Consider the following 102,275-nt stretch of genomic DNA (forward strand, 5'->3'; position numbering starts at 1 on the left):
CAGCTTTGGTGTTGGAGGAGCTATCTCCACACGTTCCCTGTGGCTGCCTGAAGGGTCAAGGGAGCCTGGGTGGGACAGGTGGTTCTCTTTACCCCTGGTACATTTAGGACAAGTCCTGGTACCTCTATTCTGGTCTGCATACTCAGGCTGTGATTCTAGCTATATTCCTGCATGAACTCTGGGTAAGGGGTCAGGTTCCCACTTCAGAGCCCGCATACAATCTAGAGACAGTCTAGCCTGTGCTCTCCAGCCACAGAGGATCCTTGGGGTGGCTTTTCAGGGGTGTAAAGTATCTTCAGACTGTGTTTCCACTGTTATTAATGGAAGATTGCCAAGCGAGTCAAAGTCCTGGCCAGAGATGGGCTGTGGCCATGCCTTACTTGAAATTCCCATAGGTTTCAAATGAATTCAAGTAACTGATGGCTAGTTCGTAGCAGAGTCCATACTGCTCCTGAGGACAGAAGATATAAGAATCTGGTACACCAATACTCATAGCATAGTGCAAGCTTTGGCTGCTAGCAGCTTCCTGAGCAAGCACAGGTACAGTCCACTTTTCTCATCCCATTTGCATTCCACCTTCACCCACTGAGGGCTGGACTACCCTAATGCTGGAGCCATCTGGTCTGTGGAGGAAAGCCATTAAGGTCCACAGCACGAAGTGTCTGTTTTTCACTCCCATCCAGGGCGCTCACTCTGTGATGGCCTCCAGCCATGGGTGCAGGGCAGGCACCTGAGCACCCAAAAGTGTAGCCCCACACTGAACAGGCCAGATGGACCATATATGGCAGTTCAGCCTCCTGAATGCTTTGGTGCCTATCTAGTTCTGCAGAACCTGCCCAAGCGAGTGGGTATGTCCCAAGTGGCAGAAAGCAGGCTATGGCTTTTGCTCTGGTGTTGCCATCCTAGCTGGGTTTGAAGGCAGCACTTACCACATCTTTAATCAGCTGTCTGCGCCGCCTCTTCACCATCCTCACAGCCTGGGATACATCCACCAGCCCCTCACTTTGGATTTGCTCACACAGGAAATTAGCAGCACAGAAGATCCCACTCCGACTGGCACCATCCCTGCAGAGGAGTGCAAGGGGACAGTCACTTGCTCTGGAATCACTTGGCAGGCCTAAGCCTCAGAGGCATTCCACTAGAGATGCAGGCTCTCAGGATGATCACGTTCACAGATTCTGCACCCAGCCAACCTCCACAGGGAAGCCTTTCTGTCTGAACACAGATGAGTTCATGTTCATATGTCCACCCAAGATGCAGCTGTGACTCCAGTTCAGTGACACAGCCTGGGCTGAGCCAGCTCTGAGCCATGGCTGGTCCTTGAGAGACATCACTCACCAGCAGGTGACAAGAATATGCCCATCCCGGCTCTGCCGATGGTGTGTCTCCACCTTCCCTAGCAGGCTCATGATGGTGGCAGAGTGTGGGGGAAGAGGCTGCTGCATGGGCCAGTCCTTCAGTTGCCACAACCGGACTTCCAGTGCAGACTTCTTGGGCTAGCAGGGAAGAAAAACAGTGGGGTGGGAAGAGAAATCCTCTGATTTCATGGAGGGAAGGGAGGCACAATGTGCCAGTCCTGGCCTAGCCATGCATACTGGATCAATGGAGCAGCCCCACAGTGGGATGGTCCAGTCCCAGACTTTGCCCTTCTGTGTTGAGTGCTCTGAGACCAGCAGATGGACAGAGCACACTACAAGAGCTGAGCAACAAGTGCAGCTCATACGGATGCTAGTCCAGTGCCCAGCTACCTCTAAGAGCTGTCCCCATCCACAAACCAACAGTGAAATGCACAAACTCTATCCATGGCTGCTGTCCTCCAAGTTAGGGAGGGGTACAAATATACCTGTGCATATAGCCTCACCATTTTGGACTAACTTATGTCTTAAGGCAAAAGACCTTGCTCTGGCCAGTGCCCTTCCAGTACCTTATCAGATCCCTCTGACCATTGTGGCCTTTGCCATGCCTAAGTGTCTCTTTAACCCTAAATCAAAGCCTTTCAGTGCTGGAGCCCAGTCAGTCCTGCTCTCAATGGACTTTGCCATTTCTATACAAAGAACCCACCTGCTGCCTATTGGTGAGGGCGAGTGTCCAGGCTGTGAAGCCAGTTCCAGGCTCTTCTGAGATCAGATGGATATGGAAACGGCCATAGGCAGCTTCGTCTTGGGTAGGCCAGAACTCCACATATGTCTGGCAGGGGAGACACATGCATGACCACACACAGCCCCAGCCTGCATGCCTGGCATAGCTCAGCACCTCGTATGGATGTGCACTACCCTCCTGACTATAAGCCACAGTGTGCACACAGGCACTCTGCCTGCCATTTGCTGGGGACCAACCCACAGTGCAGCAGCCACAAGAATAACACTCCACTGAGAGGACCTCTGGGCAAGCATAAGCAAAACCTGAAGAATGCTCCCTCGCTATGAGACTGAGGACACGTTTTCTGTAGCGCTGGGTCCTCAGTGCCCACAAGTCTGCAGCAAGCAGGACTCTCGTGAGAAGAAACGTGCAAGGACAAAGGCAGAAAGCACACTGCCTGGTCCCACAAAAAGCTGGGAGAGGGGAGGGCTGTACATGGGTTGCTGACCTTGTCCAGCTCCTGGAGCTCGTTCAGGACAACCACTGATGTGCAGGTGTAATCCCAGACCAGAGCCCAGAAATCCACCAGCGTGGTGGCGAAGGGCATCTGGGTGACGATGAGTCTGTCCTCCTCTGTGTATGTCTGCAAAACACCCCAGGGTGTGAGGAAGAGTCATACAATTCAGCCCCGGAGAGCCCCCCTGACAGCAGGAGCTGCTCCTTGCAGCCCGGGCTCTGCAGGCCCACAAGGCACCTTGTAAGAGCACAACTACGCCCTATGCCCGCACCCCCTCAGCTCATTACCACCGGGCTGGGCTCCCACCAGGCAAAAGGCAGCAGCTGTGGCAGCATGCTGAGCAGGGCTTAGACTGATCACTGAGGACATCTCCTGGTGATAGCAAGACCGCAGCCACTAGGCAGTAGTCACTGTGAGGAAGCTGCAGAGTTGGGACATCTCAAACCAGGGTGGCATGGCCTACCCTTGCCTTGAGCAGTGGTGCCCAAGAGTTGTCTCTGCTGCAAACTGCACCCCCACCCTCCAACTGGGGCTGAACCCTTACGTCGACAAACACAGCGTTGATGTAACCTGGTGATCCATCTGCATTCAGTGATGACATCAGGATGGGCCGGTAGGAATCCGCTACAGAGGCAAGGGGCAGAGAGAGAAATGAGGAGCCATCCTCTCTTCACACAGAGGCATGGGGCTCCCCCTGCAAATGGTGGGGACGGCTGCAACGGCTCCTTGCAGCATGGGCTGGAGAGGCTTGGATGAAGAGGCACCACCAGCCCCCAATGCCCAGGGCAGCTCAGGACTGCCTGTCACATGATATCCAAAACCCCATGGGTGGAGGCACAGAGGCACAGCAGGTCCACCCTCCCTCACTGCTCCCCGTTTCCTCACCTGACCCAGAAATATGTTTATCCCAGGTGTATCTCATAAATGAATGCCTCCAGCAAGCCCAGAAGGAAGCAGGGAAGGTCCTGCTCCCATGGTAGGACCAGTGTAATCTACACTTATCACCAACCAGAAAATTATGGTTGGACCTTCGGCAGAACTTGCCAGAGGCAGGCCTGGAGGAAAGCAGCAAGGCAGCATCATCCCCCCCATGCTCCTCTCAGGTACCAGGCTGCAGAGCATGTGGCTGCCCAGCCCTGCCACTGGTACCTGGTAGGATCCCTGGCTTGCGGTTCTTGGGCTGGTTGCTGGGTTTCTCTGCTTCTCTGCATGGCAGGAGCTGGAACAACTCAGAAAACTTCTGCAGGGCCTGTAGAGATTATTTAGTCAAGAAAGTCTTGCCTGTAAACTCCTCACAATTTTAGCCACCCCAGAGAAATGCCTCTGCTACCAGCATTCACATCTGGGGAAGTGAGCATAGTGGGGAGACATCACAGACTGGTCCCAGCAGCACAATCCAAGTGCACTAGATCCTGGTGGTACCTTGAACTCCTTCTCAAGGACATTGTTATGTCTTGAGGTCTCAGCTTCTCGAAGGCAGCGGACATGGCTGGTGATGCTCTCCACTGGGATCCCGGTGCTGCCACAGAGCAAGCCTTCAAGCAGCACCTCATACAAGAAGGTATACTGCTCCTGCATGAGGACATGGATCAGCTGCACAGTTTGGGACATGGTGTTGAGAGCCTTATTCTGCAGTCTCCGTCAACTAGCAGCGCCAGTCCCCGTAGCTAGACCACGAATGGCATGGCCAGTGTGACTTTGCAAGCCACATCCCTGGAGAGGGTTGGAAACAGATATGCAGACTGGCAGCATGCAGGAAGCAGCCAGCTCTCCTTACCTTGGTCTGCACCATGCTGACTCGCTGCTCCCGCAGCCTCTGCACGCAGTGAAACACATCCACCTTCCCCTCAGCCTTCCCCATCTTCAGGAGGAAGTCCAGGGCAATGAAGGTACCTGTGCGCCCAATCCCTGCACTAAGGACACAAAAAGCCAAGGCTCAGCACTGCCTTGGCCAGCCTGGCTCCCGCACCTAAGTTCTCCCAGCCCAGTACCTGCAGTGCACCAACACGGGTCCGGCAGGTGCTTCCAAACCCCTCTTGTTCACCACCTCCACTAACCACAGGAGCTGAGCAGGGTTTCTGGGCACCCCGTGGTCTGGCCACAGCAGGTAGTGAAACTGCTCCACTACTCTTGGGAGAGCACACCCTGCCTGCAAAGGAGAGACAGCTGGCAGGAGAGGAAGCAGGAACCAACCTGGAAACTTGCATGAAGTAATTGCATGCCAACAAGTAGGGAGCAATGGAGAAAACCAGATGGGCACTAGTGTACAGGGCTACCCCCAGCATCCCCATCAAAGTGACTGCTCATCAGATAGCAAAGGGCACTTTGTTCCCTGCTTTCCCATATTCTGAACATTGAACTCAGACCAATAAATGTAGCTTGTGCCTCAGATAAAAAAACAAAACAAAATTTACAGTTTAGAGTCATTGAAAACCCCTGGATTCCCCTGACTTCCCCCAGAATAGGTATTTCCTACTGCACTTTGGTTACCAGCCCATCATATATTTTTCCCTAATCATCACATTGACTTGGCCCAAATTAATGAACTGCTATGTCCCACCATCAGATGCTCTTGGAGCTTTACCTGTCATCTAGGCTTTCCTCTGGGCAAGCTAAGAAAAGACAAGAGTGTGCATAACTTTGCTTTCTTTGTACTGTGCTCATTTTCCCCTCCTTGCAGCTCCTTCAGTTTCTGCTTGCTATCTGAGGTATGACTTCAGCAGAAGTACCCACCTTGAGAAATGTCATTATGTGAATTATTTTAAACCATGAAATATCTGTCCACACAAGTGGCCATGGGGTTTCAATATGGATCCTCTGCACGTCAGTCCAGGGGAAGGCAGGCACCTGCCCCATCATTCCACATTACAGAGATGCCATTTTAGACACTGTAATTGGTTTTAGCCCCTTGTGATCACTTCAGCCATGCCTTCAAGGATGCACATTCTGCCTGCACGCACTCCACACATATGGGGTGACCACTGAAGCTGACCAGCTGCCTTTGCTTGGCACAGAAACTTGGGCCTGTTGCTCTGGCATGGCATCCAGTGATAGCAACACTGACTTGCTGGAGACCATAGTCTCCTCACAGGGTCTCTTGGCTGACAGCTGCCACTACTGCTGAAACCCAAATGCATCTTGCATCTTCACCTCAGCTACACACCAGGCTTACCTTCTGCAGGCAGAAGATGCGTGTGACAAGGCCTGTGGTGGTCCTGGTGTTGTTAAGTGTGACGGTGAAGTCCCCGTAGACTTGCTTCTGCTCTGGCCAATACTGTTCACACTTGTTCTGTCAACAGCAGCAAGACAACTAAGCACCAGCAGACACATGGAGGATTGCAAGCCGCCCGTGGTGTGAATCTGCTCTCTGCCCTCTTAGAATCATTTAGATTGGAAAAGACCTTTAAGATCATGAAGTCCAGCTGTTAACCTAGCACTGCTAAGTCCACCACTAAACCATGTCACTGAACACCACATCTACACATCTTTTAACTATCTCCAAGAATGGCTACTCAACCATTTCCTGGACAACCCATTGCAGTGTCTCACAACCCTTTTGGTGAAGGATTTTTTTATATTGTTCAGTCTAAACCTCCCCTGGAACAACTTGACATAATTTCCTCTCGTGCAATGACTTGTTGGGAGAAGACATTGACCCCCACCTTGTTACAACATCCTTTCAGATAGTTGCAGAGAGAGTTAAGGTCTCACATCAACACCCACACTGGGAGCAAAACAAAAGCAGGGAAAAAGGCCTGGGCTTTGAAGAGGCCCAAGTTGAGCACAGGCTGAGATAATTTTTCTACCTTGTTCTGCTCCACTAAGCCCGTCAGCATCACTATGACTGAGGTCTTCTCCTGCCAAACCATCTGCCAGAAGTCCACCACCGTTCCAGGCAAGGGGCCTTGAGAAGGAAGAGGAGAGCCCTGTGCCAGTGTTCAAGCAACAGGGGGGTAGCTGCTCCCAGGCACAACTCACACATTCTGAGGCTGTGAGCAGCTCTGGACTTCCCTTTGCCCAGGAACTAACACTGCACAGCCTGGGCATAGCAGCAACTGGCAGGGGTGCTGGACACCTTGGCTTCACCACCCATGTTAGAAACCAGCAGGAGAGGGACAAGTGAGTCCAGGATATATCAGAGATTCACTGCTGCTCCAGGGACTTCTCCATTCAGACCCTTGAGATGACCATGAGTTGCTCCCACATTTAGGGTCCTATTTCTTGAAGACCACTTTTGGAGCTTTTCAAGGAGCCTGAGACCTGCTTGCCACATGCTGCACATAGCAGACAAACTCATCCCAGCTTTGAAATTTTGGAAGGAGCCTGTCTCCCAGTGCACTGAGTGCAGATGTGTCAGGCACTTGCAAGTTCATCCCTGTCAACACCAGCTGCCGAAAGGAACAAACTAGGCTTGTGAATGGAAGGACCATGTCCTCACCCTGGGCACTGCAAAGACCATCTCCAGCTGGCCACTGCCAAATTAGCACCAAGGCCTTCTAAGCTCTGTAGCACCCATAATTACTGTCCAAGACAGAGGCTTAGGAGATACAGGGCCTTGGACCGAGCTCCTAGACTGCTGTCCCAGTTCCCCACTCCTCAAAGTGCTCAGGGCAGCAACTGACATCTCCTGAGCATCAGAGCTGGAAGCACCTACCTTGAGCTGCAATGAAGAAACGTGGACTCCGGTAGCTCTGTGGGGAAGAGGTTCAAACAGCTCCGATCACATGGGTAAAACATTTAACAGGGAATGAAATAAAGGACCCATCCCCACAGACATCAGAGTCCAGCACCCTTGGCACAGCATGTCCCACAGTACCACTCCTGGCCACCACAGAGAGTAGGTACTCAGGGACTCCATCTTGGCTTCTGTCCTTTCACACAGGTCCCTTTATTTTTGGAGATGCAAACTGCACACAAACCCAGAGTATTCCAGGTGGCTCGAGGATGCACGGAAAGTAACATCCTAAGATCTGCCAACAGTTGAGGGTAGCAAGTGCCAGGCTTTGGGGCAACCCATGTGACCAGGACTGTCCTCATTTAGTCAGGCACCTCTTCTACTCTACCCAGGAACCTCTATCCTGCCCAGAGCAGCAATTCCTTGCTACCTACATCCACATAGCTGGCATTGATGTAGCCATTCCCTGTGTCAGAGGGCTGCAGCACCACACGACAGTGATCATCTGAAAGAGAAAGGACATGGGAGATGGTGGACTGTCTCTCTGGGGGATGTAATTTAGGAAAGATCTGGACTATCTGCTCCTTCCTTAGCAGCACTCCACAGACCTCAGAACATATTTAGAGGTAAAGAACATCTATTGAGATGAAAGGTCATGTGGCACATGGGGAAAGGTGATGTGCTTTTAGGGAAGATTGTTAGCACAAGGGCCAAATATCCACACCATGTGGGACCCAGAGGAGCTTTAATTTTTGGTAGGAATTGGGTCACTTCCTCTGCATTCCCGTGAACAGCCACTGGTGAACATGGCAGTGTTCAGCATTAACTAACAGCAGGAGCAGGAATGCAGTAGTGAATGATTAAGCTTACAGGGAGATTTGAGGTGCAGAACAAAGATTCTACAACTGGGTATAAAACAGTGCAGCCAGCATTGTGATTTTGGAAAATCCCTCTGGGTTTCAGTGGCAATGGAAGATGAGACAAGGAACTCAGCACTGCTGAAGAGCTTGAGAGGCACCTACACCAGCCCAGCATGCTGTACTGCCCAGCCACTTCCAAGTCCCTGTGTTAACCCCTGAAGATCTTTGCTTACATGGGACGATGCTCTTGTAGCGGTTCTTGTTCTGATTACACAGCTCATTCCCAGTATTGCAGGGATGCAATAAAGTGGAGGACAGTTGCTACAGAGGAAGAAGACAAGCCCATTCTGTATTGCCATGTTCTGGGTATGGCCAAGTCCAACTGCATCACACACTCAAGGAAGGGCTGAGGGCTGGGCAAGCCAGGTGGGAAAGCAAAGCTAAACTAGACCTGATACTCTCTCAGACGCCCAGCACCATGCATGCCAACTAATTCATCCTCTGTTTGCTCTGTTTCTATTTCTGCCCTCTTAAACCACTTCAGAGCCTCCAGCAGTTCCTCCGTGGGGATCTGTGTGTTTATCTTGCATACACCTGTGGAGAACATGAAGTCAGGAGCTTAATATGCACATGATGGCTGGCCCCAGAGCTCTGTGGCGGAGACTGAGCTGGCATTAAGTGGTCAGAACTTAAGCATCAGTCCCCGGGTTGCTGCTCCCTACAGAGGTCCCTTTGTCCTGGGAAGTGTCTCTTTCCCCATATCAGCCAGATCTGAACTTTTTGTTCCCGTAACGACGTTACAGAGCCAGTAAGCACTATGCCTGTGCTTTTAACAGATGGCATGTACAGACAAAGCATCCAGGGCCTCTGCTCATACTGACCTCCTCGACTTTGTAGTGGGACAGCACTGTTGTTCTCCAAGATTTTTGAACTATTGTGTTTTCGCCTGCAAAATAGTAAGTCAGACCCATAGACCAGAGTAAGAGGGAGACAGAGAAGAGGCTGTTGCCCTTATAACAGCCCTACCTCTCACTCAGGGTCCACCTGGACACTTCTTGGCAGGGCAAGATGCTGGATGCCTCAGAGAGAGCAGGAGAGATGAGGCACATACTGACCTGAAGAGCACAAAGAGCAGCAAAATCCCCAGTGCCAGGAGTGCAACAACCAGTGCTAATGCCATAACCGTGGACATCCTGCTCAGCAGAGGCACTGACTCCTGCCCTGCAACCAACAAAGCCCAGACTTAAGCTTCTGCACATCTTGAAAAAGGTGTTGGGAGATGATGCAGGGGTATGGAATGCAAAATATCTTTAGTCATCTCCCAACACTGGCTTTGCACTTGAAAATAACTATGTTGGTGCAAATTTTTTCCATAGCCAGAGCCTGGTGAGGCGTTTGCATGTTGGAGTTGCACAAGCACAGGGTGGGCAATAAGACTAGAGAGACAATATGCAATGATGGCAGGCACAGCCCAGCTGCCATTGGTGCCCAAACCTACCAAAGTGCTCCATGGCTGCAAAAGGCAATCTACATAGATAACCTAGAGATCCAGAGAACTTCCAGGAAGATGGAAGTAAGACAGTGAGACCACACCATACCTGCATTTGGCCAGCTCATCTCAATGGGAAGAAGCCAGTCTGGGAAAAAGGTACACGTGGGAAAGAGGATCAGGCAAAGGGAGTAAGGAGCCCACTCACCAAGAGAGAAGCTGTAGCAGATGCAGGTGAACTTCTCTGCCTGTTGGAGGAGGTTGGGAGGCAGAGCTCAGGCCACTCCTGCCCCACTGCCCACCCTGCAGGTGAAGGCTTCCCACCCACAGCCACCGAATGCTGCAGCTATAGCCAAAGAGCCCTGGGACACTATCCTGCCAAGGTACTCAGTCTCTCAGCACAGGGGCTGGGAAGGGAGCCCATGCAGCGCTGGCAGAGCCTGACAAGAGGCCTGGCCCCAGCTGGCAGCATCCCCAGAGAGCAGGACCCCTGCAATGGGTACCTGCTGCGAGCGCTGGACGAGGCGCAGAAGGGCTGTGTAGTTCCAGCCAGGTTGGAGGGCAGCATTGTGGTAACCTTGCCCATGGGTCCCATCGCCCAGCACAAAGTCAGTGGGGGCTGTGAGGTTGAGCATGGCAGCCACATAGGTGCCAGGCTGCCGGCTGGCATTGAAGGGCTGTGGTTCCCCCACGCAGGCATCTTCCACGGCTGTGATGTTGTGTGTGGCGGCCACAATGAGCTGGATCTCCCTGTGAGGCAGAGCGGTGAGAGGGCTGGGGGAGATGGGACTGGGGGAGATGGGGTTGGGGGAGATGGGTTGGGGAGATGGGACTGGGGGAGATGGGACTGGGGAGATGGACTGGGGAGATGGGTTGGGGGAGATGGGACTGGGGGAGATGGGACTGGGGAGATGGGGTTGGGGGAGATGGGACTGGGGGAGATGGGGTTGGGGAGATGGGGTTGGGGGAGATGGGACTGGGGGATGGATGGGAGATGGGGTTGGGGGAGATGGGGTTGGGGAGATGGGACTGGGGGAGATGGTTGGGGGATGGTGGGAGAGATGGGGTTAGGGGAGATGGGGCTGGGGGAGATGGGGCTGGGGGAGATGGGGTTGGGGGAGATGGGGTTAGGGGAGATGGGGCTGGGGGAGATGGGGTTAGGGGAGATGGGGCTGGGGGAGATGGGGTTGGGGGAGATGGGGCTGGGGGAGATGGGGCTGGGAAGAGCAAGAGGGAGGTGGCCGTGGGCAGAAGCATCTCCGGGCTGCGGAGAGCAGAGCTGCCAGGGGCTGCACTGACCTCGTCGCCTCAGGACGGGCGATGGGGCGGAGGGGAAGCACAGCTGTGCCTTGGGATGGGGACATGTCACGGACGCGGCGGCAGCTGACCTTGGGAGGCTGTGGAGAGTCTGGAGGGAAGGCCCCGGGGATGGCCTTGAGCGGGGAGCACGGCAGGCGCTGCCGGGGGGCAGGGGCAGTCCCGGGCAGCGCAGGCTGCGGAGCACAGCTCCTGTGTGCCCAAGCTCCTCGTTGCTGGCTGGGAGGCCGCAGGCCTGGGCGCACAGACACAGCAAGCCTCACCCGAGCTGTTGGTCTGAAACGTCCAGAGAGACGCAGCGCCAGCTCCGGCGGCCGTGACCCCCCGCATCGTCACCACGTAGCTGCTGCCGGCGCCGTGCTGAGGCAGGGAGTGCTCAGTGGCGGAGCCGCTCAGCCGCAGCCGCTCCATCTCCAGGAAGCCACCGTCCTGCATGCTCCAGCTCGTGATGTTCAGCTGGGGACAGGGGACAGAGCAGCAGGGCAGCAGCTGCCCCCTGCCCTACGGGAACCCAGCGCACGGAGGCACAGCATAGTGCCCGCAAGCATCTCCTCTCTGCCCACTCCTGTTGTGGAAGTCTCCCAGAAAGGAACCCTCAGGAGCCTATGCACTGGACCTCAAAGCAGACAAGGGGAGGAGAGGAGGAATTTGGAGCCGACAGCCAAGCCAGGAGAGCAGCTGCCTCTGGGAGCAAAGGATCAAGCCCCAGGGAAGAACTGAGGGCAAGGGGGAGGCTGCTCCTCTGAAGAGGTGTGTATGTGTGTAAGGAGCCCGGGCCCAGCTGGCTGGTATGGAATTGCAACAGCGTGGGCACTGTGGTGACATCCTTCCCTCAACTTCTCTTTCCTCCTGTGGAAGATTGCCCTCTGAAGGCTTTGTCAGCATTGAAAGGGGAAGAGAGAGTTCCCACAAGGGATGCAGATGGAGGCTCCTCGTTTGCCAACACCCCATCTGAATTTCTCTTGAGACTCTGGACCATCTTCTCTGATGTCAGGATCTTTATGGAAATGGCTTCTTGGCAATATGCAGAGAAGGAGCTAAGTGAAAGCAGAAAAGTAAGGATTCTTCCCTCAAAGGCTAGCATCTGGGAGCAGGGAACTGGTTGCAGTAGACCCACAAGCAATGCTGTTTTCCCCCAGAGAGAGCCAAGTGGGGCACAAAGAACAAGAGTGTCTGGGTGCCTGTCCCCCCACAGAGAAGCCTGTCCTCGGGGAAGGCTAAGGCCACGCGGGTAAGGGTCTCCCCCCTCCTCAGTGCTACAAAGCAGGGCTCTCGTGTGGGAAGAGCCCCAACCCACAACCAGAGCAGGCACCTCTAGCACTGAGGCAAACTCAAAGGAGTGGTGCAAGTCTCCCAGAAGAATGGGATTTTCAGAGGGTGGCTCAAACCACATGTTTTCCTGTGGCAGGAAGCCTCTGCAAGAGTCACAGGAAGCCTTGGGAGGCCACCACACAGACTTGTCAGCCAGTGCTGCACATCAAGCCACAAGCTGGCCAACCCCCAAGCGGAGCAGATGGGGGGTGCCCAAGGGCAGGGAGCACCCACCACCTCTCCAGGCAAATCCATAGCACAAGAAATATATAAGGTGAGACAGAAAATGCTCCTCACAGCCAGATATTCACCTGCACTGCCTGCTACCTGAGGGACTCATGGCTTTCCCTCCCCACTGTCCCCAGGCTGCTGCTTGCAGGCAGGGAGGTGCCTGGCAAGGTGAGGAGGTAAATGGGCAGTCCATGGCCTGCTGGTACCTGGATTCCAATGATCTCCCCTTTGCAGGAGGGCAGCACCTTCCACCTTAGGGAACTTGTGTTGTGATCCAGCTGCATCTCCTCTGGTTTGTCTGGCACTGGAAGCACAGGAGGCTGGAGTCATGCATGAGTACAGTGAGGAGGAGCTGAGCCCCAAATGGGGTGCAGGCAGGTGCTGGCCCAGGGGACAGGCCACAAAGGCACCTCCCAGGCAGGGCTTGTCCTCCACGAAGGCTCCATGTGCTGCAGCAGCAGGAAGAGGAAGAGTGTGGTGAGGAGGGGAAGAGTGAGCAGGGCACATGCCCTGCTCCAGGAGCCTGCACATGCCCTTGCCCAGAGCCACACAGGCTCCCAGCAGCCCTGCTCCCAGGACCATTGCTGCAGGGAGCAGATGCCTGGGCTAAGCTGCCAGCTGAAGGGGACATTTCCCACCTCCCCTACCTGTGACACCATACAGGATTGTCTCTTCTCTCCTGTACTCGTGCCCACGTACCTGTTCCCTCTGTCCTGATCAGCCATGCAAAAAGGATCGTGCTGGGGGGTAGGGTGATGGTGATACTGTAGTCAGTGAAGGGCTGGAGAAGAGGACATGAAAATGTTCCCCCCTGGCCTTGTAGAATTTCCTCTCCCTCCACCTCCTCAGCCTCACAGGGAGCAGACGAAGGCTCTGCCAGGCGGCACATGGCCTGCATGTTCTGGCAGGCGCCTGGGAGCCCACAGGTCCAGTTCACTTTGATGCTGGTGCTGGAAATCTCCCAGGTCCCGGGGACAACCTGGAAGACCTCTGTGAAGGATACATTGCAAGTGGGTGACTTCCTGAAGGCCCTTCCCCTCCCAGCCTAGCAATTGTGCTGCAGCCCAAAAGCCCTGCTCCCCATCCAGCTGGATGGGAGGCAAACCAGGAGGCAGGGAGCAGGAAACTTGGGGGTTGTGGTGGGCTCAGAAGCTGGACATGACCTTTCAGGACAATTCCCTAAGTGAGGTAACCTCCCCTTGTTCATTCAAACATTTGGACATTGAGGGGGAACAGAGGGAAGCACAGGAATAGTGTGTCCCCAGCTAAGCTACATCGCAGCTCACATGGAGCAACAAAAGTCTTTCTTCTGCCCTCACACCCTCTGATGGGAGCAAGAGGATCGTGGACAGGAATTAATGTGCATGAACGTGTGGAGTTTCATTTCTCAATCCGATTTGTCCTTCTGAATCAAAACTGAGGGTTCAGGGGGTCCCAGAATCTCTACAATCTCTGCAATGTATGCAGCTCTTAGAAAGATGACAGGCTTTCCTCCTCTCTGTAGACCCCAGGGGAAAACGGCATTTTCCCCGGCAGTGTAAGACGCGATGGCGCTCTGGCACACCGTATGGGGTAGCCCTGCTACACCACCTTTCCAGAACAGGCATGATGGGAAAAGAGCCCCATGCTGTTTCCCCCAGGTGTCCCAGGAAAGGCTAGGAGGAGTAAGTCAAGGGACTGGGGCACTTACAGGGGGCTCATACTAAACACAAAACCTGCACAGAGCCTGCTGGACCAGCATTTTACCCTGCTGCCTTATGTCACCATCAAAGCAGCAAGGGCTGCTACATGAAGTCAGAAAAGGACTTAACGGGACCAGACAGAACACCCTCTGAGGTGTGTGGTTGTAGTCATCTTTTTGTTCCATGGGAGAGCAGAACTGGGTATATTTCATCCTGACCTTGCACAAGCTGCTCCCACAGTCATCAAGCCTCACAGAACTGGTCCTAAGGTAAAATCATGACCTTCCCATGCTGAATTTTACCCAGATACATTCCCAGCATCCTGCCTCTGGAAAAGAGCCATCCTGCTCACGATGTCTCACTTACCAGTGCATTCCACACTGGACTGAATGGGGATCCATTGACCTCTGCTGTCCTTTCCAGACCAAACTTCTTCATATACAGGTTTCCTGTGACTTAAGGACTGTGCTTTTCCTGCACATTTGACATGGGTGAAGGAAGGCTGGAAACCATCAGGACAGCTTACCATCAGTTCACTGTTTTTCTCATAATTGTCCTGGTCTGGTACCAGCTGGACACTTTTGTTCCACCGAGGTCTTTTGCATGTTTCTGGCAGAAGTGAAAGTGAGTGTTAGTTGGAGTGGGCGGTGACAAGCTGAGTCAGGGGTGAGTAGTGGGATATGGTCAATCATTTAGTTTGGGGTCGAGAGGTACAGCCAGGAGAGCTCCTGATGGCTCTCTTACCTAAGCATTCCACACTGGACTGAACGGGGGTCCAGGTACCTCTGCTGTCCCTTCTAAGCCAAACTTCTCTGTATATGGGTTTCCCATGACTGATTGACTGGACTTGGCTTGAACACTTGATTTTGGTGAAGGGTGGCTGCAAACCATCAATGCAACTCAGCGTCACTTTTTCATTCTTCTTGTAATTCTCCTTTTCTGGTTCCAGCTGGAGTCTTGAGTCCCATGGGGGCCTAGGACACGTTTCTGGCAGAGCTGAAAGTAGATGTTAGCTGGGCTGGGAGGTGATGAGGTAAGGGACGGGCAAGTGGTAAGGAAGAAATCCCCAGCAAACCTTCCAGCCCCTGAAGTAAGGGGAAAGATAATGTCCACCTGTCAGAATCTGACCCACAGACAAGGCTTTTTGGAAGAAAGCACTCTGTGCACTCATCCATGAAGCGCCCCCATCCATGCAGATCTATCTCTTTATATTCTTAGCCATCTCCCACAGCCTCAGGCAGGGAGGTTCTCATGTTACTTACTTGTGCACTATGCTTCTTGTGCACAGCCATCCTCACACTCAGCGTGGCTATCCCCAAATAAGGACAGCTCTGTTGCTGCCTGTGGCAGCCCTGCATCCCCACCACTTAGAGAGCATTGGTCTGCAGCCCCACAGCCTCCAGCACCAGTGCCAAGGGCTTATCCACACCTGGGGACTCAGGGCTCCCTTCAGTTCACTCCAGCTCCTGTGGCTACAGGAGACATCCCCAGAGTCCCTCACCTGCACTGGCAGGCAGGCGGCCAAGCAGCCATGTGCACTCCAGGGTGGCACCTGGAAGCACAGCAAGGACTAGGGCACCTTGGTGCTTGCTTTGTGTCCTACCCCAGGCTCTGGTGCCCATCTGCATGGCCCTACACTTGGCTTGCTCAGGAAACACTGCAGGATCTGCTGGCTTGCTTGGCTAGCACTACTTTTTCTCTTGTCTTCTGGCTGGACTGTCTTCTTCAGCAGGCAACAGAGCACCAAGAAGGGACTGTGATGTGCCTGCAGCTCAGTCAGGTGATGTCACACCTGACTATTGAAGGTGAAGGCAGAGAGGGTACCACAGAAAGCTGCTGTTGCCTCACTTACCAATACACCCTATGGTCCCCTCAATGCGCATCCAGGTCCCTGTGCTGTTTCTGCCCCACCAGACACCTTGATAGGTTGGTTTTCCAGAAGTGATTTGCAGATATTCTGTTGCACATTTCACCTTGGAGAAGGTTGGCTTGAGATCTCCATGGCAGGTCAATGTCAGTTCTTCATTTGGCTCATAGTTATTTTTGCTTGGTGAAAACTCAAGTCTTTCATCTTGCTTGATTTTTGGGCACTTTTCTGTCAGGGAGAAAGTGTGAGATTCCTTCTCAGGGACAGGGGATGCTCAAGGCAAGAGGAAGACTGAGGCTTTGCCATGACTGATGGTAGTACCAGCATTCAACACTACAAGGAAACCCAAGAGCACCCAAGTACAGGAAAGCAGTTTGTGCCTGGGGCAAGGTGGTGATACCAGACACTGGGAGGAACTGAGGGGTAGGATCTGGCCTCTTCCTACTTGCCCATGGCCTGCAACTCAGGAATAGACTGGGAGAAAATGCAGAGAAAGTGAGAAAACCTGCCCACACTGAAGGTTCTGCCCCTTCCCTACTGCCCCCAACCAGAGCCTTTCTCTGACCTGTGGCCAGGTCACAGCCCCTCCGATGGAGATGCGCAAGTAGCAGGGGTGACCTACTGCTCCTTCACTTACTTGTGATGCAGGTCAGGTTCTTCGACAACCCATGCCATGTTCCCAGAGTGTTCTTCACCTCCCAAGCATCCTTCCAACCTGGAGATGTTCGTTTTGCACATCTGATCACAGTAAGGGGGGGAGAGTCCTCCGTAAAGCAGCTCAGTGTCACCTCTTCATTGAGCTTGTAAAAATTCTGCTCTGGGGTAAAGTGGAGCTTCAAATCCCATTGGGGCTTCTGGCATCTCTCTGCACAGAGGAGAAGGAGCAGGTGGAAACAGGAAAGGGTGGAGCCTGTTGTGGGACCTATTGCCTTAATTTACACTGTCCAGCTCCTTCGTTTACCACACAAAACTTCAAATCCCTGTCTTGCAGCCTAGAGCAGAGTTAAGGGTGGCAGCAAGATGCCCCAAGAGCAGTCTGATCCATATCTACTGATGTGTAGGCTTCCCCATTCTGTCTTCCATTTGGATAAGGCTGACCACAGACTGAGCTCCTTCCTAGCCTTGAAACAGAGGTTCTTCCACACCTACCACCTCAGCCATGTGCTTAGGTGCTGTTTGAAGACGCAGGGCTCACAATAGCTTCTAGTGTCATGACCTTTATTCCTGCCTCTGAACTGCTCCCCAGGAGTGCAGACCCCCGCAGCTGCTCGCAACAAGGTGCTGAGAGAAAGGCTTCCCTGGCACTACCAGGATAGAAGGGAAAGCCAAGACATTCAATCCTTCCATTCCTGGAGTGTCACTCAGGTGGAGCTGAAGCACAGCCATGTCATGGAGAGTCTGCCACCAGCTCAGGACCTCTAAGGTCAGAGTTGGGTGGAGTTGTGCTTATCCATGCAAATGACAGTCTCAGTGTACAAGGTCTGGGTCCCACTGGAAATGCATCTGATCTAGAGGACTGATAGCACATACTCCCCCGCACAGCTCAGCTGCACCAGTTTGTTCAAGGTGTATTTGCTCTGGTTTGGGGTAAACTGCAGCTTGGAGTCCCAGCTGGAGGGTGCTTAACATCCACTTATGTGCAAAGGACATAATGGGGAGTCCTGAGAATTACTGGGATCCAGCAGTGTCCTTGGGGGTGAGGAGACTCCATCCAGACGGGTGCTGGTCCCCTTCACTTCAGAGGGATGGCAGAGATGAGTACCTCCCGGTATGATGCCCCAGACCCTGGGACCTTTAACTGCAGACCCTGCTGACCACCCATGTGCTGTGGAGGGGTTCCAGACAGCTGAATCCAGCAGCCCAGCGGATGCTGCTCTTGCCTGAGCTCTCTTCCCCAAAGGCAGAAGCTGTGGGAGTGCACCAGTTCCAGGGAGTCTCTGCTGACACCATTTACCTCCACTACTATGATTATGCTGGGCATTACCTGCTCACACCCACATGCAAATTTGTTTACAGCAAAAGGCCTACTCAGGTTGCCAACTCACTTTTGTTCTGCAGGCTACACTTCGTATTTTCTCCTCTCCATCCCTTGTCAAAAACTCTCTCTTGCTCCCAGGACTGGGTACCTCTCATCCCATACCCTGCCATCCTCACCTAGAAGGAGCAACACCCCTGTTTCTCTTCTGGTGGAAAAGACTAAACTGCTCCAGCCTTGACCTTCAGTGCAAAGTGGACTTGTTGCTTTTCCTTTTGTAGAATCACAGAATTAACCAGGTTGGAAAAGACCTTTGAGATCATCCAGTCCAACCTATCAGCCAACACCATCTAATCAACTAAACCATGGCACTAAGTGCCTCATCCAGTCTTATTTTAAACACTTCCATGGACAGTGACTCCACTACCTCCATGGGCAGCCCATTCCAATGGCCAATGGCTGCTCTTTCTGTGAAGAATTTCTTCCTAGCATCCAGCCTAAACCTCCCATGGCACAGCTTGAGATCGTGTCCTCTTGTTCTGTCAAAGGTTGCCTGGGAGAAGAGACCAACCCCCACCTGCCTACAACCTCCTTCCAGGTAGTTGTAGACTGCAATAAGGTCTCCCCTGAGCCTCCTCTTCACCAGGCTAAACAACCCCAGCTCCCTCAGCTGTTCCTCATAGGGCTTGTGCTCCAGACCCCTCCCCAGCTTTGTTGCCCTTCTCTGGACACATTCCAGCATCTCAACATCTTTCTTGAATTGAGGAGCCCAGAACTGGACACGGGACTCAAGCTGTGGCCTAACCAGTGCTGAATCCAGGGGCAGAATGACTTCCCTGCTCCTACTGGCCACACTATTCCTGATGCAGGCCAGGATGCCATTGGTCTTCTTGGCCACCTGGGCACACTGCTGGCTCATGTTCAGCCTCTTGTCCACCAGTACCCCCAGGTCCCTTTCTGCCTGGATGCTCTCCAGACACTCTGTCCCCAGCCTGTAGCACTGTGGCCAAGGTATAGAACCTGGCACTTAGATGTGTTGAATCTCATGTCACTGGACTCTGCCCACCTGTCCAGCCTGTCAAGGTCCCTCTGCAGAGCCCTTCTACCCTCTAACAGATCAACTCCTGTCCCCAGCTTGGTGTCATCTGCACCTGTACTGATGATGGACTCAATCCCCTCATCCACATCATCAGTAAAGATACTGAATAGGATTGGGCCCAACACTGATCCCTGGGGGACACCACTAGTGACAGGCTGCCAGCTGGCAGTGGCACCATTCACCACTACTCTCTGGGCACTGCCCTCCAGCCAGTTCCTAACCCAGCACAGAGTGCTGCTGTCCAGGCTGTGTGCTGCTAGCTTGGCCAGGAGTTTGCCATGGGGGACAGTGTCAAAGGCCTTGCTGAAGTCCAGGTAGACTACATCCACAGCCTGCCCCACACCCACCAGGCAGTCACCTGGTCATAGAAGGAGATCAGGTTGGGCAGGCAGGACCTGCCCCTCCTAAATCCATGCTGGCCAGGCCTGATCCCTGGGCCATCCTGCAGGTGCTGTGTGATTGCACTCAAATGACCTGCTCCATAACCTTGCCTGGCACTGAGGTCAGGCTGACAGGTCTGTAATTCCCTGGCTCCTCCTTCTGGCCCTTCCTGTGGATGGGATCACACTGGCCAGCTATCTGGGACCTCTCCAGTGAGCCAGGACTGTTGATAAATGATGGAGAGCAGCTTGGCCAGCTCATCTGCCAGTTCCATCATTACCCTAGGATGGATCCCATCTAGGCCCATAGACTTGTTGGGATCCAAGTGGCTCAGGAGGTTTCTTACTGCTTTGTCCTGGATTACAGGGGTACTATACTGCTCCCTGACTCCATCTGCCAGCTCAGGAGGCCAGTTGTCTGGAAGACAACCTATCCTACTATTGAAAATTAAGGCAATTGTGTTTCAACACCTCCCAGTAGCCCTGAGGTACACATACCTCACTGGTAGCACAGGACATGGCAACCCACTGGGCAGGAAGTGAGGAGGAAAAGATAAAGTCTCCTTCACATGCAACCTGCTGACAGAGGCGCAGATTGCAATAGGTATCTGGGACAGATTGTCTTCTCACAAACATCGATGCTCTGCTGGCAGGGGTGAGTGCAGCTCTGCATCAGAGAACTGCATCACTCCCTGCACTGTCTGAGCCTTGCACCAAACCAGCAGGTCTAGGGAGTTTCATCTCCCGCTCTGCTCTGCCCTGGTGAGACCACATCTGCAATACTGTGTCCAGTTGTGGGCTCCCCTATTCAAGAGAGACAGAGACCTGCTGGAGAGAATCCAATGGAGAGCCATGAGGATGATTAGGGGACTTGAGCATCTCCCCTGTGAAGAGAGACTGAGATCCCTGGGGCTGTTTAGTCTGGAGAAGGCAAGACTAAGAGGGGATGTGATCAATGTCTATAAATATCTGAGGTGTGGGTGTCAAGTGGAGGGGGCCAGGCTCTTTTTTGGTGGTGTGCAGTAATAAGACAAGGCACAATGGATACAATCTTGAACACAGAAGGAGAAACTTCTTTACAGTGAGGGTGACAGGGCACTGGAATAGGCTGCCCGGGATGGGTTGTGGAGTCTCCTTCTCTGGAGACTTTCAAAACCTGCCTGGATGTATTCCTGTGCAGCGATCCTGCTTTGGCAAGGGGGTTGGACTCGATGATCTCTGGAGGTCCCTTCCAACTTCTAACATTCTGTGATTGTATGAAACTTTTAGGGCCCTTGATGCATCTAAGCATTTGTTGCTAATACAACCATGAATGAGCCTCTGAGGTTTTTGGCCTTGTATGGTGCTTCCTTACAGATGCCAGGTATAATCCTGTGTTTTAAATGGCCACATCTCATGGTTGCTACCTTAGAGGTGTAATATAGTGCAGATTTACTGTAGTACAAAGGAGAATGCTTTTTGTTTGACATGTGGGATTTTAATTTTTTTTTTAACTGAAAGGTGAAGCTTCTGCATGCTGAAATTAAGACGCATTCAGCATGATACTAATTATTGTTGACAGGCATTTAGTATTGATTCAGCCTTTCTCTTAATAATGGGCAGTTCATTAAAGTGCAAGTAAATTGATGCTGTGTAAGTCTCCCTGGCTTGAAGTGGGTGTCAAGGGATCCTTTGGACTGAGCTGGTACAACAGCCACACGTTTCTGACTTAGGCTGGCCATCTTCATCAGAACTCCAGTGAATCACTTCTCCCAAACGTGGGCATTTATCAGCCCTTTGCCAGAGACATCATCATCTTTTCCTTTTTCATTTTTTTTTTTTTTCAGGTGAAAATAGCCTGGCAGAGGTACAGTTTTCCTCCAGGTCTTCCTCAGTCCTCCTGTTGGTCTCTGCTAGGAGGGTGTGGTGTGCTGCTGCTATGATCCATGGTTTCCACTGCAGCATCAGGCACCAGCAGATGGCTGAAATATGCTTCTATAAGGACTCCATATGTTTCAGCAGTGTGTCTGTGGCCATGTCTGCCCTTTAGGCACAAAGACCACACTAGTGACCTGTCCCAGAGGCAAACCCTCTTGCTCCCTTCTTGTACCTAGCTGTGCCAGCAGAGCCCCTTGCAAGCATCAGCGCTGGAAAAACTGGGTACATAGTCTAGGTGGGACGCCTCTGTCCTCACCCTCCTTCTTACACTCCTTCTCCAAACACTCTCTAACCTTTGCCATGGGAAAAGAGCTCCCTGGAGCGAACTAACCCAAAGTAGCTGTTTGTATGCTGTGGTAGTTGCTGTGGGAGGCTGTGTGGCAAACATGAGTCAGAGAGTATCTCCACTGGCCTGGAGGTTACCCCTTGTGCAGACGAAATGGATACACATGCCTGTGCACAAGGGGACAGGACCGTGATGGAGAAGGGAGTGTGCTCAGAGAGAAAGGGAAAATGCTCAGCTTCTAGCCTTGCAGGGACTAATAGAACCCAGGAGATTAAAGAAATAGTCATCAAACACTGTTTTTTACCCTTTACTGTAGTATGAGGAGAGCTGCTCACAGGCCATCTGCTTCAAACTGTAGGAAAAAGTGAAACTTCAGCATAGAAAATATGGTGTAGATGTGACCAGACAGGCACCTCTTATCATGTGCAATGTGTGCTCACTGCAAAATGGAGAATGCTGAATGCCTAAGAAGTGGTAACAAAAGGTTAGTCTGTTTGTTTGATACAGTCAGAGATCAACTGGTTGTTTTCAACTGATGCTATTAAATAAATACCTTTCTTGTTAATATTGTTTAATAATACCCAGGGACATAGAAAGTATTTTACTGAAGTACCTGGACTGCCTGCCCCTGCTGCAAACGACTTAAGAGTCTGGCAGGCCAGGCAAAGCCCCAGCATGCCCCAGAAGCAGATGCTGGGAAGGATAAGGAGAAAGGAGAAATGACCATGATGGTAATTTGGGTCAGGTTCCTGGGTTGAACCCTTTGCTTACCAGCAAAAGATGTACTTTCCTACATTACATTATCCCATACACAAAGAATAAAATACAAGATAAAAAAAAAAACAAACACTAAGGAGCAGCAAGCAGAGTTCAACCTTTCCCCATGGCAGCTCAGCAGCTAGCAGAGGTGACAGCAAAGTGTGCTGGAGTCTTGCTGCGTTCAATGCCATATGCTTGCTGAGAGTAGCTAAGAAAAGCAACCACCATTTCCAGCAGTAGAGATGGTATTGCAAGCTAATGACAGGACATGCACATGTCTTAAAGTATCTCTGTACTCATCATGAGCAACCAAAGCTGTCAAGTGGATCTTTAAAAGCGATGAACAGAGTGAGGGTGTGGAAGGGGCAGAGAGAACTCGAGCCTGCTGTGCTTGGGAGTGATGCCAAGAAGAGGAGGCAGCAAAGCAGGTCACTGAGCAAGCACTGCAGGAGGAACTGGGAAATGGTGGCACTTTAAGCTGCTCTGCCATGCAGAAGGGCATCTGACAGGGTTTTAAGAAAGGGAGGTGAAATACTTGTTTCCTGAACCTGCGTTCCAATAATAGAAAGTGGAAGCATGGTGGAACATACTGTTCACGGTCCCAAGGGTGCCAAGCCCCAAGGCACTCCTCTGCATCATCTCTTAGTGTCTATGTTCCCCACAGGACTCACTCTAGCTGCTGTTTGAAATTCGTCTCTGCCTGACACAAAGCCATTCAGTCTGAGCTTGGATTTATTTTACCTAGCACTCCACCACCCACTGGGCACTGCAGCTATGCTCGCTTAGGGGTCCTGGTCTGTTACTCGATCAGTGTGCAATGTCAAGCAAGGCTGATGAGAAGAAACCAGGGAAAGCCTGGATCACAGACCCTGCCTCTGCAGGGAAGACATGCTGTGGAAGCTTCTCTACCTGCCTCCCAGGCACACTGGGACTGTAAAGAGATAAGGCTTTCTTACAGATGTGGTATCTCAGTAGGGAGAAAACCCATGCAAAAATAGCACAGCAAGGCACTAGGGTGACAAAGGACAATGAAACAAATGCACTCTGCTCAGTGCACAGTGCCCTGGTGACAAGGTGAACAGAACAGCAGTGCTGTGTGGCCTCACGCTTGAGCACCATGCCCCAACCACATCCTCTGCCAGCAGTTGCTCTGCTCTTCCCTGGGTTCCTGGCAGCACCATGTGTACCATAACCTCCTGCCTACTGCTGAGACATAGCTTTGCCATCTCACCTCATCTCCTTGGCAAGTGCAGAGCCCTGTGGCATATGGCCCATCTCCAAAATTACTGCCATGCCTGTGGCTTTGCAAGAACTGGTGCTCAGTGCTGGAGTGTTGCACAGTCTGAGGGCAAAAACCTGGTCCAGCACTGTGGGTATGCAGGAACACTGCTGAGCAAGTACATCCCCACACTTCTCAGAAACCTGGTCTCCCCTCAGCGTGGGAGCACTTTGTGAGTGCCTGGAAGGGGACAGCAATGAGGAGTAAGACCAGCTTGTCCACTGTCCCCACTGGGCTGTTCAGCCTCTCCGACTGTACTCTGCATCTGCCAGGGTCAGGGCAGATGTTCAGGGACCCCTGGGAAGTAGAACTCTTGGGTCAAGTTCTGTCTCCATATCCCCCATCTCTGGACAACAATTTTACCTCGCCCCACTGCCATTGTTTGCCCCACAGGCAGGGATGGGATGGACCCTCCAGCCTCATCCTGGACATTCCTCTTGTCTTGTCCCTGAGCAAGAGAAGGCCCCCAATTCGTAACGTAGGGACCCTGAGACAGGAACCTGGCCTGGGATGAACCCATGTGCTGAAGATGGAGGCAGTGCCTCCACTGCTGGGTGCAGCTGCCAAATGTTTTTATCTCGGTTCCTCTTTTCACAAAAGTCAAGGTGCAAAATCAGCAATACCAGCTCTGCTGCAGGCAGCCCCAGACTCCTCCACGGACAGCTGGGTGACACAGATGTGCAGAGCATGCCAAGAGTCTGCTGTCCTTCGGGTCCTCGCTTCATCCCACCACACACAGTAAGGGTAGATCCTGCCCTTAGTGTGCACTACAAAAACAAGCTGAAGAACCATTCAACACTTTAGCACAGTTGCACATGCTGGCCTGGCAGGACAGTATTTGTGGGTGATCTGGGAAAGGGGAAACCATTCTGGGCAGGGTGATGTTGCCTACTGCAGTTTTAGCCCCTGCTTTTGCGTGAGTGTGCTGTACTCATGCTACCTGCAACCACAGGTTCCCCTGAGAGTGGGCTCCTACAGCCCATATCATAAGGAAAAATTTCTTTGAACATTGAGAAAAATGTTTTCATTGAAAGAGTTATCAAACATTGTAGCAGGCTGCCTAGAGGAGGGTTGGAGTCATCCTCTCTGGAAGGCTTGAAGAGTTTTGTAGATGTGGTACATAGGGGCATAGTAAACTATGGTGGACTCAGCAGTGTTGGTTTATCTTAATGATCTTAAAAGTCTTTTCCAACCTAAAAGATTCTATGAATCTGTCACACAGTACAGACCCTGCCATCACTTTGCATCAGCAATTGAAAATCCTCGTCCCATTCCCTAGCCTCTGTTGTAGCCAGGGTACTTAATCATCAGATTTCTCTATCCTTCGTCTGCCCAGACACACCCCTGTGGCAGAGCAGGATGACAATCACATGGTTGGATGCTAGTTTAATGATTTTTATCACCTAGCTGTGGCAAGATTAGTTTAGAGAAATCCTACAAATAGAGAGGTGCAGAGCAATACAAGGTCACAGCCCCTGGACCACAGCCACACCCCAGACAGTGCATCCTCCTGAGAGGTCAGAAAACTTGTGAGCCTGCAGATACCCACTAACTGCCTCTGCTGGGTTGAAAGTGTGCAGGAAGAAGCCAGTGGGGCCCTGGGGGTGCTCCTGGATGTCCAGCACCAGAGAAACCTCTTACAAAGCAGTCCCAGCACATCATAACTCCTGCCAGTCAGGGTCTTTGCTGGACACACAGGGGCTCAGCTCATGGCTCTGAGAGTCTTTGCTGAGCATGAGCAGCCATCTTCCACTGCATTGAGGACATGGCATCTGCACACTGTGCAGAGATGACCACCTCATGCTCTCAGGGATGCTGTCCACAGACACTGCAGAAGCCTTCCCAGCACACTGAGGTTTGCTGTCATCCATCCCCAAACAGCTTCACCCCACTACAACCTGACATGCAAAAATGTCTATGGCCCTGGTTTTGACATCAGATCCATCCCTCTCTGATACAGATGCTGCACCCTTCCTGTGGCAAGACACACAGGAACCCTGCAGCAGGAGAGCAGAAAAGTCTTATTTTGTGGGGACACGAGTAAGCACTTCTTACCTGCTTCCTGAGGTTCTCCAGAAGTGTTGGGGTCCATCTCTTCCCACTCCTGTACTGCCAACAGAGGTGTGAGGAGCAGGAGAAACGCCCATTGTAGGGCCATGTTTGCTTGTGCTCCCAGGGCAGTACTGAGATTTCAGTTCCACTGGCTGCTTCACAGCACAGCCCTCTGATTGTGAGAGGTGCAAGCACAGAAAGGAAACAGCCACGCAGAGAAATCGCATGTGGTGCAAGAGGCTTCCTCATAGGAGCGGGAACATCTGCCACACTCAGTGATGCTTTGCTCTCATCTGTGTGCTGGGGAAGTTTTGTGCTCCTTTTGCAGTCTTGCTTCTCTCTGACCTCTTGTCTGAGAGCCACAGCTTTCAGGCTTTCTGGTTGGAGCAGGCAAGGAGAGTCAAGGTTTCAGCAGAAGTTGCTGGGTGCTCAAGGCTGGGCTGAGAGCAGGTGCTCAGGAACCAGCTGACAAGAGCCCTGGGGAGCAGGAGTCCCATTTTTGTGGCATGTTGCTTTGACCACACATGCTGGGAATGGGAAAAACGGTGAAGGGGTGAGAAGGTGACACAGGCATGGCAGTGGGCAGGGAAGGAACTGTCATTGGAGGCTGTCTGAGTGACTAAGAGATTGGTGTCACTGGTCACAGCAGCAGATCCAACCATCAGAGGTGGCCCAGGGGAGGAGTTGATGAATTTATGCCCCAGCTTCCCTAACTACCAAGCAGCTCTTGCTGGACGTGCATGGCCTGCATGCCAGATGAAACACACAACCATGGGAAAAGCAAGCCTTAAAACCTTCCCTGAAGCTTTGTGGCAGGGCTGCAGCCCCTTGTGATGGCTTTCCTCTTTATTGTGCTCTTCAGCAAGATCCACTACTCCCAAGCATGGAATGAGGCTCCGCTTTCTTCTGATGAAGATCTTTTTTTGTGATTTACATACCCTGCAGCACCTTTATTCAGCAGCACTGAGCAGGCCAGTTTGGGGTGACTCTCTCCACATATCTTCCCAGTCACCCCAAAAATCTAACTCTAGCAAAATATGATAGAAATCTTTGTTTTAATTTTTTTCTGCAGTTATGGTGGTACTTGGGGATGTGTACTCCAGTAGTCTTCCACCTCTCAGAGACACAGCTGGAGTCTGCCTGGCCAACTTTCTTGTGCCTTCCTATGCTCAGAAAGGTAATCTCAGCCCCTTCTCCCTTGTATGTGTTTCATCTCTTCCTGTAACAGAGCTGGCAGGAACTTGCCTTTTTATTTCTCAGACACAAAGCTTACCCATAGGGAGTTTACCATACTCAAACTTCTGCCCTGGTAAAAGTGCCCTGGGGCTGCAAGTTCACAGTCAGGATTCTGGCATGACAGCAGGACACAGCCTGGGAGGTAGCTCTGAGTTAGCTGTGCTTTGCCTAGGGTGGGAGACTTGTCAGGTGGGGGAAAGCAACTGTTCCTCTGCCTCAAGCAACAGCTGCAGCTCAAAGAGCAAATCTGGGTCTTTCCAGAAATAATTAGAGGGCTGCAAAAAGCAAACTAGGAATAGATCCTCATTCAGAGGATCTTTGGAAAATGAGTAGGGAAATTCCATAAATTAAAAAAGACTAAAAAAGTTACATTCCTTGTCCTCCACCCTGTCCATCCCATAACAACGGTGTCATCTCCTCTGCTAACAGTATATGACATCTCCAAATGACCCTCATTAGTCCATCTAAAACCTTAAAAGCCATGGAGGAGCTACGGCCCAAGCAGTTGCTAGGAAGCCCTCCTGCTCTCTTGCTTTTCACACTTCCCCTTGCTGCACATCAAAAAAATCCAGCCTCAAGCACAGCCTGGCTTCTTGCACAGAGGATGGAGGGTTCTTGCAAGCCAATGCTTGTCCAGCAGCTACGTGCCCTGGTCACACGGGGTAAACCCAAAGCCACAAAGACAGCTTGGGCAACATGATAGGACGCAACTGTCCCTGGCTTCTTGGTCTCAGAGGTCCTACTGCCATTGCAGAGCACACCTGGCAGAACTGGCACAGCCAGAAGAATGGGCAGGGAACATTTCAGTAGGAGAGAGGAAGCTGCATCCTACTGCAATGCCAGGGTCCAGGCACGATGCCACACACGTGTCCCACTCTGCTGCAGACCCTGTGGTGCACTGGTGTTTGAGCCACATTTCACAGCGATCGTGTGACCTCGGGGACGTCACTCCTCCACTCCTCCACTGCCAGGACATGCTGTCCTACTGACCCTGCAGACTGCGTGACACTTCTGAAGCTCTTGAAGTGCTTGTAAGAAAGGACTGCTGGCTGCTTCCCTGGGATGTTCTGTGCTCTCTCTCCTTTTTTGTTTTTTGGTCTTACTGAGCTTTTACATCTTAACCTACTTGGTACTATTTTTTTTGTCGTTTGGACAAAGTGACTTCAGCTCTTTGCAGGGCCCTTCCTGTTTTGGATAACCTCTAACCCTGGGTGATAAATCCTGCTAGTTCATCTCTACCTGTTGATATCAGGGGCTCTGAAAGGCTACCTTAAATCTTTCCAAGCTTGCTGGACACTAGGTAACCATACTGCTTCTTTAGCTTCATTTTATCTAAGTTTCCTCATTTTGTGCATTTCCTCTTTCCCAAGCTGAGCAAGATGCCGCTGGACTCTTCAGTCTTTGGTGATTATGCAGAGTCATGGAAACAAAGCATGGTATGGCTCCACCAGTGGACAGCCCTTTTCTGAGAATGTGCTCATCCTAGTCCTACACAAAGCTCAGTTCCACATCTTCCTCCCTGGCCTTGTGACTAGTGTGGAGGAGCCATGCACCATTGTCTTGCTTTCTTCTGCCTGGTATTGCAAATCAGCCATCGGGATGCTTGAGGACCAGAAACAGTAGTACTATACTTTGCCTCTTTCTTTCAGTTGAGATCCTTGTTCACATAGTGCAAAGAGGTCTGCATACCTCTTCTAAAGTGGGGACCCATCACTGGAGCCACACCTTAGAGAAAGGGCTACTGCCTGTAGCTGGCAGTCTGTGCCTGCACCCACTTGTGCTACTCTCCTGGACAATGCTCTTCAGGAGCAGCACCTGATTTGCCAATCGTAGAATCACAGAATTGTTTAGGTTGGAAAAGACCTTTAAGATCATCAAGTCCAACCATTACCCTAGCTCTGCCAAGTCCACCGTTAAACCATGTCCTTAAGAACCATATCTACACATATTTTAAATCTCTCCAGGGAGGGTGACTTCAGCAGTTCCCTGGGCAGCCCATTCCAGCGCTTGTCAACTCTTCCTGTCAAGAAATTTTTCCTGATGTCTAACCTAAACCTTTCTTAGTGCAACTTGAGGCCATTTCCTCCTGTCCTATTGCTTGTTACTTAGGAGAAGAGACTGACCTCCACCTTGCTACAACCTCCTTTTAAGTAGTTGTAGAGAATGATGAAGTCTCCCCTGAGCCTTCTCCTCTCCAGACTAAACAACCACAATTCCCTCAGCTTCTGCTCATAAGACTTGTTCTCTATACCCTTCAGCAGCTTCCCTGCCCTTTTCTGGACACACTCCAGCACCTCAATGTCTTTCTTTTAGTGAGGGGCCCAAAACTGAACACAGTATTTGAGGTACAGCCTCAGCAGTGCCAAGTACAGGGGCACAATCAGTTCCCTGGTCCTGCTGGCCACACCAGGATGGTGTTTGCCTTCCTGGCCACCTGAGCACACTGCTAGGTCATATTCAGACAGCTGTTGACCAGCACACCCAAGTCCTTTTCCACTAGGTAGCTTTCCATCCACTCTTCCCCAAGCCTGTAGCATTGCATGGGGTTGTTGTGATCCAAATGCAGGACCTGATGGCTAGCCTTGTTGAACCTCGTATCACTGGCCTTGGCCTAGTGATCCAGCCTGTTCAGACCTCTCTGTGGTGCCGTTCTACCTGTGGCATACACAACCACCCTGACAAAAACACCAAAGCCTGACAGACATCTGACAAAAGGCCAGGGCTTTCTAGAAGCTGATAAAGACCAGCTTGGTACCTCTTAGACATTAACCAGCATCCCGGTTCCCAGCCTCTTGTCCTGCTTTTGTGTGGTTCTGTGGGCTTGCCTTTTCAACTAATTAGAAACAATCACTGTGCACCCTGAGCTTATAAATGGAGTCTTGCTACAGAGTAGTTTTGAGTTGGTTCCCTTTACAGTAAGCAGCCTTACAGTCAGTTCCTCTCACTTTGGGCTGTGATACTTCCATGGATGGAATGAGTCCTCATTCTCCCTTCAGTGTGGGAGGTTTTCCATTTATGGGTGAGTGCCTGCACATTTCTAGAAAAAAATATTCCTTAAGCTTAATGGGTTGTGTAGCAGCATATTCCCCACTGACATCTGAACCTGTAATTTAATTGTGTTGGAAGGAGTGTTGGGCAATTTTGGCTACAATAAACCCCCATTTTGGGTAGCTGTTGCTGTTTCGTAGGTGCCTCTGTGACATTAACCTCAAGCAGAACAACACTCCTGCTCAGCTTGGTCTTGTCTGCAGACTTTCCTGAGGGTGCTCTTGATCCTTTCATCCAGATTGTTGATAAAGATACCGAAGTTCTCACCTCAATTTCCCTTGTCGTCGTCCACGGGCCATGCGCAGCTGCTAGTGCAGACAGGCTGGCTCCTGCCTCCTGAGCATTGCAGCAAGAGGAAACAGGGGCTCTGGGCTGTGAAAGTTGTTCGTGAGCAATGCTGAAAGTTCATTCAAAGGAAACAGATGGGGGCACTGAGGCAGAAAACAAGTCACTGAAAAGGTCAAAGAAGGTAGTCTGCAAGACAAATGCCACAGTGCTGAGACCCAGGATGGTCACAGCCACAGTGCTGTCCTTCTAGGTGAAAGGGAACTGGACTCCATCTCAGAGTCTGGTTGTGCCTCAGTACTCCTGGGATACTGCCATGAGCAGGATCATGCCAACCAGGGATCTGGGAAGCAGGTCCTGTGACCTTGGGCCATAAGAACCACCCTGCAGGGAGCTAGCCTGTCCCCAAGCTATGCTGCTGCTGGGCTAGCCTGAAAGGTGGATGTTTAGTTGTTTTGAGCTTGCACAAAGATTTCAGGGGTTAGTGGGAGCTCATACACTGTTCAGTCCCCACAAAGCAATGGACAAAGAAAGGTCATAGCCATCTGCATGCCCATTCCTAGCCTGATAGGCCCTGCCCTGTATGGCCAAAATGCTTCATGGAGCCTTGTAGGATCTGGAGATGTCTCACTGCCTGCTGGACACTGATAGGGTAAGCATGGGTCTGGCTGCCTGGAGAAGCATAGAAAGGAAGGGCATTTCCCTCCTCTTCCCCAGTACATGAGCCTTTTCTTTGGACACCCACACTCCCACTTGCACTCCATGCTCCTTTGCACTGACATCTGCCCCTCTGTTGCCCTCAAGATCAGATGCTGTCTGAAGCCCTTGCAAGAGAAGGGTCAATACCAGTAGAGCACGAGCTCATTTTCCACCACAATGACACTTTCCCATTTGATCAGCTTTTAGTGCCTTGAAAAGCTGCCACGTTAATGTGGTATCTTTGTTCTCTGTCAGATGCCAAGCAGTCATGATTATGTGACAGTCACACTGCTCTACCAGATCTGATTCTGGCTGCTACCAGATCTGTTCAATAAGACATCTTCTGCTTTTCTGTGAGTCTTGCTTGCTAGCATGGCTTGCATGTCTGTACTTGATGTCTTGGCTCAGCCACAGGGTTTCCCCTCTGAAGACAGCTCTTTTACTGAGGCTGCAGACACCAGGGCTTTGTGCTCATTCTGGGGCTGCCTATCCTGACCTCATGTACCTCCTTGTTCCACCACTCTCTGCCTGTCCTGATTCCATGTGCATCCCTGTCCTACCTTTCCATATGTTCCCATCTCAGCTGGTGCCACTTTTGCCCAGGGCATCTTGGCAGTTTGCTGATGCTCAGATGCCTTCTCCCATGTCCTGCAGATAAGAGTGAATCCAAAAGGATGTGCCAGGACCCTCCAGCACTTTTCACCAGCAAGTCTCTGCCACTCAGCTGGCACATGTCCCTCGGGTTGTCATGCACATCTGGACCTCCACTGCATCCCTAATTTGCCCCAGCCATGTTGTCAGCCCATGCCTTTAACTCCCCGACCACTGTACCATGAAGCTGGGCTCATCTTTGCTTTCTGCATGCCAGATGATCTGATCTCAGAGTTCATCCCCAGAGTTCAGCACTTCTTTGCCAAGATCTACTTTGAGTTCTGCAAGAAGGCCAGGAGGAACTTTGCCAAGCAGGAGCTGAAAGATGCCTGTAAGAAGAAGGAGCAGAGGACCCTTCTGCTACTCCAGGATTCCACACAGGTGACATGAGATGAATGGGACTGGCCAAGCATTTTCCTGCTGGTCCAGAGCTGCCCCTGGCCTCTCTCTGTACCTCAGTACATGTAAAGTGGGCACTGGTGCTGGGGTGGGCAGGGGTGTTGGAGTACCACTTGTGCTGGGGTTGGTGACTGTTCTGCTCTGTGTCCGTGGTGGGCAGGGAGATTCAAGGCTGATCCTGGAAGGTAGCCTGACATGAGTGACTGGGAGGGGACTTTAGCTGGTGTAGTAATGAGGCTAGGGACATGCAGTTTGGTAGTGAAATGTTGCTGTGTTTGGGTTGAGGGAAGCACTGTGGAAGGGTGATGCATACAGCATGGTCATCTTACTTGCTCCCTTCTCCTCTGGAGGGCCAGGACCACCTCTCTCTCCATCGCCACTCACATGCCACAGCATCCAACTTCCTGCTGCCATGACACAGTTGAAGGTGTGCCAAGGGATGTTAAGCTCCCTGTGTTAGGGGGTGGCTGATTTACCCTCTCTAGACGAGGGTCAGCTCCAGCACACGGCAGCACCTGGTGGCTCCTGTCCCTGTTCAACCTGACTCTGGGGGTACCCATGGCCCCACCAGAACACTGCAACTGACCCTCTCAGACCAGGCCACAATCAGGGCCAACCAGCCACAGTAGCAGTGCTGGCAGCCACTGCCACACACACATCTCTGTATGCCTTCCAGCCTTTCAGGTGGCTTTGTGCCTTGTGGCCAGTTCCTGATTGAGACTGGCTAACTGATAGCCACAACCCAGGACCTGCTTGAATTTGACCATATGACCCCAAAGAAGACTTCAGCAGCTGCAAACACCATAGCAGCATTCCCCAAACCCAGTCTCTGATGCCCTACCCACCCTGCTATACCTCTTCTGCATGTGAGGATGCCCCAGCAGCAAGCACCCAACAAGCTGTTCATGCCAGTGCCATCAGCACAGGCTGCTGGAAATTCCCCCATCTGGCCCCATGGCTGACTCAGCACCCCGTGAGGTCTGGGACAGTACACAGTCCCCTTCCCCATTAGGGCCAGCCTGTGCACGTGAGGAGAACAGCCTAGTTCCGTGAAATTAGTACACAGCCCTGACCACTGCTCCGTCTGAGATGTTAATTAAAGCAACCCACATTCAAGCCTTGGCTGCCCCATGCCTCTCCAAGCCAGGACAGGGGCTTACACTGCTTTGTTTATGGATTTTTTTTTTTAAACTCCACCACTGAAGACCTTTTGTCCATATGATTGCAATGAACTCCAGTGTGGCTTCCTTGCAGCCAAGGGTGGAGCCTCCGGCAGAGCTTTTCCCTTCTCTTGAGAGCTACTGAGATGTAAAGGGAAGGGATGGGCTCTTGCGGCTTGTTTGTGATGGACTTGGAGGTCCAAGGCTTCTGCAAGTCTGAGTTTCAAAGCTTCAGAACCATTGTGAGTGACCTCGAGGATGATTAGGGGACTTGAGCATCTCTCCTAAGAAGAGAAACTGAGATCCTTGAGGCTATTTAGCCTTGAGAAGACTGAGAGGGGATCTGATCAATGTCTGTAAATATCTGAGGGGTGGGTGTCAAGTGGAGGGGGCCAGGCTCTTTTTGGTGGTTCACAGTGATAGGACAAGGAACAATGGGTTCAAACTAGAACATAGAAGATATCACCTCAACATGAGGAGACACTTCTTTAGAGTGAGGGTGATGGAGCACTGGAACAGGCTCCCCAGGGAGGTTGTGGAGTCTCCTTCTCTGGAGACTTTCAAAACCCACCTGATGCATTTCTGTGCAGACTACCCTAAGTGATCCTCCTCTGGCAGTGGGGTTGGACCTGATCAGGTCCCTTCCAACCTCTGATATACTGTGATAAGTGCTACTGTGACCTGCAGCCACTGAGCTTCATGGTCAGGTTGTCCTAGGCTCCGGCTCCCAGCCCCACAACCCATCCTTCATTGTCTCCTTCCTGCACTGCTCTGGACTTTCGCTTGCTGCCCATTACGTTACATGTTCCTGTTTGGTTGCACCTATAGACACCTTTCTGACACCACTTGAGCACACTGGGGAAGCAGATGCCAGGCTGAAATGGTGTGAACTCCTGTCTGAAACCTGCTTGGCCCCCTGCCAGTATGCACAAGGAATAAAGACAAGAAACTTTGGAAAACATTGTGTCCCCAAGACATACCATCAGTGATGATGTGATGTACTGTCAGGTCTGAGAGCTGGGGGCAACTTGTCTCCTTCTGAGGATCTAGTGGTTACAGAATCACAGAATCAACCAGGTTGGAAGAGACCTCCAAGATCATCAAGTCCAAACAATCACCCAACACATAAACTTCCCCTGGCACAGCTTGAGACTGTGTCCTGTAGTTCTGTCAAAGGTTGCCTAGGAGAAGAGACCAACCCCCACCTGGCTACAACCTCCTTTCAGGTAGTTGTAGACAGCAATATGGTCTCCCCTGAGCCTCCTCTTCTCCAGACTAAACAACCCCAGCTCCTTCAGACATTCCTCATAGGGCTTGTGCTCCAGACCGCTCCCCAGCTTTGTTGCCCTTCTCTGGACATGTTCCAGCATCTCAACATCTTTCTTAAACTGAGGGGCCCAGAACTGGACACAGTGCTCAAGGTGAGGCCTAACCAGTGCTGAGTCCAGGGGCAGAATGACTTCCCTGCTCCTGCTGGCCAGGATGGCTCTGGTGGAGGCAGAACAAAGTTTGCAGTGCAGTGTCCCATCACAGGCAGCCCTCAGACTCTTCCCCAGAATGGGAAATCACTGGGCGGCACATTAGGGAGTTCAATCAGCACCTTTTTTATTAATATGCATCATAAATAAAGAAATAAATAAAGGCGAGACACCTCCTTCTAACAGGGAAATACAAATTAAATACGGTGCAACATCCGCGAAGCGATGTACAAGCAGGAGGTAACCTTGCAAGACCAGGGCCCCTCGCCATGGGGAAGCCAGCCCAGGCACGATGCTGCAAGCAGCGTCAAATCGGCCAAGGCACCAAATACTGGCATGGCCTTTCACTAACACTGTTACCCCCTTGATAGGCAGGTAAATATCCCCACTTTAGCAGGTGGCATGAACATGGTAAGGAAGGAGTTGACTGGCATTGCTTCTACTGAGGACCCCAGGAACCCCAGCAGCCCCTTGTGCTCATGCACAACACTTGTCACCCCCCACCCCATGACACTGCTCAGCAAGACCGGAAACCCTATGCCAAGGGAAACACCATCCCTCCCTCCCCAATTCCCCAGCTCCCTCTGGGAGCACCCCCTAATCTACTGGCCAGGAGCACTGCCCCTAACTCCAAAAAACATACCTGGCTCAGTCAGGGACCCTGCCCTCATCCCCTCCCCTCCATATCCCCTCAATTGAGCATTCCAGAGCTTCCCAGGCACTGGCTCCTTGCTCAGTGTCGAGGGCTTGGGGCTACCCCCCAAAGCATCCATCTCTGCACAGGGTGGCACTACCCACCCTGGACCTATGTAACACTGAACATCCATGTGCCTTCCACATGACCCCACACACCCTTTTGCTCCACACACACACACACACATCCCCTGTACCCCTCCTCTGGCCATGGCCAGGCACAGCCCCAACCCCGCAGGGTGGCAGCACCAGGCCATTTGGCCCAGTGCAACCCACCAGACACCACTGTAAAACACTACGACAGGGCTGCTCCAGTGTGAAGGAACCTACCTGGCAGCCCCCCACCAAGCTGCAATGCAACCTATCAACTCAGCCTTCACTACCCACAATACTTCCACCCCTGTGGCTGACGATGTTCAAGGCTGCAGACTGCACTGCCACCCCCGGGGAGGGGACAGCCAGCATCCTGCACCTTCAGCATGAAACTAGGCTGGGCAGTGCTGCCCTGGCAGGGACTGCTTGGGTTCCTCTATATATGAGTTCATGGCCTTACAGATGCTGGACACAGCATGGGGTGGAGGGGACTCAGGCAGTCCCCAGTGTGGCTGCATGCACAGCAATGCCTGACAATAGGAGGTGCAGCTTGCAGAAGAGCCCAAGGGCCAAGTTGGCCTTTGGCAGCTGCACAAGGAGGAGAAGGAAGGAACCACCTACGGTTATTGTATTCTGTAATGGCAAGAAAGGTAAGAAACTAGCAAGAAGCTGTGTCTGTTCTTCTGGCAGGGTGGGCTTCTCCAAAGGAGCCTCAGCAGCCCACAGTACTGTGCTTGGCCTCCCAGCCATGTCAATAGTCCTCGTTGTCCGGGTGGGTGACATACATGACGGGCACCAGTCCCTTCTCGGAGCCGAGGCTGCACTGCAGCCAGTCACCATCCACCTTGGAGATGACCTGCAGGATGTCCCCCTTCTTGAAGCTCAGTTGTCCAGCCTCGGTGGCAATGTGATGACAAAGAGCTTTCACCTCACTGCAGGCAGAGGGAGGAAAGGAAGGAAAAGTTAACTCACTGCAGCCACTCACCCCACTGATGCCCTTGAGGCAACTGCAGGCACAAAGCAGCCTGGTCCTGCCTCCCCACCCAGCCAGGCTCCTCCCAGCTGCCACTCAGGTCTCCCTCACCTGCAGACTGCAGAGCTAGGGTGGATGGATACACAAGCTGCATCACCACCCCAGTCCATCCCCTAGGGGGCCAGGTGAACTGCAAGAAGCAGAGACATACCAATGCCACCCGATCATGTCCCAGCACCTGCAGGACAGCCATACAGTACCACTCACCAGGGAGGGTGGGGAGATAGCCCCCGGGCCAGACGGACAGCAGGGGGCACTTCAGGTGGCTCTGGCTGCGGGAGCTCTGGCTCAGGGGCCGGTTCTCTCCACATGCTAGCCCCAACTGTCTGGGCCACCAGCTGGAACACAGACTTGTCCAAGCTCAGCCAGCCGGAGGGCAGCCTGCAAGAAGATAGACGCAGGTAGAAACAGGAAGGAGCAGGGAGCAAGGAGCAGCTGCTCTCATGGTGAGGTCATGCCTTAGAGATCTGGCTCCATGCACAAAGTGCACTGTGGTCCTCAAACTGTCTTCTGGCATGGAGGGCTCAGCATGCTCCAGACACAATATGACTGAGGCAGAGAACAACATTTCCAGTGGCCACAGAAACAAGAAGGGTGTAGATGGTGAGGCATTGCTGGGAGGTGTCAGCTATGTGGGGCACCTTTATACCTCCTCCTCATCCACTGTGTGCAACAGAGATGGCTCTGTGTGCTGTGCTCACTCACTACACACTTTTGGGAGGGATGAGCTGATGATGGGACTGGTGCAGCTGGAGCCTTTCCTCCAGAAAGGAAGCTTAGGAGTCAAGGCAGTGGTACAGCTCAGGCAGAAGAGGAAAGCCAGTGAGATGGACTGAACAAGGATAGGACCTGAAGAGAGGAATGGTAGTATGGTAGGAAATAAGGCAGGCAGACAGGCAGGGCTGCGCAGGGGTGACTGACCTCTCTGTTCACACACTGTGGTGTAGCCTGGTGGTCAGCTACCACCTGACTTCAACCTGCACCACTGCAGTCCCAGGTTTACCAGCCCTCCCCAGCCCCAAACCATCCCTGTCCCTACCTGTTAGGCTGCCTGGTCTCCTTTTGCATCTTTCTGGACCCAAACAAGTGTCCCCACTTGATGGGCTGGCTGCCCTCTGATGCACTGATGCTGCTCTCCTCTTGGGGGCTTGCAGCTCCCACTCTTTGTTGAGTCCCCATCTCCTTCTCCTTGCTGCGCTTCAGCTCTGTAAGCACTGAGTCAGGGGGGCTGCCCATCCAGAAGGGCCAGCTCCGTTCCTTTACCTCTTCACTGACCAGTACCTGCTGGGGCTTTTCCAAGGGCTCTTCAGGACTTGGCTTGCTGGAAGCCTTGGGCCTCTCCTCCAAGGTGCCCTCAGCAATGGGACAAGCCTCTGCACCCTCCACAACTCCTTCACGCGGGGGTGGTGCCTTGCAGGTCTCTGCTGACTGGGGCATAGCATTCAAAGCCTTCTTCTTCTCATAGCGGATGAACTTTGAGCCTTCAGTCGAACTCTCAATGTAAATCTGAGAGCTTTGCATGAGTTGGTACCACCAGCCTGCCTGCTTGTCCTTCTTGAACTCGCACGTGCTCTCTCGTGATTTCCTCTGCTCTTCCTCCCCATCACCGTCTCCATCTCCGCAGGAGGCCCCCACACCTTTGACCCTCTCACTCACAGCTTGCTGGGTGCTGCGGCCTGCTGAGATGTCACTATCTCTGGCACCCACTTTGCATGCTTCAGGGGTGGTACTGCAGCCATCAGGATCCTCGCTGCTGGCCCGTGTCCGCATCAGCTGCAGGGTGGAGTGTGCAGAAAGCAGCAGGTCCTGCTTCACACGCAGCAGCTCCTTTTGCTGCTGCTGCTCTTTGCCCATTTGCATCAGGTGGTGTTCAAAAAGGAGGTCTAAGTTAAAGGGCAGCAGGGAGAGAGGCTGGAGCAGGAGCAGCAGCTCCTCAAATAGAGGCTGGCACACGCTGTGGGACAGGCATAGGAAGCCCACTGGCTGGTAATGTGCCAGGATGATATCTGTAGGAGAGAAGAGAGGCCGTTGCCACCTCTGCCAAGCCAACAAGAAGCTCATAAAGCTGACGCAGCTGTGGCTGCAGTGAGAGGCTCAGCACTAGTTCAGTGAACACCAGATGCTCTGTGAGCTCTGAGCAAATGAGCCCACGTCCTGTGACCTGCCCATCAGACTCCTGCTTGGGAGTAGGGTGTGAGCAGAGAGCATCAAAGTGTTGGCACGTGCTGAAATTCTCTTTGCCATCTCCTGCAAATGAACAAGGAGCAGCATAACTGCCCAATACCAGTCCTCCATAGAGGGACGTATTAGGGACAGCTGAATATAGTCTTTCCTGGGACCCAGCTGGGCTCCATAGAAACCAGATGAGCATTTCTAGCTGCACCATTCATCCTTCACTTCATTTGACATCCACACCAGTTTTGTGGTCAGGTCTCACCCCCGAGCAGCGAGATTGGAACAGAATTTGAAACCTTTTGGCCACAGTAAGATGACAAACTTACACCACTTTTTAAAAGGACTTGCACCCTTTTTCTAGTCTTCATCCTCCTGACAACCCTAGCTTTTGCTCACACTTCCAGCTCTTAATGATGGCTTGAAATAGATGCTCTCCTTCTGCTCCAGAAACCCAGGATGCTTTCTCTTGCCAGTACAATGGCAATTCTCCTCACCTGTCTGCTCCAGAGAGAAGTGTTGGCTGTACAGGCAGACCTGGGAAATATCTGCTATTAGCCTCAAACCTGCAGGAAGGCACTGGGCTTGACTTCTTCTAGTGCATGGGGCCCTGGGCTGAGCCCAGGTTGAGCCAGCAGCACTCTAGGGGATCCAGTCAGTCCTGAGTGTCTGTCTCACTGTGCATTTATCACTTAGTCATGCTGCTTCTAGGCATCAGGCAGTTTGGTCATGCTGCTGGGTTATCTGCATGCTTCAAAACATTTCTTGTTGGAAAACCCCAGATATATCTAGTAAAATCCATTTATTGTTTGTCATGAGGTTTTCTCTTCCTTTTCTTTCCATCTACCCTGCCTGAAGGGTTTCAGCTAAATGTGCACATCTCAAGCCATACAAGGCTCTCAGTCACTGGATGGGGAACGCAGAAATTTGAGGAGGGTTAGATCCGATCGTCTGTGGGTAGACCGAGGGACTTCTATTAGAGATGACAGCCTTGAGTACAAACTGCAGCTAGGAAGAACATATCTGGCCCAGGCTCAGGTGGAGGCAGCTGCATGGAGCTTGGATTTCCACCTGGGACTTCCCTGGTGCAAGCCTGTGTATAGCCTAGTCCTTCAGCTCAGAGCAGAAGGGAGCAGCCTAGATGGTGAGACAACAAGAGAAATGCATGTCCCATGTCCCTCTCATGCTCTGTGTTGTATAGAATTTGGCCCTCACTGCACCCTGCAGCCTTCAGGCTCTTACCTTCATGGTTGTAGAGGTGGTTGAACCAGAACTCCAAGGATCGGATACTGCAGGAAGAGAAAACAAGCAGGCAAAGAAAAAAAGAGTGAAAATAAACTCCCTCTCTTCATCCTCACTGTCCTACAAAAAGCAGTGTGGCTGGGAAAAGGCATTTACACAGCATAAACCTGTGAAACTCAAGTTCTAGTAGTGAGAGGAAAGCAACTCACTCTCATCAGCACGCAGTGACCATAGCCATCCAGTTCAGTTTACAGGAGAGATATTGTGCAACCATAACCCTTCACAGCTATGTTTCCAGCAGGTTCCCTTACCATTTGGCTCACACCTCCTTGGCAGGGCTTAGCTTTGCTAAGAAAGACTCATGTGGAAGAGTCAAATCATCTACAAATATATAAGACCATTGTTGCAGGCTTGGCCCAAAATACATTGGTATCCTGTGCCAGCAAGGGAGAACTGGACCACCCAGGGTGGGGAGAGCAGAGTAAAGCTTACTCCTGCTTGTAGGGGTCTTGAGCATCCTTGATACTTCCAGAGCTCTTGTTCAGCTCTGGAGAGCAGCTGGGAAATACCATACTGGCAACACTCATCCCTTCACCAGCAAAAAGACAGCCCTGCCTTCTTCTGTTTGACACTAAGTGTAGTGTGCACATTGCTTATCCAACGTGGAAGGGCCAGCCTTGAGCCCTGGGCCAGAGCAATTTCTTCTTCAGAGCCTCATGCATCGGGATTCACTGCAGCTCCAGGAAACACTGATTTGAGCAGGTATTTCCAGGAGTAATTTATGCACACATTACGTCTAGCTTTGTATGAACCCTGGCAGACCATTCTCCCACCTAATGTTGTGGGGCAAAAGGAAGCTGACAATGTTCTTCCATGACTTATAGCCACTCTTTCTCAGTCCTCACCCGGTAGGATAGGTTTTGATCCTTTGGGACAAACTCATAGCCTCTTCCTCCCCTCAACTACAGCTGGGTTTCTTAAGCCATTTCATTGGCAGCTGTACCTATCTACAGTCAAAGTCCTCTACAGTGACATGCAGTCAGTCCAGGGCACCCACTTACTTGAGGAGGCCAAAGATGAACGCATTGAATCTCATGGTGTGGTTGGTGAGCTCCGTGTACTGGCTGATCTTGCTATAGAGGCTGTGCAGCAGCTTGGTAGAGGGCCCTAAGGAGTAAAGCAAAATGCTGAGCTTAGTTGTGGTCTGCAAAGCTGAAAGAGCACCAGGAGAAGGAACATCTTGGCAAGGATAGATGTTGGCTTGGTGCCTGTGTCTGTATGTGCATCACCCCTCCACCAAACAAGATCAGCTCACTCTCTACCAACAGTTGGACTCCACAAGGGAGATGTGTTGTGGTCTGTCCCAGACTGCCACTCCAATACTGCAAAGACCTCCCTCCCATAGTTCAGAGACAATCACAGCCCTTGGCTCAAAACCTACAGGTGAACAGAATATGGTGGTGGGTACTTATAATTTGGGGTGTCTGCAATCACGGACATAACCTCAGAGCTGGAGATTTGTCACAAACAGGCTAGGGAGGTTTGCCAGTCCTGGATGCTAAGCTCTTCATGATGTAAAAATCAGTGTGATCCTGCCATCTGTAACCTCAGAAATGAGTTATCCTGGATGGTGGCCACTGCCATAATCCAGATTGCAGACTGGTACTGGAAGGTTCAGGTGCTGTAGGCATGCTGTAAGCATGCTTGAGCTAAGTGAGCTGTGAGTACAACTTTTCTTACAGACCAGACTACAGCACAACTCTGCCTTATACAGTAGCTATGCAGGACTAAAGATGAAAGCATAGAAACACCCTGTAAACTTAGATGGGGAGAAAAGGGCATTTGTGTTGTTTTTTCTTTTTTATTGTTAGGACCTTTTATAAGAGAATTTGGAAATTTCAGGGGGAATGACAAATAAATATTTGAGAACAGAGCAGTGGCTCTCCCATCTGACAAGGAAATGCCAAGGTATACCCTGTTCTGTGCTGCATTCCCAGCCTTACAGTCAACCTTCCCCAGCACCTCACAGCCACAACACAGGAGTACTGCAGAGCAACGAGCATCCACTGCACACCCTCCATACCAAGCTGAGTGGATGCCTCCACCACGCTCCAGGGGATGTTCCTCCTCTGGCCAATGATCATGTCCAGGACGTAAGCCTTGAGCCCATCACTCAGAATGTCTCGGACAGCAGGGCACAGGTATTTCAGGATGAGATGTCCCACGTTGGGGCTCACAGAGCTGTTCCCAAGTTTGGCCTAAGGGGTGACAGGCAACAGGGAGAGTGTTGGTAACTGCTTCATGAGGTATGGATGCATGCACATGGTCCAGCTCTGCTTGCCTACTACAGTCACCCAGCAGGAAATAGCCAGGCTATGGTGATGGTCAGCAGCTCCTTGAACAGGAATTCTCTTCCCTTTCACCCCTGCTGCCTCCTACACCAGTTGTGGATTGCTCCCTGGAAGGTCTGCCCCACACTGGGACAAGGCAACTGTTGGAGAAGATAATACCCCAGTTTGAGAAGAGAATATTCCAGTTAGAAGGGATGCCTGGTTCTGTCTACAGGTACAACAAGGCTGTCTTGTAGGAAAAAAAGAGCAGGGGATTTTTCTGCTGCTGTAGATTTTCTTACTGCTATTTTTGAAGCAGGAAGCAGCAAGCCACATAGGAACTACGAGCACTTAGAGGTTAAGGAACACTTAACTCAGTGACATACCAAGCTATAATTCCTAGGGATTACTATAAATAAACAGGGTGAGGGCAAAATGGATGGACAGAGCTCAGGTTTAGATGAGGAGCACACAAGAGCCCAGCATCAGCAGAGCAGAGACATATTTTGCTGCATGCAGTCTTTTGGCTGCTGAGCAGCTTTATCCAAATGGGTCAGCCCCACACACTGCACATCATGTTGATGGTCCCCGGCAGTTGTGTTCTGGGCACAGAATTTAGCAGCTGAGCTGGAATTATACTGGACAGTTGGCAAAGGTCCACAGAGGCCCTGAACTGAGACTGAACTTCTGGGTCAAGAATAATCCTATCAGATCCATTGAGCGTGGGAGCATCAGGGACGGCTGCTGCCTTTTGGCAGGTGAATACTCGGACCTTGGCACACTGATGCATGATGAAATCCTAGGTCAAAACCACAGTGTTGTCTGGTAAGTAAAGCAAGGGGGAAATGTTGCAATTATTCCCCAAACCAGCACTGCAAGAATAGGAAATTTACAGTTTTAAAAAGCTGTGGGAATCCCAGCAGCTCTGGTTACCCTGCAGAGCAGGGCATAATTGTTGCTGGAAAAGCAACAATGGTAATTAGGGGCAAATTGACCTGAGCCCTGAGAGAAGACCGAATCAGCTTGGAATCTGTTCTAGTCAGGTTCTTCCCTGGGAACAGCACTCCAGGGCAGTTGTCACATCCAAATAGTGTCACATTGCTGACCCAGTCGCCTGACTGAAGCAGAGCATTCAGCATTCAGAGGAGGCACCACAAAGATGCTGGGTACCACAGGCCTTCAAATACTGCCTTGTACACACAGAAGCAAACTAGCTCTTCTGCGTTATTCCAGAAATGGGAAATGAGGGGAGCACAGGACAAAGACAACCAGGCTCACAACCAACCTAGATGCACACTGAAGCAGGTGGGTTCATAGTAAGGGCTATAGGGGTTGCCCATCTGCCCTAGAAGAGAAATGATTGATGCTTTTTTTTTTTTGTATCATGATGGAGCCCTTCAACACATTGAGAGAGTGAGGACACTGCACTTTGTCTGGGTGCCAGTGTCAGAACAGAATCATGGGACACTTGGAGGAGGGAGACAAAGCTCTGCACTGTATGGGCAAAAAAGATCTGGTGTACTGTATCAGACCCAAAGTCCAGCTGACATTCTTTCTTACAAAGAGACATAACTGAGTACATTAGAAAGAGCAAACGTACATAATACTTGTCCTTAATTCTGCCACAGCCTGCAACTATTTTCAGCCCAATGACTATCTAAGCTGGACATTATTCCTGTGTGTTTAGTGGACCACAATGAATTTCCCTTTCCTTTGTTTTTCTGATCTGCCCTTAAATCCATGTACCCTTCTAGCACACCCAGTATCATGCAGCAAGAATTGTCACAGATTTGCTACTGCTGCATGGTGTACCATCACCTTTGTCTGGTTTGTTCTCAGTACTGCTACTACCTTCGCTGAATACCCTGTAGCTTTTCACTGGAAAAGAAGAAAGATTCAATCTTTTGCCACCCTCTCCATGATGTTGAAAGCAAGACATACCTTCACCCCTGGATCCCTGCTGGTTCCAAAGTGAGCCACGATCAGGTCAACAGCAGTGTTGATTGCCTTCACCAGACCTAGAGGGAAAGAATGAGCCTAAGTGCCTAAGCGGTTTCTCTGACTGACCCTGACCAAACACAGGCAGGGCTCTCCCAAGTCCATGTCAGTGCACACACCCTCTCTGCCAAAAACATGCAGAGCCCCTCCTAACTCCTCACCAAATCTATCCCTGCTAGTTCTAACACTCACCTATCAGCCAATAGGATAACCTCTACAAGTGTCTGAAGCATAAGAGAATCTGTCAATATTCCCAAGGGATATGGACCATCACCTCCAAATATTCTCTCTTGAGGAAGCAGAGGTGAGGTCTGAGGCAATGAGACTTTTACTGATCCCACAGGATGACAGGGCAGAAGCCATGCATCTGGCAATCGATGTAATGACTTTCAGTAACAAGCCAGTGGTGGGTAACCTGGCATCTGCATCAGTATGGTGCAAGAAAAGAAGTGGAAGAGAGAGGAGAACTGCCATCCTCTAAACACCAACACACAGCTGGCAAAGGCAAGGAAACCATTCTGTACACTCCATGCCTCTGAAATGACACTGAATCAGCTGTCAACAGCTCAGTCCCCTTTCATGCCTCTACAGAGGCATATCTTGTCCTGTTTGGGAATCCCTTCTCCCACCCTTCTATAAAATCCAATTACAATCTAGAACCAAACAGATATTTTATCTAAATTATTAAATCTCCCTTGGGGTCATACTCCTGTGCCTGCCTGGTCTCTTCCCTCTCTTGTGAACTTTCTAATCACACTTCCTAGGACAAGCACCTCAAACATACTCTGTGGTGCTCTGAATGGTGCAGAGAACACAAGAACCTGCCATGGAAACTGCCATCAGTCCAGAGAGACATGTAGTTATGATGCTACAGTAGAGAAGGGCAGAGAAAGAAATTATTATGTCTGAAGAAATGAGGTGAGACAGAAATAACTGTTTGCCTTGTGCTGCACTAACCCCACTCTTGTCCATGAGAGATGCAGGGACTCACCCTTCTTCTGCAGCAAGTCAATGGAGATGGATTCTGTGTTGCCATCTGGGGAGAGGCAGAACTCAGCAGGAGGCTTCTCCGCTAGCGAGAAGTAGTCAGGGAAGAAGTCAGTGTAGGTAAGCTGGAGTTGCCTCATAGACTGTCCTGCAGGGCCAAGACAGGAGTGAGAAGGATCAGCTCCAAGCTCATATAACAAATCCTCTCCCATTATGTTCCTTTTCCCAGAAGCAACCTGCACCAGCAGCAATCTTCACCCCAGGCTGGAATAGACTGGGCTGGAACACCCAAGGCTGGGACAGCAAGTCTGCAGGCTTGTTACTCTCCCAGCAATGTAAGCCTGTACAGTTCAACCCCACAGCCCACCCAGCATCTAGGTTCAGCTTGACTAGGGGCCGATGGGCACTGGAAGATGCTGTGGGAGGTTCAGCCTCATGCGCTGGTGCTAAGGGAAATCTCAGGAGGTGGGGTTAGAAGTAGAGTACAGAGAGAATCCCTACTTGTCCCATGGAGCCATGCACAGGCAATGAACTACACATCTTCTGCATGTCCCTTTGGTTGGCCTCTACTTTCAAGGGGTGGCTTCTGCAGGAGCTTTTTCCACCTGGCTGATTCCCCAGCTATGTGTTAGGCATCTTCCCACAAAGGAGGGATGGAGAAACTGTTTGGGTTGGCAGAGCAAGATGTAGAGTTTTGGGGAATTACCTCTATGACTTGAGGCTGGTCTGAAGAACCCTCTCCCTCCAACAGATAGACTACACTGTTCACAGATCCCAGGACTCTCAAAGATTCAACGAAAAACATCCTACCATTCTCAGCCCTTCCTGCATAGGTTTTGGGGAACGTGGAAGACCTCCAGGTCAAAGCACGGAGAAGACAGAGCCCCATAGTGACCTACAATATTGTCAGCTGTCCCAAGAAAGCTACAGCTCAGCATCTAGCATGCTGGCAGGGGTGGCACAGGTGGGCAGACATTACATGGGGCAGACACTACATAGCTCAGACATGAGATGGCCAAGGGACATAACTCCTCTGTGAGACATGGGCTACAAAAACTGGATGCAGTCCAGGAGCACTTGCTGAAGGTCAGGGCTATTCACCTTCTCTTTCAATCCAGACCAGAACTAGACCTGACTGCTCTCAGCTTTTGGAGAAGAAGGGAGGATCTACACATGTTGTACTCATCAATGAAGCAATTTTCACCTTTCTCTTGTACCCCTCAGTCCCACTGTGAGCAGATGCATCACCCCTCTCGCTCAGTGCAGGCAAAGCAGCGATGAAGCCAGACTGAACCTGAGCCCCAAGGGATACTGAACCTGAGTCCCAGGATCACCTCCCAGGATCCCCAAGCAGAAAGGTGGTGCGCACCGTTGAGCTTGCAGTGGAAATGGCTGGTGTTGAGAGTCCCAGGGAGCTCAAAGATGGAGTTCCCCTGGTTCAGATGAGGCTCTTGCTGCCTCCTGTCTAGGCTGCCTGCTAAGCTGGGCAGCCCTGAAATGCGGTCCAGGCCCAGGGGGTTTCTCCGCCTGTACTCTCGCCACTTCAGTGCTTGGGGAGAGAGGTGGTTCGCTAGGATGCCGTGGGCAGTGAGCACCGGGTGGGAGGACGAGAGCAGGTGGAAAGACATCGAAGGGAAATGGGGAGAGAAAAGATGAGAAAGAGGAAGGACAGAGAAAGAGAGAGTGCACATTAATTATAAGTCCAGCAGCATTTCGGGATGTTAGCACACATAAACAGAGTGGCATGCCACAGCCTGGCAGAACAGGGCAAAAGCCTGGGCAGACTCTGAGCTGTGGACATAGAGGGAACAGGTTTTAGGTGCAAGCACTTGGGTGCTGCAAGAATAGCAGCCCCACACTACTCTCTCCAGAAACACAGTCTAGGAGACAGAACTGAAGGGACATGATCTTAGCACAGGACTTTCTTCTGCAGGCAAAGTGATGGTGAGGGCTGTTGGGCACTGCAGCGCTCAGGTGAAATTTTTTCTGGCTGTGGTTATAGGAGAGGGTGGTACTGTAGGGAGCAGCCACAGGGAGCTGAAGACATTCCAAAATAACTTATTCTGGTGGATGAGTACCTACCATTGAGAGCCCGCATTCCTATGCTGTTCAGGGGACCAGAGCTGCTGGTCTCACTGCCACTTCTCCAGTGGGGATCTGCATGGCCTCCTACTTTGTTCATGGGCATACCACCTATTGAGAGGGGTGGGAGGGACCCACTGTGGAGTCGGTACTCAGAGAGTGGTGGGCTTGGCTCCAGCGATGCCTCCTTCTTGGGAATAATCTTGGGATTCTCCTTTTGCCTCAGTGCATCAGCTTTGGTGGCTTGGGAGGGCTGCATGGCACTGACAGCAGGCGAAGACCTCGTGGGAAGCAGGCTCGCAGAGATAGGGCAGGACCGGCTCCTGGGGGGCTGGCTCTCTCCAGCTCTCTCCATGGTGGGTGAGGAAGAGGAGTCCCCACTTTGAAAGAAAGGCACGTTGCATCGCACAGGAGAGTAACTGCCCAGGGGGGACGGCCGGGTTGTCTCAGGGGTGGGCTTCTTAGCACAGCCATCATTTCGGGAGGCAGCTCCATCTGCTGAGCGCTGGGTCAGGAGTGTGCTGTGGGCTTGGCTCCCTGCCACCGCTGCCTGCTCTGCCAAGGTGGCTGCAGTTGAGGACTGGTTATTGGAAGAGATCTGCTGGCTGGCAGGCCGGTTGCTGGACAAGCTGTAGAGCTGAGAAAGGCTGGAGGCAAAATGGCTGTGCAGGGCACGCGCCTTGGCTGGCTTGCTGAAATGGTGCTGGAAAACGAAGGGCTGGATGGGCAGAGTCGTGGGACGCTGGTCCTTGCTGTAGCGTACCACAGGCTTGCTGTCTGTGCCACCACCTTTGAGGAGAGAAAGGAAACAGTGTGAGGATGGGTAGAGAGGCGATCATTGCCAGCCTAGCAGATCCCAGATAAAAGGCAATGTGCTTTCAGCTGCAGGCTAGAGGCCACACACAAACTTCAAGTCTGAACTGGTTACACACATCATGAGCTGGCAGGGTAAAGAAATGTGTTCCCAAATGCAGAGTTTCCAGCTGTTGGTAGTGTCTGCAAGGGTAGAGCACTGCACAAGAAGCTTGTTTCTTCTTGAAGGGTCACCAGTTTTGCAGCCATTCCCCATCCCTTGCTCCCAGAACTACACAAAAGGCTACAAGCACATGTCCTTGATCTGCCTCTGCCCAGTCAGTACCACAAATACATGGCCCCATGTACTGTAGTACAGCAGAATTTCTTATCTCAAAGGACTGACCCCTCCCACACGTGCTGAGAAGTCATCCAGCCAAGCAGAAGCGTTACATGCAAGAGCACTGCAAGTCTGCACCCCACACTGCATTTGGTGATACTGGAAAGGCTGCTTGCTTCCCCTTCTCCTTCTTCTTTCTCTTGTCACTGACTCCCCTCTGAACAAAAAGCTCCCTTCATCCCCCTGCCTGCACCAGACCTAAGCAGGATGTTCTAAAACAAATCAGGACCACAGCAGAAACAGAAGAGCTTCCAGCCCTGGAAAGTGAAGGTCTGCTCCAGCAAATGATGGAGAGGGAGCAGCTTTTAGCATGGCTTGCTTTCCCAGCCTTAAAATCTCTCCTGCACCTGTCATGGCAATGAATGCCATGTTCCTCCTATCTCCAGTCAGAAATCTTCAGGGTATTAGAGGGTGACTGTCTGGTGTTTGGCACGTTAGGGGCTATTTACCACAGCACTCTGGTCTAAAGGTGCTTCAAGGAGCATTTTAGACAGACTCTTACCTGTGAAACAGGTACAAGAACTGTCTAGGGTAGAGACAGAGGTCTCCTGTCATGATGGAGAAACTGCCATACCTTTGAAGGGGCTACTGCACAGCTTCCTCACCAGGACAAGTGACATCAACACCAAGATGGAAAGCAACTCATGCATTACAGGTCTTCCTGGGAGAACTGTGACAACCGGCCTCCATAGGAACCTTTGCTGCAGTCCAACGCACTATGGAGGGTGTGACCTGGATATTCCAGCAGAGGACACACACCTCCTCTAATCTCTTCAGGACTCATACTCTAAGTCCCACTAGAGACTAGGTGACCTCCCTGACTCTGATGTTGCTGGCTATGCTTATTCCCTCTCCACCTCCGACCTATGTAGCTCCAAAACAGAAAGGCTAAAACACCCTTAGTAGTTCCCTTTCCTTCACCTGCTGGGAACATGACTCCACTGATCATCTTCACACCTTTGTCTCAGGAGCTAAAGGCAGGTGAGTCTCATGGACTGGGGCAGTACAGCACCTGGAAGAGACTCAGTCCTCCAAGCTGCACAGATAGTAAGTGCTAATGCCACATTCTCCCTTGCATGATATAAGGATTCTGCAAAAAAGCTTCAACAGGCTTTATAAATTCAAGAAATTCTTGGGGGCCCTCATGAGATGCACCCAAGAATGCACCTCCACCATTTTTGCAAAATTCTGGCAGACAGGAGAGGTGTCTGAGGACTAGAGGAAGCCAAAGTCAGTCCAGTCTTCAAAAAGGGCAAGAAAGAGGCTCCAGAAAACTACAGACCAGTGAGCCTCATCTCCATCCCTGGAAAAATGGTGGAGCAGCTCATTCTGGAGGTCATCTCTAGGCATTTGGAAGAGACAAAGATGATCAGGAGCAATCAGCACAGATTTACCAAGGGGAAATCCTTCTTGACTAATCTGATAGCCTTCTATGATGCCATAACTGAATGGGTAGATGCAGGGAGACCAGTGGATGTAGTCTACCTTGACCTTAGTAAGGCTTTTGACACTGTCTCCCATAATATCCTTGTGAGCAAACTCAGAAAGCGTGGACAGAAGAACAGACAGTGAGAGGGATTAGGAACTGGTTACAAAATAGAGTCCAAAGAGTGCTGGTCAGTGGTGCCAAGTCCAGCTGGAGAGCTGTAACTAGTGGAGTGCCCCAGGGATTGGTGCTGGGTCTGGTCCTGTTTAACATCTTCATCAGTGACATTGATCAGGAGGCAAACAGGCAGAGAGACAGACAGAGAGGAACCTAATGAGGTTCAGCAAGGATAAGTGCAGAGTCCTGCACCTGGGAAGCAATAATAAACTGCACCAGTACAGGTTAGGAGGTGATCTGCTGGAGAGCAGCTGTATGGAGAAGGACCTGGGAGTCCTGGTGGACAACAGGTTATCCATGGGACAGCAATGTGCCCTTGTGGCCAAGAAGGCCAATGGGATCCTGGGGTGCATTAAGAGGAATGTGTCCAGAAGATTAAGGGAGGTTCTCCACATCCTCTACTCTGCCCTGGTGAGACCTCAGCTGGAATATTGCATCCAGTTTTGGGCTCTGTATCAGTTCAAGAAGGACAGGGATCTACTTGAGAGAGTCCAGCAGAGAGCTACCAGGATGATTAAGGGACTGGAGCACTGCCTTATGAGGAGAGGCTGAGAGACCTGAGGCTGTTTAGTCTGGAGAAGACTGAGAAGGGATTTAATAAATGTATGTAAATATCTGAGCACTGGGTGTCAAGAGGGAGGGGACAGGCTCTTCTCAGTTGCACCCTGTGATAGGACAAGGGGCAATGGATATAAGCTACAGCACAGGAGGTTCCACCTCAACATGAGGGGGAACTTCTTCACTGTGAGGGTCACAGAGCACTGGAACAGGCTGCCCAGAGAGGCTGTGGAGTGTCCATCTCTGGAGACTTCCTGTCTGGAAGCATTCCTGTGGGACCTGTGTTAGATTTTATGGTCCTGCTCTGGCAGGGGGGTTGGACTGGTTGATCTCCAGAGGTCCCTTCCAACCCCTAACATCCTGTGATCCTGTGAAGGATAAGACCCTTGTGCTGACGTAGGTGTGAAATAAGCACAGCAGGGCTCTGTCCCAGGGAGTGGCAGACCAGGAAACAAACTGCACAGGCACTGGTCTTCCATTGCCTCTGTTGCTCCCCTCATATCCCAAAGTGCAGCCTTTCTTTTTGCTTTTCCATTCTGCCTAATTTGGATCCTTACCGTCTGCGCGGGCTCTAACATCTCTTTGTCCATGGCCACTGGCATAGCCACCTGAGAAGCTGGCATCTACCTCCGTCAGCAGGGAGAGAGAGGCTTGCTCACCTGCCCCATGCCCACTGAGGACCTTCTCACTGGAGACAGAGTCTTTGGTGGAACACAAAGCCTGGCTGTCCCCAAAATTGTGATTCATACAGAAGCCTTCATAGCTCCGGTTCAAGCCGTGGATGAAGGGCATGGGTGGAAGACTCTGGCTGCGACGAGCTCTTTCTTCAAGGAAGTTTGGGCAATCCCGCTGTGCCTCAGGGATAGGGGAGAACTCCAAGGAGGAATCACCACTAGAACGGAGTGGTGGGGAGGTGCCATTCTTTTTACGGCCTTTAGCCAGTTCTGCAAAAGATGTCACTCGCTTCGGGGGAGAACTCTGGATGGGTATGGCTGGGCTTTCACTCAGCTTGACTGGACAGCTCACCATGCGCTCCAAGGAGCCCAGCCTGCTGCTGGGACTCCTGTCCAGGTTCTGATCATAGCTTCTGGAGCGCTGCCGGCTTGTGTTGAGGTTGGGTGGTGAAACGTTCACATAGACCTGACCCTCAATAATGTTATGGGTGGATTCCTGCTTTGCCTCCTCCTCACTGCGTTCCACGCTCCTTTCTTCTTCTTTTCTCAGGTCAGGCCTTCTAAACAGATAGTACTCAGTGGGCTGGGCTGGGCTACCTTTGGTATGGTCTTCCGAGCAGCTAGTTATGGAAGATCCTGCTGGGCTGGGGGATGACTGGGAAGACAAGTCACATGTGACTAACTTGTAATAATTCTGCGTAGCCACAACGAGCCGTGCTTGGCTCTGGAAGCAAGCAGTGAGGTCTGAGCTCTCTGAAGTGCAAGGCTCACAGTGGAGGTGGTAGGAGTTGCAGTTAGCATCTAGGACAGGTGAAGAGGAGTGTTGACACCCACACACCTTCCCTGAACTCTCTTGGTGATGTGACTCGCAAGACATCTTGGATTCTGTGGGTGATGAATGCAAATCCAGGTAAAAAGCTCCTGTGTCTGAGTGGCTGCAGAAGGAAGAGTCACAGGACAGGTTGGCTGAATTCAGGTTAGAGCGAGACTGACTATTCATTTTGTTGTAGAGAGCGCTGAAGTTCACCAGCACCCCATCAGAGCTGTTGCAGGAGGAGTCACTGATGTAGCCCATCTGCTGGTCAGTCACTTCAGACTGACTTGATGAACTGTAGCAGCGGCAGTGCTGGAGCTCGGAGCTGGAACAGCTGCATGTCCGACTGTTCAGGGCATCCTCATTCCTCAGCAGTTCTCCAGTGTTCTGGTTCCACTCCTGATCACCACCATCGAAGGAGAAGTTGGAGGAGCTGGCACGACGGCAGCTGCATTCATCCAGCTCCATGTGTTCTGAGGTTGGAGGGCACCTGTTTGCGTTGTTCCTCTTCTGGATGTCATGACTGTTGCTTTTGTCCTCTTGCCCATCTACCACAGCAGACCGGCTGGCCATGTTCCAGGGTTTCACAATGTGGTTAGTGTCGTGGAGGTGGAATGGGGGCAAGGCCAGCTCGTGCAGATGAAAGGGAGGTTTTCCAGCCACAAGTGAGTTGTGAAGATGGAAAGATTTCTGACCCAAATCATCCCCAAAGATGCTGAGGTCTTCACCCTCACTCAACAGGAAAGGATTGTGTCGCTTACTGACACTAGGGACAATCAAATCCCTTGCTTTGCCTTCTTTGTTGTCTGAGGCCTCTGCTGAGGTTTCAGAGGTCTGAAGAAAGCTGCTATATACCAAGGAGTCAGTCTGTGAAAGGTCTCTGTCTGGAAGGGCAGAGGTCTGTGTGATGCTGAGCTCTGGCTGGCAGAAGGGGTTGGTCCTTTTGCTCATGGAGCAGCACTGTCTATCAGGAACCTGGCAATGCACCAGGGGAATGTGATGGACAATCAGCGTCTCACCAGTCAGTTTGGGTGGACTATCCATGGTGAGGAATGCTCTTCAGGACGTTAGTTAAGCTGGTGCTGCCCATGGGCACGTAGGACTGCACATGAGAGGCAGGGAGGGCACTTCTCATGAGGAAATTCAGATACCTAGAAAGAGAAAAACACAAAGGAAGTCACCTCTCAGAAAAGGCAGTAATTATTTAAAGTATCCTAGGTTTGACTGAAGACTTCATGTGCAGACAAATAGGCTGGTTCTTGCCAGGAATGTACCCTAGCACAAAGTCCTGAGCTGTCCCTCTTCAGGAAAAGCATCACAGCGTGAGACAAATATGATCCTCTCCCTGCAGACTCCTGGGGAAACACTTGTGCTTCCAGCTGACCCTTATCTGACGTGAGTAACTGACTTCACTGAAGTGGCCGAAGGGCTGCACAGGCTTTGGGCCAAATGAAGACCTCATTGTGTATGGCACTGTCTGCTTGCAGCAAAATCTGTAGACTGCACAGGGTTAGAAATGCAGTGCTGCGTTCTGATGAGAGCAGTCCATCTTTTCAAACTGCATTAAGTATCTTTGCCTCCCTTTAGGCACCTTGAACTTTCCTTTAAGATCCAAACACTGAACTGTCAGGCCCTCGGAACATTGGAGACAGACAAGTTCAGGCAGAGACTGGAAAGCAGGAACAGACTGGAAAGGGAAAGCAGCAACAACAGCTGCTCTCCAAATTTCAAGCCCCCACCATGAATCACAGAATCGCAGAAACTTTCAGGTTGGAAAAGACCCTCAGGGTCACCAGGTCCAACCTACGATCTTACTCTACAAAGTTCACCCCTAAACCATATCCCCAAGCACCACATCCAAATGACCTTTAACCACATCCAGGGTTGGTGACTCAACCACTTCCCTGGGCAGCCCATTCCAATGCCTGATCACTCTTACTGTGAAAAATTTTTTCCTAATGTCCAGTCCAAACCTACCCAGTCATAGCTTGAGCCCATTTCCTCTTGTTCACAGAATCACAGAATCAATAAGGTTGGAAAAGACCTCAAGGATCATCAAGTCCAAGCTGTCACCCAAGACCTCATAACTACTAAACCACAGCACCAATTTCTTAATTTCCTGAGAGAAGAGACCAGCACCAGCCTCTCTACAATATCCTTTCAGGTAGTTGTAGAAAGCTATGAGGTCTCCCCTCAGCCTACTCTTTTCCAGCTCCTTCAGTCACTCTTCATAAGAGTCATTCTCCAGGCCCTTCATGAGCTCCATTGCCCTCCTCTGCCCTTGCTCCAGCACCTCCACATCTCTCCTGTGTTGAGGTGCCTATGAGCTCCTGAGCTCTTTTAATGGTGTGAACAGAATATACCCAAGTATGCAACTACCTGTGTATGTAGAGGCCTCTCATCTGAAAAGGCATGGAGGACTTCAGTGAGGCCATGGGGAGACACTGGTGATGGTTTAATAAGTCCCACACAGAACATTGCCTTCTGCTAACCATTTAAGCCACTACTTATACTGGTTACTATTGTGGTTCAGGATGGCTGGTTCACAGTCCTGTGACAGCCTGCTACACTACTGTGGATGCCTCATCCCTTGTTCGAGGCCATGCTAGCTGAGGCTTTGAGCAACCTGGTCAAGTGGAAGGTGTTCCCGCCCATGGCAGGAAGGTTTCAACTAGATGATTTTTACGGTCCTTTCCAACCTAAACTGTTCTGTGAATCTATGATTATCTGTGACACTTATCTGTTTATCTTATTACCTGCTGCACTTCACAACAGTACTACTGCCATAGACCACAGTCCCAAGAGCTGTACTGGCAGGTGACGAAGAGCCCCACTCCCTAAAGGGAGAAGTTCACTGGCATTTGATGTGGGTGAGCAGAGAATATATTAATTTCCCACTCCACATCTACCCAGAGGTCCAGCCTGCAAGCACCGCCAGGGCAGTCTGGGGGAGCTTCTCTCTTGCGTTCCCTTCTATGTGTCAGAGAAGGCAACACAGAGAAATGCACATGAAAACTGAAACAGCAGTAAGGAGAAGGAGAAACCACAAAAGACAACAGTGATCCAAAATGATCCTGAGGGGTTAAAAAATCATCCAGTGCTCCCACAGATTCTCCTCTTGCTCTGAAAACCCTGGCCAAAACACTCTTGGTCATCAATCTACACCCCATATTTCATTCAGTCATCATCAGTGCACATAGCATCCTGACATGGTATACTGTGATCCTGCTTTGAACTTCAGAACCCTGGGTTTGCTGCCATCACTGACCTTCAGACTCCAGAAAGTGGCATCTCTGGTGTCTTGTTTTGTCTAACTCACCCCAGGATTTGTGACTATAGGATGATAATGGAATTGGAGCAGAGCTGCAATAGTGCATGGGAGCCCAGGAGGGAAACTGAGAAATGTGGGATAAGTGGAGTTAGAACAACAGTGTAAGTAATGAGACAGTTTCACAGAAAGATCAGGAACTTCAGTTCTTATGGCTTCATAGCATAAGAATAGCAATTAAAAGATGCTAAAAAAAACATCAAAAGAAGTACTTTCCTCCCACGCATAGTAGTGCTTCTCACAGACACAGGATGATGCTGGCAGGAAAAAAAATAGAGATGGAAATGGACTTGGTGTTTACAGTAAACATCCAATGATGTAAAAGCTAATGCTAACACCAGTGCTAGCAAGCAGGGAAGCCTTCTGACAGACTCCACCAGAGATCATCATGAGACCTACATGAAGGGCACACCTCGTTTCTGCTTCTGCTGGGATGTTTCACTCAAGATTAGGTTCTGATGTAGAGAGGTCATTTGACCACTTGGACCATACTCAGTTGGACTATTGTGCAACTGTAAACTCTCCTCTACCTATAGTTTCCCTGGCACTGCTATTGTCCTTCACTCTGGTTTCAGTGACTCCTCTGTCTCACAAGCCTCTGGCTCCTTTCCCACAATTACTGCTCTAGAGGCTGAAAGAAATGAATGTGTCCTGAGCACAGTTCCTAGGGTTAGATCTTTTATATCACGGATTCCAAAACTCAGGTAAGAGCAGCTCCTGACTTCGCACCTATCACACACACATGCTGAACGTTGTGTTCAACGTCTGGGGCAGTGCCCATGTCCCACTTTGCACTTTGTGCACCATTGATTGTATGTGTAGCAGCACGTGCCTCTCTCCCAAGCTGGTACCCCAATGAGCCTATCTGCTCATGCACACCTCCCCAGTCCTTGTTTCTGCCTTTGGGGCTAACTGTAAAGCTTAGATCGCATTTCACCATGAAGCTTTTCTGTGTTTTGAGTGTTGCCACAAAGTAATCAATTCAAAAGAATCATTTTGAAGATACAGACCATGATGACAGCACACTTCACTGCTGAAGCACCAGGACTCTGCTGCCTCTGGGAAATGGCTGCTTGGAGCTGGCTCTCAGCACTAGCACTGAGCTGCTGACAAGCCCCGCTGAGCAGCACACATTTCCTGTTTGTGCAGAAGCTGATGTGGGAGGGCAAGGCTTACACAGTTACACTTTGACATTGGACAGAAAAACGTCAGGAGAGCTGACAAAGCTATTTCCCAGCTGTCTCTCTGGAGCTCTGTTCGCAACATGGAACTCTACCCAATTACTTGGGTGGTAGCACAAGCTCTCCAGGTGGACAGTCATTCCCTGGCTGTCACACACGCTGCAGCAGATGAATGCCCACTCGGCTTACACCCACAGCCTGCTCCCAGCAGGATGTCTTCAAGATGCACAGAGATTGGCAATGGCACCTCCAGTGCAGTGATTCAATTCCCAAAGCCAGAGCATCCTCCCCAGCTGTATGATCCTTTGACTCTCCCTTCCTAATTCTGGAACACTGTAGAAGAACCCTCCCTCCTCCTATTTGGAGTCTGGTAGGCTGGGACTGATGCTGGGACATGAAATCCAGCAAGTAGAGCAGTCTCAGTTTCTGCTCTTTTTAAAGCTCTCACAGCCCTTTGCAAGGGAAATTTTTGAGGTGTGGATAGGCAGCCTGTACCTGAACACTTTTTTTTTTAATCATTTGCAGTAACACAACCCCACAGTATACTGAATCCTGCTCAATCCTACACGCAAAACAGCAGACACAGCATCTTGCAATGATCCCTGCCCAGAAAAGCATGTTGTGGCAGAACAAGACAGGGAGGAACACAGAAAGCACCATGATTCTGAACACATCAGTACAACATCCATTTTACTTCAAAATCTCAAAATTGTTTGCCTTCTCCATACTGACACCATCTGCTACTGCATGGGAGATACAGGTTGTTAATTCAGTCAGATCTTTGCTTAGGTGCTACAGGTTAACTTGGAGACAAACTTTTCATTATCTGTAGCTTCATTCCAGTCAAGGTAAGACAGAGCAGAGAAGGATGGCTTTTGTGAGACATCTATGGTGTGGTGTGGAATTGCTCCTCAATGCTTGTACTCCCATGCATATGTATACAAGACAAAAACTCTTCAACCACAGCTAAGCATTAGGGAAGTAGGAGCTGACTGCTGAGCAACAAAGGATAGTACAGCACGGATCTGGAAGCTGCTTGCCATGCCATGTCTGTATTTTAGAAAGGAGGCAGCATGCTGCACATAGCAGGAGCATGCAGCACCTTATGTAGAGCTGAGCCCTTCAGGATCTATGCTTGATACCTTCAAAGTCCTTGCTGAGTGGTACACAGAGGCCCCCAAATCCCTTCTCTGTTGTACCCTCAAAGGCTGAGGACATTTAAGGGTGGTTGGTACATCTCCATGGCTTGCGGAGTAGTTTCCTGCCTCTGCAACACTGCTGTGAAGATGCAGAAGACGTCAGAGCTGGCTTAAAACTGGCCTGCAAAACTCTGCTGCCGTTAAGACTCCAAGTGCTGTTGTATTAGGTGTGATGGCCACATACCTCTAGGCATCTACCCATTACCTGTTAATGCTCAAGACATGCTTTTGTAGCTCCATTGCTGATTGCTTAACATCCTGCTCTGCTCAGCACTGTCAGATGCACATGTGGAGCAATGGATTTCAACAAACAGCAAGTTTCCTCACAGAATGTAATGCAGTCCTGGTGGAGGCATGCAGAGATTTAAGAAATAAACGTGGTTTAAATACAAAAGGTTGCACATGCAGAATGGAGAATGAAGAGGCAGGAGCAAGACTATCAGAACTGTTGACTAGAGGTGATGCTGGTTTTTTGGAGGCTGGCTTTTCTGAACAGATGACTGTTTCTGCAAATCTCAGTCACTTCACCTATAAAATTGAATGCTCAGTGGAAATCTTTAAATGTGAGGGATCTTGCTGCCTCTTTTTGAATGGCTATGGTTTCACCATCATTACTGTGTTCCTCAGACACTCAAGGGTGAAAGATGGAAGAACAAGGCTAAAAGCTGGGTATTCTGTTTCATAGATGAACCAGCAAAGTACCTTTTGTATTAGAGCTGCTTATTCTTTGAGGGTTGTTCCCTGTGAAACCACAACTTCTACAAAGCATTTGCATTAACTTATCTGAAGAAACCACACAGTTCTTTGAAACAACCACAAGCAGACTTGCTACAGAAAGCAATGGTTTGTGTGAGCTTGCAGACAGGGGCACAATGCAGGCATCTCTTTACTTCATAGGGAGAGACATATTCTGTTTACTCCCCATAAATCTGTTTCCAGGTGACGGGATTAAGGTACAATGTGCCTTAAAAATGAAGACGCTGCTAGATGAAACTTGAGATAACGAAGAGAGGACCAGGCTAAAAATCTCAATACTTTGACCTTATCTTTGTAACCTGCAAGTAAAAAGAAGTCTCTGCATCCTCACCACTGATGGCTCCGCAGGGGTCTTTCCCTGAATTATCAAGGTGTCCTTCAAAGGCAGCAGGGACCAGGCACAGCTGGACACAACCTGAACTTTCGGGATAGTGTGCAGGCTTAATAGGCTACTGAATATTAACTTCTCCACCCAGGGAGGTGTAAAGACTCATTTTAATGAACATGGCATGTATGATGCAGAGGGGTGTACGTGTAAGGGGGTAACATGTGGTAGGTGGCCCGGGAAGTCTGTACATTCCAAATACCTCAACCAATGGGGAAAGGAAGAGGGGAAATTAGGATAAAAGGAGGTTGCAACCTCCAGCAATTGGAGAGATACTGCAGAGATCTGTGGTGTGGACTCTGTTCAAATAAAGTTTTACAGGACTCCTCTGTCTCCTTTGTAAACATTGACCTCTACAGACTGAGCATTTCCTTACACAGGCAAGACGGCTGAGAGTTGAACCCAAATGGAAAGCTACACTTCAGACAGCATGGGGGAATCTCAGGGCTCACTGGTTCCAGCATCAGTTTCCAGGATCTAAGTAACACTGAGCTGTGTCTCTGCCACAGCTTTGCCTCTCCAAAAGCTTCCAGAAAGTATTGAATGGCTTTCAAAACAAACTTAACAGGAAAATTGCAGGAAGCTGCAGGGCATCAGTGAAGAGTCTGGGGTGAGAGGCAGAGAATGAGTGTCCTGAAGAGGGGTCTGAACCATCAGGGTGAGTAGCTACTATATTTGTTTGGACATCTCACCAGATAATTACTTCTCACCAGCTAATACATCTCTGCCAAATTAATGCCTTCATTAAATCATTTAGTAAATCATCCAGCACATTTCAAGAAAGGCAATGTGTGAATGCAAATACTGGTTGTTTGACTCATTGTAAAGCTCCAGCTCTCCTTCCCTGCCTCAGGGAACAGGGAACACAGTCAGTGTGGTCTGCCTGGATGAAGGGAGCAGCAAGATAGAGAGACTAAGCACTTCCTAAATTTCTGTCTCAACTCAGGCTGATTCCTTTTGTGGTGCTGAGCAAACTGTTTCCTGAAAGGCCGACTTCCCTTTTCTTTCCACAACATGGTGTTTCATAGGCCAGGGCTTTGTCCACCAGTCTCCAGGACAGCCTGACTAAGCCCATGATTAACGTACCATTACATCCCAGGACTATATGGGATTATGATATGTTCAAAATGGAAACTGCAGCACATGATGAACAGTCACAGCTCTTGTGCTCATGGCAGCAACGAGCTGTGCAGGTCAGGGGCTTGCCAGCCAAGATCAGGGGCTGCATGAGATGAAAATAAGCAACAGGTAATGATGCAATCAGCATGAAGCAGGTACTGCCTCCTAGTAAGAGGAAAAGAAGCCCCAGCTGCTCTGGGCATTTTTGGGTTACACAAGCCATTAGAAATACCCCAAACAGCAGATCTCTACCAGCTAACTCATGAGCAGGACAGTGACTGAACCAGTTTTTTTCTCATTACTTTGCTCTCTTGCTCTGTGACTCATCATCTGGCATGTGGCAGGAGCCACTTATAGGCTGTGACTCATGAGCATCCACTGAGGTGATCTGGGTTGGAACACGCTCCTCCTCCCCACTGGCCATCCTCTGCCCTATGCCCACCACATATGCTCCTAATTACTGTATGAAAATTCATAGAGGAGAAAAAAGACTCTGATGTTTCTAGCTGTTAATATCACACCAAAATTGCTGCTGAATTAAACTGCAGACACAGTAAATCCTTTCTTATCACAGACACTCTAGCAGTGGCAGCAGTGGCAGGAGGGGGGACAGCACTTCTATGGCATTTTTTCTGTCTGAGCTCTCTAAAAGTGTACTGAATATCTTAAAGGATCAGAAACTACACAATTCCTTTCTGAAACATAGATTCTCAAACTCCAGCTGCAGCCTGGCTGCTGCAGGGTTCCCAGAACACTGAAGAACCCATGCAAAAAGAAAAAGAAAAATCCTATAAGCAAATGAAATTGCTGATCAGAATCAGTAACTAAAGATGCCAAACTTAACTCCTGCCTAACTGCACAGACCTGGGCAGGGCCAGGGCCAGGGCAAGGGCTTAGTTACAAAGCAGGGCTGTCAGCTGGCTGCCTCATGAACATGCTCTTTTTACACACCTGCCTGGCTGAGGACCCCAGGAACCAAAGGCTGCAGTTGAGCAGTGACAAAAACAAGACAGCAGTTGTGAGCGAACCTGAGCCAAAGCCAGCAGAAGTGTGGACTGAAGGTTTTCCCACCAACTTCTATGCCTGGTTGCTGTGAGCTCAAAACCCTCCACAACAACCACAGGAGGACAGAAAATAAAATGTACTGCTGAGGGAGTTAGGCATCAAACAGTGCAGCTTTGTGGATCAAAGCTGGCTCTCTGACCTGTGCCTGCATGCATAAGAGACAGCAGAGCTGCTCATGAAGTATCTTATGTGGCTACACACAACAGTGGATGAGCAGTTTTTCTTGCTCAGGTGTGCACTGCAGGGGCAAAGGCTCCTGAGATGATAGCAACAGCTGGAGAGGGCATGGATGCTTCCTAAGGATAGAGATTTCTCATCAATACTAGAGATCTCAGGAGCTGGTGGGGATCTATAGAACCCCAAGAAATACTGCACTTTCAAAGGACTTCTCAACGAGAAGCTGTGAATCACATCCACTAAGTTCTCTCCTTCCTCTCTAACATTTACTGGAATCTGGCTTCAGACTACTGGTGTTGCCCAGACCATGGCAAAGGGGAGGCCCTGCTTATCCAAGGCTTATGGGTGGGTAAATTTGGAAGCAAGTTTTCACCTGTACAAAGTAAAACCACAAGGGTAGCTGCACCTCAAGTCATCCTAGATCACCTTCAGGATTTGGGGAAAAGAGGTGGTCTAAGCCCAAAAAGGAACTGTCTGTCTTGATAGTGAACAGTATCACGCTGCTGTACAAGTCAGCACATCCATCCTCCAGCCACTCCACAGCTGCATAGCTTCGCTATTGCCACCTCCCTACACAAATTAAACTAAGCATTACATTTCTGTCCACACCACACCTTGCAGGAGTCACAGCTGCAAAACAATCCTGAGGCCTCCCTGCAAGGCAAATGCAACAGTGGCCACTGGAGAAAGCCTGACAAATAAGGAACTCAGTCTTAAGATAACTTGGTTAAAGAGGGTGTAAAATCGTATTTATTGCCTGTTCAGCCAAAGCTCCACATATGGAGGAATCACTCAGTATCAAATGAAAACCAAATGTCTTTTAGATGCTGGATTACAAATGTACAACCTCACATAGCCACATAGCAAAAGCAGTACAGGCAGCAAAGGCAGCAAAGAAAGTGAAGTGAAACCACAGCAGGGCCAAGTTCTTGAAACAACTAAGTATCAGAAGCCACTGTCAATAAAGCAGCTACACATGTCCAAAAGCCCTGGCAGGATTATTTTCAGACTTAACACAGTGGTGGGGTGCAATGGTTTTCTACCAGGAGTAGGTATCCGCCTGCAAGTGAACAGGAGACACAGTTCCAGTATGGCTGTTCCTAGCTGTTGTGGGCATCACTTCTGCCAGACAGCTAGAATGCCTGCATCTGCAGAGCTGTATTACTTTTAAATTATGCAATCCCACATGGAGTTTAATACACACTGCAAGGAACCAGCTTCAAAATCAAGCATAATTAGAAAAGATCCCATCAGCACCCTGGTTTTATTAGATGTTCCTCTTCACAGTAGGCTGATAAATGGCTTTGCAAATGCAGCTGCACCCAACAGCTTACTCTTCCTAGCTCTAGGTAGTTCTGCAAAGACCAGAAGCAGTAACTGAACACATAGGAAGAAATTTTCTGTCTCTCCAAAGTAGGAATATGCCATAAGCAACTCAGTGCTCTGGAGCCTGGCCGCACCCTGATTTGGTGATGACAGCATGCTACAAAGCAAAAAGGCTGAGTCAAATAAAGGCAGCATCTGATAAAAATGATGCATCAAATTTATCCTCTCCTCTGAAGGGTATCAGTACCACATATACCTTAGCTGCTGATATCAAACTGCTTATAGGCCACAGGTTGAATTTGGCAATCCTTTGCGGTAGCTGAAGTAAAGGACCCTACAAAACACAGATATGAAAAGGGAATCTGTGTCATTACTCTTCACACACGTGTGGATTTCTTGACCTTTTTTTGGCCAGGTCCCTGTGCAAGCAGGTGGTCTGTAATTACATCAAACATTGTCTGAACCTCAGCAAAATTCAGGGTAAGTAAAAGAAACAGGCAGAAGGATTCCCAGGATGATGGAACAAGAAGCTTCAGTACTGGGAACAAAACCTTAGACCACAGCAAGACTATGCAAGATTCAAAACCATGTTTTGCACTTCACAGCAGGTCTGTTCAAAATGAGTCTATCGAGGATGCTTTTCTCAAGAAAGAAAAAATCAAGGGCAACTCTTTCCATCAGCTCAGAAACAGAAGGAAGAGAAAGATCTAATGGATAGGTAACGTATTTAGTCTTCAAAGATAACCGCTACAGAGAAGTTTTGATTTCAGCACAGGAATGTGGGCATCTGTGGACAGTATCAGAGGTGAAGCCTCATCCTCCACCTCTGCCATCAGAGTGCAAATGCTTGCATAAGGTGTAATAACCCCAAAGCAGGCAAATGAATGACCAGCTGCTCCATTCTCCCCATCAGTCACAGGCAGCCTCCTCCACATAGGAACAGTTTATGTCTAGAAGCAGGTTTCATAACCCACCCACAGAATGTTAGAAGCCTACATGATCATATTCTTGATGTCCTCTAGAGTACCCCTCATTTTTTTTCTCCCTCCTGAATTCTTGCAACTTCTAGGGCTTCCATCTTCCTGAACCAGTGCACTCCACACCAAATTTCACACCACAGTATCTGTCAGTCCTTCACACATTTAACTTCATTGCGTGTCCTTGGGCTAGGGGAGGGAGAGTATCCTATTTTCTAATACATTTGCCACCCCCTGAGCAGTCCCAAAGCTTTTCATTCTGCTCATGTACAAGAGTATTCCCAGATCCTTGATCCAGTCACTAGGCTCCCTCCCAGTGTCCTCCTGATGTGTTAGTGTGTTTGTATATTCACATGGCTGGTGGCAAGGCAGAACTCATGAGGATCTGGATAAAACCTCAGCACCAATTTACGCAACAGAATATTTTCCATGCAACAGAAGTAACGAAAGGCAAGCCAGAGCCTTAATAAAATACTTATGAAGCAGACCAGACGGTCCTAATGATTACACATACTTTTCTTCTGAGAGGAGAAACTTATCCTTTGCAGACGCTGGCAACCTAAACCAAACTCAGCTTGTAAAGCTCTATTTGGGACAGTTTATTTTAGGATATCACTCCACAAGACAGCTCATGTGCTAATTAGACTTGGAATGACTGGGCTCAACACAGAGCATTAAGGGCCTGACTAACTAAATCTGATAACCCTGGATTAACCAAGGTCTTCTGCTGAGGAAAGTCTTCCTGGGCTTCAGAGGATGCATATACCTATTCACTAAAAGGAGGGCAAATGGGGATGATCCTTGCTTCTCTACTGGAAGAGCAGGTCAGGGTGCCAGTGGACACACCGAGTTTAGTGCAGGGACAACCACTCTGCTTTTAATGTCTTTGAGAGGGCTGGGGAGACACTTTAAGACTGTAGGCTCCCAGATCTTCCCAGCTAGGACATGCTCAGGTTTGGACACTTCCTTTCCTGAAGCTGTTTTGTCCTTTCTGGACCAGATACATCCGAGAAAAGAACAAGTACCTTCAACAGGCAGTGAAGAAAAATCTGCCTGTCTTTTGCCCTTGCACTGAGATGGACCTCAGCTTAACCAGGAGGATTCAAAACTTTGCAGCTTCTGAAAATATACTATAAATACACTGTGTAGTCTTATTCACACAAATGCCAAGTCATTTGGGACTATTGCTGGGCTTCGAAGTTTGACAGCAAGATTCATGGACTAATTAACCACAGTACGTGAAAATTATTTGTGTTATCAGTTTCAAATCCTCCTCAGCTTCCAGGATACTACCATGTTACAAGCAGGGCACCTCATACATCATTATTGACTTTCTCTAGACCATTAATTATTTCCTATTGCAAAACCTACAGTTTCCCATTTAACACAAAAAAATTGCCATTACTTCAGTCTCACGGGAGTCTTCCAGAACTTTGTGCAGTTTCCAAGTCAGTTTCTCAACTCTCTCCAACTCTGCAGTCTTGCTTCTGAGGTGGGCTGACTAACTGCTTGCAGTTTCCCCTGCTTTCTGTATCAACATCACAAGGTGCTTTTTTTGGGTAAAAAATTGTCTGGGCCCAGCGAGTTGTGGTGAAGAGAGTCAGATCCAGTTGGTGGTTGGTTACAAGTGGTGTTCCCCAGGGCTCAGTATTAGGGACAGTCTTGTTGAGTATCTTTATCAATGACCTGATGGAGCAGGTCCAAAGGAGGGCCACGAAAATGATCAGGGGGTTGGAGCACCTCTGCTGTGAGGACAGGCTGAGGGAGCTGGAGAAGAGGAGGCTCCAGGAAGACCTAATAGCAGCCTTCTAGTACCTGAAGATGGCCTACAAGAAGGATGGAGAGAGACTGTTTATAAATGCCTGTAGCGATAGGACAAGGGGCAACAGCTTCAAACTGGAAAAGAGTAGATTTAGACTGGATGCTAGGAACAAGTTCTTTACCATGAGGCTAGTGGAACACTGGAACAGGTTGTCCAGGCAGGTGGTTTGGGCCCCATCCCTGGAGATATTCAAAGTGAGGCTCGACAGGGCTCTGGGCAACCTGATCTAGTAGAGGATGTCCCTGCTTACTGCAGAGGGCACTGGACTAGATGACCTTTGGAGGTCCCTTCCAGCCTGGACTGTTCTATGATTCTATGATCTGGATGAGGGGATTAAACGCTCCCTCAGTAAGTTTGTAGATGACACCAAAGTGGGTAAGAGTGTTGATCTGCTCAAAGGTAGGCAGGCTCTGCAAAGGGATCTGGACAGGCTTGATCAATGAGGCAAGGTCAGATGTGAGAGGGTCAACAAGGAAAAATGCTGGGTCCTGCACTTGGATCACAACAAACCCATGCAACACAGCAGGCTTGTGGCAGAGTGGCTGGAAAGCTGCACAGCAGAAAGGGACCTAGGGCTGCTGGTTGACAGCTGGCTGAACATAAGCCAGCAGTGTGCCCAGGTGACCAAGAAGGCCTATGGCATCCTCCCCAGTATTAGAATAGGTGTGGCCAGCAGGAGTAGGGAAGTGATCGTGTGCCTGTACTTGGCACTGCTGAGGCTGTACATCCAATACTGTGTTCAGTTTTGGGTCTCTCAATACAAGAAAGACATTGAGGTGCCGGAGTGCATCCAGAGAAGGGCAGCTAAGCTGCTGAGGGATCTAGAGAACAAGTCTCATATAAGAAGCAGCTGAGGAAACTGTGGTTGTTCAGTCTGGAGACAAGGAGACCTCATTGCTCTCTACAACTACCTGAAAGGAGGTTGTACTGAGGTGGGTGTCAGTCTTCTCTTTGTCCTAGTATCACATGATAGAACCAGAGGAAATGGCCTCAAGTTCCACCAGGGGAGGTTAAGACTGGACATTAGGAAAATTTTTTATTACTGAAAGAGTCATCAGGTGTTAGAATAGGCTGCCCAGGGAGGTGGTGGAGTCACCATCACTGAAAGTGTTCAAAAAACATGTAGACATGGCAATTTGGGAGATGGCTTAATGGCTATGGTGGTGTTAGGTCAACAGTTGGACTTGATGACCTTAGAGGTCTTTTCCAACTGAAATGATTCTATAATTCTATGACCAACCATATTTTTTCATTCTGTTTCTTATATACCTTAACATTCTTATGTAGATGCTTACCAAGCAAAGCCTCTCATGACCAGGGTGACACCCAGGTACTTTTTGACAGTTTATTGACATCAGTTTAAAATCATAGAATAGAATCATAGAATCAGTCAGGGTTGGAAGGGACCACAAGGATCATCTAGTTCCAACCCCCTGCCATGGGCAGGGACACCTCACACTACATCAGGCTGGCCAGAGCCTCATCCAGCCTGGCCTTAAACACCTCCAGGGATGGAGCCTCAACCACCTCCCTGGACAACCCATTCCAGGCTCTCACCACTCTCATGGGGAAGAACTTCTTCCTCACTTCCAGCCTGAATCTCCCCGCTTCCAGCTTTATTCCATTACCCCTAGTCCTGTCACTACCTGATAGCCTAAAAAGTCCCTCCCCAGCTTTCTTGTAGGCCCCCCTCAGGTACTGGAAGGCCACAATAAGTACACCTCAGAGCCTTCTTTTCTCCAGACTGAACAGCCCCAATTGACAGTTTAATGAGTTGGAATAAAATTTCATCAGTTAATTGATTTGGAACCTTAAAAGTGAACTATCTTCTGTTACATAGGTTTGCCTAACTGAGCCTCAAGCTCAAAAAAAAAAAAAAAAAAAAGGTTTACAACAAGACTAGCCTAGAAGAAACCAGGGGATTTTTCTAAGGATTCTTTCTAAGGAAAAATGTTTCCTTTCACTGGCTGTAGAGTATGGTTTGGGGTGGGAGGGTTGCTCCCTCAAGTTGCACGAATTCTCAGTATACACTTGTGAGGAGAGGTTTTCATGACCCCATGGAAGACTTTGTGGTCCTCCAAGAGATAAGAAAGTCCTCAATGTCTGGGCTGAAGGACGTTTGCCTAATGAAATTGCCTGATTAAATCAGTGAGGTATGGTAGCTTGCCTCTGTGAGGGAGAATTCCCCTTTTGATTTGATGGGCAGGTTAAGAGGTTGTTTTTTCCTTTCCAATCTCAACTCATGCCAAGGGGAAAGCAGACAAGGCAAGAAGATCAAAACACTGGTTGTTGGACACACTCTGGTAGAGAGGGCAGTTACGTCTCAGTACAGTACAGCTCCAGAGCAAGTACACACACATTGCTTTAGTCTGGGGTGTTTCTCCATCCTGAGTACAAAGTCACATCACAAATGCAAGGCTTGGGAGATGTCAGGGTTTCGGAGATGGAGGCATTCTTTGGAGTCTCTGAAGCTTGTGCAAAGTCACAAGCAAAGGCATAGATAATAGAAACCTCAATGGATGCAAACTACTATCAATATCTAAAACAAATTTGTTAGAATGACTAGAGCATTGCCACCTTTGTGTGCTAACCACCCTCCTGCCACTGCCTGCCAGTGCTGGGACATATCTGTTTCTGACAGTTCCTCCCCTGCTCCTGTTACTGAACTGGCTAGCCTTACTGCACCAGAGTCTAGAGACTTCCCAGAATGTCTGAGGTACTCCTGTGCTCCTTGCAGCCTCACCCTTCCTCTGACTCCCCTGGAAACAGACAGGAAACAGGGAAAGGAAGCACATGGGAACAAAAAGGCTGTCAAGCTTGCTGTAATAAGTAGTCACCACCTTCAGAGTGCTTTATAAATACAATAACTATAAATAGCAAGTGCCTGCAGAAATAAAAGTGAAGCATATTGACAAGGAGGTGAAGGCAGAAGCAGACATCTGGATAAGGCAGATGTTCTCCTCAACAGCCATTTCAAGCACTATGACCTGCAGCTGGAGAGTAAATCTCAGCAGTAGGTTAAGTTTGATGCCTCTGCCTGAACAAGACACAATAGCTTGTTGCCAGTAGAAAATAGCTAAGTGTAGATACATGTTGAAATCCTCTTGCTGTTCTTCTGAAGGGTCACAGTACAATCACTGCTCATAATAAGTTATATTCAGGAAAAAAAAAAAACAAACAAAACCCCCTTAGAAGTCACTACAGCAACTTGCCTACTAAGTGGTGAGCCAGAGGTCAACTAGAATCAGCCAAACCCCAGAGCAGACACGTCACTCAGTTATCAATTATTAGAACAAATTAGGCAAAGCCAGGGAAGAAACACTTGTGTGGGCCAACAATATCTTGGGACCAGAGATATTATTCATACCTCCCACTGTATCTTCTCATATGTAGGTTTATGATTCTGCCACTGAAGCTAATGGAAAAGGTCTGAGAGGTCATTTTTTTCCTGCAGGGGAAAAATGCCATGTAGCAAACACTGGAACTAGACTAACCCAGAAATTTACACTAGCACAAAGGTCTAGACAGGTCATTCTCCCTGCTGAAGACATCTGTAAGGACAGCTATGCTACCTGAGCTTACACAGAAGACATATGATAAAGCAGCATGAGGCACACATTCATTCTTTGCCATGGGAAACCAAGAAATGAACCAAAAGGAGGTGGTCAGATAAACAATTCAGGTGGATTTGACCTAGTAGGCAAAAGGAGGCTAAGCAGCTGGTCTTGCACCAGTGCAAGCAGAGCAGAAGAGAACAGAGAAGAGCCTGCCCACTGAAAGCATTTAGGTCACAGTTCTCCAGAAATTATGGCAGCTGGTGCCAGGTTGCACAGATTAAAGTGAAGTTCTGGAGGTAAAGTTGATGAAATTAGTCTAGGTTGGACTAGATGACCCTTGAGGTCCCTTCCAACCTGGTATTCTATGAATCTATGAGATTAGTCTAACTATGGAAGGAGCAAGGACTCTGTTTCCTTGGAGAATAACACCTGAAAAGCCTATTCTCTGAGAGTCAGAAGGAGCTGAGAGAGAAGATCTAATTGTTGCTGAACTGAGCTTGTGTTAGCCAACACCCAGGAGCACAGATCTTCCTCAATGTTGAATGTTCAACAACTCATCAGCTTAAAACTCACATCACTACTTGAGTTCTCACAAGAAACCATTCTCCTTCAACTGTTCCTGCAATGTTTTGGGGGATTGTTTTTTTATTTTTTTTTTCTGGCACTGGTATGCAGGAATGCCCTTGAGCTTTTTTCAGAGTCATAGAAGCTTAGGTGAATCTCTTGCACATCTGGGAACAATAAGGAGGGCAGGCTTTCTCAATCCAGTACCCATGCTTTGTCCATGTGTCCCACTCTTCCCCAAGAACCAGTCCCTAAGACCACAGTCTGAAGTATCAGTGAGTCTGAGGGAAGTATCAGATGAAAATCTGCTCTATATTCACCAAAGTCTTCCCTACATGCTTTATTTTTTCCCTGTAACTTGTAAAGGAGAAATTCTCCTCTTGCCAGAAGGAACTGCTAGTTCTCATTACTGTAAGATATCTTTTCCAGTGGTCAAAAAAGCACAACAGGTGTGTCGGTGTGAGCTGAAATTCCCCCCCCCACCGACAATAACCAGGCTAGCCCAGTCTGGAAGCAAATGAAGGCTGTATTTACAAGCAGATGAAATGCAATGAATATGTACAAATATACAAAATTCACAACATTCACAAATATATACTATCAACAGAAAAGCACAACCGATCTCCCTTTGCTTCCCCCCAAGGGGACCCTCCCAAAGGGGCCTCTCTCTCTCTCCCAGGAGCTTCCCCCCAGACCCCCCTGGACAGAGAAGCAGAGTTAGTTAAGCAGAAAGTCGTTAACTTAGCTGCCAAGGTCAGTGTGTGTTATCTTCAGTCAGAAGAGAAGAAGAATAAAACAGCAGCCAGACAGCCCAGCAACTGCCCCCACTGCAGAATGCAGAAGGAGCAGAGTGCCTACTTTGTTTTGAGTAATAGTTCTTAAACATTCTTATCCACACCAGAACTCTTCCCATGAAGTAACACATGTAGAACGCAAGTGATGTTTCCCACAACCAGATGGATTTCAATGGCTTCCACAAGCACAAAGACCAGTATTGTCCTGCAGTTCCATAGATGACAAGGAAGCACTTCCATCTCCAGTCCTCTGTGCCTTACCTACCTGCACAAATCTCTGCGTCTCTCACTTTGTGTTTGGTTTTCTTGGGATCAACTCAGGTCTATCACAACCTTGTCTACTGAGATTTATTGCCCAGCATGTATGATATAGAAGTGGGTTTGAACTGAATATCTCAAGCTGACACAGATTATATTAAAGAGCAGGGTAAAAAGTAATCAGCTCTGTAATAAAACCTTTTTAATTTTTGAAAGAGCAGATCTCTGGCTTATCAGGGTCAACAGTTATAAAGCCAACAAGAACAAAGAGCTTGGAGAAGTGCTACAGAAAATACTTTGAACATCACAGATTAAAAACAAAAGAAAAGAAAAAAACCAAAACATCAGGAATCTCTAAGAAAGGTGAGGAAATGAGAAGAACAGGGCTCCTGATCAACCTGAATGAATAACTACATCAAGAAGGATATTAGTGGTTAAGAAGAATACTGAAGCTGCAACGACAACAGGTTAGACAATACAGAGGAAAGGAAATGTGCTTTTGAACTGGAAACAAATTGCAAGAAGATGAATGCACTCAAGACAGAGGACAAGATATTCTTGATCCCAGAACAATGGAAGAATAGTTGCATGATTGGAGCTGCTTTTGATAAAACTACCCACAAGGAAAGTGAGGAATGGAAGGAAACTTTGTAGCTGGTGCATAAGAAAGCTTAAAGTCTGCACCTGTCCAAAAAAAGGAATAATTTAGAATGTTAGATTTATCAGCTTGCCCTTAGAAGTTCATAAGGCTTTCAGAAAACATTGGGAAAGAATAATAAGACTGGGAATTAAATAAAAAATGGGGCAAAGCAGAACATGGGGTTGCAAAAGGGAGACTACTGTCTGTCTATCAGGAATAACATGAGAGTGAAATCTTTACTCACCAGGAGCATCAGACTGGAAGAAAATTAAGAACAGAGGTGTGTACAGGCCATTCCCTTGTCCATGGCATAATTCTCAGGGCCACCTGCACTTTCTGCAATGCAGGTCCACATCCCTTGGATCTAGAGAACTATCTGCACTTTATCTCCAGCATTCTGCACTGATGCAGTAAGGAAGACACACAGCAGCAATTATACCTCCCTCCATCATTTCAGTCAGCTCCAGTCACTAGAAGCTTTTGCCCATCTTTTAAGCATCTCAAAGCAGAGATTATCTGTGCACTCTCACTGCTGAACAGATGCTCTTTTAAGAGTGGCACCTAGTGCCTAGGCACAGCCTGTATATCCTGAGGAGTGTTCCTGTTCCCAGAGCAGAGGCAGCTGCATCATCTTCTTTTCCTTCCTTTACAACTGAAATAGTGTTGTACAAACAAACAGGTATGTCCTATTGCATGTCCTCTGGCCCACAACCCACAAGCATTGCCATGCTGTTGTTACCCCCCATCAAGCTCCTGCAGGATCCTGTTCTGCAGCAGCACCACAGTCTGGTACACACCTATGTCCTGTTCCCATCAGGCTGAACAGAACAGAGGCCTGAGGACACTGAGAGAGTTCCCAGGCCCCAGGGTGAGCTAGGGATGAGAAGGAACTGCAGCTGAGGAAGTCCTGTGGTGCTCCCAGGACATTATCACAGAGATGAGCTGTGAGATGAACAGACTCTGGTTTGTGATTTTGCTGGAAGCCCCTTCTTTCCCACCTGGCATCCTGTGATGAAGCTCTGTGCACCAGGTGCATCTTCTTCACCAGGTGTAAAGGCCAGAAAGCCTTGCCACTCCATAGCCATGGAGAGGGAACAACCAGCTGAGAACCTGCAGCAGCAACAACATTCCTCCAGAAAACTGCTGCAGAATAGGCTGTGCTCTCATCTCCAAAAACCCCTTGGGGTGGCACACAGCAGTGACCATCTCATGGAACACAGTAGAAGGCTAGAGAATGACAGTACAAACCACATATTAAAATGGCCTGACAATGATGACACTGAATTTCCTCCTCTGTGTCCTCTGCCACTGGTTTCTGACCCTAAACCCCTCGTTCCTCCAGTGCTGCAATGCCTCTCACACCTGCGTCTTCTGCTCCTCCAGTTTTGCCAAACATTTACCATTTTATCTACATTTTTTCTGCCATCTTGTTGCTCCTGATAGACCAAAGCATGTTTTATCTGAATTATTCTCAGGTCACTGGCAAAGTGCAGAAAGTTTTTGCAAATAGGTTAGACCTGCCAAGATCACTCTTTAGCAACACTGGCATGCAAGACTGTAGGTATCCGAAAGTAAAAAAGCAGGTCTCTATTTCCCCCATATTCCCTGCAGCTTTATGACACCCATCAGTCCAGACCCTGTATGATGTGTTCCTCAACAATCAGTTCTAATGTAACCCTCATTAACACCACACTCTGTCCAAACAATTGCAAATCCACATGCTCAGCATCTTCCACAACCCCCAAAGACTGCATCTGGTATTTGCTTATCCCCTTTGGTTCCTACATTCCCATGTGTACATTGCCCTACAGCCACATCGCTTTACCACATAAACCAAAACCTCATTCTTTTACATCTTTGCCTTATTGTTTCCACTGACTGTCATCTCGAGCATCTATAGCCCTGTCCCACATATATCCTTCTCTTTGTTCAAATCCTTCTCCTTTTTGCATTTCCAGAGGCAATTTGGTGGAAGGATTTGTGCAGAGGGTGGGGGAGGGAAGAAGAAGGCAGGCAGGGAGGGAAAAGAGGGATTGGGCTATAACAAGACCGTGTAATTAAGCTCTAGGAGCTGGTACCCAACCTGGACCCCTCATTTTGGTAATTAAAAGTAGCAATTCCTCCATTCCCAGATAACCTTTCTCATCCGATCGGTAAGAAGAGGCAGGGAGAAAGCATCTATTTACACAGCCAGCACAGACACACCCTAGTTAACACAAAGGACTCCAGCTGCACCACAGCCCATGTATCTCTTACCAGAATAACAGGGTTTTACCTGTCACAATATTTTATCTTAGTACCTTTTGAGCAATTGATTTATTTAAAAAAGAAACAAAAAAAAAAAGAAAGAAGACAAAAGCTCCACTGACAGCAGCCTTTCCTCTGTCTGCATCCTTTGTTTCTGGCTTTTCTTGGATGCATTGTCTGTCAAAACAGCTTTTGAGCCGCACAGCAGCATCACCACCAGGGATGCACAGCGAGCAGGGTAGCTGGTGGGACCACAACAGTCCGTGTGGGCTTGGCTGTCATGGCAGGCACAATGGAGAGCTGTGCAGCAGCACTGCCGGGGCGAAGCACGGCTCGCCTCTGCACAGCAGCCCCAGACATGACTGTGACAGCTACAATGGACACATACACATTCTGCACAGCACCATCAGCCCCCGCACCCGCTCACACCCCTTGTAACCACAGCAGCTCCAAAGCAAGGCAGCCTCTGAATAGACAAAACAACCCTTAAACCTTTAAGCTTCAACGGGTAGCTGGCAATCTCTTCAAAAGCAAACCAGCCACTCTGCAGGACAACAGACACTGGTGTGACTAACACCCACCCCAATCATTTCTCCATCTCACCTTTCCACAGATCCTTCCTTGCTTGTCTCCTCTCACTGAACATTCTCTGCTTCGGTACTGCTGAGCACTTGGATTCCAGCAGGATCTCTGCTATCTCACCAGGAAACACAGGGTCAATTTTTTTTTCTTTTTTTTTTTTTTCACAGCTGCATCCCTGGCAATGCAGAAGGTCTGCGCAATCACATCTCCAGTGCTTCTGCTGCTGCTGCTGTGACGTTGCTGCGTGTAGAGGAGCAAGCATGCCCACAGCACCCCCGCTCCCGCTTGCAACCAGTCCCTGCAGGACCTCAGACAAGGCAGGGGGTGGGAGGGAGTGGAGATGGAGAGGAGGGGAGATAAGTCATGATGGAAGATGGAGGATTGATTCTTACAGGAACTGGGAAATCAGGCAGGTAACAGGAGGAAAAATAAAAACAGGAGAGCCCATGCCATAAAATAAAGCTGAAGCATTTTACTCTGTGGTGAGCTTGCGTTTCAGACTTGTGTCGTTCCAAAGCTGTCTGATCCCTTCTCCTGGTTTTGCAAAGGAAAGCAAAGGGAACTGGACTATTGTGCTCCTACCATTGACAATGGCAGCTAGAACCCTTGGAAGTAAAATGCTAGTTGTCAAAAGCAACACAGAAGAGGAGGAGGAGGATGGAAAAACATATAGTTTAGCGATCAGGGAAACTACAAGAAGCTTCTTGAAGCTTCTTTTACATTTCTGTAGCATCTTGTCCTTAAGATCTTCATCGACACCATCTACACAGCATCCCTGAAATGCTGTCACCCCTGGAGTGCTGGGAACCGCCAGCACTTTCCCTGGTGTTGAAACCACCATCTGCCCCACCACTGGCAGTCCCTGCTGTCATTGGGAATCTCACATCAAGATCCCAGCAACTATTAACTACAGTTTGTGACTGAAGTGCAGACCATAACCAGGACTAAATTCCAGCAGCTCTTCAAAACAATCCACAGCAGATCTTCCTTCTTGAAACAAGGAATCACAATCTGCAAAAGGCCAGGCTCTCTTGCTGGGCTCTCTCTCTCTTGGGGCCATGTGAAAGGATTTTTTCCATTATCCCCTTGCCATTAGAGGCAGCTGCAACCTGCTCCATAGGTAAACCAGGACAGCTCCTGGCAGGGCACAGGTAGCTTTGCCAAGGAACACGTGCAGCTGCTTTTGTTTCTCTACCACAGCCTGGGCGTGACCACACACCCCAGAAACTCAGCTGTGCCAGGGGTGATGTTTCTAGCACTGGAGCAGCTGCCTGAGACAATCATCCTGAAGGGACCGCTCCCACTATTGCACTTTGCCATCTAGATCCACTCCTGCAACCACCACCCAGCACTGAGCTAAGCAAAGCTCAGAAAATGAAGTGTCCACACTGGAAAAAGTAATCCCTACAAGCCTGACACAAACCCCATCTCCTAACTGAGAGGCAGCTAAGTCAGAGAAGAGGTAGAAATGCCACACAGACATATAGTTCAAAGAAATTAAGAACTGTTACATGTCTCAGCAACCAAAAAAACCCCAAACCCACCAACAAAAAGCAGCCCAGACAATACAACACTTTGTAGAAGCTTCTGCCTCTGGAGAAGCCAACACAAAAAGCTATGCCAGAAAAATGTTAGACTCATTACTGGAAGCAGCTGACAATTGCCTTGGATTCCAGACTACTAGAAACTTTTAATATCTTCTGCTAACATTCAAATCAAATTTCTGACTGAAAACCCAGGGACTGGTGGGTGGCTCTGGGTTCCAGAGGCAGAAGTCCAGGACGCTCCCAGCACAGAGACCCTTCCAGCGAGAAAACAGAAAGGACCCTGGGCTGCCTGTGGACTGTGTAGCCTGTCTGCAATGCACTGGAACCAGCATTGCAGATGTGGCTCTGCTACTCACCTCCAAAATACAGAGTGATCTCTCAGCTCGTCCCAGACCCCAGGCCCTGGGGTACTTCACACTCCCAAGCCCACAGCTTGCCTTTCCTTGGATGCTCGTGACCTGTACCATATCTGTGCCTGTGGTCTGTCCCATTTATGCATCAGGAACAAGCCCCAGGTAGGATGAAGGAGTGAGTGCTGTACCTCCATGGCTGCCCATTGCAGCAAGCAGAAAGCTATTCCTGCCAGGCTCTGCTTCCCCTGAGCTGCAGTAAATGAGACTATTTAGTGAACTCCCATTAGCGTGCAGCCCCAAGACCCCTGTACGGCCAACCCCATTGTATTGTCAGCATCAATTAAGGCAGGCTCAAGCAGACATCTCTGGCCTGTTCAGCTGGGACAGTTAGGGAGCAGCAGCAAGGAAGGAGAAAGAGTCTCAGCTGCAGAGCTTCTGTGGAGAACAAGGAGCATTTGTTACCCGGGAGACTTGTTCCCACAGCAGAGAGGAGAATGGAAACTATTTCAGTGCCCTCCCCAGTTCTCCATGAGCATTGCCAATGCTGACGCCAGGAGGTATAAATGCTGGCAGGCTGAGTGGTTGCCTGCATCCCTGTCCCTGCCACAGGACACTGGCATTAACCAATTCACTGTCAGCAGTGCCTGCCTTGTGTAGCAGACATGCACATCACAGCAAATGGAGTCAGCAGGCTGTTTTGCTGAAAATCAGACAAAGCACTGAAGCAGACAAGGGGCTCCCTCAGAAACATTCTTATTTACAACTGTGTTCCCAACATAAACATTTTTATCCTCCTCCCTAAAACAGTTATTCAGCACATTCCTCCCACCTCAAGCTCACATGGCCTTGCACCTCTGCAGCAAGCACCCCTTTGCTGCATCTTCTTCCCAGGATCTGCCCCTCTCAGCAACAGCAGTAAAAACTGATGGGCTGTCCCAAAGCTTCATAAAAAGTAAGAGATTACAGGCACTAATGAGGAAGAAGACAGCTCGTCCCTGGAGGCTGTCTTCTAGGAGATGACTTCTCTTTGATCACAGAGATGAGCCGAGTGAGAAGTGGAGTATAGCTGACTCCTCACACAGGGAGGAGAGGAGGGATGACTGCAGGCTGCTGACTGCCCTCCTTAGAGAAGCAAGAGGAGGGAAATGAAGGTGCCAGACTATGCTTATCCCTATAGTAACAGACGTCCCTGTCCTGCTTGGCCTGCAGTGGTAGGGACAGGTACTTCCCACACCCCAGCACTGTGGGGTGTACCTTGGTAGGTGAAAATTGCCATATCAGTGTCATTACTTACAGGTATCCCGGGTGCCAGGCAGGGTTTACACCTTCTTGCCTTCTCCCTTGCTCCAAGAGTGTGAGAATTCAATGCACAACAAGTTCTCTCATCTGTGAATCCTGGTAAGGAGGTGCATCGTGTTCCCAGAGCCAAGCTGCAGCAGAGCTCACCACTCTGGGGGAGGCCCATGTGCTGCACTCACACTGGACACCTGTCTACCTGGTGCACTTGCACCACAACGCGAACAGACCCCCCAAAATCATAGAATGTTCTGGGTGGAAGGGACCTTTAAACAAAGGTCATCTAGTCCAACTCCTCTGCAATAAGCAGGGACATCTTCAACTAAACCAGGTTGCTCAAAGCTCCATCCAACCTGGCAGGGAATGTTTCCAAGGATGGAGCATCTACCACCAGCAGCTCAAGCTCCTACCTCTTTTGCTGCAAATCTGCTTTGGTGATCCATGAACTCAAAAAAGCTCAGTCCCAGATCCCAGGCAGCTGCCTGGGCTGTGGTTCTGAATCCAGGCACTGAGCAGAAACAGGTCTTTAATCATCCCTCACAGTCAGGTGTGAGGCACAACCTGCCCACACTTGTAACAGCCAGACAGTACCAAGGCTGCCACCTCTTCACCACTGCTCACAGAACAGGGAGCTGCCTGCTGCCTCCTCCTAAAGGATGGATGTTTTGACCTAGCCCTTCTTATCTTCAGCATGCCTATGCTTTTCAAATAAATAGGAAGTAGTATGAGAACACCAAGCTCATTAATGGAGGACCATGTGTGCCTAGCTATCTGCAAGTACAACAGCACAAACATGCCTAGGATAACAGTGTCTGGGTCATCATCACCCCATCTGTAGCATGGCCACAAAAGGGATGGGCATCATCATTTTTCCCGTAAGCTGGACCACTCACGAGCAAGGTTGGAACAGCTCAGTGCCTTCCCACCATGCTCACTCATTGCTTGTGGGAGAAACCTGAATCCTCAAGACACAGTAACCCCATCCATCACCACTGAGGTCATTTCAGAAATGCCAGTGAGGGATATTGTTCAGAGCTGAACTAAGAGCACGGTCCTACTCAAGAGGAGTAAGGAGCCCCAAGACACAGAGACCAAAAGAAAAGCAGGAGGTGCTGAAAACTTTATAAAAATCCTCAGAAAGGAAAAACAAAATAATTCCCCATCCCTGCAAGCCATGCCCTTGAAGGTCAAACAATCTCTCACTCTCAAACATGCAGAGATCAATACAGGCTGATCATTACCAACATGTGCTCAACAACTTTCTATTCATTGGGAACAAATATGGGAGCTTTTGGATAAGGGCTCAAAAATCAAAGTGGATTGTGCTGTTTCACATTAGCATAGTGCCAGTGCCTGCCCCCGGTCTTCACTTTTCCCTAGGGAGTCACTAACTGATCCCCCTCACTGAGTCTGCCTTCTGAAAGGATCTGAGGACAGAGGCACAGGAGTCTGTAGAGTTATGCCAGCCACAGACACATTTGCAGCAGCAGGATGCACCAGGGTCCCATGATGATCCTGTAACAGTAAGCCCTACTTGCTGCCCAGAGCAGCAGCACTGATTTCTTCAGGGCTAGCAACACAAGGCAGGAGTCACATGGGAAGGGAAGGGAAGGGAAGGGAAGGGAAGGGAAGGGAAGGGAAGGGAAGGGAAGGGAAGGGAAGGGAAGGGAAGGGAAGGGAAGGGAAGGGAAGGGAAGGGAAGGGAAGGGAAGGGAAGGGAAGGGAAGGGAAGGGAAGGGAAGGGAAGGGAAGGGAAGGGAAGGGAAGGGAAGGGAAGGGAAGGGAAGGGAAGGGAAGGGAAGGGAAGGGAAGGGAAGGGAAGGGAAGGGAAGGGAAGGGAAGGGAAGGGAAGGGAAGGGAAGGGAAGGGAAGGGAAGGGAAGGGAAGGGAAGGGAAGGGAAGGGAAGGGAAGGGAAGGGAAGGGTTGCTCCTGATTCTTAAAAAAAATGTAGACACCTCTTGTTGTTTACTATTTTCTAAGAGAATTATTCCTCCAAATTAACTCCTCTCTAAATTTCCAGCTTATCTTTATCCATGCACAGCTCACTCCTCTTCACTCATGTTCCAAAAATGAGCTTCAACGTTAGCATTTATCCAGCCTATGTTTAAAGTTATATCATCTGAGTTCTTTAATCACTTCACATTAGGTAGGCTCTTCGTTTCTTTGATCATACCAGTATCCCTGACCCAGTTTGCATACAGCCTTCAGAAAACCACCAGAAATGTAGTCTGCCAAGCAACATTTCACATGCCTTAACACACTAAAATTTTTCCGTATTTGTTACTAATATTTTGTCCAACATCTAATGTTGGATGGCATTTACCTTTTTCGTAGCTGCATACTAGCTGCTCACAGTTATCCTGCACATCACTGGACCCTGGGTTTTCCCCCATCTCTCTCACCTTCCCCTATGAGCTCCCAGTTGGAGTTGAACATTCTGCTAATTACCATGCAATTCTGAACTATTCAATTTCAATCTGCATTATTCCCTAAGGCTGTCCAAGCTCTTCTTACTGAGTAACCCTGAACTGGCTCTGATGATGTTTCTTAGCTTTATTCTTCAGAGAACATCACTAGTAAAATTTCACCTTTTAATGCTCAGGGTATTATTTGATGTACTGAATAGCTTCCATTTCAAGGTTACTCTATTAACAACTTGTCTTCAGTTTTTACTTCCAACTTTCCTGTTACCTTCCTCAAGTCTGTCTACTGCTTTTTATTTCACAGAGTATTATAGATGGAAGAAGTCCATAGAGGTTCAAGAGGAGGCATGGCAAGCACTTGAGAGATCCATTTCAGCTTCCTAAACAGATAAAATAAAATGGACTTTGCAAATCCCCTGGGAAGAAGAATTATTAGGATATGATACACACTTGTCCTGTTTTCCCTCCTCTCTAGCTGATCACTTGCAATCACTTTTGGGAAAATCATACTGGGCAGGGTGGTTCCTTTATCCAGTCACTATCCTGTTTTCCACCTTCCTGTATTTGGGTCAAATTCCCTGTATTGCTAGTGGCTGTAGCCTCACTGCCCAGGAACAGAGGCTTTCACAAGCTCCATAAAAAGTCAGAACTATCAGACAGGACTTGTCCTGGCAAGGCTCCCCTTGGGGGTTGGGCTGAGTTCCACATACCACTACAGTACTGAGACTTCTATGGGAGAACCAGTCACAGCCTACTGTCTGCCTCCAGGCCCTTCCAGCTCAGGATTCCAACATGCTCGTATTGTCTTTCTAGGAAAAGTGCTGCTATCCACGTTTTGCATGCATGATACTGGGCAACCAGAAGATGAGAACTACTTGCATGGCTCTAGGAAAAGGAAAACTGATCCTAAAACTCCAGTGCCCATCTTTTAGCCCTAATACACAGTACTGCCCAAGCAAGGGCACAAAAAAACAGATGAATGTTTCTAGGCAGAGGAAAATCAGGACAGAAACAACAGTGCAGCTCCTAAATCATGCTGGAAGTCTCATCTTCAGTCTGATAAATCAAGCTCAGAAAAACTTTGAATTAAGAAAAGCCTGAATATAACTGATCCATCCTGAGATATCAAAGTATTGAAGCAGGGACTCAGCTCTAAGAGCAACCCTGTTTCTTCAAGCACTCTCTCAAATATTGAAGATACACTTGAGTGGAATTATAAACTCCTTCACCCATCAAAGGGTTGCAAAAGGAGCAGAAAGAGTATTATTATTAAAAAAAATATATACTTTCTAATCTGGCAATTAATTGCTCTCTGCAGTCCATGGTAACAGTGGACATTTAGGTGTTATTGGCTTCACTCTTTTTACAATTGGTTTTCAAAATGGGATCAATACTGCCTCTACAGTACAATTTACCTAAAAAAACAGTGCCACCATGAATGAATAGCTCCCCACTGCCATGAGGAAAGCCTTAAGTTGCCACATTCTATACTGCATAGGTGTTGCTGAATCAGGCAGCCCTAGTGCTTCTGTATTCACTGGTGTTCGTATTCTGACCTCAAACAAAAATTATGTGCTTCCAACTAAGCAGCTGAAAAGCTGCAAGGCTGAGCTGAAACTACATCCCCAAAACGGTTCACTGTTTACACTGCTGTGTACACAGCACACACTGCTCAAGGAAGGTGACTGTTCATGGTTCCCATGATGTACACCAAAGTGACATCCCCTTTCCACTCCGGGGGCATCGCCCAGCTGACTCAAAGTCAGAGTGACTGCACTGCAAACAACCAGCATAGGACAGAGACTGAAATGAAAGGCATGTAGAAGGGAAGGGGCAAGCAGAGGAGAAAAACATCACTGTTTGACACACAAGAGGCCACATTCAGGAATGGAAAAAGCCTTCTGTCCTCCTACTTCATCACTGACTCATAAATATTCCAGTTTTCCAAGGCAACAGCAAGTATGAAAACTGCTCTGAATTTCATGCAGAAAATCCACACTCACCTCTGTGCATGCCAAGGCACTCCCCTGCCATCACTACTCAGTGCAACAGCAAAAGCCAAGCAGTGAAATCTGTCAGCTCCCCACAAAGTGAGAACTCCCTGTTCTCAAACACTCTCACCTTTGCAATCAGCTGATTTATTAGAGATGTGATATTAATTATGGTTCTTTATACTGATTTTTTCCCCTATGTTTCTCCATTTACAAGCCAAACTGGACACGCAGTGCTGCTCTGAGTGTTACCTTCTCCAGCTGGCTCTTTCAGCAGCAAATAAAGCAATGTTTAGACAGCTTGTGCTTCTGTAAAGCATTCTGTGATCCAAAGAGACTGTTGAAGCTACACTCAAAACCCACTGACTAGCAGCCATGCTACAGGACAATACCGAAAGACCCAGGACTCCAGTACCACCAAAGGTTCTGAGCACCTGGAAAAGCTGTAAGGGGGAGAGAAAACAGGACCACTGCAAATCTCTGCCAAAAACCCTCTGTAATGCAGGTTTCTAGCCAAAACCTGGAATCCCTGTCTATCCCTCTGCATCTCACCTGTTGGCTCTCAGGTGGAGTGGTTGTTTTTAACTCTTCATCTGTAGCATTCACAATACTGATATTGTTAACTAAAGGGATAAGGTCTATACATGAACAGCAAATTGACATAAATCATCATCATTGCCATGACACTTCACACTGCCCAGACTGCCCAGACTGCACATCCCTCATAGCCATCATGCATGACCTGCTCATTCAGAAAGGATCTGTGGTTACCACAGATCACAGGCTGAACTTGAGTAATAGTGGCATTGTGCTTTGAGGCAGACAAACAGTATGCAGAGCTATATAAACAGCCATGTCACGTGAAGGATATGGAGTAATCCTTCCTTGTCCAGCGCTGGCACCTGCCTCATGGACATTAATCCTTCCTCTGTCCAAGGCTGGCACATGCCTCATGGACATGTCCTGTATGGACAAGCTGGTGACAGTTCAGAGTGAGTAAGGAATAAACTGCAAAGCAAATGGGTTAGCTCTCTGCAGAAAACTAGAGACTAGACAAAAGCAGTTCTAAAATGCATAAAAGGCTCCTGCCAAGAGCAAGTGAACAAGCTGTTCTCCACAACTCTGCCATCAGGAATGGCCTCCTGAGGGCAGACAGGGAAGTTTGGGTTGATAGAATTCATCATTTGTTATTCCACCACAGCAGTCAGGAGATAAGATTAATTTTCTCAATGTTTTGCACAGTTCTTTCTGTCTCTTATCTTTGTTTTACTGACGTAGAGGCACACATTTCTGTTACTTTTCAGAGGCCCTTAGGGCCAGACTTGGAAATTATTTCTTTTTCTGGTTTTGCTGCTGAAGAACTGTACATCTTAGGGTCCTGGCCAACCCAGTGTGCCATGGCATCACGATATACCACTAGAGGAAACGGACTGGACTGCTAAGATGCAGGATGCAGCAGAAGCCTCAGTCATTGGGAGCCTCTGGAGATGAAATAAAAACAAAACCCACAAAGAATGGCATAGCTTGAGTCCACTGTGCCTGGGTCAGGGAGATGTAATTATATGGCTTCTGGAGGTCTTACTCTCATATGATTTCTGTTTGACTCAGAAGAGCAGGAAGCCTCTAATGCAGGATTAAAAGCTGAGAGCAGTTTATTCCGTGAGGCAGGGCACCTGGAGAAATAGAAGCATGCTCCTGGAATGACATAGAAAACTGACAGATACACCCCATCTGGATGGGCATCCCGTGCCAGGTGATCCAGTAGCTAATATGTCTGGCTGTTAAAAACATACTGCAGGGTGTTTTTTACCTAAATGGAATATGCTCAGCACCAGCTTCCCAGCCGGTGAATGCATCCACCAGAGTCAGGAGACTATTTTTCATTCATTCATTACATATTTCCATCTCTGGACAATTCTGAAGTCTGTGCTCTCGATACACACTTACTCCATCTTGTGCACAAACCCAGCACATGCCCCTCAAAATACAGCAAGGATAAGAGAAGATTAACTAAATTGTGAGATGGGGAGGAGAACTAGCAAGGGCTGAGCACACAAAATGCAGCAGTCCAAGCCAGAAGATGAATGACTGTTTTGCTCTCATTTTCAATGCAGTCAGTCATGATGTTCTAGCAGGACCTGCTCTCCATCCCTGGGAACATCAGCCAGAATTAGCAATCCCATATCAGAGGAGGTAAAGCATGGAGTGCCAAACAGTACTTGTGACCTTTTTAGCAATTTTGCATGCCTGCTGCTTTCACAGCAACTTTCTGTATCACCTTAAAATAAATCCAGTCCTTCTGAAAGTAAAGTATTCAGAGATTGCAGAAGCATCCACCCCTTCCTCTACAAAGCCATAAATTAGCACAGATGTATCTGGGAATGCAAACATAGAGGCCAAGGAACTATAGAGGGTAATTAATGCTGTAGTTCTGAACCCTATCATCTGGGGACCCCTGTCTATGACAATGCTGCTTTCAACCCAGAGCAACAAGGTAAGCCCAAGCACTGTCCCTAGGTTTGCAGCCAGGAGACATCTCAGCTCTTTTCCTCTTCTTCTGTGTGCAAAGCTTCATGTATTAGGCTGTATAACAGCAATGAACACTCCACACACAGAGCAGGTAACTTCTGCTGTGACCAGTATCAGACCAGGCAAGAGTGCAAGAGGGAGAATCTCTCTTGTCAGATACAGCTTCTTGGAGCACAAGCCCTCTGAGAAGACCTTCTGTGACCTTGGCATTCCACACACTGAATACAAAGGCCTCAGTGGGTTCTGCTGGCTTCCAGCAGGGACTCCTATTTTCCAGCACACAACAGAGGCTGATGATGTAGCAGCATGGGAGCAGCTGGATTGCACACATAGTGTAGGACTTCACCAACAACAGGTGAAACCCAGCCTGAGGGAAGCAAACCGCAGCTTCCAGCTCCTCAGTGGGACAGTACATCCTGCACTAGCTACCTAGGCCAACGGGCATGACTCCCCAGCAATTTGTGCAGTGTAGTCTGGTCTTCAGTCAGGTAATAACCACACACCAACAAGTGTTGGATAGCAAGAATGTCCAGAGCTATAGCTGTTAATTCAACATCCAGATTTAATATGCCTTCCACAATTAAACTAATCTCCAGCCACCAGACCATAAAATAAACTTAATGCAGGGCCAGAATCTCTACATATGCCACTGCTACAGCACAAGACTTTTTACTGAAGCAACTAGCTCTCTCCTCCTCCAGTGACCTGGCAGCAGGATAGATTAAAACTCAGATTAACCCCTCCTGGAATCTCCTGTACCTCTCATTAGACTTAGCAATAATACTGAGAACACACAGGGAAAGCTCAGTACCAAATAACCCACTTAGAACTGAAAGACTCACATCCTCTTCGTGACCAGCACATAGCATCATAGAAGAGTTTTGGTTGGAAGGGACCTTACAGATCATCTAGTTTCAATCCCCCTGCCATGGGCAGGGACACCTTCCACTAAACCCGACTGCTCAAGGTCCTGTCCAACCTCACCTTGAACATCTGCTGATCCTGAGGGTCACCATCTTCTGTGGTCAACAGGACAGCAAGGGGAGGAAAAGGTGGGGAACCCTGTGGGATCCCTTCCTCCCAAGGTTGCCCTCTATGGAGGATTCTCAACACTTTGGCTGAAATGATGACAGCATTTGGGCAGGGCTTTGTGTTATTTTTAACACTTGCTCACATAACTCTGGATGAATCCTGGGAAGAGCTTGTCACCAAAATAGTATACTGTGGGCACTATTTATACACCCACTGGCGGCACAGCAGAGTATACTAAAGAGGGAAAGCTAAGAGGACCCCTTCCCTCCTCACAGATTAGCAACTAGGGATGTAAGGGGAACTTAAAACATGATTTGTTACTTCAGCTAGTTCACAGAAGCAAACCACCACCTGCAGAAGGCCTCCTATCTTGGTCTGTCCTATTTAGGAGACTCTCTCCCATGTGAGAGGAAAGTCCAGGTACGTTAGGCTTGGGGAAGATGAATGGATGTGCATACCGGGGCAGGCACATCTCAGCTGGTGTGGGCTATAAAAGGGAACAGTTGTGCCTAAGTGCCAGCTAGGTCAGAAGAAAATGCTGCTGCTCTCCTGTTTCATCTATCTTTGGCTACAAATCCAAATCCAGCAGGGGCAGGGTTCCATGATCATCACCTCTTTTCTCTATACAGCCCCTGCAAAGGTGTGCAGTGGTAGGGGAAGGTGAAATACTACATGCCAGTGAGGTTCATTGGAAAGAAGACACCAAACTATCGAGACTGGCTGTCCTTCATTCCCAGATATAACAGTAGCCTCAGGCCTTTCAATATCAAACCAGCTTGCCCTAAGAGACTGAAGCAAAAAAACCCAAAATAAGCCTTTTGAGACTATCCAGGAAGGCAGGCTCTTCCCCTAATTTTCTGGGGTAAAAATAACTTCTCAAAAGCCATTTCCATGCCTATTGAACTTCCTTGATTTTTGTCTTCTGTGAGTTTCTTCTCCTTCCCCCTTTCACCCATGACACATTCAGACTGATTCTACTTTCACTCTCCTGGAGAAGCAGGTGACATAAAGAACATATACAGGATGCTGCACGAGAACAGAGACAACAGACAGGCTCTGGAGCACCACCACAAAATTCTGGAGTAGAAAGGGAACCAGAGTTTGATTTTCCAGTGTCAAGGTAAAAATAAAATGGATTTTCTTTCCCTTTAGGAGAGGCTATGGCCTAAGCAGCACACTGACTGCTCATCAGAGCTACAGAACAAAACCATACACGTACTATTAATGGGAGAATCCTCCCCTGGCAGGGGCAGGACTGACCACATTACTTTTATCAGAATAAATGGAAGAGATCAGCTCCTACCTTGCCAGGTACAATCTCCCCAGATCATGGGCTCAGCTCACTGCAGCTGGAAGGTGGGTTGCAGCAGCACGGGCATGAGAGCAGCAGTAAGAATATACAGCAGGCAGAGCCAGTGATAATCCAAAGCAAACCCAGCCTGTCGCTGTGTTGGCTCAGGGATCAGGGAGCCATGCTGCCAGGGGTCCCAGCAGGACGCTCCCCTGTTCCTGGAGGATGGCAGGTGAGAGGCAACATGACAAGGCACTTCTTCCAGAGAGGAGCTGGCTCAGGGTTTTCTCCTGATGCCAGTCACCTGCCTCTCCTCAGGCACAGCTGTGCCAGAGTGCCAGCTTCACTCACAGAGTATGTGGGCAGGAGGGGAAAGTGAGAGCTGCGGGCTGCTGGCAATGCAGAGGCCAGATTGCTAATGAAAGCGCCAGTGTAAATACAGATGCATTGTGGAGAGGGCTATGGCAGAAATGCAGCTCGTGTTACAAAAAGCCATTTACAAGCTCAGAAAAAAGCCAGCATGATAGGGCTGTGCGTGCTGACTCCATGCTGTGCTAGCACAAGGCTGTGGGGCTGGAGAGCAGCTGCCTGAGGAGTGAAGTGGCCAGTAGTGAGAGGGGACACCCCCAAGTCCACACTCTCCAGCAGCTCCTAAAACTTCATTCACAGCACCTGAGAGAGGAATAATACAAGCTTAAGCATTTTTCTATCGTGTGCTCCACCTGGGATAGCCCCAGCCCCACACCTCTGGTGCACAGAGCTATAGTTGCCCATCATACCTGGGAGGAAGGCTGGTCAGGGCACTGCTCCATTCATGTGTGTGACCAGCCAGCGCTGCAGGAGCCCTTTCCCATCGTCCAGGACTTGTCTCAGTGCTCAGGGGTGCCACATTTTTGGGACTTAACATCCCTCTCCAGTTCAGTGTCTTTGGCACCTCCTGTTAGGATTCTTCTTTCTCTGCCATTTCAGGATACTTACAAGCTGTACTACTACTGGATTTAGACCAAATAAGGAAGACTGGGGATAGGGACTAGCTCAGCAATGAAACATGTCAAAGGGCTTAGAGGCTTTGTGTCCCTTGTACCCACAACAAGCACATGAAAGGTTTTGTAGATTTCAGACCATGACCATTAAAAGAACACTGAAAGAACTCAGCAAGAGGCTGCAAAGGAGCTGTTTCAGGATGCATACCACAGTGAGCAGAGCCTATTTTGAGCAAGCCTGGTGCCAGACAGGCATATAGCTGACTCCAGTGACCTCTGGGTGCAACCAGTGACAAAACAGGGAGTTCATGCGGTTCTGAAGCAACTGAGATCTGTTCTGTAGTGGCTGACAAGATCTCTTTTGAAAAATACTTCTTAGCCTCAAAAGAAAAAGTGTGAAAACACTTGACTTGGGTCAGTTTCATCAGTGAGTGCTGATAAAAACCTAGCTTCAAGGACTGCACAGAGGAACCCCAAAGTAATAGGTGTATGTCCTGGTGATACCTAGCAGAGGGGTGAAGCCAGCCAGGCATCAAGCCAGCCCAAAAGGCTTCCTGTCAATGACAGCACATTGGTTGTGTTATCTTTTGTCTCCTCTCTCCATCAAAGTGCTGGTACAGTCACTACCCATCCACACAGCTATGAAAGTGAGGTTACTGAAGCTAAAACTCCCTGTTTCTGTACATGAGGATATCCTTTCCTTGGGCTGGCAATGCCTGTAATGAGGAAGGTGCTTTGTTGCTTCCCCCCTCCATGGTGCAGCAACTCCACTGCAGCTCAGCCCAGCTGACCTTGGGATGAAGTAATTCTCCTGACATTGAGCTACCCTTCCCAATGTAACAGGTGTAGCTCCTCAGGTCTGTCTGAGACAAAATACAGCCATGACTTCATCACCAAGTATTCATCAGCATGGGCAAGAGAGCTCCTCCATACAGGGAGCTGCTTCTCCAAATGTGATGAGCCTTCATGACTTATTCCTGTATAGTGACAAACCAAGACAGGTCTCTCCTGGGATTAAGTGACTACTCTGACAGGCAGGGTCGCTGCTAAGCAAGTCAACACTGAAGCTGTATCTTCTACCAAATTTGTTTTTCAGATAAACTGGTCTCAGCCACGGAATGGCTAACCACTAGAAGACCCCAAAGGGTTTAAAAACCATTCACAACAACCCAGGCTCAAAAAGGCCAGTTGAGAGTGTTTAGATCAAGATTGCAATAAGGCTCACCACATCTGCAGCAACAGCAGTCCTGCTAGGACACCACTGACAAGCCTGTAGCATCCACAGCCTCCCAGGAGCACAAGCATGGACCTCTGCTGGGGAACACAGTCTACAAGCTCTCCCTTGTGCTTTCTAACTGTACCTGGAGAGATGGAGGAAAGCAACACCCACAGAAAATGGTGTTTAGAAATCTGTACAGCCTGGCCTTGTCTCAGTTTGGGAGCCAGCCTTCCCTAAAAGCACTGTTCCACCTCAGTCTGACCCACTGTCCAGGTTCATCTTTCACTGGAGGAATCCAGCCAGTACAGGAGACAGTGGGTGCAGGCAGCACCCACTTCACAGGAGTTTACTTTTCCAGCTGAGCTGCATCAAAAGCTCAAGCAGACCACTTCCCTGTTCAGTATCTCAGTTTCACCTCTTGTGAAAAAAGGACCAGAATACTTACCAAGATGCTGCAGATGTTGTAAAATTAACTTCATTATGGGATGCTGACAGTCTGTGAACAGCAACAAGCATTCTGTGAGAGTCTTTCTCCACCCATGCAGCAGAGACTCCTTCTGGCTTTCCCAGGGATGCAAGCTACTGCACGCAGCTTTCTTCACCCTCACCACGGCAGGTATGCTGCAAAGACACGGATACCCATTACCCCCAAAAGCAGGAGCTTCAATCCCTCTGCCAGCTATCCCCAGGCCACCTGCCAAGCAGGAATGCAACGCACCAGCCCTGCCTCAGCAGAGCTGTCAAGGCAGCCTCGGAAGGGCTGGGGCTGAACTGCTCTGGAATTCCAGCAATGCACAAGCACCCTGTCAGCCTGCAACAGGAATGACTCCTCCCTGCCCCTGACCAGGCTGAATCACTGGAAATACCAAAACAACGATGAGGTCACGTTCCCAGAGCAAGGAACTGGAGCCAGATATAGGTACGTGGAGAAGCGTGCTAAAAAGGGACACAGTGTACAGGCTGGAGGCTCTGGCAGACAAGCACCCCTGGCATTTGTCATATTTAAAAACAGCTTGAGGCTGCCAGGAGACTTTTCTCTGCAGGCAGCAGGGAACAGGGGGCTTTAAACTCTGAAAGAGGCACAAACATATGAGCTCATGAATATATAGATTTGGGTTCAAGAAACAAGGCAGAGGTAAAATGATGTCTGGATTGAGCATCCAGTGGTCCCAAAATGGCACCGTGATGCCCTGCTCAGGTTTGAGAAGTTAAGATTCACTCTGCAGCAAGCTGAACAGCAGACAAAAATTGCTTGCCCATTACCATCTGGTTACTTTTGCTACAGCCTCAGCTAGCTTCCACAAAAAAACCCAATAGCTTGGTAAGCTCTCAAGAGGGTGAGTGGCAAGGAACAGTGCCTCCTGCTATTGTTCCAAAAACAAGCATAGAAAACACTCCATTATCAGCAAATAAACTTTTCAAGGCAGTGCATTTCTCTGGAAAGGCTGGAGACATTTTGCTGCTTAGACTATGAAGGAAATTACAACACAGGACTTGGAAAGGATAGAGGAATTCACAACAGAATTTGCAATAGCCTGCCCTTTCCGCTCTTCGTAGAGCAAGACATTTGGACGGGTAACAATAACACCCACAGTCATATGAAAAAGAGACTCTAAGAATCCAGGTTTTGTTCCACTGGGACACAAACCAGCTCCTAATGAGAAGCCCAGGGGGAGCAAGGATGGAACCAGGCAGCTAACACCAGGCATCTGTACTGTGTCCACTCGGCATTCCAAGTGGTCCAGAGTAGGGTCACAAAAATTATCAGAGAGCTGGAATACCTCTCCCATGAGGAAAGACTGAGTGTCAGCATGGCTCAGCCTGGAGAAGGCTCCACGATGACCCTATTGCAGACTTCCAACAACTAAAGAGGACTTATTTAAAAAATGGGGAGAGACTTCTTAGCAGGGCCTGTAGCAACAGCACTCAGGGTTTTTAATGGTTTTAACTAAAAAAGGGCAGATTCGGACTGGATATAAGGAAGACATTTTTATACAAGGAAGGTGGTGAAACACTGGCATGGGTTGCCTAGGGAAGTGATAGATGCCTCATCCCTGGAAACATTTGAGGTCGGGTTGGACCAGGCTCTAAGCAACCTGGTCTAGTTAAAGATGTCCCTGCTTACTGCAGGAAGATTGGACTATATTTACAGGTCCCTTCCAACTCAAACCATTCTATGATCCTGTCATCTCTCCTGGCTGGCCAGCCAGTACTCATCAAGCTGCTTTACTCTGCAACAACCACAACAGCGTCTGACACTCTGAGTTCACAGTATCACAGGATCACAGGATGCTAGGGGTTGGAAGGGACCTCCGCAGATCATTGAGTCCAACCCCCCTGCCAGAGCAGGACCATAACACGGGTGCCACAGGAATGCATCCAGATGGGTCTTGAAATTCTCCAGAGATGGACACTCCACAGCCTCTCTGGGCAGCCTGTTCCAGTGCTCTGTGACCCTCACAGTGAAGAAGTTCCTCATGTTGAGGTGGAACCTCCTGTGCTGCAGTTTATATCCATTGCCCCTTGTCCTATCACAGGGTGCAACTGAGAAGAGCCTGTCCCCTCCCTCTTGACACCCAGCCCTCAGATATTTATAAACATTTACTAAATCCCCTCTCAGTCTTTTCCAGACTAAATAGCCTCAGGTCTCTCAGCCTCTCCTCATAAGGCAGTGCTCCAGTCCCTTAATCATCCTGGTAGCCCTCAATTGGACTCTCTCAAGTAGATCCCTGTCCTTCTTGAACTACGGAGCCCAAAACTGGATGCAATATTCCAGGTGAGGTCTCACCAGGGCAGAGTAGAGGGGGAGGAGAACCCCCCTTGATTTGCTGGACACATTCCTCTTAACGCACCCCAGGATCCCATTGGCCTTCTTGGCCACAAGGGCACATTGCTGTCCCATGGATAACCTGTTGTCCACCAGGACTCCCAGGTCCTTCTCCACAGGGCTGCTCTCCAGCAGATCACCTCCTAACCTGTACTGGTGCAGTTTATTATTGCTTCCCAGGTGCAACTCTGCACTTATCCTTGCTGAACCTCATTTGGTTCCTCTCTGCCCAGCTCTCCAGTCTGTCCAAGTCTCACTGAATGGCCACACAACCTTCAGGTGTATCAGCCAAGCCTCCCAGTTTGATGTCATCAGCAAACTTGCTGAGCAGACACTGTCTGTCTGTCTGTCCCCTCATCAATGTCATTGATGAAGATGTTGAACAGAACCAGACCCAGCACTGATCCCTGGGGCACTCCACTAGTTACAGCTCTCCAGCTGGACTTGGCAGCACTGACCAGCACTCTTTGGACTCTATTTTGTAACCAGTTCCTAATCCATCTGTCTGTTCTTCTGTCCATGCTTCCTGAGTTTGCTCACAAGGATGTTATGGGAGACAGTGTCAAAAGCCTTACTAAGGTCAAGGTAGACTACATCCACTGGTCTCCCTGCATCTACCCATTCAGTTATGGCATCACAGAATGCTATCAGATTAGTCAAGAAGGATTTCCCCTTGGTAAATCCATGCTGATTGCTCCTGATCATCTTTGTGTCTTCCAAGTGCCTAGAGATGACCTCCAGAATGAGCTGCTCCGTCATTTTTCCAGGGATGGAGATGACGCTCACTGGTCCATAGTTTTCCGGAGCCTCTTTCTTGCCCTTTTTGAAGACTGGACTGACTTTGGCTTCCTCCAGTCCTCAGACACCTCTCCTGGTGGTGGAGCAACAACATCAGTCATCATTCTGAACATGCTTGGGTGCATCTCATCATGGCCATGGACTTGTGAATATTCAATTTATGTAACTAAATCCAGGGGGATATGCTCACCAGCTTTCTCCTCCAAGTGCTTCCACAATTGTTAGTAAAAGATAAAACCTGTGGTGACCTGTATGTAACTCCCATAGGAGAGCAATGAGACCAGAAGTGCTCAAAACCAAAGCAGTTCATTTTCACACCACTGCTGCAGTGTGTTCTAGTAGCAAGAACCATCATACCAGGTCACTCCAAGAAGTCTTCTGGTCTAGTGTGCTACCCTTGACACTGTGATGTCAGCATATATATATATCACAGACTGATGTCTCTTAAGGCCATACTCTTCCATCTTCCAACAATCATCAGACAAGGAACTTCCAGACTTGGATGCTACCCACTGACCATCATGGTATAGAGCCACTGAAACACATTTCCGCTATTGAGGTGTCTGGTTCCTTTTGGAATCTGTGTATATTTTCAGCCTTCATGCCATCTCATAGCAACATGGTCTGCAAATCAACTGTGTTGAAAAAGGACTTCCTTAACCTTCTGCCTAATAAATAATTTCACTGGACATGCTTCCTCTGTACTGTGAGAAACAGCAAAGTTGAGAAAGGTCATTCCTTATTCAGTTTCTCCCCACCATACATGACTTCATAGGCCTTTTCCTTCCTAGAGAAGCTAGCCAAGTCCCTTAATCTCCTCCATTTGCCTTTTCTGTATCATATTTAGCTCTATGCTACTCTTTCTGAGAGAAGGGGACCAGGCTGTATGGGGTACTCCAGATGCAGTGCATGGTAGGGCCATGACATGGCCCAGTACGAATTCAGACGGGTCTTAAGATGTCTAGACAAGGTCCCTTTCTCTCCTCTCCTTCCTGCCGAAAGACAGGGCAACATGGGAAAAAGAACAAAGGGGACAGGACTCCTGCCTGTCTGGTAAACAGGTTATTTACCTGGGATAAGAGCATGTAAGCTGACCACTGCTCCCCCAGAGACAAGGCCTTTGTTTCTGCCAGGTTGTAGCCTGGCAGAACACCTTTCCATTGGGCAGCTACACGTTAGCTTCAGTGCCCCGTCAGACCAACTGATCTCTGGCCAGATATATATATACAGGCTGACTGGGTAGTTGCCTTGCTCAAACCTTGCTCAAGCCTTCTTTAAGCCTTGCTTTAAACCTTGCTCTCAAACCTATTTGGACCTGTCTTGTAGAAGCCACCTCGAGTTGCCCTGCCCTGCCTCGAGCACCTGATCCAGAGCCTGGGATAAAGCCACAAGCCATACACAGCAAGCCGGAGAAGCCACGAGCCTAGAAGCCAGATCCACCTAGCCTGCTTCCCCTTGCCAGCAGAATCGTGCTGTGCCTCAGTTTACCCAGGAACCAAGCAAGCACCTGTCACGACAAGCATTGTCAATCACCCTCTGTCTGCTGAAGCCAGACCAGCCTGGGACCACGCAGCAAACCCTCCTTGCCGGCAATCTGCCGTGCCAGCGCTGTACAAGAGCTACCCAGAGTTTCATTGCTGACACAGCTGCATCGTCCCCTGCATGGGTAAAACCAGCTGTGAGTAATTAATTCATTGCCCTTCGGCATAAAGGTCCTTACCAAGTCTGCCCCCCGCTGTAATTGAGCCTATCTGCTCTCGGGGACCTTCTCTTTCCAAGTTCTTGCCTCCTAGTTTGCATATCATTGTTTGTATTTTGCTGTAAGTCTGCATATTCCCATTGTAAACATGTATTCCAAATGTACAACGATCCTATTTAACGAGTTTGGTGATTTTCATACTAATAAAGGGTTACTAATATTTTTATTAATACCCGTTTGCCATATAATTTGTTATTGTAAGGGTAATTACTTAATAATCCCCTTCACAACATGCAGGCACAACATGATTGTATACCTAAGTATGCAAGAATATATAGAACCATTTTTCTTATTTATTTACTCCATTTCCAGTATGAAGCCTGTGGTTTTGGTTACAGCTGACACACTCAGACAGAACATAATCCACAGTGACTCCAAAGGGCTTCTTGTGGGCGGTGAAAAAATGTTCATAAGTCACCATTACATGCATGAAGTTGTGGCATTTAACAGGATGGAGTCTCACCTGCTGTTTTACCACATTAATGGCTTTGAAAGAGACTCCTGTAATTCTTTGGGCAGTTTTCAAACCCACAACCTTGGCTAACTTAGAATAATCAGAAAAGCAATATTCACTCTGTCCTCCAAAGTACAGCTAGAAGTGTTGCACAGCACGTGTTCCACAGAGATCCCTGTGGGACCCAGACACAGCAGTTTCAGAGCCCTCATTTTGCATTGTAAAGCATGGCATTTGACAAGCAGTGCTTAAAACATGGTGACCAGGAATGCTCTGTCTTGGAGGAATATCCCACTGCAGCCTGACGCAAGAAGCTGGGGAGCTATAATAATTGTGATCTGCACCTGAACTTGTGTGGACACAGAACCATGCACAGAGCCAAGGTAGACACTTGCAGCAGACACTCCACAGGTTTTACCAGGCACAGTGTCAATGTATACAGCAGCATAAGCATGATGGTAGTATGATAGCCATGCTTCACCTACCATTACTGGGATAAGATTAGCAAGCACATCAAATTTGTGCTCACACACTGTCATCTGAACGAGTGTCCTGGCTTGGCACCTGTAGAAGATCCCGGTCCAGTTTGAACCAGCCATTGTGAAATCAGTCAGCAAGCTCTTCTCATGGAGGATGTCAGCAAGTCATCCAAGAGACACCACTACCACGTTGCACAGTTTTCTTCAAGGCAATTGAACTAACAGGGAGGCTGAATGCATCCTAAGGCATTGTCCTCCAAGAGCAGCCTCTACAGGTTGTGCCAGATGCTAGTGTCAGCAAAATATTTCTGACAGCAATCCAAGAGCTGTCCGTGAGGAGACTATTCCGACAGGAGCAGTCCTGAGGAGGACAGTGTGACTAGTTCCTCCCTGCTCCCAACTCCTGCCAACGTACTCAGCACAACTAATGCCATTTTATTAAGTGAGTGGCCATTCTCTGTGACTTCTGCCCCCTCGCTGTCAGGCCCAAAAGGTCCTGTCCAGCAAGCAGACAAAACATACAAATTTCTTCTCCACCTCCCTACCAGCCTCAAGAAAATAAAACTTTAATTGTAACCAATACTAGTGCCAAGGATCCCTAAAAGAACCTGTCAGTGATGGGGGATGGACACATGTTCCCATCCACAGTTCTACTGAGGACTCAGTTGGATATGTGGAGTCCAAGGCAAGGCTTATGAGCTACAAACACCCAAACAGATGTGAATTGTGGAAACCAGTATGCTCGGGTCACGAAATCACACAAGAATGGGAAGATTAGGAAGAGAAACTGGGCTTCAGATGAGCAGGTATCACAAGATATCACAAAATCTCAACTATAGTCCATGTTCTAGAATCAAAGACATATACCCAACAAACCTCAGAAAACACACTGCTATGTGTTGAGGGCTTTGGTGAAAAATTAGGAATTAAGTGTTCAGCAGAAGCCTGTTTGCATAAGGCTAGGCAGAACTGGGGTAACCAGCCTTCATGAGCACCTGGGAGGGATACAGCAAGCAGAAAAACTACTTCTAGTCAAGTTCATCCTGAAGCACTCCAAGCTGAGCAGGCAAACTAGCAGGATCTGATGCTTGGCCCAGCTTCAGCAGAACTTACCACAAGAGCACCAGGTAGCTACAACTGCACACAGTATCTTCATTTCCTTAATTCCTAGACCTCAAACGTACCCTTGCCACACGGCAGCTTGATGGTGTGGGGAAGGGTGAAGGAAGCACTTCATCTGTCCCTCATCGGCTTCATGCAAAATACTGCCTGCAGTCCCACAACCCCTATGTAATATCCTGGTCTGAGATATTACATTCTCCAGCTCACATAAAAATAGAAGAGGTGTACTCCTTTACATTGTCCATTGATCACTGCCCAGTCAACACCTCTACCAATCCATCCAAACAACAGCACAACCAAGTCACTGATTAGAGAAAACTCAGAATACAAGGCACCCTGCACATGAAAGGGTCAGGCAGCATCTGCTGCCACAGCAGAAACTGAACCAGAAGCAGAACTGCAGGCAGAACAGTGGGAAACCATAAATCTTTTGAATATTCTATGTTCCCTTACCCACAGCCTGAAGGTTTTTGAGGAATGACTGCCAGGCGGTAAGGAAGCCTCTGTAGCAGCTGCTCTAGGTGTTGCTATCTAAGCCCAAAGGATACAAACCCATTGCTGCCATTGAAAGGTCATAAGGCTGGAACCCAGCCCAGCAGCTTCTGTGAAGCACATGAACTATGATACTTTCAGACTATAATTTTTCAACATGAGAGTACAAATTACTTTTCTAAATACAGACCTTTAGTCTACATGGAATGAACGGCCTGGGTGCCTGCAGGGTGGATGGAGGGTAGCACTCTATGCCAGATAAAAGACTTCAGTTTAAAATTCAGGGCAGCTACCAACTCCCTGAGTCACCTTGGTCTGCACACTTCAGGCCCCAGCTCCCTGCTGAACAAGAAGAGACTGATCCCCCCTGTCTCTTAGGGGAGGGAGAATGCAATAAATCTTAAAAGATCCCAGGATCCCTGCCATATCACTATGTATAAAACTCAGGCTTCTTTCATTAAGTGCCTAATATGGATGTGAAAGCAGAATGCAGTCAGTAACAAAATCATTGCCCTTCTCTTGAGACACAATGCTCAGATCAGACCAGACAGCGCTGTGTTTGTGGGGTGATGCATAGGGCTGGAGGTAGGACCAGCTTTGCATTCAGGTCTGGGAACAACCATTCTCAGAGCGCAAACAAGCAGTTCAGCAGCACAGCCCTCACCGAAGCACACACAGCTCCCCTCCATAGACAGACTCGATGCTTCCAGAGAACCCACGAAAAGCCACTGTTTGGAGCATATGTTTTCCTAATTCAGAGGAAGCCTGGCTCAGCTCCGATTTCCCGCAACATCGCTCGGTGTCAGGAGTGGGGGTTGGAAAAGGCCAGATCCATTTATAGCTGGGAAGTCTGGCAGAGGACTCAGTCTGTGTGGAAAGGCACGGAGCTGACGACTCCACCCAGCAGGAAAGGCAAGATGGGAAGGCTGGAGAGAGGGTATGAAAACCACTTTCCTTCACACTGGGAGCAATGGGAGAGAGGTTGCTCTTCCACAATGCCAGGCAGAGAAAGACACTCCACTTCTGAGCGAATTATAAAAAGTAGGACACCAGAAGACTAGTTCTGGAAAAACTGAAGAACAGCTGAGCTGCAGCTACAGTCAGAAGTGCTTGCAAGACCAGACTTCACAGCTCCATGTCCTTCTTCTGAGCCCAGCATATTTACCCCTGCAGTAACACAGTTTCCTGTCACTGGGACAGGGCTACAGGTGGCCCCTGGGTGGGGAGCTGAAGCTGGGAACTCACCTTTGCTGGAAGTAATGACAGCTCTCTCACACCAGCATACTTACATCAGCCAGCAATAAGTAGGAGTAGTGAAAAGCCCTTGCCAGCCCTTGTGGGAAAAAATTGTCCCTGAGGACAAGACCAGTTTAAAGCATCAGTATGCACATGCCATGCTATGCTGACTTCAGCTCCCCTCCACATAACCAGGCATGCGGCAGCAAGAGAGGAGAAAGATTTATTCAGCTAACACGGCTTAGCTAAGAATTGTGTATATTCACAGTCAAGTTACAGGAATAACAACCTGTAAAGCTGTGCTAGGGATCACAAAGATGAACAGGCCATAAAAAATCAAAGGCAGTGAAACATCAGTGCTACTGCACTGGCCCATTTAAAAATGACAAATTCAAATTAACAGGTGCAGAAAAGGCCTGGGGGAAACAGAAAAGCTATCATACAAGAAGAGTCTTAAGGGCTGGGCTCGTTTAGCCTAGCCAAATGTAGACAGAGTGGGTAAGATTGCTCCCTAAATATATCACAGAAGACAAACAAGACTGCTGTGGCTGAAGGACAATGCTGGCACAACAAGAGAATAAATGCACTGTGGACACATTTAGGTTGAGAATTAAGGAAGGAGAAAAAACAAATCAGCCATCAGAACAGGAAGAGAGTTGTATGGATGCACACTGATACAGTGGGAGCCACTGGATAACCTGGAAGAACACCTGTGTGGCAGTTAGCCATGTAAAACATCTTCCACATGCCTCTGCCCAAAAGCACCTTGACATGCCTCTGCCCAGAAGTACCTGATGAGAAGAGCTTTTCATGAAGGCATGTAATGATAGAACAAGGAGCAATGGCTTTAAACTGAAGGAGGGCAAATTTGGATTAGATATAAGGAAGGAATTATTTGTTGTGATGGTGGTGAGTCATTGAAACTGGTTGCCCAGAGAGGCTATGGATGCCCCATCCCTGGAAACATTTAAGCCCAAGCTGGATAAGGCTTTGAGCAACCTGGTCTAAAGCAAGGTGTACCCACCCATGGCAGGGAGTGTGGAACTTCATGATCTTTAAGGTGCTTCCAATCCAAACTGTTTTATGATTCTATGCCCCACACTATTAGTGGCAGACGTTGTTCTGTATCACTCTGTTGGACGTAGGGGAAAGAGGAGATGCTCTAAGCCCTCCTCTGTTACAGTATAAGAAGAGCAACCATATCATCACCAGTTACCATCAAAGCATTATCACTTCTGATCCTGAAAATTGCTGCCTGGTGGGCTGGCAACTACTCAGGTGCTGCACCGTGTTCAAACCATGAACCTATATATTATGGAAAAACGAGAAAAAGGGAGGGGCAGTACATGACACTGCGTTTCCGGGATGCATTTTTTATATATCTACCACATACAAGAGCATCATAAAAGACTGAATTATCATCTGCAGATATTGCACAATCTGCGTCTGACACCTCACCCTGCAGCACCGCGTACACGAGAAATACCGACACCGCAGCAGCTGACCCGTCCCCGCTCTGGTCACAGGCAACCCCCCGGCTCCCGCTCCCACCGCCGCCATCCCTTACCGGAGCGCTCCGCTGTTTACAAAGCCGGCAGCAGGGCGGGATCTTGGCGCTGCCGCTGCCCGCCCTCCGCGCCCCTCCTCCCTCCCGCCCCGGGTTTGCCTGGGAGGTGCCGTCGTCCGTCTAAGCGTGTCTGATGTTTTGTCTGAAGCTCGTCTTAAAATATCCCTGATAGGATCCAAAGCTTTGGAATATTTTTCCCCCCTCCTTCACCATATCAGGATATGGCGTGAAAAGCGTTGTCATCTCAGATCCATCCTCCCACAATGCAGGTCCAGGACCATCATACGCATCTGGTTGTAATTCCTTTGATCAGTTAGCAGACTGACAAGGAATCAGTCATCCCAATAATTTTATTTAAAAAAAAAAATTTACAAAATCAGGAGTGATGCAGGACAGACATCACCGCCAGCTGATGCTGATCTTGTCAAACCACTAGGATATTGGTATCTGCGCAAGTTCACCAACAGCTCTATTATCCCCTGCATGTGCTATGCAGCATTTGCAAATCCCCTTTAGCCAAAAGGTGAGCACTTTGCACGTAAACCATGTGAGAAGAGTGACACAGTCTCAGAGTTGTCTTGCTCTGTCAGCAAAAGGTTTGTCCCTGCTGGTCTGCATTACATAACACTGCATCGCATGTTAGGTGCAGTTTTGATAGGACTCTCAACCCACAGACCAGCTTTGGTATGGTGGGGATGTCTGCTTACCTACATAAATTCATGTTTTTCCTCTAGCCCCTGGGGAGGGTGGCTGTGAAAGACATAACCCTCATCGAAAAGCCATGATTGTCTCTGCAAAGGGAACAGTAAATAGGAGGGCTGTGACAAGCTCTATCGCAAAGGTTTTTTCAGTCAGGGTGCAGGCTCTCCCTTTATTGAGGTGTCTCTGAGGTCCCTTCCAACCTCTGATATACTGTGATCTTCTTGCAGGGGAGACAACTGGACTAGAATTTTCTCCTTCCCTAGCATGCAACTCCAGGCTGCTGAAGCCTGGATTCAGTCTCAGCTTTAGTTTTGCACTGGCAATGCTCGAATTTTATACCACAGTTTGGAACAAGTCTCTCAAAGCAGTAGGTTATAACAGAGAGTTGTTTTTTCCCTCTGCTGGGTTAAACCCAGAAGGTGAAACCTTCTATTAGAGCTTACACAATCTTACATTGTAACTGCTAAAACTGGAACCACAAGGAGCAAGGTGTTATACAGAGACTGAATGAAATGGGGACATGACTAACCTGTTGCCCTTACATGTTGCCTCTAGTGATAGCTCAGAGGCTCAAGGCAGAGAGCTCCCAATAAATATCAGATGGTACCTGTGCAAAGAAATTCCAAATCAAAGCATGGAATGAGTCTACATTGGTATAAAGGAGTCGGGGTAAAAAAAAAACCACACAGAAAAACAACACCCAATGCTTCTTAGTCCTCTGCAGAAAAAAAGCTTCATTTAAACAACTCAGCAGTGCTGACAGGACAGACTCTTAGGCTACCATGCTGGCCTTCCACCCAGTAACCTCGCTGATCATGGAGCTGGTGTAACAAAACATCAATCAAATCTCAGTCCCTCAGGATCACCATGTCTCTGGCTGTGTCTGTGCATTTTACATCCCTCTGCTGGTAACCAGACTGATAGGATTTTCAGCTCTCTGAAACATGTTACTGACAGATGAACCATTCCCAAATAAAATATTAGTCAGCACAGAGAAGCTCTTCAGAGACTTCTGAGCCCTCACTAAGTTCCTCCAAAAGTTGACCACATAGCTCATCAGGTAAGGTGAGGGAACCAACAGGTTATACTCCATCCCCTACAGTGAGCAACAGCACCGATGAAGCAAAGGGAAGAGCACCCTGCACTAGCTGTGAAATAGCATCTCTGCCTCTGATACTGCTTGTGTGATCTCCACCAAGTCAGATGTGTTTGTCTCTGTTATGGTGCAAGAGATACCTGGTACTGGCAGCTCAGATGAGCCCCTAACCATGACACAGGGTCAGATTTTATGGCTTGATCCATACAGGACCCTGAGCTTCTTTTGCTGTTATGTTTTTAAGTCTAAACGAAATGGCTGGTGGCCTAGTACAAAACCTGAGAGGGCTCTGAGGACAATGATCTTTTAGAAGAGCAAATTTGCAATGCAGATAAAACAGGGCTGGCTTATGAATGTCAAGTCCTTGTCCTTTGACCAACTCAAGGGTTTCTCTGAGCTTGCAGCACTTTCCAGCTACAGATGCAGGATGAGGATGACGTTTGGGCCACTGGCCATCTCTTGAGAAACTGGGTTAACCATTAGTTTGGAAGGAGGTTATTTCCAACTCTTGCCTTCCAAAGTGCTCGTGTACAGTCAAAAGGCTAAAAATTAAACAGATTACAAAGATTTTGGGGTTGTGTGGCTGGACCTAAGGCACACCTGGGGGTCACCCCAATACGGCCCAGAGTGGATTCATTACAGAAATAAAGGCACATGAGTAAGAAAGGCATTGCCAATTCTGCCTTTTCCTCAGCCTGAACTTCTCCTTGCTCTGAGGTATGTAGTTGAAGGGACAAACCCAAGTAACATTATGAACAATTTCAGGGAGTGGATATGCCTTCTGCAACATATTCTGTTTTGTTCCAGGGAGGGCCTCTGGGATACTGTATAACAGATCTAGTTCACCCTGCCTACCTTCCCTGGCAGTGGCACATGTCTTTGGAAGTGAAGCTGACGTC

At 49.1% G+C, this 102,275-nt stretch overlaps 2 protein-coding genes across 2 annotated transcripts; both read right to left on the minus strand.

Moving 5' to 3' along the window:
* Positions 1 to 376: 376 nt before the first annotated feature.
* On the minus strand, positions 377 to 27,052 carry LOC128979944 (receptor-type tyrosine-protein phosphatase epsilon-like). Its single transcript, XM_054398338.1, has 28 exons — positions 27,049 to 27,052; positions 25,779 to 25,832; positions 15,663 to 15,713; positions 14,906 to 15,148; positions 13,179 to 13,469; positions 12,686 to 12,783; positions 11,201 to 11,393; positions 10,920 to 11,028; positions 10,124 to 10,370; positions 9,829 to 9,868; positions 9,247 to 9,352; positions 9,013 to 9,077; positions 8,583 to 8,725; positions 8,365 to 8,452; positions 7,706 to 7,776; positions 7,251 to 7,287; positions 6,403 to 6,500; positions 5,769 to 5,885; positions 4,588 to 4,745; positions 4,374 to 4,509; positions 4,019 to 4,168; positions 3,746 to 3,845; positions 3,141 to 3,220; positions 2,588 to 2,722; positions 2,062 to 2,187; positions 1,339 to 1,496; positions 930 to 1,065; positions 377 to 451 (listed from the first exon to the last, which is right to left on the minus strand). Exons 1-28 carry the CDS (start codon positions 27,050 to 27,052, stop codon positions 377 to 379), a joined length of 3,309 nt encoding a protein of 1,102 aa, XP_054254313.1.
* Positions 27,053 to 34,859: 7,807 nt separating this feature from the next.
* RUSC2 (RUN and SH3 domain containing 2) lies at positions 34,860 to 89,437 on the minus strand. Its single transcript, XM_054398322.1, has 14 exons — positions 89,290 to 89,437; positions 51,272 to 53,353; positions 47,362 to 48,150; positions 46,649 to 46,849; positions 45,284 to 45,427; positions 44,236 to 44,312; positions 42,048 to 42,222; positions 41,026 to 41,131; positions 39,965 to 40,011; positions 38,281 to 38,556; positions 37,903 to 38,226; positions 37,590 to 37,815; positions 36,758 to 36,931; positions 34,860 to 36,449 (listed from the first exon to the last, which is right to left on the minus strand). The coding sequence occupies exons 2-14, from the start codon at positions 53,244 to 53,246 to the stop codon at positions 36,269 to 36,271; spliced, it is 4,695 nt and encodes a 1,564-aa protein (XP_054254297.1). The 5' UTR covers positions 53,247 to 53,353; positions 89,290 to 89,437; the 3' UTR covers positions 34,860 to 36,268.
* Positions 89,438 to 102,275: the final 12,838 nt, after the last annotated feature.

Source organism: Indicator indicator (assembly GCF_027791375.1).
Source record: "Indicator indicator isolate 239-I01 chromosome Z unlocalized genomic scaffold, UM_Iind_1.1 iindZ_random_scaffold_45, whole genome shotgun sequence".
Taxonomy (NCBI): Eukaryota; Metazoa; Chordata; class Aves; order Piciformes; family Indicatoridae; genus Indicator; species Indicator indicator.

Coding starts and splice junctions, on each gene's coding strand:
- LOC128979944 (XM_054398338.1), bottom strand. Junction 9,869..10,123: donor TCGTCCAGCGCTCGCAGCAG/GTACCCATTGCA, acceptor CTCCTCCAACAG/GCAGAGAAGTTCACCTGCAT. Junction 2,188..2,587: donor AGCTCCAGGAGCTGGACAAG/GTCAGCAACCCA, acceptor CTCCCCTGCCAG/ACATATGTGGAGTTCTGGCC.
- RUSC2 (XM_054398322.1), bottom strand. CDS start 53,246: ATGGATAGTCCACCCAAACTGACTGGTGAGACGCTGATTGTCCATCAC. Junction 42,223..44,235: donor GCAGGGATCCAGGGGTGAAG/GTATGTCTTGCT, acceptor GTCACCCCTTAG/GCCAAACTTGGGAACAGCTC. Junction 36,450..36,757: donor CTATCTCCCCACCCTCCCTG/GTGAGTGGTACT, acceptor CTCTGCCTGCAG/TGAGGTGAAAGCTCTTTGTC.